The sequence below is a fragment of the Oncorhynchus clarkii genome, chromosome 3, assembly GCF_045791955.1.
Source record: "Oncorhynchus clarkii lewisi isolate Uvic-CL-2024 chromosome 3, UVic_Ocla_1.0, whole genome shotgun sequence".
Taxonomy (NCBI): Eukaryota; Metazoa; Chordata; class Actinopteri; order Salmoniformes; family Salmonidae; genus Oncorhynchus; species Oncorhynchus clarkii.
In genome coordinates, this window is record NC_092149.1 from 59,094,061 (window position 1) to 59,238,239 (window position 144,179).

At 42.9% G+C, this 144,179-nt stretch overlaps 2 protein-coding genes across 2 annotated transcripts; one reads left to right on the plus strand and one right to left on the minus strand.

Moving 5' to 3' along the window:
• The first annotated feature begins 8,589 nt into the window (after window positions 1-8,589).
• LOC139406057 (parathyroid hormone 2 receptor-like) lies at window positions 8,590-115,943 on the plus strand. Its single transcript, XM_071148520.1, has 13 exons — window positions 8,590-8,679; window positions 13,548-13,647; window positions 18,361-18,471; window positions 18,677-18,804; window positions 20,727-20,824; window positions 41,731-41,914; window positions 61,054-61,207; window positions 85,399-85,459; window positions 96,042-96,108; window positions 100,652-100,746; window positions 102,749-102,887; window positions 114,100-114,141; window positions 114,376-115,943. Exons 1-13 carry the CDS (start codon window positions 8,590-8,592, stop codon window positions 114,772-114,774), a joined length of 1,668 nt encoding a protein of 555 aa, XP_071004621.1. The 3' UTR covers window positions 114,775-115,943.
• On the minus strand, window positions 35,999-37,266 carry LOC139405557 (uncharacterized; the record flags this gene model as incomplete). Its single annotated transcript, XM_071147974.1, has 2 exons — window positions 35,999-36,038; window positions 36,650-37,266. Coding segments are annotated over 2 exons (657 nt in total), but the record flags the coding sequence as incomplete, so codon positions are not given.
• Window positions 115,944-144,179: the final 28,236 nt, after the last annotated feature.

Consider the following 144,179-nt stretch of genomic DNA (forward strand, 5'->3'; position numbering starts at 1 on the left):
TGGTACCAACTAAGAAACTATGTGGTAACAATGGATATTTTCCAGTACTTGGTGGTATTTGGTATGTTCAAAAGAAAAGTAAAATTAGCAAGTGTGCATCCTCCTCATCTCGCGCCCGCAGACTGATTTCCAACTGTGACTCCTGGTGCCAAAACTCAAAATTCTTCCTTGTTTGGGAAGAAACAAGCCTGAAAACTTGAACAAAGACTGTTGACATTCTTGGAAGCCATAGGAATTGCAATCTGGGAGCCGGATTTAACATTGTCCCTATACGTTGTAATGTAAGAGCATGGGATCTCAAAAGAAATCTTTGGATTTTCTCTTACTACATCACTTGTTTTATAGTCTCATGCATTATTTTAACATTTCTACAAACTTCAAAGTGTTTTCTACCCAATGCTACCAATTATATGCATATTCTGGCTTCTGGGCCTGAGTAACAGGCCGTTTACTTTGGGCACGTCAGTCAGACAGGAAGTGGAGAAAAATAGACCCTATCCCGAAGAAGATGTTCCGGTGACTCTACTGGGTATTGTGAAGTTATGTACGTAACTCAGCTGATGTGTCTTACACAGTGTACCATGTGGATGTGACAATGCCAGATAATTTTCTTCTAGTAGGAACATTGGACAGGAAAGTTGGACATAATGAAATGCATATACTGTAGCCTTACAGTAACAATCTGGTATTAGAGCTAAAGTATTCAGACCCCTTTCCCTTTTCCACATTTTGTTACATTACAGCCTTATTCTAAAATGGATGCAATTATTTTTTTCTTCATCAATCTACACACAATACCATATAATGACAAAGCGAAAACCGGATTTTTGAAATTTTGGCAGGTTTATTGAAAATAAAAAACAGAAATACCTTATTTACTTAAGTATTCAGACCCTTTGCTATGAAACTTAAAATTGAGCTCAGGTGCATCCTGTTTCCATTTATCCTCCTTGACATTCTACAACTTGATTGGATACCACCTGTGGTAAATTCATTTGATTGGACATGATTTGGAAAGGCACACACCTGCCTGTATAAGGTACCACAGTTAACAGTACATGTCAGAGCAAAAACCAATCCATGAAATCGAAGGAATTGTCTGTGGAGCTCAGAGACAGGATTGTGTCTTTAAGCCATCTCCTCCCCTTCATTTTACAGCCTTATTCTAAAATGGATGAAATTATAATTTCCTATCAATTTCAAATGACAAAGTGAAAACAAATTAAATGTTTTCAAATTACATCCTGTTTCTATTGATCATCCTTCATATTGGAGTCCACCTGTGGTAAATTCAATTGACTGGACATGATTTGGAAAGGCACACCTGTCTATATTAAGTCCCACAGTTGACAATGCAAAAACCAAGCCATGAGGTAGAAGGAATTGTCCGTAGAGCTACGAGACAGGATTGTGTCGAGGCACAGATCTGGGGAAGGGTACCAACAATTTCTGCAGCATTGACGGTCCCCAAGAACACAGTGGCCTCCCTCATTCTTCAATGGAAGAAGTTTGGAACCAACAAGACTCTTCCGAGAGTTGGCTGTCCGGCCAAACAGAGCAATCGTGGGAGAAGGGCCTTGGCCAGGGAGGTGACCAAGAACCCGATGGGCACTCTGACAGAGCTCCAGAGTTCCTCTGTGGAGATAGGGAAACATTCCAGAAGGACAACCATCTCTGCAGCACTCCAGCAATCAGACCTTTATGATAGAGTGGCCAGACGGAAGCCATTCCTCAGTAAAAGGCACATGACAGCCCGCTTGGAGTTTGGCAAAATGCACCTAAAGGACTCTCAGACCATGAGAAACAAGATTCTCTGGTCTGATGAAACCAAGATTGAACTCTTTGGCCTGAATGCCAAGCGTCAAGTCTGGAGGAAACCTTGCACCATCCCTACGGTGAAGCATGGAGGTGGCAGCATCATGCTGTGCGGATGGTTTTCAGCGGCAGGGACTGGGAGACTAGTCAGGGTCAAGGGAGAGATGAACAGAGTAAAGTACAGAGAGATCCTTGATGAAAACATGCTCCAGAGCTCTCAGGACCTCAGACTGGGGCAATGGTTCACCTTTGAATAGGCCAATAACCCTAAGCACACAGCCAAGACAACACAGGAGTGGTTTCGGGACAAGTCTCTGAATGCAGCGACACTCCCCATCCAAACTGACATAGCTTGAGAGGATTTGCAGAGGAGAATGGGAGAAACTCCCAAAATACAGGTGTGCCAAGCTTGTAGCCTCATACCCAAGAAGACTTAAGACTGTTGTCAAAGGTGCTTCAACAAAGTACTGAGTAAAGGGTCTGAATACTTATGTAAATGTGATATTGAAGTTTTTATTTGTAATAAATTAGCAAAAAAATAAAAACTGTTTTTGCTTTGTCATTATGGGGTATTTTGTGTAGATTGACGAAGAAAAAAACGATTTCATCAATTTTAGAACAGGGCTGTAAAAGTAACGAAATGTTGAAAAGTCAATGGGTCTGAATACTTTCCGTATGCACTGTATATAGCAAGCATACTCACAAGGAACACAGGACATAATTATAGTACTGCATATATACTGTGTATCCTACAGTAGTAATCTCTTGTAAGCTTAATTGACCATAGGTGGACAATAAGGCAAACAGTCTCTAAGATACTTTAAGTTTAATTATAGCTGCCTGCCACAACTGTATTGTACAGTGAGCAACAGGAGAAAGGTAGAACACATGGTAGGGTATTAGGGGGTAACTGACCCTCCCCCCTGGAATTCACATTAAAAGACCACAAGATGTCACCAAATTGGAAAATTCCCAACACTTTCCCTGGTTGACACTGCTCTTGCTCAACCAAAAATGTCCTCTGTGTCAATTTTTTTAAATAGTGAAAAAGTTGTAGCTATATTCCAATGAAGTTGTATATATATAAAAATATATATATAGATCTAAGAAGGAGATAAATAAGATAAATAATCCACTTGTTTAGAGAGAAACATTCAGATAATTTTTTTGTAAAGTAGTAATATGTTGGATGAGCATATTGGAGGCAAGTCGCCCCCCCTGCTAGGGGTAACTGACCCCTGGGGGTATGTTACCCCTTTATGGTTATGAATGTATTTCTACCTGTCATTTAGACATTTAGTGTGTGCTAGTTTATGTTAAGCTTCTAGGTAGCATTTACATTATTATTTTACATTTTCTTACATTGAACCTTTATTTAACTAGGCAAGTCAGTTAAGACCAAATTCTTATTTACAATGACAGCCTACCCCAGCCCAACCCAGACTACACGGGGCCAATTGTGCGCCAATCACAGCTGGATGTGATGCAGCCTGGATTTGAACCAGATACTGCAGTGATCCCTCTTGTATTGAGATGCAGTGTCATAGACTACTGCACCACTCAGCAACCACACTAGCAGTAAATGCTAGTTAACATAAGATGCTAGCAGTGCTAGCGAGCAACCTTACTACAAGATCATTTGTGGTAAAATATATTAAAAAAGATAACATACCTTAATTGCAGTTGTAAATGTTTCCACTAGTGACTGATAGCTTTACAGTTAATCTTACTTTATAGCCTTTTAGCTATTTTACACAGCATTTTATGACATATAGTTTTATAGCTAGCTATGTGTTTATTTTAATTGTATTTTTATTATTGTTTTGTTGGTTATTTTCATTTTTTTTTAAATGTACCCCCTTTTTCTCCCCAACTGGTAGTTACAGTCTTGTCCCATCGCTGCAACTCCCGTACAGACTCAGGAGAGGCGAAGGTCAAGAGCCATGCATCCTCCAAAACACGACCCTGACAAGCCGCAATTCTTCTTGACACACTGCTCACTTATCCTGGAAGCCAGCCGCACCAATGTGTCAGAAGAAACACTGTCCATCTTGTGACCATGTCAGCGTGCATGTGCCCGGCCCGCCACAGGAGTTGCTAGAGCGCAATGGGACAAGGGCATGCCAGCCAAACCCTCCCCTAACCAATTGTGCATCACCACATAGGTCTCCCGGTCATGGCCAGCTGCAACACAGCCCGGGATCAAACCCGGATCTGTCTAAGGCATTGCAGTGCCTTTGACAGGCTGCACCACTCGGGAGGACAGCTAGCTACATTTTTAAAAGAGAGCTTTTAAATTGGCACCTTTTCCCCCTGCAGGTTAATAGGGTTAGGGGCCATCTATTAGATTAGCGGTTAGGGTTAGGGAGGGTTTTGGATAAGGGTTAGGGGCCATCTGTTAGATTAGGGGTCAGGGTTTAGGTTAATGGTCAGTTCCTTACAGTTCCTAATATAATTTCATGTTTTTATTTTCAGATGAGAATATACAATAAGAAAACAGACTGTGGAAGCTATGTCTCTGAGATGATACAGCATGCCCTGAAGGCAGTACAAAATGTGCAGAACTTAAAAGGGGCTACCAGGGTGTTCAACATTCCACCAAGAACCCTACGGTCTACAGAGGAAAGGAGGTGAAAACCCCAGGAATCAGCCAAATGCGCAGAGTGCCAGTCTTCTCTTCCATGTAGGAAAGTTACCTTGTCAACCACATTCAACAAATGGAAAGAGCCCTATTTGGTCTAACATCATGGGACATGAGAAGACTCGCCTTCGATCTGGCAGAGAGGATGGGAATCAAGCACAGGTTCAGCAAAGGAAAGGGGTATGCAGGGGTGGATTGGTTCAGTGACTTCATGAAGCTCAACCCTCAACTGTCAGTTCGAGTACTGCAAGCAACCAGTCTTGCGAGGGCCTTGGGCTTTAATTAATAAGCTTAAGGTTGACCAGTTTTTTACGGCCTAAGAGGACATTTTAAACAGGATCAAGGACATCGGGCCAACGAAGATTTGGAACATGGACGAGACAGGAATAGGAAACATCCAGAAACCGTTGCCAGTGGTGGCCACCAAGGGAGCAAAATAGGTTTCACGGATGACTAGCACAGGAGGTGCTTCACAGTCACAGTAATTTGGACTATCAGTGCAGCGGGACAGTACGTCCTGCCCCTCTTCATCTTCCCCCAGAAGACGATGAACGAACACCTGCTGTTTGGAGCACCTCCAGGGTCCATTGGAAGGGTGAGTGACTCAGGCTAGGTGGAAAGTACCATATTTGTCGGCTGGCTCCACCACTTCGCCCACAGTGTTGGTTGTACCTCTGAGGAACCCCACATCCTCATCCTCGATGGGCACCACTCCCATAAGACCCTGGAGGCTGTTCTGACAGCAAGAGGCCATGGAGTGATTCACATCACTCTGCCACTCCACTGCAGCCACAAGCTGCAGCCGTTAGACTGTACCATCTTCAATATATATTTGCATATAGTGATTAGAAGTGTTTATTGTACCAACACTCATGTGTTCTTGTTATTTGTTTGTTTTTGTTTAAACCAACAACCAACAGATGCAGCTGCAGCAGTTCTATTGGAGTTGTCCCCAAGGCCGAGGATCCAGGAGGCGAGACCAAGGAAGAGGAATGCAGAGTCTGCGGCTGTACTGAAAGCCTCACCTTACAAAAGGATGCTGGAGGAAATTGCTAGACAGAAACATCAACAAGAGGAAAAGAGAGAGAGTAAGAAAACGAATCAGGTTCTTCAAAAAAAGGTTGTCTCAAAGAAGGTTGTTGCAACACAATTAATTAAGTAATAATTTATTGTTATTAAAAGTTATTTCTCAATGTTATTAGTTATATTCCATTCCAATATTATATACCAATGCATTTTTATGAATTAAAAACAGCTATTGAAAACCTTTTGCTCTTGAATGTCATTTTAAAGACTGCTGGGATTGTAAAATCTTGCATTATTCCAATAAAATGTAGTGCAATTGTACATAATGGATTGTAAGGAAAAGGAACAACAATGAAATAACAAAGAAGATGAATGTGCAGGTGAGTTAAAAAGAGGGACTTTACATCAAATATATGTTATTAAGGCTGTGTAAGGGAGAAGTCAGGTGCAGGAGAGCAGAGTAGAGCAAAACAGGCACACTTTTATTCCGATCAACAAATAGGCACAAAATGACATCTAAGTGCCCAAATTACACGGAACAATAAACAAAAGTATAGCGTGTGAACATACACCATTAACAATTAAACAATCACACACAAAGACATGGAGGGGAACGGAGGACTAAATACATGTAGTGTGATTATGGAATGAAAACCTAGGTGTGTATGAAACAAGACAAAACAAATGGATATATGAGAAATGGAGCGGCGATGGCTAGAAAGCCAGTGATGTCGATCGCCGAACACCGCCCGAACAAGGAGAGGAGCCGACTTCGGCGGAAGTCGTGACAATCTCCTCATAGTGCAGATATTAATTGTGACATGTCGAACACCATTTTCCCCCATATTTTATTTAAATATTTAAAATAAGACAACTAAACTTAGCTTTTAAGTATTACTTACTAAAGAATTTCTAAATAAAACTGATTAAATGGGGGAATACTTTAACCCTGGTACTTTAAAAAAGCGCCCCTTCTCTAAAACCAACATTTCATGAAATGTAAACTGAAAAATGTAAACAATAACCATTTTTTCCCCTTTAGAGTTTATTTGCCTAAGCATGACCTTCGTCCACATACCAATTGTTTTTCTCCAAACATTGCTTTTTTTGTGTCAGCAATTAAACATTGTCATTAGGGGGGGGCTAGTTGCCCCCTAGTAACCTACAAATGTGTTGAGGTGAGCTTAACTCAATCCAACGGGGGTTTCTGATCCGACAAGCTTCAGAGTGAGCAATTCAATTCAATCGGCCCAGGACAGAAATAATGAAATATTACAATATTGGGAATACAATTGTATTTACGTATATTGTCCAGAATATGACATGAAGTGAGGCACCACTCAAAAGTTATTCCACACTGTAGTTGCATTGGGAGTTAATTGAGTTGAGATGATTGATGATTAGAGCTGTAGGGGAACTGATGCTTTGGGGGAACGGATGTTTGTGGATTCATTCACATGCTAGGCTGATAAACATCTTGGAGACAACATATGTGGAGTTCAGGCCAAGTTTATTCTGTTATTTTACCATCAGATGGCAGGGAACAAAATCAAATAGAACACCCTCTCTCACACACTTTGGTGGAGTCTGAGTTTTATTGTGCAATTATTGATGTTTCACTTTTTTGATCCTGCTTCATACCCAGTTCATAGATAAGTTGCCAACTTCCTGCTCTGTACATTGGCTGTGTCTAAAATGACACATTATTCCCTTTATAGTGCACTTTACCAGGGCCCATAAGGCTCAAAAGTAGTGCACTATATAGGGAATAGGGTTACATTCGGGATGTGACCTGTGTATCTGGAGTAGAGTAGAGAGGTAGAGGGGACGACATCAAGTGTTATATTTTAATTAGCATTGATAATTGGATGCTCGGAAGGCACCATGCCAATACTAGTTGAGCACATGCTGCTTCTATCTTCTATAAGGAAAGGATGGTTTAGTGTGATGCACACACACACACGTGCGTAGCTTCTGATTACAGTCTGCTTGTATTATTTCCAGCGGTTGTACGTGCCTCCATTCGCAGTGGTATGGTGAGTAATATCAATGGAAGCGGTCATGTTACTCCACAGCTTGCAAAGTACAACATGTTTTGGTCACATATGAATGTGATTTCAAATATATTGGCAGAGTAGGCCTATTTAGTGTTTAAATTATTTTGTCCTGGTATGACATCGGACATTTTTTTCTCCACTCGGCTAAAGACAGAGATTATTTCCTCCATTTATAGCGCCCATGCCAACTTTCGGGTCAGTCCTTCGAACGAAGTTTCAGCACCAAGGATAGCTCATCAGCCACTTTAGCACGGCAGAACGAGGACAGCACAGGAAACCTCGCTTCACATCCCAAATTAAGTTCAACGGTCCTTGAATAGAATAGAGTTGCTTCAAAATGTGTTTCTGCTTACGATGCATTGCGCGATCAAACCTGCAATGTGATATATGTATTAGGTGGATATATGTGGATATATGTATTTCGTGTCAGGATATGCAACGCTGTTAATTTACTGTTCAGTCATTTGGATGCTGATAAAACTGCACTGAATGTACAAGGACTCTTTGGAAATGAAAGAAGAGTACGGGTGATTTTGCCGAACCACCAAAAGATCCCTGCGCTTTAGTTTAGCCGTATCAACAGCACGTGCCTTTTCACGTCTTCACTTAGCTTGTTGAGGACGGAAAGAGAATTCGCGCCCTTCTCTCTGAAAAGACAACTGGAATGTACAAACTTGTTCTGAGAAGTCGTGGCAGAATGCATATGCTTTAGCCTACTATATGGAAAAAAATAAATGTGTATTATGGATAAGGAATTATTGTTAAATGTGTTTGCGAGCTCTCTCTGACCTTTTCATATATTTTTTGCGCTTGTTATTGACATTGTATGAACATTTTACCTTATTTTTATTATCGTAAAAACGTGTTTTGAAGATTTTTCAGTCATAATCGAAAAAAAGTCAGACATTTGTCATGTGCCCTATATGGAAAGGTGAACCAGACAACGACTATTGGAGTCGGAATAGCAAATAATTATTATTTGAAATTACGTTTAACCTAACTACATTTAGAGTTTCAAATAGATAGGTGACGCTTTTTCTACAAACAGTTATGACATTTGCCTTGTTTGGAAGTATGGTGAAGTGGATCTTATGGATCTTGGTCTCATTCGCCCTGTGCTGGACATGTGTTAACGCACAGGTAAGAAACAAAACGTAGTCCTAATTGTTCAGCTGTGTTCAGAATAGGACAGGAAATTTCCGATTTTTTAAAATTAGTGCATTATGTTTAGAATAGTATAAATTGTCAAAGTTGAACATTGAGTCGGCAAACAATTTTTATCAACTGTGGAAAATCATATTTATATTTTCACAATGAATCAAATATTTAAGACTCGTTCCCACTGGGCACAGGCGTTAATTCAATGTATATTCCACGTAATTTCATTGAAATTATCGTAGAAACAACGTTGATTCAACCAGTCTGTGCCCAGTGGGTTGTCATTCAGTTGTGAAAATGCACTCCATTTGTCATCTCATTCATACAATGAGAAATCTGAAATTCGTCATCAGCGGGCAGCAGGCTCACTGATCTTGTTCAATTTAGAGACCCCTGTTATAATGTAGGCATTATGGAGACAGTGTTGATATTCCCCACCTCACTGAATGCAGTGTGTGACTCACTATTGTACAGTGCTGTGAAGGATGTTGTTTCCTTGTGTTTTTCTACATGTAATTACAACATTTGTGATGTTTACTCAAATAAAATACAGGATAGATACCCCGTATTTTTGCTTAGAGTGTGTATGATGCATCTAATTAAGGGATTGTGGTGTATATAATTATCTGTGCTCACTGTTAGTCAGTAGTGTGGTTTAGTTGTGCTTCAAACTTATCAGCCATGCACTGTAGAGAATGGAGTACAACTCCTCCTCATGATCTCAAATACGTTTAAGACACATGAGAGATCAACTTTGCAGGCACACATCTGGAAATAGAAAAGATACAAAATAGGCCATAGATGAGTGTAGGATATGTACTCATCTTTGCACATATTAAACCGTAATAATTGTAATGTCTGATCAACCAGTACCACCTCTCACATCTGATCAACCAGTACCACCTCTCCCCCACCTTGGTGACTGCAGAGTCTCTCATTCTGCCTCTATGCATCTCACGTAACAGAATGATAATCATTGTTAACCATCCTCCTACACAATATTTATTACGTATGAACTCCCCTCTGAGTATTCTATAAGAGGTACTGGTGCTGAAGAAGTATATATATTGAAAATTCAAATATTCTAAAATTGATTAAATTGTTATTTTTCTCATCAATCTACAGACAATACCACATTATGACAAAGCAAAAACAGTTTTAGACATTTTTGCAAATACATATGAAAAAAAAAAAACTTAAATATCGCATTTAAAATAACTATTCAGACCCTTTACTCAGTACTTTGTTGAAGCATCTTTGGGGGCGATTATAGCCTCAAATCCTCTTGGATATGACGCTACAAGTTTGGCACACCTGTATTTGGGGTGTTAGTCCCATTCTTCTCTGCAGATCCTCTCAAGCTCCGTCAGGTTGAATAGGGAGCGTTGCTGCACAGCTATTTTCAGGTCTCTCCAGAGATGTTCGATCAGGTTCAAGTCTGGGCTCTGGCTGGGCTACTCAAGGACATTCAGAGACTTGTCCCGAAGCAACTCCTGTGTTGTCTTAGCTGTGTGCTTAGGGTTGTTGTCCTGTTGGAAGGTGAACCTTCGCACCAGTCTGAATTCCTGAGTGCTCTGGAGCAGGTTTTCATCAAGGATCTCTCTGTACATTGCTCTGTTCATCTTTCCCTTTACCCTGACTAGTCTCCAAGTCCCTGCCACTAAAAAACATCCCCACAGCATCATGCTGCCACCACCATGCTTCATCACACCAGAGAATCTTGTTTCACGTGGTCTGAGAGTCCTTTAGGTGCCTTTTGGCAAACTCCAAGCGGGCTGTCGTGACTTTTACTGAGGAGTGGCTTCCATCTGGCCACTCAATCATAAAGGTCTAATTGGTGGAGTGCTGCGGAGATGGTGGTTCTTCTGGAAGGTTCTCCCATCTCCACAGCGGAACTCTGGAACTCTGTCAAAGTGACCATCGGGTTCTTGGGCACCTCCCTGACCAAGGCCGTTCTCACCCGATTGCTCAGTTTGGCCAGACAGCCAGCTCTAGGAAGTGTCTTGGTGGTTCCAAACTTCTTCCATTTAAGAATGATGGAGGCCACTGTGTTCTTGGGGACCTTCAATGTTGCAGAAATGTTTTGGTACCCTTCCCCAGATCTGTGCCTCGACACAATCCTGTCTCGGAGCTCTACTGGCAATTCCTTCGACCTCATGGATTGGTTTTTGCTCTAATATGCACTGACAACTGTGGGACCTTATATAGACAGGTGTGTGCATTTTCAAATATTGTCCAATCAATTGCATTTACCACAGATGGACTCCAATAAAGTTGTAGAAACATGTCAAGGATGATCAATGAAAACAGGATGCACCTGAGCTCAATTTCGAGTCTCATAGCAAGGGCCTGAATACTTGTGTAAATAAAATATTTATGTTTTTAATTTTTAATACATTTGCAAACATTTTTAAAAACCTGTTTTCGCTTTGTCATTATGGGGTATTGTGTATAGATTGATAAGGAAACAAATAATTCAATACATTTTACAAGAAGGCTGTAACATAACAAAATGTGGAAAAATCAAGGGGTCTGAATACTTTCCGAATGCACTGTACCTCTGCTCTCTCCTATCTCTCTCACAGTATAACGGAATCCCACACAGTAGCCTTGGGATCACTGAATGTATGACCTGTTTGGAATGAGCACTCCCTCACCTGCTTGGCTGCTAAAGCGATATCAGTTTGCCCTGGAGAGAAACAACTGTCCACAGGTGTCAGAGAAGGGGACTGTCAGTTATGACATATTAGTAATTTATATCTGCTGCAGAGTACCTTAGTGGAATGGCGAGGGTTCAATGAACCACTCTCGCATGATGAGTGACCTTGGGTCCAGGCTATGATGAGTAACCTTGCCTGAAACCTGAAGACTTGAATTCTCTCCCCAAGTTAATGCTTAAGGCTAAAACAGTAGTGTAGAGTGCAGGAGACTGTAACATCAGCTTGAGAGGGGTGCAGGGGCCAAGTGGCAATTGTGATGGACAGTGGGACATGCCACATATCGTCACAGCCTGTAATTCTAATATCTATCCATTCCATCTGCTCATCAATGAAGGTTTATGGTCCCAATGCTCCCCAGTGCTCCACATGCCCCTTGGGCAAGAGATGTTCATCACAGATAGCACACATTCGCCTTCCTATCATTTCCATTTCCATTAGATGCTCCTAATGTGTCTGTGTCTGTAACTGTTGAAGTTGTTAGCATCTATGAGGTTGACCCCTGGTCAACACCATTCAATCATTTACTGTAGGTGTACATGTAATGCAGACTGCCAGTGAGATGTGAAGGGCCATTCAGCTCCAGGCCTTGATGGACAATGTCAGTTATTTTTCCAGGAATGTACTTGCAATTCAAATCAAATTTGAAGATATGCATGTGGACTGTGTGCCATTGAAAAATGTGTTCTGTATGAGGACATACACCATCTAAATAGTGATTTCCATGGTAATATAAAACACATTCATAATGTTATTTTAAAAGGATATACAACCACAAACAAAAAGGCAAACTCTTTCAACTCCTTCCTTGTCTGTATGTCATGGCAACAACCAAACTTTACTTTCTGAGAAAAATCTATTATCAAAATGAAAATAAATGAATAATTTATCTTGACTCTGGTTCATGCCATTCAATGAGTCATCCACATCCACAAATCGTTTTCTTAACTCAAAAGTGATATGGCATTTGAAGACACCGTACAGTAACTGAACTCAAAAGGGCATAGAGTCATTCAAAGTACTTTAGGCTACTTTGGGCTCCCAGGTGGCGCAGCGGTCTAAGGCACTGCATCTCAGTGCTAGAAGCATCACTGCGGACACCCTGGTTTGAATCCAGGCTGTATCACAACAGGCTGTGATTGGGAGTCCCATAGGGCGGCGCACAATAGGCTCAGCGTCGTCCAGGTATGGCCGGTGTAGGCCGTCATTGTAAATAAGAATTTGTTCTTAACTGACTTGCCTAGTTAAATAAAGGTTAAATTCTAATGAAAAATAATTGAGGAAAGCATACACATACTTAGAATATGTCTGTTATTCCATAAGGCACAAATATAACAACAGAACAAGTTCCAAAACATTTGAAGTAAATATCCTTCACAAGATGGTATTGATTGTGCATCCTGTATTGTTTGAACACGGTTCAATATTTTGTGTGGGATTTGAAAGGGAAGCATTACTTTAATTGTTATTGGGTTCAAATACATGTGTATTTGAGTATCTGGTATTTAAAATACTAGTATTTTCAAAAACACAGCCCAAAACAAGTACTTTTATTTGAGTATTTGACTCGTTATTTGTACAAAAAAATATATAATATATATAGATATATATTATATCTATATATATATATATCTTACAAAATTGTATTGAAGAGTATTTTCAAATGTTTATTTCAAATACTATTTTCAAATACATTAAATGCATGGGAGTGTATTTGAGTCAATGTATGAGTATTTTCAAATACATTAAAATATTCAACCACTTGCCTTTTCAAATAAAATATATCTGAGTACTTACTTTGAATATACATGAAAAAAATTCATGTATTTGAAATTGTATTTAAACCCAGGTCTGGTTGTTATGTGGGTGCATTGTTATAAATGTTTTCTTCATGTTAACCATTTCCGATCTCTTTGCATTTCCAATCTCTTTCATTACTTGTGACCAACCTTTATTTCGCTGTGTGAAATACTGTAAGGCCGTAATCAGAACATAGGTATTTGAGAACATTAGACAACCACTCAGAAGAGGTGTTAACTTAGTATTTTTTTTGTCAGAAACTTGTAACTTGTAAACCTCTATTTATCTCAGAAGAATGTGAGACTGACACTAGCCACTGCTTGTCGTCTGCAGGGTGGATCTGATGAGAGTCTGACAGCAGAGGAGCAGATGTACATTCTGTATGACATTAAACTCCAATGCCACCAGAACCTCTCCACCCGCGACCCTGCAGGTAATAACAACATATACTGTGGACTGTAACCTTAAACCTGCCTTAACTTGACATATCTCTGTGGTGCTGTATTGCTTCTGTGAGTCATAGTTAAGCAGACATACTCTAAGTAAATACGTTTTCCCTGAAACCAACGTGCATGTGGTAAAATAAGACGTCTGCCTCCTGACTGACTTCCAGAATTACAATGCAAGTCAAGGACATAGTAAATCAGTATGCAGTATGGACACTGTCTCGTTGGCCAAACGTTATATCCTAATTTGACTTTGGGGCAGGTCATGTTGTTCTTGACATTACCGTCTCATTACCGTCTCTACACACTATATCAAATCAAATCAAAGATTATTTGTCACATGCACAGGATACAGAAGGTGTAAATGGTAGTGAAATGGATACTTGCATAGTGGAGTCTTTTGTTTAGACATGTAGCTAGCTAGTTAAACAATGAACCATAATCCCAACTCATAAAGTTACTACCCTGCATGAATCTGCAGGTAGCTAACCAACTAGGTTCAACGTTAGCTAGCTAGCTAACATTAGGCTATAACTAGCAATGTCAATGGCTCTGAGATACGAATAATATTACTACACAGATCATTAACGTAACGTTAGCTAGCGAGCCAGCCAGCTAACGTTAGCTAGCTAGCTAACAGTATGCTTTAACTTGCAAAAAAAACAACTTTCTGACTAAATTACAAATGTATAATAACTGAAAATGTACCTAGCTAGACTCTCTTACCTGTATACACGGATGCCATGGTTGCCCTTAGTTTGAAGATGTAATCCGGAGACAAGTGTTTTATACAACAGCGTTCTCTTTTTGACTCTCTCCGCATATTTGCAGTCAAATGCCAGAATTGTCTCCATCTACTAAGCTATCATACTCATGCTTCCTCGGGCATTCCACTGATTTTTTTTCCACTTTTGCAGTTTATCTTGATATCTTTAAATAAAGCTGTGTGAAAAAGGATAACCTACACATACGGTGCAGCTCATGTAATAGACAGAAGTGTGCTACATGGCAGACCAACCCAAACTCATCTCTAGGCATGTCCAGCCCATCCAATATCTCAGCCATTCATGGCTAGCGAGAAGTTTCCTGCCTTTTTCCGTGGCTAAACCAACTAGGCTTGTAATTTAGCAATTGTATTCGTATTTACAGATGGCATACACATTTGTTATTAAGGCACATGAAAGTTCACATGTTCCAGAATGCATTTCTGCCCAAAAAAATTCAAATGTCTCTCTTATGAAGTAATAACGTGCAACATGTACGCCTAGCTCCCAGAAACAAGTCACATTTTGTTGTATTACAGCTTAAATTCAAAATGAGTTAAATATTTTTTTTCTCACCCGTCTACACACAAAATACCCCATAATGTCAAAGTGAAAACGTGTTTTTAGAAATGTTTATGGAAAATTAAATACAACAATACCTAAATTACATACACTACCGTTCAAAAGTTTGGGGTCACTTGTTTTTGAAAGAAACACACATTTTTTGTCCATTAAAATAACATCAAATTGATCAGAAATACAGTGTAGACATTGTTAATGTTGTAAATGACTATTGTAGCTGGAAACGGCAGATTCTTTATGGAATATCTACATAGGTGTACAGAGGCCCATTATCAGCAACCATTACTCCTGTGTTCCAATGGCACGTTGTGTTAGCTAATCCAAGTTTATCATTTTTAAAGGCTAATTGATCATTCGAAAACAATTTTGCAATTATGTTAGCACAGTTGAAAACTGTTAGGCTGATTAAAGAAGCAATAAAACAAGACTTCTTTAGACTAGTTGAGTATCTGGATCATCAGCATTTGTGGGTTCGATTACAGACTCAAAATGGCCAGAAACTACGAACTTTCTTCTGAAACTCGTGTCTATTCTTATTCTGAGAAATGAAGGCTATTCCATGCGAGAAATTGCCAAGAACCTGCAGTTCTCGTACAACACTGTGTACTACTCCCTTCACAGAACAGCGCAAACCGGCTCTAACCAGAATAGAAAGAGTAGTGGGAGGGTCCGGTGCACACCTGAGCAAGAGGACAAGTACATTAGAGTGCCAATGCAACTCCGGAATGCTGGCCTTCTAAGCAGAGTTGCAAAGAAAAAGCCATATCTCAGACTGGTCAATAAAAAGAAAAGATTAAGATGGTGTAAGTGTTCACACCCCTGAGTCAATACTTTGCAGAACCAAAGTAATCAGCTTCGCTGAAGCACAGCGATTACAACTGTGAGTCTTTCTGGGTAAGTCTCTAAAAGCTTTCCACACCTGGATTGTGCAACATTTGCTCATTATTCTTCAAAATTCTTCAAGCTATGTCAAATTGGTCATAATTGGCAACTGTTTTCAGGTCTTGCCATAGGTTTTAAAGTACATTTTAATCAAAACTGTAACTCAGCCACTCATGAACATTCATTGTCTTCTTGGTAAGCAACTCCAGGGTAGATTTGGCTTTGTGTTTTAGTTTATTGTCCTGCTTGCCACATTTCTTGCAAACAGGATACATGTTTAGGAATACTTTTATTCTGAAAAGGCTTCCTTTTTTCACTCTGTCATTTAGGTTGGTATTGTGGAATAACTACAATGTTGTTTATTCATCCTCAGTTTTCTCCAATCACAGCCATTAAACTCTGTAACTGTTCTAAAGTCACCATAGGCCTCATGGTGAAATCCCTGAGCGGTTTCCTTCCTCTCCAGCAACCGAGTTAGGAAGGACGCCTCTATCTTTGTAGTGACTGGGTGAATTCAAACACTATTCAAAGTGTAATTAATAACTTCACATGCTCAAAGGGATATTACATTTTTTAAATCTACCAATAGATCTTCTTTGCGAGGCGTTGGAATACCTCCCTCGTCTTTGTGGTTGAATCTGTGTTTGAAATTCACTACTTGACTGAGGGACCTCACAGATAATTTTATGTGTGGGGTACAGAGATGAGGTATCAAACATCATGTTAAACACTATTTTTGAACACAGAGTGAGTCCATGCCATTTATGTGACTTGTTAAGCACATTTTTACTCCTAAACGTATTTAAGCTTGCCATAACAAAGGGGTTGAATACTTATTGACTCAAGACATTTTTGCTTTTTATTTTGTATTAATTTGTAAAAATGTTAAAAAAAACATAATTCCAATTTGATATTATCTGGTATTGTGTAAAGGCCAGTTACAACAACATTTTATGTTTTTTATATTCAGGCTGTAACACAACAACATTTGAAAAAAGTCAAGGGGTGTGAATACTTTCTGAAGGCACTGTACTGTATATACTGTCTGTAACCAGAGAAGGCCATCGAGATACATGAACAGTCTCGGTAGAAAAAAACCCAAGATGGAGCTCTGGCCTGCAAGATTGGTGGCTCCCAAGTGACACAGCGGTCTAAGGCACTGCATCTCAGTCCTAGAGGCATCACTGCAGACCCTGATTTGATTCCAGGTTGTGTCACAACCAGCCGTGATTGGGAGTCCCATAGGGCGGTGCACAATTGGCCCAGCGTTGTCTAGGTTAGGGTTTGGCTGGGGTAGGCCATCATTGGAAATAACAACTTGTTCAACTTGTTCTGTTTTACAAACTTTTTATAAAAATGACACATCAAAGTAGTAAGTTTAAGGATAAATTCAACCACTATTTATTGCTAAACCTGGCAGGTTTTGTCTGACTAATAGTAATTCATCCATACACCTTTTTAATTTTCATATGTAGGGAAAGGGAAGTACCTAGTCAGTTGTCTAACTGAATGTATTCAACTGAAATGTGTCTTCTGCATTTAACCCAAACCTTCTGAATCAGACAGGTGTGGGGGGCTGTCTTAATCAACATCCACAGTACCCAACAAACAGTGGGTTAACAGCCTTGCTCAGAGGCAGAACAACTGATTTTTATCTTGTCAGCTCAGGGATTTGATGCAGCAACCTTCTGGTTACTGGCACAACACTCTTCCCACTAGGTTACCTGCCTAGTGGTTAGATGCACTTTGATATTCCCACGGTCAATTAATTATACTCCCACGGTCAATGAATTATGCATTCAATTATATATATATTTTAAAGCTGTCATTGTTGCTAGCCATGGTGCCACCAAAAAGAAAACAAAACATCAAATTCAAGCTCGCAGTGATCACATTTGCAGAGCAAAATTTGGGCGAGGCAACAGCCAGACATTTAGGAATTGATCCAAAACGAGTGAGAGATGTAAAAAAGTCAGACTTCAACATTTGTCTGTGGTGGATCAGAAGAAGGCGAGACTGCAAGGTGGGTGCATTAAGGGAATAGACACCTACCTGAAATACAAGCCTGTCTCCAATAAGCGGCAGTTATGTATTTCTATTTATTAAGCATCCACAAGGCGGCAGTTACTCTTCTTGGGGTCCAGCAACATTAAGGCAGTTATATACAATTTTAAATATTACATGACATTAAAACACTTATGTTCAGTGATTGAAGCAAATAAACACCCAGGCTATTAATTTAAGTTTTACAGATAAACAATTTAACCGTTATGATCGAGGCATAAAATCAGCCAAAGTGTGCACTCCTTGTGTTGCATGGGGAAGTGTGCTGATATATCAATACAGTAAAGTATCAGTATTCCGAACAACATCCATTCCCAACGTGTTCATATTTCTGAGGTTGTAAACCGGTCACATACTGTAGTTGAAAAGAGTAAACTCTGAATTTGAAGCATTCAACCTCTCCTCCAGATGACCTTTGCCCCCCTGGTTGGGACGGCCTGGTTTGCTGGCCTCAGGGTTACCCAGGAGCTGTCACCAAGGTCCCCTGCCCCAGCTATGTCTACGACTTCAACCACAAAGGTAACACCCAACTCTACTCTGCATGCATGGAAGAATGGGTTGCACATATAAATAGGATTAGAACCCAATATCTCTTTACCAGTGAATTATTTATAATATTGTACATTTTTTGTGAATTTTAATGCTTGAATTACCATATGTATTATCTCACATGTAACATGTGGAACCAAGTGAAGCGCTACAGTGTGTTGTTGATATGTTCCAGGTCACACCTACAGGAAGTGTGACATCAATGGGTCGTGGGTGTTTGTGGAGAGCCTGAACAGGACGTGGCCTAACTACTCAGAGTGTCTGGGCCCTGGGTTTATGAAGCCAAGCAACGAGAGAGGGAAAGTGGGTACTGTTCTTTAGCTACTGTAGATTAATCTTAAACCCAAACATAAACCCTCCATGTCACCATATACAGTGCCTTGTGAAAGTATTCGGCCCCCTTGAACTTTGCGACCTTTTGCCACATTTCAGGCTTCAAACATAAAGATATAAAACTGTATTTTTTTGTGAAGAATCAACAACAAGTGGGGCACAATCATGAAGTGGAACGACATTTATTGGATATTTCAAACTTTTTTAACAAATCAAAAACTGAAAAATTGGGCGTGCAAAATTATTCAGCCCCTTTACTTTCAGTGCAGCAAACTCTCTCCAGAAGTTCAGTGAGGATCTCTGAATGATCCAATGTTGACCTAAATGACTAATGATGATAAATACAATCCACCTGTGTGTAATCAAGTCTCTGTATAAATGCACCTGCACTGTGATAGTCTCAGAGGTCCGTTAAAAGCGCAGAGAGCATCATGAAGAACAAGGAACACACCAGGCAGGTCCGAGATACTGTTGTGAAGAAGTTTAAAGCCGGATTTGGATACAAAAAGATTCCTAAGCTTTAAACATCCCAAGGAGCACTGTGCAAGCGATAATATTGAAATGGAAGGAGTATCAGACCACTGCAAATCTACCAAGACCTGGCCGTCCCTCTAAACTTTCAGCTCATACAAGGAGAAGACTGATCAGAGATGCAGCCAAGAGGCCCATGATCACTCTGGATAAACTGCAGAGATCTACAGCTGAGGTGGGAGACTCTGTCCATAGGACAACAATCAGTCGTATATTGCACAAATCTGGCCTTTATGGAAGAGTGGCAAGAAGAAAGCCATTTCTTAAAGATATCCATAAAAAGTGTTGTTTAAAGTTTGCCACAAGCCACCTGGGAGACACACCAAACATGTGGAAGAAGGTGCTCTGGTCAGATGAAACCAAAATTGAACTTTTTGGCAACAATGCAAAACGTTATGTTTGGCGTAAAAGCAACACAGCTCATCACCCTGAACACACCATCCCCACTGTCAAACATGGTTGTGGCAGCATCATGGTTTGGGCCTGCTTTTCATCAGCAGGGACAGGGAAGATGGTTAAAATTGATGGGAATATGGATGGAGCCAAATACAGGACCATTCTGGAAGAAAACCTGATGGAGTCTGCAAAAGACCTGAGACTGGGACGGAGATTTGTCTTCCAACAAGACAATGATCCAAAACATAAAGCAAAATCTACAATGGAATGGTTCAAAAATAAACATATCCAGGTGTTAGAATGGCCAAGTCAAAGTCCAGACCTGAATCCAATCGAGAATCTGTGGAAAGAACTGAAAACTGCTGTTCAAATGCTCTCCATCCAACCTCACTGAGCTCGAGCTGTTTTGCAAGGAGGAATGGGAAAAAATGTCAGTCTCTCGATGTGCAAAACTGATAGAGACATACCCCAAGCAACTTACAGCTGTAATCGCAGCAAAAGGTGGCGCTACAAAGTATTAACTTAAGGGGGCTGAATAATTTTGCACGCCCAATTTTTCAGTTTTTGATTTGTTAAAAAAGTTTGAAATATCCAATTAATGTCGTTCCACTTCATGATTGTGTCCCACTTGTTGTTGATTCTTCACAAAAAAAATACAGTTTTATATCTTTATGTTTGAAGCCTGAAATGTGGCAAAAGGTCGCAAAGTTCAAGGGGGCCGAATACTTTCGCAAGGCACTGTATTGCATGTAAAATCATGTGCTTTCATTTAAAGTCACTTATAGTTGACAGTGACACATAGAATATATCAGTATATGTGGCCCATGCAAGGAACAAACCCACAACCCTAGTGTTGCCAGAACCATGCTCAAACCCACTGGAACCACTACATGACAGTTTCAGCTTATCTAGTAACACCTCTGTATGGGCAGTTTTACGGTTATACATCCCTCCCTCTCTTCCAGCAGAACTTCTTTGAGCGGCTGTATGTCATGTACACTGTGGGCTATGCTGTGTCCTTCAGCTCTCTACTAGTGGCTATCTTCATCATTGGATACTTCAGGTGAGTGTGTGTGTGTGTGTGTGTGTGTGTGTGTGTGTGTGTGTGTGTGTGTGTGTGTGTGTGTGTGTGTGTGTGTGTGTGTGTGTGTGTGTGTGTGTGTGTGTGTGTGTGTGTGTGTGTGTGTGTGTGTGTGTGTGTGTGTGTGTGTGTCTTTCTGAAAGAGTGTGAGAGGCTGCCAGTTATAATAATTTGATCAATAAAGACTCAGTTTTGCATACAAACACTGTGCTAAACGAATTTTGGTTTGACTTGTGCAATTGAGCACTATATAGCTGTTCCGTGGCTGTGCACTGCAAGGGTGAAAATATATTTGTCAACATGTAAATGCAGACTGCAGAGTAATCCAAAATGAAAGCCAAATTTTTTGCAAATGTATTAAAAATAAAATAACAGAAATAGCTTATTTCCATAAGTATTTAAACACTTTACCATTCCACTAAGGTACTCTGCAGCAGATATAAATCACTGATATGTCGTAACTGACAGTCCCTTCTCTGACACCTGTGGACAGTTGTTTCTCTCCAGGGCAAACTGATATATATTTACCCTGTAGAAGCCAAGCAGGTGAGGGAGTGCTCATTCCAAACAGGTCATACATCCAGTGATTCTAAGGCTACTGTGTGTGATTCCGTTATACTGTGTGAGAGATAAGAGAGACTGGAGGTACAGTGCAAGAGAGAATACAGTAGACGGCACACGTCAAACGTGTGATTTATGACCCTATGTCATGGGTCACGTGTGTATGCCCATATATGGGAATCCTGTCAGGACATTCTGGTGGTAAGTTATCACGTGCTCTAGGGAGTGCCCATATATGGGGATGCTGTTGTTCCTGTTCTCACGCTTTAGAATGGGTGTTAATTTCTGCATATATTTCATCTGTTCCTTTGAAGCTGTCATGATGATTGATGTGTAGGGACCTCGTTGAACTGGGGGATGTGTTTGAACATTTCAAAGAGTATGGCCCCCACCCTGTTTTAGTGACCTTAGGGCTGTTGTCTATGAAACAGGAATGTCCAGGGATATTGGGGGGGCAGACACATTATAAATAAGCCCCAGAACACCCCAAGCGCCCACGATAAACCACTAAAGAAATTAAACATGGATTTTGTGATCAGTGACACACCCGTGATGACCGTAACAACGGAAGCAGGACCTCGGTTGAAACATAGAGAAAGGTCCGAGTATAAAGCATCAATATACGATGCGGTTTCTAAATATGTATAGAACCCAAATACCGCCCGCAACTGCGCTGAAAGATCAAGTGATGATGCCTAATGGACAGCAATGGGGTTATCTGTTTGATTACCCGGCCTGTAGAGTGAAACTCTATACCGTAGCCGAAGGAGAAGAATATACAGACCAGACTTTGGAAGTAGACTACAGGCTTGAAGACTGGCAGATTTTTCGCAAGGTGGTGTGTCCCGAACTTAGAGTTATCACAAAGGGGTATAGCGTGTTCCCGGGCTACGAGACCCATTGCGAAGGTGCCCCTGACTCCTCAAGAAGAATATGTCAGAGGGTGAAAATACAAAGAAAGAATGGACTTCCATGTGGGTGCGTGGAGTTCTCTATCAGCAATGAGGAAATCTATAACCAAAACATTTGTGATGGTGGCCTGACTGGGGATTTTAGGTTGCGTATGCTTATTCCTTTTAAAAGTTGGGACCTATTGGAATTGAAAATGTTAGAGTTGGTGGATGCTCTTTTTGTACAGAGCCAACAATGGCAGAGCATTGTTCATGTAAGGAAGTGCATAATATATACAAATCCTGAGGATTATGATTCAAAGGAACCTCAAGAAGGGTCATCCTCAGAAGAGTCAGCCCCCTAAGAAAACTAAGTACGCGTCTGCTGCGTTAACCACGCCCCGATACCAAATGACTGGTTCAACAATAAAAGGAGTCCCCATAAAGCCTCCGGTTCTTCATTTCAGCATATACCATGGATATTCATATACCATACCAGGACTCCGATACGTCAAGGGTACCAGACCGTAAGGACTCTATGCCTCACAGCCCTCCATTCTACTCCCCCCAGGCAAGACCCCCGACACTCCCTACATGTACACCGCCTGAGGATGTGTTTGATGGGGTGGTCAATACTATTTTTGTGGACACCATCAAGGCCTCTGTAGCCACACTTTTAGATGCGGTGACTGGAGAGTATATAAGAGAAAAATGCATCGGTTGTGAGATCAATCACCACAGCCAACGACGACATCTGTGTTTATACGACCCCCCACGGTACTACTCTTCAACCATTTTGAGGAGCTGGTGAAAAGACTGTGGTCCAGCCGGTTTATACCTTCGATGGTCAGAGCCCTGGAATCTATGGGTCTTGTGCCGTCTATTCCCAGAGTTTACGGGGTAACCGAGGCTTTCCTACATGAACTGAAGGAGGCGATCTACATCCACGAGAACCTCAAAGGAATCCGGCACACCCTGGTGGACGACAACAAATACAAGGAAGCTTTGGTGGCGGATGTGGTGACTTTCTTGCTCAATAAACCGCAAGAGACCGAGTAACAATGCATATTTTTTATTTAGATGTAAAGCAATGGGTAACTATATGCATACGATGTTAGAGAGAATAAATACAACATTTATTTTGAGAGAACTTACACGTTACGCAGCAAATTATTGAAAATAAAGTGAACAATGTATCGTTCTACACAACCCACAATACCTGGGCTAACGCAGAGCGTGTGCTAAAAATTGATCAAATTTTGAATCATGTACGACATTCGGGCGAGAGTCTACAATGGACACAACTGATGGAAACAACCTTGTCTAAGATTGTACTTTATTTGTTTGAAACACCGTTTAATTGTAACATGTATCATATTTGTTGTTTATATACATATAACAGATGTGGGTTTTTTAAAATTCAGTGACACAAGCATATAACAAATATACAGGGTGTTACATGCATGGATCATTGAGAAAACTGGGACTAATATCCTGCTACGTATCCTGAATTGTCTGTATACGTAATACTTGATGTTTGCAATAATAAAAATTTGAAATGAAAATGAAATGTTCTCGTTATTTGAAAGGGGCTCATTAACGTTATTGCACACCAGAGAGGCAAGAAGGATGGCGGAGCAGGACAGGACACAGGAGTGCATCATGGAACACAACGGCTTCTACCGGACTCTCCCCAGTAATGCATCTGCACATATATGAAAATCCAAAATTCAAATTGTACAACCAATTTTCCAAAGCGTATAGAGTTATCAGAGGCCTGGGAAGTAGGTCTGAGAGATTACATACCCCCATAGTTGGTATAATATCAAGGATAAGGACCGTGATTTTTATTGCAAAAGGATATCTGAACCCCCGAAACTTATCGTCTCAGAGTTGAACAAACTCCTAACCCTGAACAATATACTACTCTTGAACTACAACCCTGTTCATAAACGTGTACAAATCTCAGGGGCTGCTGATGGGGGTATAAAGACCAGCGGTAATTTAGCCTACATGTTGGGGATGAGTTCTAATAAATGGACGTATGTGAGAGATAAATTATTCACATTCCCTGTGGATATACATGCAGGGTTTTACAACATGTTTGTGTATACCGACATCATATCCTATCAAAGGGTAGGAGACAGTTATGTGCCCCTCCTGAGAACAGTTCATATTGAAGGAAAGGATGGTGATGTAGTCAGTGTTAACTATGACAAGCCACACTATGTACCCGTAAGCAAAAATATATTGAAAACATTCTGGTTGAGCTTAAAACGGATCGAAAACGAAAACATTGAATTTACTTATGGTAAAACGATTCTAAAACTCCACTTTAGACCCACCAAAACCTCTCTACATATCTAATATATTTGTTAAGGTTTTCTTCCGTCAAAGGAGAGGAGGACCAAACTGCAGCGTGGTTATGTCAATACATCTTTAATAAAGATAATAACAAACAATACAAAAACAATAAACGTAACGTGAAAAAACAAAACAGCCCTATCTGGTGCAAACAAACACAGAGACAGGAACAATCACCCACGAAACACTCAAAGAATATGGCTGCCTAAATATGGATCCCAATCAGAGACAACGATAATCACCTGACTCTGATTAAGAACCACTCTAGGCAACCATAGACTTACCTAGACAACTCTACTATACCACAATCCCATAACCTACAAAAACCCCAAGACAAAACACACCACATAAATAACCCATGTCACACCCTGGCCTGACCAAACTAATGAAGAAAACACAAAATACTAAGACCAGGGCGTGACAATATTATTAGTATTATATACATATTTTTTTATAAACATAATACAACTAAATTAAAATGGTTATGGAACACAACCAACATCTCGACCCTAACCGCTATGCCTCATATTATGTTGATCAGGTGGGTAATGGATTACCCGGCTATCACGGATCCCCGACCATGTACGGTTCAGGGATAGGACGCATATTTTGTAAACTCTTTAGGATGGTTTTACCGTCTATGAAGAGAGGCCTCAGCATAGCCAAACCACATTTAAAATCAAGCTAAAAATATTGTAAGTGAGGTTGTAGCCAATGATATGACCAGAAAGGCGTCATCAGATGCCGAGCATCAAGAAGGCTCGGGGCTTATGCTGTTGTCTTGAAGACCAAAAAAGAGACCTCCGGGTATAAGGCGCAGGCCAGCCCCTAAAAAGCGGAGGTCAACCGTTAAAAGAAACTCAGTAAGTGAAAGACGTGGTAAAGTGTGGAGATCTGGACCAAAAACAACAAAAAGAATTCTCTGAAGTATTTTCTAACAGAACAAGCAACATGGCTCTTTTACACCACATGTCCTCTGAAGCTATAAAGACAGAGCTCAAACTTTTCACTACCCCCATAACCCAATTTTCAATAGATAGGTCCTGTTATGTGGAGATAGCCCCACTCTCTGCCATTACAGAAACGGTCCTATAGAATTTTTCATACCAGGCCACAGTGACAACTATCTGGACCTCAACAACATCTTATTGCATTTACTGCATTTACATGGTGAAACACATTCTGCACCAAGTAAAGCACGGACAGGTTTTTATGATGAGTATATTGGGTAAAAGCTCGTGCAATTTCAGGATGTTCGCTACCTGCAAATAACATATCGTCCAAAACCAGCAGATTGTTTTTATAAGGAGGTAAAAGTTAATCATCAGACAGGGATGCGGGTATTCCTTCAACAAACTTGATTTTTATTTTCTTCAACAGCTCATCATACAAAGGTTGATAACATGAATAACACCACACAATATTTTCAGGTTTCTGAGATAATACATGTTCAGAATTCTCTAAAATACTTTTTACAAAACAAGTTTTACCGCTATTATATGGGCCTGCGATTAAGGCCAAAAATGGTAGTTGCAAACTGGGGTCAAATCCTTCTACAGCAGCCATTATATCTTAAGCTTTAAGACACATGGGGTTTGTAACATACATCAGTAGCCAAAGGGCAAGGTTGTCTATGACAAGAGATTGTTTTTAGTAAGTGGGGCATTCCTTAGATGGAAGCCCTTTTTATCCGATCTCTAGACTGCTGAATGAGACCAGTTACAACTTACAAAACCTTTAACTTGTTAGGGATAGGGGGCAGTATTCGAAGGTTTGGATGACTGAGGTGCCCAAAGTAAACTGTATTATAACAACAGTTTTTAATGGGGTAATTGTATCAAATATATATCTTTGCATGTTTGAATTAGAGCTCCTTTAAAATGTTTTCATCACTGCCTGGTTCTGGGTATGTCTTGCATGTAACATAATAATAATAATAAAGATTATGATAATAATAATAATGTTATATTATTTATTTATTTATAATAATACGCATCTGTCAATGAAACAAATGTATTTCGTAAAAGTCCTTTTTGCATCTTCAATAGTTACAACCGTTAATGTTAGATGACCCATATCAATTATTCACGGTCTCAGCTGGGTTCCTATAGACGTTTTAAATAATTGAAAGATTAGTGGAATCTGTGTTGGTAGCTGGACAGGTAGTATGACTGACAGTGAAGGTGAACAGGTGACAGAGGAATGGATGAGACTGAGGCAGGAATTCCTTTAACCATAAAGTGGTATATTTACTGAGTAGTCTGTGCTGCATAACACAGGAAACAGAATAACAGGTGTCCAATCAAATTCAAAATTCACACATTAACAGGTTCAATACCTCAAATGAAAGATAAATATCTTGTTCATCTACCCATCATGTCCGATTTTTTAAATGTTTTACAGCGAAAACACAACATATATTTATGTTAGACCACCACCAAATCAAAGGGAAAACGCAGCCATTTTTTCCAGCCAAAGATAGTCGCAAAAGCAGGATTAGAGATAAAATGAATCACTAACCTTTTGAAAATCTTCATCAGATGACACTCATATGACATGTTACACAATACATTTATGTTTTGTTCGATAATATGCATATTTATATCCACAAATCACGGTTTACATTGACGCCATGTTCAGAACTGCCTCCAAAATATCCGGAGGAATTATAGAAAGCTACGCCAGATAACAGAAATACTCTTCATAAACTTTGACTAAAGATACAGTGGGGCAAAAAAGTATTTAGTCAGCCACCAATTGTGCAAGTTCTCCTACTTAAAAAGATGAGATAGGCCTGTAATGCTTATCATAGGTACACTTCAACTATGACAGACAAAATTAGAAAAAAAATCCAGAAAATCACATTGTAGGATTTTTAACTAATTTATTTGCAAATTATGGTGGAAAATAAGTAATGGGTAAAATGGGTAAGTTTAGTGTTTTTCGAGCGACATCCTCTATGCAAAAATGAACCGATAGTAACGGTATTTTAGGGGGCTGTCTAGACCTTTTATATGCAGGGTTGGCTGGATTGTCTTTTGCTTCCTACATCCTCGGGGGATATTACACCTGCTGTTTTTGGTGAAACCCAGTATGCATAATGAACCATTAGTACCTGTGTTGATTAGAAATTATTGTTTTTAAACCTTAGGGGGTGTCTAGACCGATTATATTGTGGCTGTGGGGTTTGACTTTTGAGCCACCACATCCACTGGGGGGAAATACATTTGGATTTGAGAGGCTTATGTGTTAATGACACGAAAGTGCCTACCTGGTTTCAAACACCCCGTGCAGACACACACCCTTGAAAAACGCACTCATTTTTAAACACACACACATACACGCCTGCATGCGCACGCACACACACGCACACACACCTGTCTTTCCTGAAAGCCTTTATTCTGAGACACACAGGGAGAGAGGGAGCGTGATATTCCAGGCGTTAAAGGTGAGATACAATTTTAAAACCCTTTATTTAATTCAACATTTTTAGTACAGACCTTTTAAAACATGCTATAATTAGTACAAACAATTTTACTATTATTTTCTTACAGATGAAGGGGCCAACTATAGGGTTAGCCCTGACATCCATCCGTTTCCAAATCACCATCGTCAAGACAGGCTCTCTTGCTCGCTGGATATCCCGCACATTCCATCTTCCGTAAGTTTTCATTCCATGGATAGATCAAACGTCTTGCATGTAGACCCTGGGTATGTCTTAAGGATAGAAGCGCCCAGCGGCGTAATTGTTCACGATTTTGGAAAAGATTGTCCAGCGTTTTCGTATCTTAAGCCATTCTCTCATACTGAGCAATCGGGGGAGAAGGGCCTTGGTCAGGGAGGTGACCAAGAACCCGATGGTCACTCTGACAGAGCTCTAGTGTTCCTCTGTGTAGATGGGAGAACCTTCCAAAAGGACAACCATCTCTGAAGCTCTGGCCACTCCTCAGTAAAAGGCGCATGACAGCCCGCTTGGAGTTTGCCAAAAGGCACCTAAATAATCTCTGACCATGAGAAACAAGATTCTCTGGACTAATGAAACCAAGACTGAAACCTTTGGCCTGAATGCCAAGCGTCACGTCTGGAGGAAACTTGGCACAATCCCTATGGTGAAGCATGGTGGTGGCAGCATGTTTTTCAGTGGCAGGGACTAGGAGACTAGTCAGGGTCGAGTGAAAGATGAACAGAGCAAAGTACAGAGAGATCCTTGATGAAAACCTGCTCCAGAGCACTCAGGACCTCACCACGGGGCAAAGGTTCACCTTCCAACAGGACAACAACCCTAAGCACACAGCCAAGACAGAGCATGAGTGGCTTCGAGACAAGTCTCTGAATGTCCTTGAATGTCCCAGCCAGAGCTCGGACTTGAAACCAATGTAACATCTCTGGAGAGACCTGAAAATAGCTGTGCAGCAACGCTTTCCATCCACCCTGACAGAATTGGCAGAGAAGAATTGGAGAAACTCCCCAAATACAGGTATTCCATGCTTGCTGCGTCATACCCAAAAAGACGCAACGCTGTAAGCACTGTTTAAGGTGCTTCAACAAAGTACCGAGTAAAGGGTCAGAATACTTATGTAAATGTCATATTTCAGTTTCATTTTTTATAAATTAGCAAACATTTCTAAAAATCTGTTTTTGCTTTGTCATTATGGGGTGTTGTGTGTAGATTTGTGAAGGAAAAAAAAACAATAAGCAATTTTACAGAAAGACTAACTTAACAAAATGTGGAAAAAGTCAAGGGGTCTGAATACTTTCCAAATGCACTGTAAAATAAATTGTACCTCGGTGTAAGCTCTGTCTTTCTGATGTCAACTGTGTAGCCAGTTTAACAAGTTGCCATCTGCATGAAAACCTTGTGTCACGTTGAGCGTAACAAGTTAACTTCTCTAGGGTAGGGGGCATCATTTGGAATTTTGGATGAAAAGCGTGCCCACATTAAACTGCCTGCTTCTCAGGCCCAGAAGATAGGATATGCATATAATTGGTAGATTTGGATAGAAAACAAAAGTTTCCAAAACTGTTAAAATAGTGTCTGTGAGTATAACAGAATTGATTTGGCAGGCGGAAACCTGAGAAAAATCCATCCAGGAAGTAGGATTTGTTATTGTTTTGTAGTATTCTATTCAATGCCATTACAGTAGCCATTGACTTAGGACTCAAATTGCAGTTCATCTGCCTTCCACTAGATGTCAACAGTCTTTAGAAATTGTTTCAGGCTTGTATTCTGAAAAATTAGGGAGTAAGAGCAGTCTAAATGAGTGGACCTTGCAGTGTCACAGAGCTTTTTCATGCGCACGACCGAGAGAGTGCCTTTCTAGTTTACCTTTTATATTGACGACATTATTGTCCGGTTGAAATATTATCCATTATTTAGGTTAAAAATAACCTGAGGATTGAATATAAACATCGTTTGGCATGTTTCTATGAACTTTACGGATACAATTGGGATTTTTTTGTCTGCCTGTTGTGACTGCGTTTGAGCCTGTAGTTTACTGAAGAAAACGCGCAAACAAAATGGAGGTTTTTGGATATAAAGAGACTTTATCGAATAAAACAAACATTTATTGAGTAAATGAATGTCTTCTGAGAGCAATCATATGAAGATCATCAAAGGTAAGTGATTAATTTTTATCTCTATTTCTGACTTGTGTAACTCTTCTACTTGGCTGGTTACTGTTTGTAATTATTTGTTTGTTGGGCGATGTTCTCAAATAATTGTAAGGTATGCTTTCGCTGTAAAGCCTTTTTGAAATCTGACACATGGTTGGATTCACAAGAAGTTCATCTTTAAACCTATGTAAAATACTTCTATGTTTTCTGAATTTTTATAATGAGTATTTCTGTATTTGAATTGGGCGCTCTGCAATTTCACTGTTGGCCAGGTGGGACGCGTCACACATACCCTAGTAAGGTTAACCCAAGAGCAGACTCAGACGAGGAGGCTGGGATGAGGTAACCAAGATATTTAATGAAACACAGCGGGAAGCTCGAGCGGAATACAGGAAGCCAGATGTTGAGGCTGAGGCTGGAGCGAGGGGAGTTTGGACTGGGTAAGCAGGTCCGGAGAGGAATCCAAGGAAGCAGTAGAGTGGGGGGTCCAGGACAGGGTATCGGGACTGATGAGACGTGGGACTAGAGTCAGGGGCCAAAGTCAGAGCGGGCAGAACTGTAGCGGAGAGTAAAACAGTGTAAGGCAAGGGAAAACAGGCATGCCACAAAAACAGGATCTAAGCAGGAACAGAGCACTGGGGGAGTGGCGGCAGTTAAGGGGGACACAGGAGGAGAAGTAGAGGGCGTGGCAGGAGCAGATGTAACAGTACCCCCCCTCTAAGGTGCCACCTGGTGCCTGACCATGCTTATCTGGGTGCGAGGTGTTGAAAGCACGTAAGAGGGAGGCGCTCCGCAGGCCCATATCCCTCCCAGTCCACCAGGTACTACCAGCCGCGGCCCCGACGGCACACGTCCAGAAGCTGCTGATGGTACAGACAGGATGGTCATTGATGAGCCGAGGGGATGTAGGAGCTGTTGCAGGAGTAGACAGGGGACTGGAACTGACAGGGATACATGGAAGGTAGGGTGGATCTTGAGAGAGGCTGGGGGTTTCAGGCGCATAGAAGAGGGATAGGTGGTACTATCCATTTCAAAGGGACCAATGAATCGGGGAAAGTTTCTTAGAAGCCATCTTCAATTGCAGGTCCTTCGATGAGAGCCATACCTTTTGGCCTGAAGTGTAGACTGGGGCTGAGGCACGGCAACTGTTGGCTTTGGACTAGATCCTGGCGGCGGCACGAAGAAGGGCATCCCAGGCCTTCCTCCAGGCGCGATGACAACGGCGCATATTGTCATTGACTGAGGAACCGCCACCTCAAACTCTTGGGCGGGGAATAAGGGGGGGGTTGATAACTCTGAGCACACTCAAAGGGTGTCATACCTGACAAGGTGTTGGTGAGGGTGTTGTGGGCATATTCCACCCAGGGTAGCTGAGCACTCCAGGAGGAAGGGTTATCCCAAGTTGCGCAGTCTCCATCTCCTGGTTGGCCCGTTCGGTCTTGCCATTGGTCTGGGGGTGATACCCAATGCTGAACAGAAGGATCTCCATACCTGGGATGTGAACTGGGGTCCCCTGTCGGAAACAATGTCAGTAGGAATGCCATGCAGACAAAACACATGGGATACCAGCAGGTCCGCAGTCTCCCTGGAGGACGGAATAAAGAGAGCCGCTGTGGAAAATCTGTCAATTATGGTGAGGATGTCTGACTTACCATTGGATGGGGGAAGGCCAGTGACGAAATCCAGAGCTGTGTGTGACCAGGAGTGACTGGGTATGGGAAGAGGGTTCTGGTTCTGCTGAGCCTGGCGAATGCGGGACTCAATCTCGGAACCAGTGTTGTTGGTGTTGAACTGGCGGGAAAGGGCGTCAGGCTTGGTATTCCTTGAACCGGGGCGGTAAGTGAGTATGAAGTTGAATCTCCCGAAGAACAATGCCACTTGGCTTGCCGGGAATTTAGACGCTTGGTGGTCTGGATGTAGGACAGGTTTTTGTGGTCCGTCCACACAATGAAGTGGAGAATAGAACCCTCCAGTGACGCCATTCCTCAAGAGCTAGCTTAACTGCCTGAAGTTCCTGGGTACCGATGTCCAAAATTATCTCGGAAGGTGAGAGATTACGGGAAAACAATGGAGCTTCTGATCAGAGTTGGGACATAACAGCACCTACCCCGTTGACGGAGGCATCCACCTCCACGATGAACTAGAGTTCTGGGTCTGGCTGAGTGACGACTGGAGCGGAAGTGAAGCGGCACTTGAGTTCCAGGAACACTGCCTCTGCTTCAGGGGTCCAGTGGAACGGAGTGGAGGTGGAGGTGAGAGTGGTGAGAAGTGCTGCCAGATGGCTGTAGTTGTGGATTAATCATCTGTAAACATTTGCAAAACCCAGGAAACGTTGTAGTTGCATCAGGTTTAAATGTTTTTTATTGAACCTTTTTTTAACTAGGCAAGACAGTTAAGAACAAATTCTTAACTCGGCGCAGGCAACTGTGACTGCCCTGACCTTGATGGGATCCATGCGTAAATGTCCCTGTGCAATAATGTAACCCAGGAAATACAAAAAGCATATTCTCCAACAGCCGTTGGATAACTTGGCGAACGTGTTGCTGGTGAGCCTCAGAGTCCTTCAAAAAATCTGAATGTCATCCACATGGACAAAAACGAAGCATCCAATCACATCCCTCAGTACATCATTGACTAGGCTCTGAAAAACAGCAGGGGCGTTAGTGAGACCAAAAGACATGACCAAATACTCAAAGTGTCCAAGTGGTGTGTTGAATGTCGTTTTCCACTCGTCCCCCTCTCTGATGCAGACCAGATGATAAGCATTCTGGACGTCGAGTTTGGTGAACACCACAGCACCATTGAGGGGGGCAAAAGCATAACTGATGAGTGGCAAGCGGTACTTGTTCTTTGCAGTGATGTTATTCAGCCCACGGAAGTCTATGCATGGCCTCAGCGACCCATCCTTTTTCTTCACAAAGAAAAAACCAGCACCCACCGAAGAGGAAGAAGGCCTGACATGTCCTGCAGACAGGGAATCCTGGATGTACCCCACCATGGCCTCCTGCTCGGGGCGAGAGAGGTTATACAACCGGCTACAGAGGAAAGGAGCTCCAGGCTGGAGGTCAATGGCACAGTAGTATGGCCGATGAGGCGGCAGCGATGGGGCATGGTGTTTGCTGAACACAGTAGCTAGATCGTGATACTCGAGAGGAACTGATGACAGGTCCGGAGGTTCTGGAATGGACTGGGGCACAGACAAGGCAGGGGCAAGGGCAGAACTTAGACACTTTGAGTGACAGAATGTACTCCAAGTGGTTACCTTTCCAGTGGTCCAGTCGATCTGTGGATTGTGCAGATTTAACCAAGGATGACCCAGGACCAGGGGAGAGCGAAGGCAGTTGATTATGTGGAGACGGATTCTTTCCTGGTGATTCCCAGAGAGATGCAGGATGACAGGGACCGTTCTCTCACAGACACGGGCATGGAGCTGTCCATTGAGAGCGTTGGCATCGAGGGGTGAATCGAGTGGAACAGTTTCCAGGCCCTACTGGATAACGACACCTCAGTCCAGGAAACTCTTGTTGGCGCCCGAGTTGATGAGGGAAGGCAGAGGAAAAGCCTGGCTCTGCCACACAAGGGTGCCGTCTAGCAAGGGTCTGGGGGGAGCTGCCCCACTACTGCCGAGCCACCTCCATTTGCTGGGGAACAAGTGGAGATGATGTGACCAACCTGGCCACAGTATAGGCAGCTCCTAGCGCTGATTTGTTGCTGCCTCTCCTCAGGTGAGAGACAGGCCCGGCTGAGCTGCATGGGTTCAGGTTCTGGAAGAGACTTAGGAAGGGCAGTCGGAGGGTTATGGGTTATGTAGCAGTAGCCAGGGGTACCCTAGGATATGGGGGATCTTGGGAGCAGTGATTCAAAGAAAACTAAGTCTCTGAGTGGTTCATCCCAACCTGCAGTAGAATGGGCTTGGTCTGATATTCCACCTGGCCGATGGGGCGTCCATTGAGGGCTTGAATCTGCAGAGGGATGGGACATTCCACGCAGGGGATTTGTTATTCTCTGGCGAAGTCTTGGTCATTTCTTTTAAAAATATTTTTTATTTCACCTTTATTTAACCAGGTAGGCCAGTTGAGAACAAGTTCTCATTTACAACTGTGCCCGTGCCAAGATAAAACAAAGCAGTGCGACAAAAACAACAACACAGAGTTACACATAAACAAACGTACAGTCAATAACACGCTAGAAAAATCTATGTATGTGCAAATGTAGAAGAGTAGGGAGGGAAGGCAATAAATAGGCCATAGAGGCTGGGATCTTAGGTTTCCGGTGCAGGTTCCCTGGAGGAAATACGGCGACGACTGTAGCACTGGGCGATGAGACTTGGGCATTGGCTCCTCCTGGGTTGGGGTTGGGCCGTGGTTGGAGGGAACCGGTAAGTGCCCGGAGGGTCTCTGATATTTGGGAGAGTTGTTCTTGCTGCCGCCCCAGCAGTGCTCCTTGGTGGGTTATAGCATTCTGGATTTGGTTGATCTCTGCTGGGTCCATGTTGAGGAAGAAGCTTGCTGTGACCTGGTGAGGTTGGACTCAGGTGTAGAGAAGAGACCAGACGAGGAATCAGTGGTTAAGGATAAACATAATACTTTACTTAGAAACAGTAGCGGCAGGATCACAGTACACTTGAAAATGTTTTGGAGGATGCATGACTCGACCTTTGCCTCTCCTAAGCCTGTTGGGGAGTTGCAGCGATGAAACAAGATCGAAATTGGGGAGAGAATGTGGGGAAAAAAAATGGTTAAGTTAATTGTCATATCCAACAGCAGATCTCTTTGTTTCTTGGGACCTAGAACTAGCATCTCTGTTTTGTCTGAGTTTAAAAGTAAAACATTTGCCGCTTTCCACTTCCTTCTATCTGAAACACAGGCTTCCTGGGTAGGCAATTTTGGGGCTTCACCATGTTTCATCAAAATGTACAGCTGTGTGTCGTCGCATAGCAGTGAAAGTTTACATTGCGTTTCCGAATTACATCACCAAGAGGTAGAATAAGGCTGTAACGTAACCATTTTAGAATAAGGCTGAACATAACAACATTTTGAAAAAGTCAAGGGGTCTGAATACTTTCCGAATGCACTTTATATAGTGAAAACAATAGTGATCCTAAAACGAAACCTTGAGTAACACTGAAACATGTAATTGATTGTCAAAGGACAAACCATCCACAGAGACAAATTGATATCTTTCAGAAAGTACTTGTCCGTGTAGAACAATTGTTTACAATCTCTCCAAAAGAATGTGGTGATCGATGGTGTCAAAAGCAGAACTAAGGTCTAGGAGCATGAGGACAGATGCAGAGCCTTGGTCTGACGCCATTAAAATGTAATTTACTACGTTCACAAGTGCAGTCTCAGTGCTATGATGGGGTCTAAAACCAGACTGAAACATTTTTTATACATTGTTTGTCTTCAGGAAGGCAGCTTTTTCTAAAATCTTTAGAGGAATGGGAGATTCAATATAGGCCGATATTTTTTTTCATTTTCCGGGTCAAGGCTGGGTTTTTTCAAGAGAGGCTTTATTACTGCCACTTTTAGTGAGTTTGGTACACATCTGGAGGATAGAGCGCCGTTTATTATGTTCAACATAGGAGGGCCAAGCACAGGAAGCAGCTCTTTCAGTAGTTTAGTTGGAATAGGGTCCAGTATGCAGCTTGAAGGTTTAGAGGCCATGATTATTTTCATCATTGTGTCAAGAGATATAGTACTAAAACACTTGAGTGTCTCTCTTGATCCTAGGTCCTGGCAGAGTTGTGCAGACTCAGGACAACTGAGCTTTGGAGGAATACGCAGATTTAAAGAGGAGTCCGCAATTTGATTTCTGATAATCATGATCTTTTCCTCAAAGAAGTTAATGAATTTATTACTGCTGAAGTGAAAGCCATCCTCACTTGGGGAATGCTGCTTTTTAGTTAGCTTTGCGACAGTATCAAAAATACATTTCGGATTGTTCTTATTTTCTTAAATTAAGTTGGAAAAATAGGATGATCGAAGAACCCTTACCAGCAGTAAGGGCTCTTCAATACTGCACAGTACTGTCTTTCCAAGCTAGTCGGAAGACTTCCAGTTTGGTGTGGCGCCATTTCCGTTCCAATTTTCTGGAAGCTTGCTTCAGAGCTCGGGTATTTTCTGTATACCAGGAAGCTAGTTTCTTATGAGAAATGTTTATTATTTTTAGGAATGCATCTGCATCTAGGGTATTGCGCAAGGTTAAATTGAGTTCCTCAGTTAGGTGGTTAACTGATTTTTGTCCTCTGACGTCCTTGGGTAGGTAGAGGGAGTCTGGAAGGGCATCAAGGAATCTTTGTGTTGTCTGGGAATTTATAGCATGACTTTTGATGCTTCTTGGTTGGGTTCTGAGCAGATTATTTGTTGCAATTGCAAACGTAATAAAATGGTGGTCTGATAGTCCAGGATTATGAGGAAAAACATTAAGATCCACAACATTTATTCCATGGGACAAAGCTAGGTCCAGAGTATGACTGTGACAGTGAGTAGGTCCAGAGACATGTTGGACAAAACTCACTGAGTTGATGATGGCTCCGAAAGCCTTTTGGAGTGGGTCTGTGGACTTTTCCATGTGAATATTAAAGTCACCAAAAATGTGAATATTATCTGCTATGACTACAAGGTCCGATAGGAATTCAGGAAACTCAATGAGGAACGCTGTATATGGCCCAGGAGGCCTGTAAACAGTAGCTATAAACAGAGATTGAATAGGCTGCATAGATTTCATAAATAGAAGCTCAAAAGATGAAAATGCCTTTTTTTTTGTAAATTGAAATTTGCTATTGTAAATGTTAGCAACACCTCCGCCTTTGCGGGATGCACAGGGGATATGGTCACTAGTGTAACCAGGAGGTGAGGCCTCATTTAACACAGGAAATTCATCAGGCTTAAGCCATGTTTCAGTCAGGCCAATCACATCAAGATTATGATCAGTGATTAGTTCATTGACTATAACTGCCTTTGAAGTAAGGGATCTAACATTAAGTCGCCCTATTTTGAGATGTGAGGTATCACGATCTCTTTCAATAATGGCAGGAATGGAGGAGGTCTTTATCCTAGTGAGATTGCTAAGGCGAACACCGCCATGTTTAGTTTTGCCCAACCCAGGTCGAGGAGCAGACACGGTCTCAATGGTGTATATATATATACACTGCTCAAAAAAATAAAGGGAACACTTAAACAACACAATGTAACTCCAAGTCAATCACACTTCTGTGAAATCAAACTGTCCACTTAGGAAGCAACACTGATTGACAATACATTTCACATGCTGTTGTGCAAATGGAATAGACAACAGGTGGAAATTATAGGCAATTAGCAAGACACCCCCAATAAAGGAGTGGTTCTGCAGGTGGTAACCACAGACCACTTCTCAGTTCCTATGCTTCCTGGCTGATGTTTTGGTCACTTTTGAATGCTGGCGGTGCTTTCACTCTAGTGGTAGCATGAGACGGACTCTACAACCCACACAAGTGGCTCAGGTAGTGCAGCTCATCCAGGATGGTACATCAATGCGAGCTGTGGCAAGAAGGTTTGCTGTGTCTGTCAGCGTAGTGTCCAGAGCATGGAGGCGCTACCAGGAGACAGGCCAGTACATCAGGAGACGTGGAGGAGGCCGTAGGAGGGCAACAACCCAGCAGCAGGACCGCTACCTCCGCCTTTGTGCAAGGAGGAGCAAGAGGAGCACTGCCAGAGCCCTGCAAAATGACCTCCAGCAGGCCACAAATGTGCATGTATCTGCTCAAATGGTCAGAAACAGACTCCATGAGGGTGGTATGAGGGCCCGACGTCCACAGGTGGGGGTTGTGCTTACAGCCCAACACCGTGCAGTATGTTTGGCATTTGCCAGAGAACACCAAGATTGGCAAATTCGCCACTGGCGCCCTGTGCTCTTCACAGATTAAAGCAGGTTCACACTGAGCACGTGACAGACGTGACAGAGTCTGGAGACGCAGTAGAGAACGTTCCGCTGCCTGCAACATCCTCCAGCATGACCGGTTTGCCGGTGGGTCAGTCATGGTGTGGGTTGGCATTTCTTTGGGGGGCCGCACAGCACCTCCATGTGCTCGCCAGAGGTAGCCTGACTGCCATTAGGTACCAAGATGAGATCCTCAGACCCCTTGTGAGACCATATGCTGGTGCGGTTGGCCCTGGGTTCCTCCTAATGCCAGACAATGCTAGACCTCATGTGGTTGGAGTGTGTCAGCAGTTCCTGCAAGAGGAAGGCATTGATGCTATGGACTGGCCCGCCCGTTCCCCAGACCTGAATCCAATTGAGCACATCTGGGACATTATGTCTCGCTCCATCCACCACCGCCACGTTGCACCACAGGCTGTCCAGGAGTTGGCGGATGCTTTAGTCCAGGTCTGGGAGGAGATCCCTCAGGAGACGATCCGCCACCTCATCAGGAGCATGCCCAGGCGTTGTAGGGAGGTCATACCGGCACGTGGAGGCCACACACACTACTGAGCCTCATTTTGACTTGTTTTAAGGACATTACATCAAAGTTGGATCAGCCTGTAGTGTGGTTTTCCACTTTAATTTTGAGTGTCACTCCAAATCCAGACCTCCATGGGTTGATAAATTTGATTTCCATTGATAATTTTTGTGTGATTTTGTTGTCAGCACATTCAACTACGTAAAGAAAAAAGTATTTAATAAGAATATTTCATTCATTCAAATCTAGGATGTGTTATTTTAGTGTTCCCTTTATTTTTTGGAGCAGTGCAGCACTACCGTTCGAAAGTTTGGGGTCACTTAGAAATCTCCTTGTTTTTTAAAGAAAATCAAATTTTTTGTCCATTAAAATTATTGAAAATGTATCAGAAATACAGTGTAGACATTGTGAATGTTGTAAATGACTATTATAACTGTAAGTGGCTTATGTTTAATGGAATATCTACATAGGCGTACAGAGGCCCATTAATAATTAACCATCACTCCTGTGTTCCAATGGCACGTTGTGATAACTAATCCAAGTTGATCATTTTGAAAGGCTAATTGATCATTAGAAAAACCCTTTTGCAATTCTGTTAGCACAGCTGAAAACTGTTGTCCTGATTAAAGAAGCAAGTGAACTGTCCTTCTTTAGGCTAGTTGAGTATCTGGAGCATTTTCATTTGTGGGTTCGATTACAGGCTCAAAAGGTCCAAAAACAGCACTTTCTTCTGAAACACATCATTCTACTCTTGTTCTGAGAAGTCAAGGCTATTCCATGCGAGGAAATGCCAAGCAACTGAAGATCTCGTACAACGCTGTGTACTACTCCCTTCACAGAACAGCACAAACTGGCTCTAACCAGAATAGAAAGAGGAGTGGGAGGTCCCGGTGCACAACTGAGCAAGAGGACAAGTACATTAGAGTGTCTAGTTTGAGAAACAGACATCTCGCATGTCCTCAACTTGCAGATTTATTAAATAGTACCAGCAATGTGCATCCCACAGTTGTGTTAAGTTGTCTGGATGTCCCTTGGGTGATGAACCATTATTGATACAGTACACACAGGAAAAGGTTGAGTGTGAAAAATCCAGCAGCCTACCCCGTTCAAAGGCACTTACATTTTTTGGTCTTACCTATTCACCTTCTGAATGGCAAACATACACAATCCATGTGATAGAATCATTTGTATGTTATAAGATAATGGCTAAAGTGTTCCACTCTGAAACTGTATAACTGTGTGAAATGTATTAGAATTATAAGACTATAATCTAATAATGTGTGTGTAAGACAAAAAACATTGTGTTACTATGTAGCAAGGTGAGAAATGTATAGTTGAGACAACAAAGGACAACTGAACTGCAGATGACCTAGTTATAACTCTGAAAACTGACAACAGGAAAGAAAGGCCCCTCTAATCTAGGGAGGAGAGGAATGGCTAGAAACTGCCAGGCCGGTAGAAAAGTGATAAACTAGGAATGTGAACGGTGGGAAAAATACAGCCCACCTAAAAGAAAGGTGGAGTTTCTATTGATAAGAATTCAGTTGTGTGTGTGTGTGTGTGTGTGTGTGTGTGTGTGTGTGTGTGTGTGTGTGTTATAAAAAGACTGGGTTCTAATTTTGAAGTCAGAGTACTCTCTGAGTAAAGGATTGATCTATTGCAGACTGGGGGCTTTGTCTAATTCTTCATTAACCAGGGTCTTTCAAACTTATAAAATAGTTCAGTTAGGACATTGGGATAAAAATTATCGTGGCACCATGTCTCCTGAGTGGGGCAGTGATCTAAGGCTCTGCAGCTCAGTGCTACAGGCATCACTACAACCCCTGGTTCGATTCCAGGCTTTATCACAGCAGGCCGTGATTGGGAGTCCCATAGGGTGGCCCAGCATTGTCCAGGTTAGGGTTCATCTGGGGTAGGCTGTTGATGTAAATAATAATTTGTTCTTAATTGACTTGCCTAGTTAAATAAAGGTTAAAAATATAATGCCTCAATTGTCTCAGCTTAAAAATCATTATTTAACCTGAATCCTCCCATTGATCTACACTAATTGAAGTGGATATAACAAGTGACACAAATAAAGGATCATAGCATTCACCTGGTCAGTCTATGTCATGTAAAGAGGTGTTCTTAATGTTTTGAATGATCAGTGTATAAGACCAGTGCTTATATGGACTATATGGATGTGGGAGACATCTCTTTATTAAGAGTGGTTCTGGATGAAAGAATACTCTTTCTCCAGTTAATGGAGCTTTTGAACAGAGTGAAATAGAGACTGCAGAGAGAACACTCAGGGACTGACTCAACGGTCCCCAGAATCAATGTGAGTGGGTGGCTTGGAAAGTGTATCTTTCCTCTGAGCAAAGAGTAACCGATTTTGTCTATAATCCAGCTAAATTGTGTGGGAGACTATTATGCCTTGTTCAGATTTAATAGCCGAGATGAAATGGCTTTAAGACTTGGCCTTAACCTTTTACTGTGGGCTAAATCAGTCTTAAACAAATCTACTTTGAAACAAAAGTATACACCTCACACACATGGTTATGGTTATTCAATTTTGAGTTTGCATCCAAATTTGACATTATATAATTATATACATCACAGAAGACTGAAATATAACAAAACTGTTTGACATAGAAATAACAGATTTTCATCTGTTTCTTCTAAATAATCTTTATGAATGATTACATTTTGAAAAATATTAACAACATATTAATATTAAATAAAGGCCAAAGAAGGCACTTTTGGTCATTGACTGCAGGAAAGGGCTACAAGACGAGACACACTGTGACGGCAAACAGATAAAACCAGCAGGCCTCTGACAAGAATATTGCTGACATTTTCTGTTAATTTCCAGGCGATTTTATATGTTGGATCATGACCGTTCGTCGACACCCAGCAAGTGATAGCTAACACACCGCAGCTACCCGCTGCTTTTCAACGTTCTTACTTGCATTTTGTCTCAGCTATAAGAGACTTTAAGGACTATTGCTAACTTTTCCTGGGTCTGTGCTCTATTTCAGGCGTCTCCACTGTACCAGGAATTATATCCACATCCACCTGTTTGTCTCCTTCATGCTCCGAGCCATCAGCATCTTCGTCAAGGACCGGGTGGTGTACGCCAGCGCCGGCCTGCAGGAGTTTGATGCGGTGCTCATGGACAACTTCAAGACTGTGGCCATGGCGCCACTGGACAACTCTCAATATGTAAGTAGTGGTGCTGCACCTCCTGCCAGCGCATCCCACTCCTCCTCTCCTCCACTCCTGCCCTCCTCCACTAATTCTCCCTAAAGATCCCAATAAACCCTGCTCTTACAGGACTCATGAAGAAATTAAATAGTGAAATAGAGTAAAATATTTAAATTAAATTGGAATCCTTAACGTTAAGAAAAATACCTAAACAAAACCTACATTTTTGGTTTCCCCCCCCACAAAATTTCATTCATAGTGCAGTTATCACAAAACAGATCATTTTCCGTGTTATAGCCTAACTAGATAATAGGCTAATAGGGAATTTAAATAAAAACAGAGAGGTGCACTATAGGCTATTTTGGTGAATTTGTGAGGCATGCAAGACAAGCGATACAGATTACCAAGATACTGTATATGCACACCACAGTTCTTTCTGCCTGCCCCCTCGTCTCTTTCCTTCGTGCTGGTTAGCCTGCTCTTTCTCTTAGCTAATGAAGCAAGTTTGTGTTCAGTCTTCAGTCTTTTGTGTGTAAAATATCCTAGCCTATTCATTGATGATAGGGCCTGTTTTACTGAAGTTGCGAGACATAGCAAGCCAATAAATTGCGAGATACAGCATTCCATTGAGAAATACAGATTGATTGCCGATACATAGGCCTAGTGCATGATTTTGACTCTGTCTGCCTCGTGGCTGACCTGCCTATAGTGTGCCCTTACCCTCTCTCTCTATCCCTCACTAGCTCGCCATGAAAGATGCGATTGTTTGTGTTCTCGGAAGTATCGCAACTAATCAGTCTCCTCTGTTCCAAAAATATGTTGTATTTTCAGTTTGAAAAATTGCAGAGAAGGCAAGCAACAGCAGCAAAGTCCTGCATGGTAATACTTTGAGAAGTTAAAAGAGAAGGAAATGCAAACTTTGCGAGGTGGAATTGAGGTACAGTAATGGTATTACAGGTGCAATGCTTAACCATCTGAAAGGGACGCACCATGAGACCCAAACCATTGCTGGCAACAGCGCAGGTGTATTGTGAATTCACGTGGAATTATGATGATTTTTTTCAGGTTTTAAGAGAAAACCGGTTAAAAACTGGCAGTTTAAACGAAAATGTGTTTTTGTCACTTCCCTAACCTGGACACACGATTGCTCCAACACATACCATTGACTAGGCTAGTAAATGCAACCCTGTCTGAGGGACCTACTTCATTCCTATATGTTTTTTTCAGTCCACCATGCCTGTGATGTGCGTTTGAATATACAGACTAGTCTTCCATGACTGATGCCCATTCAACCCACTGCACATTTAATGAAGAGCTCGAGCCAGGGGGCTATTTCATTTTTCCTGGTCTTTCCTCAACACCTCAAAATCATGCATGCTGTTGCACTCAAAATGCTAATCAGACTGGCTATGCTCAGTACCCCAAGGCTATAGTCTCCACTTGTCTGTGATTTTAATTGTCCAGCTCTGAAAATGCTCTGTCAGTCTGTCTGTTCCCCTACTGTAGCCTCCTCTGCTCTGTAATTGCTGTATAGACAGGGATAAATACAGCAAACATGTGAGGGAGGATATACCACAGGGAGCACTAGCTTAGCGCTTTAGATTGCTAGCCCGCTGCCATAGGCTTTACAGGTGTTACACAGAAAATGTGTATTTTCTATAAGGGATAGCTGGTTCAAAGAGTTCAAAGCTATAGAGACTGCCATGTTTTACTTTAATCTCTTTCCTTTGTATAGTAGTTCCTCAGGACCATTTAAAATGGTTTGTGCTTCTCACTGTACTGTATTTTGTTTTCTGTTTTGTCTTAAGTCATTAAGCCTTAAGGCTGTCTGTTGCATGTCTAATGAGGGCTGGAACATAACAAGATATACAGTGCCTTGCGAAAGTATTCGGCCCCCTTGAACTTTGCGACCTTTTGCCACATTTCAGGCTTCAAACATAAAGATATAAAACTGTATTTTTTTGTGAAGAATCAACAACAAGTGGGACACAATCATGAAGTGGAACGACATTTATTGGATATTTCAAACTTTTTTAACAAATCAAAAACTGAAAAATTGGGCGTGCAAAATTATTCAGCCCCCTTAAGTTAATACTTTGTAGCGCCACCTTTTGCTGCGATTACAGCTGTAAGTCGCTTGGGGTATGTCTCTATCAGTTTTGCACATCGAGAGACTGAAATTTTTTCCCATTCCTCCTTGCAAAACAGCTCGAGCTCAGTGAGGTTGGATGGAGAGCATTTGTGAACAGCAGTTTTTTCCACAGATTCTCGATTGGATTCCGGTCTGGACTTTGACTTGGCCATTCTAACACCTGGATATGTTTATTTTTGAACCATTCCATTGTAGATTTTGCTTTATGTTTTGGATCATTGTCTTGTTGGAAGACAAATCTCCGTCCCAGTCTCAGGTCTTTTGAAGACTCCATCAGGTTTTCTTCCAGAATGGTCCTGTATTTGGCTCCATCCATCTTCCCATCAATTTTAACCATCTTCCCTGTCCCTGCTGAAGAAAAGCAGGCCCAAACCATGATGCTGCCACCACCATGTTTGACAGTGGGGATGGTGTGTTCAGCTGTGTCGCTTTTACGCCAAACATAACGTTTTGCATTGTTGCCAAAAAGTTCAATTTTGGTTTCATCTGACCAGAGCACCTTCTTCCACATGTTTGGTGTGTCTCCCAGGTGGCTTGTGGCAAACTTTAAACAACACTTTTTATGGATATCTTTAAGAAATGGCTTTCTTCTTGCCACTCTTCCATAAAGGCCAGATTTGTGCAATATATGACTGATTGTTGTCCTATGGACAGAGTCTCCCACCTCAGCTGTAGATCTCTGCAGTTCATCCAGAGTGATCATGGGCCTCTTGGGTGCATCTCTGATCAGTCTTCTCCTTGTATGAGCTGAAAGTTTAGAGGGACGGCCAGGTCTTGGTAGATTTGCAGTGGTCTGATACTCCTTCCATTTCAATATTATCGCTTGCACAGTGCTCCTTGGGATGTTTAAAGCTTGGGAAATATTTTTGTATCCAAATCCGGCTTTAAACTTCTTCACAACAGTATCTCGGACCTGCCTGGTGTGTTCCTTGTTCTTCATGATGCTCTCTGCGCTTTTAACAGACCTCTGAGACTATCACAGTGCAGGTGCATTTATACGGAGACTTGATTACACACAGGTGGATTGTATTTATCATCATTAGTCATTTAGGTCAACATTGGATCATTCAGAGATCCTCACTGAACTTCTGGAGAGAGTTTGCTGCACTGAAAGTAAAGGGGCTGAATAATTTTGCACGCCCAATTTTTCAGTTTTTGATATGTTAAAAAAGTTTGAAATATCCAATAAATGTCGTTCCACTTCATGATTGTGTCCCACTTGTTGTTGATTCTTCACAAAAAAATACAGTTTTATATCTTTATGTTTGAAGCCTGAAATGTGGCAAAAGGTCGCAAAGTTCAAGGGGGCCGAATACTTTCGCAAGGCACTGTATTTACAGAGTCATTTTCCTTTCAAGTGTGAGACACCAGCTGAACTTTTATTAGCACTATGGCACAGCGTAACATGCTCATGTCGCAGTGCTTTTGCTCAGAGCTTGGGCAACAAAGCAGTTTCAATGGTTCTTCCCATGGTATGTGCATCTTGATTAAATACGTGTATGCTTTTTGTTTACCCTGTGATTAAATGTGCATTGCTGCAGCTGTCATGGATTCCCCGGTACTAATGCCTATTCCATGCACCAGTTCCGGAGGTTTACGTCACCGGCATCTAGGCGTCACTGAACTGTCTCATTACGCACACCTGATTCCAATTCCATTGATTAGTAATTGTATATGTGTGCCCTCTGTTCACCATTGTCTTGTCGGTTATTGTTACCATGTCCATTGGTCTTGTGAGTACCTGCGCTTTGTTGTTTCGGCTTTCGTGCTGCGTGTATTTTGTACTCGTTGTTACGGGTCCCGTCCCGTGTATTGTTATTACGGGTCTCGTCCCGTGTATTTAATGTGTTTGGGTTACATCCCTGTGTTTTTGTAAACGTGTTTGTTTTGGGCTTCGTCCCTGTGTCTTTCATGGCATGTTGTGTTTTTGGGTGGAGTATTAAAACCCGGCGCTTGTCTCCAATAATTTATACAACGTGACCGCAGTCTATTGGGAGAAGACAATTGTTTTTAGTTAATTTGTGATGCGATTTGTGAGTAGACTTTTGTTTGAGACTTCAAAGAAGGAAGTTTGTCTGATCTGACTTTGGTGATTAACAGCAGAATCAGCTAAATTTAATCTCCTCCCTCTCTCGCTCTCCCCCCTCCTCCTCCCATTCCTACCCCTCGTTCAGCTCCTTCTATTCCTCCCTCCTCGTCCTCCTCTACCCTGTTTTATACTTAAAGGCTCCTTGCAAGGATGCAGAGTTTTTTCATATCAGATGTCATGTGCCATGACACACTTTTATATCATATCATACCTGCCAGCTTCAAAAAGCTGAGCGTTCACATATCACTAACATGAAACACCCAAGAAGCGAGCCTCAGATGGTGACACCCCATTATTTTGAGGATAACTTCAACTGCCTGGGTCCTCTTCCTCCCTGACAGAGAAACTGACCTAAGTATGTGGAGAAGCAGCTATCAGCCCAGGTTGATCAGAGAGACAGTACTGACCATGCCTCAGAGAGGTGTAACATACTGTATGAGTGACACTTTGATGACTTGTCTACCTCAGATTGGTGAGGAAAAACAGTTACTGAAAGTTGCAAAGATACTGTATGCTATTCTGAATGCTGCAGATCAACTGTCAGAGGCAGCCGTTGGAACATATTATACAGTATATTTATAACAGTGGAACAGAGTAAGTGGGAGGACAGAGAGAGAGATTGAATGTCTTAGTGTGGTGTTTGAAGGCCACTGTATTGAGTAATCCGAGGATACGCTTCAGTCTGATCTTCTGTAGGTGGGGCAAACTCCTCATTCACCTTAGTTTGTTGTGATAATGAAAGAGGTGTCAGAGCTTCAAAACTCAAACTATCTGGGTAATATAAAATGTGAGAAAAAGGTTCAAGGTCTCTAGTAGCACTGTGTCAGCAGAGGCAGAGGGAACAAAGAAATTAAGTGAGATAAAAGGAGAGCGAGAGAGAAAGGGACATAGTGAGAGAGGAAGAGAAATGCAGGGAGAGAGAGGGAGAGAGCTCCATCAACAGTTTGTGGAGAAACAGAGGGAGAGAATATTGCGAACTGAACACATTACAAAGTATAGGCTCCCCTGGGGTCGTTAAGACAACACAGAGGAATGCTTCTACTCTTATTTGTCAGGCAGCAGCTATTTGATATTTCATAAGGAGGCCACAGGCACCAATTCTTACGGGATCATCATCTGACCTCTCCTCAGCAATTATCCTAAAATAAACTTAAAAGCACTGTGGCATAGTTAGATTAGAGACACAAACAGGTTCTAACAAACCTGTTAATGAACTGATCATGTTTTCCTCTGGAAGACTAATTAGTTAGTTTTTTTGGCAATGAATCCCCCATTTTTTCTAATAGCTATTTTTTTTAAATCCTATATTAATTAATACAATATATATTCTCATTGTAAGATGTGTGTCACGTTCTGACCTTAGTTCCTTTGTTTTGTCTTTGTTTTAGTATGGTCAGGGCGTGAGTTGGGGTGGGCAGTCTATGTTCTTTTTTCTTTGATTTGGGATACCTGTGTTTGGCCTGGTATGGTTCTCAATCAGAGGCAGCTGTCAATCGTTGTCCCTGATTGAGAACCATACTTAGGTAGCCTGTTTTCACCCTTGAGTTGTGGGTGATTATTTTCTGTTGAGTGTTTGTATTCTGCACCAGACAGAACTGTTTCGGTTTCGTTCGTTCAGTTTGTTGTTTTGTATTTCAGTGTTCAGTTTGATTAATTAAATATTAACATCATGAACACGTACCACGCTGCGCTTTGGTCCTCACCTTCTTCCACCAACAACGGCCGTTACAATGTGAATGGAATTTCATTTCCTTATCCTTTGGGCTCTTACTGAGAATTCAGGTATTAAGTGAATACCTGAATTCCATGTCCTCACTATTCAAACAGCATGTCGTGGTCTAATTGCACTGACTTGGTAAAATGACACATTTGCTAATGTATACAGCTTGAATAGTTATGTGTGGTTCTATTGTGTGAGTGGAAGTCTCATGACAAAAGAACACAGAGTGTTCTTGTCTGAAAAGAGGAAGACCAATGATGATGTGACGCGGTGCAGGTCCTAATCCAAGTACTTGTCCTCTCCCGTCTGGACTACAGCAACTCAATGTTGGCTGGGCTCCCAGCTTGTGCCATCAAACCCCTGCAACTTATCCAGAATGCTGCAGCCCACCTGGTTTTTAACCAGCCCCCACTCCTCTGCACACTCCACCGGCTTCCAGTCGAAGCGCTAGTCAAATGTAATTTATTACACATTTATTCACAAAATTAATCATATAATTGTTGAATAATCATAATCAATAATAATTATTATGAACACTTTATGTCAAGGTACCTTAATAAATCCTTTATAATGTACTTATAAACCAGTTATAAAGGAGGTATTGTCAACAAATAAGATTATTTACAAGTCATTTGTGAATGTTTGATTAATGGTTTGACTCACCATTTATATGCATATTTATACATCTATTTATATATGTCATGAATTGGATATTTATTGATTGTTAATAAGTGGATTTGTGAGTGTGAGTTCATGCACTTACTAATATCTCAGTTGATGATTAATGTAGACCCTTATAAGCCATTTACTTAATGTAATCTAAAGTGTGCAATATATATTTTATTTGTCTATTTTTTATTTCACCTTCATTTAACCAGGTAGGCCAGTTGAGAACAAGTTCTCATTTACGACTGCAACCTGGCGACAAAAACAAGTTACACATGGGATAAACAAACGTACAGTCAATAACACAATAGAAAAATCTATGTACAGTGTGCGCAAATGTAGTAAGGTTAGGGAGGGAAGGCAATACATAGGCCATAGCGGCAATTTTTAAAATTGTATTTTACCTGGGTTTTGTGGGTTTGGCAACGAATATGTAGCGAGGACCAGCCAACAAGAGCACACAGGTCGCAGTGGCGGGTAGTATATGGGGCTTTGGTGACAAGATGGATGGCACTGTGGTAGACTGCATCCAATTTGCTGAGTAGAGTGTTGGATGCTGTTTTGAAAAATGACATCGCCAAAGTCAAGAGTCGGCAGGATAGTCAATTTTACGAGGGTATGCTTGGCAGCTTGAGTGAAGAAGGCTTTGTTGCGAAATAGGAAGCCAATTCTAGATTTAACTTTGGATTGGAGATGCTTAATAGGAGTCTGGAAGGAGAGTTTACCGTCTAGCCAGACACCTAGGTATTTATAGTTGTCCACATATTCTAAGTCAGAACCATCCAGAGTAGTGACGCTAGTCGAGCGGGCGGGTGCGGGCAGCGATCGGTTGAAGAGCATGCATTTAGTTTTACTAGCATTTAAGAGCAGTTGGCAGCCATGGAAGGAGTGTTGTATGGCATTGAAGCTCATTTGGAGGTTTGTTAACACAGTGTCCAAAGAACGGCCAGATGTATACAGAATGTCTTCTGTGTAGAGGTGGATCAAAGAATCACCCGCAGCAAGAGCGACATCATTGATATATACAGAGAAAAGAGTCAGCCCGAGAATTGAACCCTGTGGCACCCCCATAGAGACTGCCAGAGGTCCGGACAACAGGCCCTCTGATTTGACACACTGATACTCTATCTGAGAAGTAGTAAGTGAACCAGGTGAGGCAGTCATTTGAGAAACCAAGGCTGTTGAGTCTACCGATAAGAATACGGTGATTGATAGAGTCGAAAGCCTTGGCCAGGTCGATGAAGACGGCTGCACAGTACTGTCTTTTATCGATGGTGGTTATGATATCATTTAGGACCTTTAGCGTGGCTGAGGTGCACCCGTGACCTCCTCGGAAAACAGATTGCATAGCGGAGAATATACGGTGGGATTCGAAATGGTCGGTGATCTGTTTGTTCACTTGGCTTTCGAAGACTTTAGAAAGGCAGGGCAGGATGGATATAGGTCTGTAATAGTTTGGGTCAAGAGTGTCTCACCCTTTGAAGAGGGGGATGACCACAGCTGCTTTCCAATATTAAGGAATCTCAAACGATATGAAAAAGAGGTTGAACAGACTAGTAATAGGGGTTGCAACAATGGCGATGGATAATTTTAGGAAGAGAGGGTCCAGATTGTCTAGCCCAGCTGATTTGTAGGGATCCAGATTTTGCAGCTCTTTCAGAAGATCAGCTGTCTGGATTTGGGTGAAGGAGAAGCAGGTGAGGGCTTGGGCCAGTTGCTGCGGGGGGTTCAGAGCAGTTGGCCGGGGTTGCGGTAGCCAGGTGGAAAGCATGGCCAGCCGTAGAGGAATGCTCATTGAAATTCTCGATTATCATGGATTTATCAGTGGTGACAGTGTTTCCTATTCTCAGTGCACTGGGCAGCTAGGAGGAGGTACTCTTATTCTCCATGGACTTTACAGTGTCCCAAAACCTTTTGGAATTAGTGCTGCTGGATGCAAATGTAGTTTTAGTGCTGCTGGATGCAAGGCTAGTTTTAAAAAACTAGCCTTTGCTTTCCTAACTGACTCTGTGTATTGGTTCCTGACTTCCCTGAAAAGTTGCATATCGCGGGGACTATTCGAAGCTAGTGCAGTACGCCACAGGGTGTTTTTGTGTTGGTCAAGGGCAGTCAAGTCTGGAGTGAACCAAGGGCTATTTCTGTTCTTCGTTCTACATTTTTTGAAAGGGACATGCGTATTTAAGATGGTGAGGAAAGCACTTTTAAAGACCTACCAGGCATCCTCTACTGACGTGATGAGGTCAATATCCTTCCAGGATACCCAGGCCAGGTCGATTAGAAAGGCCTGCTCACAGAAGTATTTTAGGGAGCGCTTGACAGTGATGAGGGGTGATCGTTTGACCGCGGACCCATAACTGTCGTAGGCAATGAGGCAGTCATCACTGAGATCCTGGTTGAAAACAGCAGAGGTGTATTTTGAGGGCAAGTTGGTCAGGATGATATCTATGAGGGTGCCCATGTTTATGGATTTGGGGTTGTACCTGGTAGGTTCCTTGATTATTTGTGAGATTGAGGGCATCTATCTTAGATTTTAGGATGTCCGGGGTGTTAAGCATATCCCAATTTAGGTCACCTAGCAGCACAAACTCTGACGATGGATGGGGGGCAGGAGGCTTCTGATGGAGGCTTCTGATGTTAATATGCATGAAACCAAGGCATTTACAGTTGCAGAAGTCAACAAATGAGAGTGCCTGGGGACACACAGGGCCTAGGTTAACCTCTACATCACCAGAGGAACTGAGGAGGAGTAGGATGAGGGTACAGCTAAAGGCTATAAGAACTGGTCGTCTAGTGCTTTGGGAACAGAGAAAAAAAGGAGAAGATTTCTGGGCGTGGTAGAATATATTCAGGGCATAATGTACAGACAATGGTATGGTAGGGTGCGAGTACAGTGGGGGTAAACCTAGGCATTGAGTGATGATGAGAGAGGTTTCATCTCTGGAGGCGCCAGTTAAGCTAGGTACGGTCTCCGCATTTGTGGGGGGTTGGACAATGGGGCTATCTGAGGCATGTTGAGCAGGACTAGGGGCTCCGCAGTATAATAAAACAATGAGAGCTGCCCTAAACAACAGTATACAAGGCATAGTGACGTTAGAAAAAGGCATAAAGCAAACACAGGTGTTGATTGGGAGAGCTAAGACATCAGCGGATGAGACAACAACGGGTAAACAGCTAGGACAACAACAATGGGTAAATGGCGATGAATAGGCAGAGAGGGTCAGTTCGCTACACACAGGGCCTGAGTTTGAGGCTTGGCCGACAGATAAACAAAATTAACCGTGTTAATAAACAGTCCAGCAGGCATCAGCTGTTTAGCGGAGTGATCATTGGGTCCAATGAGCAGCAAAGATGAAACAGGGAGCTGTTCGGTAGTCGATTACTATGCAAGGCGAGCGGGGGACACAGCGTTCAGGAAGCTAGCAGGCCAGGGCTAGCAGATGGATCAACACCAACATCCAGCAGAGGCCCGGTTGAGAGCACCTAGGCCGAATTACGTCAGCAGACCATCAGACCAGTCGTGATGGATCGGTGGGACTCCGTGTCGACAAAGGGTCCAGGCAAATTGGCAAGAGAGGTTTTGTAGTTGGTGTACTTTGTTTGCTAGCAGGAAAGGGCCTAGCTCGAGGCTAACTGGAGGCTAGCTGGTGCATGCTTCTGGACAAGGGCATTAGCCACAATAGCCACGTGGTAGCAACTAGCTAGCTGCGAAGATCCGGCGTAATGGTCCAGAGCTTGTGGCAGGAATCCGGTGATGTTGTGGGAAAAAAGGCAGTCCGATATGCTCAGGGCAGATATCGTGCTGTGCAGACTGGCAGGTATCATCTGGGCTTTCTGGGCTAAAGCGGCTGGAGTCCAAGGTAAAGACTGCTAGCAGTGGCTAACAATGACAAAAAAATAGTAGACTATTAGCTGGCTAGCTTCTGATGGAGGTTCCAGTTAAGAGGTTCAAAAAATAGCAGATCTGTACCACATTGGATGAGGCAGGTTGCAGGAAGGTAAAAAAGAGATTGAAATATAATGAAATGTATACAAAACCCCCAGAAAAAGACAATATTTACATGGGACGAAAACAAACACGTCTTACTGCTTCGCCATCTTGGTAACATCTGAAATAATTACAATTTAGCATTAACACTGGAGTGATAGATGTGCAGATGATGATGTGTAAGTAGAGATACTGGGGTACAAAAGAGCAAAAAAATAAATAACAATATGGGGATGGGATAGTTGGGTGTGCTATTTACAGATGGGCTGTGTACAGCTGCAGCGATCGGTAAGCTGCTCTGACAGCTGATGCTTAAGGTTAGTGAGGGAGTGAGGTCTCCAGCTTCAGAGATTTTTTTCAATTTGTTCCAGTCATTGGCAGCAGAGAACTGGAAGGCATGGCGGCTTAAATAGGTGTTGATTTTGGGGATGACCAGTGAAATATACCTTCTGGATTGCGTGCTATGGGTGGGCGTTGCTATGGTGACCAGTTAGCTGAGATAGGGTGGAGCTTTACCTAGCAAAGACTTACAGATAGATGACCTGGAGCCAGTGGGTTTGGCGACAAATATGTAGCGAGGACCAGCCAACGAGAGCATACAGGTCGCAGTGGTGTTTAGTATATGGGGCTTTGGGGATGGCACTGTGAATGACTACATCCAATTTGCTGAGTAGAGTTTGAGGCTATTTTGTAAATTACATCGCCGAGTCAAGGATCGGTAGGATAGTCAGTTTTACGAGGGTATGTTACAAAAGGCGGCTTTGTTCCAAAATAGGAATACGGATTTAATTTTGGATTGGAGATGCTTAAAGTGAGTCTGGAAGGAGAGTTTACAGTATAACCAGACACCTAGGTATTTGTAGATGTCCACATATTCTAAGTCAGAACCATCCAGAGTAGTGATGCTAGGCGGGCGGGCAGGTGCGGGCAGCAATCGGTTGAAGAGCATGCATTTAGTGACACATATACAGTGTATATTTTATAAATAATTATGTGATTTTTACTCAGCAAAAGTAGTACCTGACGATGCACCAATGGCAAAAAACAACAACATAAACATACAATGGTAAAAGAAGAAGTACACAATACAAGGAAGCATAAGAACATAACACCCCCCCAAAGAAAAAATAGAGCATCTCCAGAATCAGTTTATTTAGTTGACTTGACAAGACGAACTGGCAACAGACAAACAGGGAACACAGGAATAAATACCCATGGACTAATGAGAAAAACAGGTGACACCTGGAGGTGGGTGGAGACAATAACAAAAACAGGTGAAACAGATCAGGGCGTGACAGGACTCTAGAAAGGACTCTAAGGACTCTAGAAATGGGGAAAGGACCAATGAAATGGGGGGAAAGTTTGCGGGATTTCACCCGGAGGGGCACGTCCCGAGTGGAAAACCATACCCGCTGTCCGATACGATAGTGGGAAGCCGGAGTCCGGTGGTGATCAGCTTGTCGACGATACCTGGAGATGGACTTGAGAAGAGCCGACAGCGGCGGATGAACATCTGGGCTGAAGGTATGTTGACCTCAACTTCTTGCTCTGGGAAGAGTGGAGGCTGATACCCCATGGAGCATTCGAAAGGGGAGAGTCCAGTGGCTGAGCAGGGAAGAGTGTTCCTGGCATATTCCACCCAGACCAGTTGCTGATTCCAGGTTACTGGCAACAAGACACCTGAGTGCCATCTCCATGTCTTGAATGACTCGCTCAGACTGGCCATTGGATTGGGGATGAAACCCGGAGGACAGGCTGGCCGACAACCCGATAAGGGTGCAGAACGCCTTCCAGAATCGGGACGGAAACTGAGGACCCCGATCCAAGACAATGTCGACCGTCTCCTTGACTGAAGGTAACTTAGGAAGAGGGATGAAATGGGCGGCCTTTGAGAACCTATCTACCACCGTCAGAATGGTAGTGTTGCCATCTGACAGAGGAAGTCCAGTGACAAAATCCAGGTAAATATGGGACCAGGGGTGATGAGGAACAGGGAGTGGCTGAAGGAGGCCAGACGGAGCTTGCCGCGGAGTCTTGCTTTGAGCACACACCATGCATCCGGTGACAAAGGCCGAGACATCAGGAGCCCATTCCTCTCTCTACTCTACTGAAAATCCCTTTGTTAACATTGAGAGAGAGTCTGGTGACATCAAAAGATGGGAAACAGAACCATATTTTGGTAATCCAACCAGTTGAAAATATGCATTGGGACTTAATGAATATGATGCCAGTTCAGTTGGCGTCTGAGACATGATTACTGATGATAGGACGACATAAACTGTATCTTGGAAAATCTACACATTGAATTGTTGTGCAATTTAAATGTTTAAATATGAAACTATTTGTGAAAAGATTAAATGTAATTTTTAGCTCCTAAATGAGAGAATTGGTTTTCATGAGTGAACTATGCTCAACTCAGTGGCCCTGCCCATGTGAACAGATACTGGTTGTAAACTATGAAACACGGCCCTCTCCCTCAATCCTATATAAGCCCTTGACGAAAATGTAACTTCCTGTTCCAAGGACATGTGGACTTGAGGTCCCCACGTTGAAAGGACAAAGACCACCTACAGAACTAAGCCAACCTCAGCAAGAACCTGACGAAATTAGCACTGAATTTCAATGTGAAGGTGACGACCTACACGCCGGAAGGATGAATTCCGACTATACCAGCCAGAATATAGCATGAGCTTAAAGTATGGCAACTTGGAATGAACTTTGAGCTCTTATTCACTAAAGAAGTGATACCTCCTAGCCATTGCGTTAGCGCAGCAACTGTAAACATGGGCTAGGAAAGGACGGATGAACGTATCCGGTCTAACACACACTACGTTACTACAACTTATCCAGTTTACCACCAGAGACGTTCTTCAGATGACCAGAGATCCATGCTGGACCACCCGGTCTTCCATCTATGAACAATCTACCGAAGCGCAGCTCAGAGTAAATATTTATTGCATTCTCCTTTTTCAAATGGGTGGTAATTTAGAATGCATAAGATACTGTATTTACGATAGCATAGCTTCTCCCTTTGTTACTCAGTCTTCCCGCTCTTTCACTCAAACCCAACCCCCCTCTCTTTGTGTAACCAGGAGTCATAGCTGTTGCATCCGCTAGGGACGTTTTCCTTGATGACATAATTTGTAATCAATGTATTCTGTGTATATGTAATTCTGTGTGATTATTTGGGTATTTAGTAAATAAATAATTTAACCAAATTTTGTATTGCTGATTCAACTTGTTAGCCAGGGTTCGTGAAGATAACCAATAATTTACAACTTTCAGATGAGACTAAATAAGGTGACGATTAAATATTGACTGCCACTGATGTAAAAGATTACTAGGTCTTTAAGTGTTTATTCGGAAGATTACAGCTCTATAAACATTATTGTCCTTCTTTTCCACAAAGAAGAACCTTGTGCCGGCAGGAGAGGCAGAAGGGCGAATGCTCCCAGCCGCCAGAGAGTCCTCAATGTACTCCTCCATGGCCTTGGTCTCAGGGTCAGACAGGGAATATAGCTGACCTCGAGGCGGTGTGGTGCCCGGGAGGAGGTCAATAGCACAATCGTAAGGACGATGTGGAGGAAGGGATTTAGCACAAGCCTTGCTGAAAACCTTCAGCTGGTCATGATACTCTGCTGGAACGGCAGAGAGATCTGAGGCCGTACTTAATCCTGGAGGTAGATGTTCTAGGGAAGGCAGCGCCAGTCTTAGGCAGTGTGAATGGCAGAACGGACTCCAACCCAGGATTGAACCCGTGGTACAGTCAATATTGGGGTTGTGCTTCTGGAGCCAAGAAAATCCCAAAACAACAGGGATGTGAGGGGACACAATGAGGAGAAGCTGTATTGACTCACTGGGATTACCGGATATCTGCAGATTAATGGGAACTGTGCTGTGCATGACTCTACCAATGGAGCGGCCGTCCAATGCTCTGGCATCCATGGGAACAGAGAGGAGTTGAGTGTGAATACCTTGTTCCGATACCAGGGTAGCGTCCATGATTTCTCATCATCCCCAGAGTCAATGAGCACCCGAAGAGACTTTGACTGGTCTCCCCACAGCAGGATAACAACAAAAGGAGTACAGGTAATAGGAATTAGAGGATTCCCAGTCTGGCTCACCAGTGTACTTGTACCTGCTACCTGGGCAGGTAGCTATGAAATGCCCCGCAGCACCATAATACAGACAACTGTTGGAGCTTAGCTTATGTGAACATTCCCTAGGCGATAATCTAGCTCTGCCCAGTTGCATCGGTTCCGTTGTATCTGACTCACCTGCCGCTTATGATTCTCGAGGAAACTCAGGTGGCTTCGGGTCTTCTAGGAAATACAGCCTTCGGGGACTTCCGGATTCCCTTGGAGATGAACGAACAGCAGCGGATGAACGAGTGTGCCTTGACGTAATTCAAATCATTTTCGTGCCGCCTCTCTCCCGGATACCGGAGAATCGAACACCTTCCTCACCTCTGCCATGAAATTCTCCAGATGATGACAAATGGCAGCTTGTTGTTCCCAAACTGCCGTAGCCCAGGGGAGCGCCCCTCCTGACATTAGCGTAATAATATACACTATCTTCGAACGGTCCGAAGGGAATGAAGATAACTGTAGCTCAAAAATAAGGGAGCACAGAGAAAGAAAACCCCGGCAGGTTGGGAGGTCTCAGAGGTGGCGGGCTGTCTATGAGCTAACTCACTGATTTGCTCTATAATAGCCTTGAACCCTTGGTCATGGCGTCCCGTCAGGGAACGAAGCCCTTCCAAAAGGTTCTGCAGTAGCTCCTCCACCATGCTTCCCAATGGTGACTCCCTGCAAGGGAGTTGGTCCAAGTCTGCTGGGTCTGTCATGGCGAGTTCGTACTATAAGGGCACAGGGCGAGACCCAGATGAGGGTAGCTAAACCTGTAACACGACTAGCCATCACATGATAGAGTAGGTTGCTAGCTTGGTGCATGCCAGCTAGTAGTAAAGTTACAACAGGGCAGCTAAGTTACCTTCAACCACAACTATGGATTCTGACAGGAAATTGGTCTTGAGTCATGACCTATCAGAACTGTATATTGTATAAATATACCTTTGCCTATCATAACTATTCCCCCCCCCCCCCCCCCCACCCCCAACCCCCCCTTTATTTGTAGCCATTGGTGGAGCATCAGGTACTGTCTAGTAATGTGGCCAGCTTTTGGGGAGTAACAAGTAATTTACAAACATTTATAATGTATATTTTATAGTGCACACTTTAGATTAGGGACTGAAAATAGTTGATTCATAATTAGTAAATGGTTTAAAAGGATCTACATTAATAATCAACTGAGGTATTATTAGTAAGTGCATGTACTATAAATACACTCATTAACAATGAATAACTATACCATTCATGACATATATGAATATGGCAACAAAACCCATATAAATAATCTGATGAGTTGACAATAACTATTTTATAACTCTTATAAATACATTAGTACTACATTATTAATCATTTATGAATTAGTTATTAATGTTCATATAAATCATTAATTATCATTTAAAATAGTGTTTGTAGATGTATAAAATTATAATTACAAATGTAGGAATAATGATTAATAAATGGTAAGTAAACACTTTACAAACTATTTATAAATGGTTTATACAGGGACCTTAATATAAAGTGTTACCTGCTGTCAAAGGTTAACTAATGCAGGGGTTCCCAAACGTTTTCAATCAGGCCCCAATTCCAGCATTGGGGAACATCCCGCGCCACGTCTATTTCTATGGGCACAGGTCCTGACACAAACTTTTCACATCCCTCTTGTTGGTGAAGATAAAATTCAACACATTTTGTAATGGGGTGCAGAGAAAACTTCACAGTTTTAAAGCTAATTTTAGTGAATCAAACATTACAAGAGAGAAGAGTGGATTAACTTTTTCAATGCAAGTTAGGGATACCATTTCATATTGGATTTATTATCCACAAAAAGGTAAGACGTGTTTTTAATTATGGTGCTGCTCTGCACACACAAGCTGTTAGCTAGCTCTGGTCCAATGTTAACCTCTCTGGGATATTCGGGACGGTAGCGTCCCACCTCAACAACAGCCATTGAAAGTGCAGGGCGACAAATTCAAAACAACAGAAATCCCATAATTAAAATTCCTCAAACATACAAGTATTTCACAGATAAACTTGTTGTAAATCCAGCCACAGTGTCCGGTTTCAAAAAGGCTTTACGACGAAAGCACACCAAACAATTATGTGAAGAGGTATTTATGACTGTCATAAACCAACCCCCCAGGCTAAAGTCATGACATATGTTAGGTCAGTACCTAGTCACAGAAAAACACAGCCATTTTTCCAGCCAAAGAAAGAAGAAAAGCAGAAATAGAGATAAAATGAATCACTAACCTTTGATGATCTTCATCAGATGACACTCATAGGACTTCATGTTACACACTACATGTATGTTTTGTTTGATAAAGTTCATATTTATATCCAAAAATCTCAGTTTACATTGGCGCGTTATGTTCAGTAGTTCCAAAACATCTGGTGATTTTGTAGAGAGCCACATCAATTTACAGAAATACTCATAATAAACCTTGCTAAAAGATACAAGTGTTATGCATGGTATTTTAGATCCACTTCTTCTTAATGCAACTGTGTCAGATTTCAAAAAAGCTTTACCGAAAAAGCACACCATTCAATAATCTGAGTACAGCGCTCAGACAACAAAGCAAGCCATACAGATATCCGCCATGTTGTGGAGTCGACAAAGTCAGAAATAGCACTATAAATATTAACTTACCTTTGATGATCTTCATCAGAATGCACTCCCAGGAATCCTAGTTCCACAATAAATGTTTGATTTGTTCAACAACGTCCATTATTTATGTCCAAATACCTCCTTTTTGTTCGCGCGTTTAGCCCAGTAATCCAAATTCATGAGGCGCGAGCAGACGAAAAGTCAAAAAGTTCCGTTACAGTCCATAGAAACATGTCAATGTATAGAATCAATCTTTAGGATGTTTTTATCATAAATCTTCAATAATGTTCCAACAGGAGAATTCCTTTGTCTTCAGAAATGCAATGGAACGCAAGCAAACTCTCACGTGAACGCGCATGGTCAGCTCATGGCACTCTGGCAGACCTCTGACTCATTCAGCTCCCATTCCCCCCTCCTTCACAGTAGAAGCATCAAACAAGGTTCTAAAGACTGTTAACATCTAGTGGAAGCCTTAGGAAGTGCAATATGACTCCATAGACACTATCTTGGATAGTCAAAGAGTTGAAAAACCTCAGATTTCCCACTTCCTGGTTGGATTTTTCTCAGGTTTTTGCCTGCCATGTGAGTTATGTTATACTCACAGACATCATTCAAACAGTTTTAGAAACTTCCGAGTGTTTTCTATCCAAATCTACTAATTGCATCCATATTCCAGCTTTTAGGACTGAGGAGCAGGCAGTTTACTCTGGGCACATTTTTATCCAAGCAACTGAATACTGCCCCCCTGTCCCAAAGAAGTTAAGCCAACTCTGAAGTTAAAAGACGTTCAAAGTTCCTCCATAGGTATAATTCATCACAAGATGCCCAGCGCTTCAAGCCAAGCCTCCTCCTCCACCCTCACTCAATCTCTCCCCCCTCACTTCCTCTCTCCCCCCTCACTCCCTTTCTCCCCAACCTACACTTGTCTTAAACAACTTGCTGAGACATAGCTTGCCCGCCCCATAGCAAGCTGTTCTGTCCGCATTGCGTGATTGGTGAAGTAATTTACTGTTGCACTAAATGTAAAAACAAACACGATTTCAGAGGTTTAAAAAGAAACAGGAAGGATCAGAATAAACCAGTACTTTTTGGGGGTTTCTAATCGGTTCAGAAATGTATTTTGCTCGTCGAAACAGTGGAATGGAATTTAAAAAATAATCGTTCTGTTCATAAGGAAACAATTTGAAAATAATTTCTGTTCCAACCATCCCCTGACTGTAACGGATGACATTTAGTAAGTCACTTACCCAACCCTGATCAAGTCATCACTGTTAGCAGCCAATGAGCAACAGTAATGTGTCCCTTTCTTTTCAAATGGCTTGGCATTACTGGAACGTGGGCTGGCAGGGAAGCCATTTAGAGAAATGTCACATTGTAATGTTTCCGCTGTCTCCCACTGTGATAGACATGTCTATAGTGTTTCTTGGGCTCTGTTATTTCCATTTAGACTCTAGCTTCCTCTGGCACCTAACAGACCTTTTGCAGACGCTGAAAATGTGAGTGTTGCGTCTCAACATCTGAGACAGTATAGGCCTCCCTGATACAAGGAAATCACAGAACCTGTTCTCTCTACAGAAGAAGGGAACTTTTATAAAGTACCTGCAGTGAGAACAAGTAATTTTGGGGGGGAAGGATGAGTTTCAGACAGTGAAACCTTGGGCAATTCCAAAGCTTTATTGCGTTCCTATATTGTCATTTATTTATTAATCATTCTTCTTTCTCAATTGTTTTGAGTCTCTCTCTCTCCATCTCTTCCCCCTATCTCTCTCACTGTCTCTGTCTCCCTGTCTGTCTCTCTCTCTTTTTACAGATTGGTTGTAAAGTGACAGTGCTGCTGTTCATCTATTTCTTGGCGACTAACTACTACTGGATCCTAGTGGAGGGCCTGTACCTCCATAGTCTCATCTTCATGGCCTTCCTCTCTGACACAAAGTACCTGTGGGGTTTCACCCTCATTGGATGGGGTGAGTGTGTGTCATCATTTTATTTTAATTTACCTATGTCGCTACAGGTTATTCTTATTGAGATTAAAACTATTTTGCAAGAGAGACCTGTGTGTGAGGATATCATTGTAGGACTGCAGCGTTTATGCGATTTGATTGGGTTGGTGTGCATTCTAAAAACAAATGTAGTACCCAAATTGTTGTTTACTTCATTTCATCAAGAGCTTTGGTAATCATGCTGTAATATTTGTTATCTGAATGCCAGTACACATTGATAATGCACTCTGACACCAGAGACCTATACTACGTGCTTGGTTTGAGGAGTTAGCGTGTTAACTTTGATCAACTCTGAGTTCAACTCGGGATAACCAGAAGTGGAAAGAGTACTGAAGTATCCTACTTAAGTAGATGTACTGTTACTATAATAACATTTTACTAAAGTAGAAGGCAAACTAATGGTGTAAAAACTACTTAAGTAAAATGAAATTTGCTAAAAAAAAGTACGCAGAGTAAAAATAATGTAGTTACTTTTGTATAAAATGTTTTACCTTCTCTGTTGTTGTTGTTCCACATGATCTTTTCCATGCAATAAATATAAAAAAGAAGAGAGGAAATACACTGAGTGTACAAAACATTAGGAAAACCTGCTCTTTCCATGACATAGTGTCACGACTTCCGCCGAAGTTGGTTCCTCTCCTTGTTCGGGCGGCTTTCGGTGGTCGGAGTCGCTGGTCTTCTAGCCATCATTGATCCACTTTTAATTTTCCATTTGTTTTGTCTTGTCTTCCCACACACCTGGTTTCAATTCCATCATTACATGTTGTGTATTTAACCCTCTGTTCCCCCCATATCCTTGTCCGGAATTGTTTATTGTAAGTGCTTGTGCACGTTATGTCTGGTGTGCGACAGGTTTTGAACCCATTGTGTTTGATTGTTTTGTTTACGGTGATTTTTATTATTAAACTGCGCCGTTGTAACACAGTTTTTGCTCTCCTGTGCCTGACTTCACTGCCGCCAGTACGCACCCCTTACACATAGACTGACCAGGTGAATCCAGGTGAAAGCTTTGTTCCCTTACATATGTCACCACCTGTTAAATCCACTTTAATCCGTGTAGATAACGAGGAGGAGACGGGTAAAAGAAGGATGTTAGCCTTGAAATTGAGACATGGATGCTGTACTTTATGTGTGCCATTCAGAGGGTGAATGGGAAGGACAAAATATTTAAGTGCCTTTGAATGGGGTATTGTAGTAGTTGCCAGGAGCAACAGTTTGAGTGTGTCAAGAACTGCAATGCTGCTGGGTTTTTCACACTCAACAGTTTTCACGTTCTGACCTTTTATTTCATTTGTTTTGTCTTTATTTAGTATGGTCAGGGCGTGAGTTGGGGTGGGCAGTCTGTTTGTTTTTATATGTTTGGTTTCTGTTTCGGCCTAGGATGGTTCTCAATCAGAGGCAGGTGTCAATAGTTGTCTCTGATTGAGAATCATACTTAGGTAGCCTGGGTTTCACTGTTGGTTTGTGGGTGTTTGTTTCCGTGTCTGTGTTTGTCGCCACACGGTACTTTTTCGGTTTCATTTCTTCAAGTTTATTTTGTTATTTTTGTATTCAGTGTTCAGTGCTTTTTTGATTAAAGTTATGGACACTTACAACGCTGCATTTTGGTCGGATCCTTACTCCTCTTCAGACGAAGAGAAACACCCACCAACCAAGGACCAAGCAGCGTGGTAAAGGACAGCAGCAGCAGCAGCATTAGGGAAATGGACTTGGGAGGAGATTTTGGACAGCAAAGGACCCTGGGAACACCCAGGGGAATATCGCTGCCCCAAAGCAGAGCTGGAGGCAGTGAAAGCAGAGAGACGGCATTATGAGGAAGCCCGAGAGGCAGCCCCAAAAATGTCTTGGGGGAGGGGGGGGGGGGCACACGGGGAGTGTGGTGAAGGCAGGTAGGAGACCTGCGCCAACTTCCCGTGCTTACCGGAGAGCGAGAGGGACCTGGCAGGCATTGTGTTATGCGGTGGAGCGCACGGTGTCCCCGGTGCGTGTGTATAGCCCGGTGCGCGGTACATTCCAGCTCCTCGTATCGGCCGGGCTAGAGTAGGCATCGAGTCAGTTGCCATGAAGCCGGCTCTACGCATCTGGTCTCCAGTGCGTCTCCTCGGGCCGGCGTACATGGCACCAGCCTTACGCATGGTGTCCCCGGTTCACCAGCACAGCCCAGTGCGGGCTATTCCACCTCGCCGCACTGGCATGGCTACCGGGAGCATTCAACCAGGTAAGGTTGGGCAGGCTCGGTGCTCAAGAGCTCCAGTGCGCCTGCACGGTCCGGTCTATCCAGTGCCACCTCCACGCACGCACCTCCGGTGGCAGCCCCCCGCACCAGGCTGTCTCTCCGTCTTCTGGCTACAGGTGTTCCCGCCTGCCCAGCGCCGCCGGAGTCTCCCGTCTGTCCAGCGCCGCCGGAGTCTCCCGTCTGTCCAGCGCCGCCGGAGTCTCCCGTCTGTCCAGCGCCGCCGGAGTCTCCCGTCTGTCCTGAGCCGCCGTAGTCTCCCGTCTGTCCTGAGCCGCCGGAGTCTCCCGTCTGTCCTGAGCCGCCGGAGGCTCCCGTCTGTCCTGAGCCGCCGGAGTCTCCCGTCTGTCCTAAGCTGCCGGAGCCGCCCGTCTGTCCGGAGCCGCCCGTCTGTACTGAGCCGCCGGAGCCGCCCATCTGGCCTGAGCCGCCGGAGCCGCCCGTCTGGCCTGAGCCGACGGAGTCGCCAGCCGCCTGTCCGGCTCCGCCGGAGTCTCCCACCTGTCGGGCGCCGCCGGAGTCTCACGTTCATTCGGGACCCGTGGCGTGGGTCCCCAGTCCAAGTTTTTCTATGTTTGGTTTCTGTTTTGGCCTAGGATGGTTCTCAATCAGAGGCAGGTGTCAATAGTTGTCTCTGATTGAGAATCATACTTAGGTAGCATGGGTTTCACTGTTGGTTTGTGGGTGTTTGTTTCCCGCCACACGGTACTGTTTCGGTTTCGTTTCTTCATGTTTCTTTTGTTATTTTTGTGTTCAGTGTTCAGTGCTTTTTTAAATTAAAGTTATGGACACTTACCACGCTGCATCTTGGTCCGATCCTTACTCCTCTTCAGATGAAGAGGAGATCTGCCGTTACAACAGTTTCCCATGTGTATCAAGAATGGTCCACCACCCATAGGACATCCAGCAAACTTGACACAGATGTGGTAAGCATTGGAATCAACAATCGCCAGCATCCCTGTAGAACGCTTTCGACACCTTGTAGACTCCATGATATTACTGCACTGTTGGAGCTAGAAACATAAGCATTTCACTGCACCTGGGATGACATCTGCAAATATGTGTACGCAACCAACACATTTGATTTGAGTACAATAGCCCAAACACAGACCTTACATACTTATTGTTCTCAGTAACTGAGAATGTAGTGAGTTTGTCAGATGTTCTCAGACCTAAAAAGATGCCTAATGTTGAGATGAATTCATATCTCGCTGTACCTATTATGTAAACTCACACAGTTATATGCAAGATTAATTCATTTAAACCAACCCATCTATTGTTCTCTCTCACTTCACACACACACAGACACACACACAATAACATTTGGATGAGGCGTAGACAAAACGTTACTTGTGTGAAATCAAAGAATAGCCCAATATCACATTCATTACATTCAATCACATAGAATGAATGTTTGCTGGGTAAAACGTTACTTTAACTGAGGCCTGAAGCCTAAACTTTACATAAGTATTCATAACACCTTTATGAAGCCGTTCTTGAAACCTTAATGAGAGTTGAAGTAGGCCTATCATTCATTACATTAACCTTCATGATTGATGTATTCATTCATCATCATCATGTATAATGACCATGATTTCATACATCATGATCTAACCAAATATAATTAGCTAAAAGAAGAATACAATTTGACCCAGATTCTATCGGAAACTTATTGAGACTTACTGAGGCTTTTAAATGAACGTTATCCTTATTTACACAGACAAAGTGCATAGCTAAAAATCCTAGGTCTCTCTAAATACTGTATGTCATGACCAAGCAAGCTAACATTAGCTAGCTAGTTCAATTACTGACGTGCTAGCCACAATAATGGCTATTATCATTGGTTGGTGGTTAGCCATGCAGCTAGTTAGCTAACTTAGCTGCAAGGATAGCTAGCTACTAACTGCTACAGCTTGCATTGCAGCTTGCATTGCATGACTACACACTCACCTCTCCAGTACTTAAAGGAGCCCTGGTCACTGAAATGCCGCCATAGATGCTTCTCTTCGTCTTCTTCAGAAGACGCAGACACTGGATAGCTCTACTCCGTCTCTATGTCTCTCTAACTAGCTAAATTATTTTTGTCTTTTTAAATATCTTCATTATCGTTCAGTTTGTGTGCACAGTTTGATTTGATTGGCCTGTTTTGCACGCCAATTGAGAAAATAAACACACTAATACACCAGAGTACATATCTGTAATATCTGAATAAGTACAAGGTTGTCTCTAGTTGTTACACAGGATTTAACTATTTAAATTGAAGTGTAACTTTATAGTTACCTATGAGCAATTTCTATATATTTACTTATTACTCAGTACCAAGTGAAAATACTTACAAACAATTTTATTGCAATGTAAAATACCTTACAGGATTTGTATTGTTAGATTAATAATTTGATTAATTAGATTAAACAAAGATATTGTCCTACTCAATAACATAAAAATAACTATTCTAGTGTTGACTCAAATCTGTAGCCTATAGTATGGTGAGTAGCTTAGATAGCTAATTTAGAAAAATAGAATTGTATTTTTCTTCTCTTTTTAGCATTACAAGTAACAAGGGAAATTGACAACTCAGTCTCTGACTCTGTCTTCATCTGTTTCTTTTTTGTAAGCATTTTCCCATCCTGGAGTCTAAGAGTTTGTGGTAGAGAAGAACAATGTATGATGGTTTAGTATAGACACTACATTACCCCTAGTTATCATCATCATGATTTCTATAGTTTAGGCATATAGCTAGTTATTGTGTTATCCAGCTGGCAATAATAGTGCTTACTAACAATAAAAAGTTAGCTAGTGTTTAGCTACATTGAAAAGGAACTCATGTTACTCATAATGTGTTGACACAAGTAGGTAGCTAGCTAACATTGTTATGCCGGGTGTGTCTAAAGTAATACCCTGAGAACAAGGTTCAGGGAAGATAAGAACTAGATAGCCTAGTTGGTAGGCCCAATAAAAATGCAAGTGAACGTTTGCTAGCTAACCAACACTAGGCTAGCTAGCAAAGCTTCTTCTTCTTCTTTAAATTTGTATTGGCGGATCGCAACCGAGAGGTGCATACACCACCACCTACTGTACTGCAGTGTGAAGCAGGTCACGGCCTCCCTATTCATCAATTTCTCTTTTCTAGCACTCTGTTTCCGCCTACTGTTCTGGAATGTGAATTCATTACAATTAGTGACACAAAAAGGGAAGGGGAAAAGGATGGAGAAAGGGGAAGAAAAATGCCTTACCAACTAACCCTACTAAGGTCGATAACTAAGGTTGATGTCCTCACTCGCCTCGGAAATCTAATTAGATTAATACAACAATCCCCTTAGAAATCCGTCAGTTTTAGCTAGAGATGTTTTTTTTGCGTTGGATGCGTCTCAATCCACCTCATGCACCTATGTCTCATTTCCATTTCTCCGGTAAAAGTTGACAGAGCTACAGTAGAGAGGTGTTTATCAGACCATGACGCACTAATAGGCCCCATCTGTGGAAACGTGAGACTCTCACCTTCTTTTGCTCTAGGATGTGCACAAGACTCACTAGACTCGTTTGAAGGTCCTCCGGTACCATTTAAAAAAATGTATGGAAGTATATACAGTACAGAGACTGTTTAGTGCCAAATATGAGGGGTTAAATACAAAATAACAAATGTTTCCTGGTCTTTCTTACATCTCTCAGATATAGGACAGACACTTCAGAACAAACTTCCATTAGATTGTTTGGGGGGACTTTCAGGTATGTTATTCCATTTGTATGGGCTAATAGTGGTAAAGCCAAAAATAATTTTAGATTTTGGGGGGGGGATACTTCAAGGGGTCTTAAAATTCAAATTCAAATAGCTAAATGATCCTTGGTATGACTTCTTTAAAAAATCCATATAATTAGTAGACACCCCCCTCCCCCCACTACCACCACTACTCCTCCGGCTTAGGCAGAGTTTATATTCTTATGGGTTAAAACCTCACCACTATTTCACTACTTGGCCCTATCTGATCATACACCAGGCTGGCAGCCTGGGAGGATGGGACACTGTCGTTCAACACACCTTGTAACTCTTCTGCAGTAAAATCTTTTACACCTAAGTACCTCCCTGCAGCTGCCACCACAACATATATTTTCTGTGATTTACGTTCCATTTCATTGGTACAGTTGATAACCATGGTTGTGAATGCTAAGAAACCAACCTTAGTGAAGAATGTTATTCCTATCACTCTCTATTGGCCTCGGCCTACTCATTGGTAGTCTCTTAGGATCCATCGCCCTGGACACATCTTCATCTTTCATCAATTTTTCCGCTTTCTTACAGTTTTCTTCCGAGCTACTGAAATATGGTTTTCAATTTCTGTGCCTGACGCCTATTAACCTCCCATCCTTGTCCTCTATATTTTGACTCCAGCTACCTATGCTAAATCGTCCAGCAGAATTAATGTATACAAGAAAGCAAAATCTGCTTTCTCTCTCCTGTGTTGACGTTTTTGACCTACAACACTGTCTCTTTCAAGGCAATCTTTCATGTCTGGATTTTGCCCACTGACCATCTCGACCCAACCTTCACTGACCTTCTCACCTTTGCATGATCTGTGTCAATACATGGGGGCATGTTCGAGGTCATCGTTATTTTGAGTGTGTTGCGCAGGTCTTGAAATGATGTATATAAACCCTGGATTACTGATGCTATAGATACAGTAAAGAGGACAGTCAAACTCGACCAAAGCAATCGATTTGCAATGGAAATGTGTGGGCCGTTGGGGAAAGATCCCGAATATCCTCATTGCCCCCCAGCAGAATTAGCCTACATTTTGGCTACTATTTCTGTGTATTTCACACTATGTTGAGGTAAAAATCTGAGTATAACGCTTGTATGGATGTTAACCCCAACACATATTCATGTTCATGTCACTTTAAACCTTAAACCTTAAAAAATTACTTTGAAACGACTATGATGACCATCTATTCTAACCAGAATATATGAACGGGAGTAAGCATTTAACAGTCACTTTTTCTAAACCTGAAAAGGGACAACTTCGAAATGTTATGCCGTGAAAACAGCCAAATATATCAAAATTGGACTTGAGTAACCACATTGTGGACCTGTTACAATAGATATCATGACGGATTTGACGAATATCCACTTTGTTAGATTAGACATGTTGAATGTGCATTTCATGTTGAATGTGCGTTCCATTGACCCCTTTACTGCATCTATGTATTGGCCATTGAGGGGCTTTGAAGCCACCGGTCGGCCATATTGGCACTCCCCAGTAGCAGCAGTCCTCCATAGGAATGAATGGAATTCTACAATATTTCAGTTGAATGTTTCAATATTTCAGTTGAATGTTTTTTCTTGTAGTGGGGACAGTAACGTTAGTAATCTTAACAATATATTCTTTAAAGGTGCACTATGAAGAAATTGCTCTGCCATTTCCTAGTTGCTAAAATGTTGACCTTTTACTGCAGTGGGATAGATCAGGTTCACACAGAGTGTTTCTTGTTAGTCTTAAACAAATCTACTTTGAAACAAAATTATACACCTCACACATGGTTATGGGTTTAGAAAAAATAAGACACCTGTTCGGGCGGTGTTTGGCGGTCAGCGTCACCGGTCATCTAGCCATCGTCGATCCAAATGTCATTTTCCATTTGTTTTGTCTTGTTTTCCAACACACCTGGTTTCCATTTCCCTCATTAAGTGTTGTGTATTTAACCCTCTGTTCCCCCCATGCCCTTGTGTGCAATTGTTTGTTTGTAAGTGCTTGTGCACTATGTTACTGGTGCTCGTCGGGTTTTGTACCTATGTAGGTCCTTTTTATTTGCCATTGGTTTTGAAGTTAAACTGCTCCGGCTATTACCTATTTCTGCTCTCCTGCGTCTGACTTCACTGCCACCAGTTCCGCAACCCTACTCATTAAAGGGTTTTCTTTATTTTTACTATTTTCTACATTGTACAGTAATAGTGAAGACATCAAAACTATGAAATAACACATATGGAATCATGTAGTAACCAAAAAAGTGTTAAACAAATCAAAATATATTTTATATTTGAGACTCTTCAAATAGCCACCCTTTGCCTTGATGACAGCTTTGCACACTCTTGGCATTCTCTCAACCATCTTCGTGAGGTAGTCACCTGGACTGCATTTAAGTTAACAGGTGTTACTAGTTAAAAGTTAATTTGTGGAATGTCTTTTCTTCTTAATGCGTTTGAGCCAATCAGTTGTGTTGTGACAAGGTGGTGGGGTATACAGTGAGGGAAAAAGTATTTGATCACCTGCTGATTTTGTACGTTTGCCCACTGACAAAGAAATTATCAGTCTATAATTTTAATGGTAGGTTTATTTGAACAGCGAGAGACAGAATAACAACAAACAAATCCAGAAAAACGCATGTCAAAAATGTTATAAATTGATTTGTATTTTAATGAGGCAAATAAGTATGTGATGTGCCTTTTTTTCTCCACACATAGTGTTGTGTGTTCCTTCCAAACAACACAACTTTAGTTTCATCTGTCCACAGAATATTTTGCCAGTAGCGCTGTGGAACATCCAGGTGCTCTTTTGCAAACTTCAGACATGCAGCAATGTTTTTTTGGACAGCAGTGGCTTCTTCCATGGTGTCCTCCCATGAACATCTTTCTTGTTTAGTGTTTTACGTATTGTAGACTTGTCAACAGAAATGTTAGCATCTTCCAGAGATTTTTGTAGGTCTTTAGCTGACACTCTAGGATTCGTCTTAACTGGCAAGTGTCTTCACTGACATTTTCAACCTCTCCCTGACCGAGTCTGTAATACCAACATGTTTCAAGCAGACCACCATAGTCCCTGTGCCCAAAAACACGAAGGTAACCTGCCTAAATGACTACCAACCCGTAGCACTCACATCTATGAAGTGCTTTGAAAGGCTGGTCATGGCTCACATCACACCATTATCCCATACCGCCCCAACTGATCCACAGATGATGCAATATCTATTGCACTCCGCACTGCCCTTTCCCACCTGGACAAAATTAACACCTGTGTGAGAATGCTATTCATTGACTACAGCTCAGCATTTAACATCATAGCGCCCTCAAAGCTCATCACTAAGCTAAGGCCCCTGGGACTAAACACCTCCATCTGCAACTGGATCCTGGACTTCCTGACAGGCCGCCCCCAGGTGGTAAGGGTAGGAAACAATACATCCGCCACGCTGATCCTCAACACGGGGGCCCCTAAGGGGTACGTGCCCAGTCCCCTACTATACTCCCTGTTCACTCATGACTGCACGTTTTCTGATGACACAACAGTGGTAGGCCTGATCACTGACAACGACGAGACAGCCTATTGTATAGGGAGGAGGTCAGATACCTGACGGTGTGGTGCAAGGTCAACACCCTCTCCCTCCATGTGATCAAGATAAAGAAGATGATTGTGGACTACAGGACGGGGCTGTAGTGGAGCAGGTTGAGAGCTTTACGTTCCTTGGCGTCCCCATAACCAACAAACTTGTAACGGTTTTCTGTATGAGAAGGAGAGTCGGACCAAAATGCGGCGTGTAGATTGCGATCCATGTTTATTGTGACTATAGCAACACGAATCTAAATACAAACAGTGCAAAATAATAAACGTAATGAAAACCGAAACAGCCTAAACTGGTGCAAACTAACACTAAGGACAATCACCCACCAACACACAGTGAAACCCAGGCTACCTAAATATGGTTCCCAATCAGAGACAATGACTAACACCTGCCTCTGATTGAGAACCATATCAGGCCAGACATAGAAATAGACAAACAAGACATCCAACATAGAATGCCCACCCAGTTCACGTCCTGACCAACACTAAAACAAGGAAAACACACATGAACGATGGTCAGAACGTGACAGTACCCCCCCTCCAAGGTGCGGACTCCGGACGCACAACTTAAACCTATGGGGGAGGGTGTGGGTGGGCATCTGTCCGCGGTGGCGGCTCTGGCGCTGGACGTGGACCCCACTCCATAACAGTTTTAGTCCACCTCCTTAGCGTCCCTAGATAGGTTACCCTCCTTAAAGACCGCTCGGGACAGAGGGGCAGCTCGGGACAGAGGTAGCTCGGGACTGATGGGTAGCTCAGCACTGAGAGGAAGCTCAGCACTGAGAGGAAGCTCAGCACTGAGAGGAAGCTCAGGCAGGTGGTTGGATCCGGCAGATCCTGGCTGGCTGGCGGTTCTGGAAGATCCTGGTCGACTGGCGGATCTGGAAGAGTCTGGTCGACTGGCAGATCTGGAAGAGTCTGGTCGACTGGCAGATCTGGAAGAGTCTGGTCGACTGGCAGATCTGGAAGAGTCTGGTCGACTGGCAGATCTGGAAGAGTCTGGTCGACTGGCAGATCTGGAAGATTCTGGTCGACTGGCAGATCTGGAAGAGTCTGGTCGACTGGCAGATCTGGAAGAGTCTGGTCGACTGGCAGATCTGGAAGAGTCTGGTCGACTGGCAGATCTGGAAGAGTCTGGTCGACTGGCAGATCTGGAAGAGTCTGGTCGACTGGCAGATCTGGAAGAGTCTGGTCGACCGGCAGATCTGGAAGAGTCTGGTCGACCGGCAGATCTGGAAGAGTCTGGTCGACTGGCAGATCTGGAAGAGTCTGGTCGACTGGCAGATCTGGAAGAGTCTGGTCGACTGGCTGCTCTGGCTGCTCCATGCTGACTGGCTGCTCCATGATGACTGGCAGCTCTGGCTGCTCCATGCTGACTGGCTGCTCCATGCTGACGGGCAGCTCTGGCTGCTCCATGCTGACTGGCTGCTCTGGCTGCTCCATGCTGACGGGCAGCTCTGGCTGCTCCATGCTGACTGGCTGCTCTGGCTGCTCCATGCTGACTGGCTGCTCCATGCTGACTGGCGGCCCTGGCTGCTCCATGCTGACTGGCGGCCCTGGCTGCTCCATGCTGACTGGCGGCCCTGGCTGCTCCATGCTGACTGGCGGCCCTGGCTGCTCCATGCTGACTGGCGGCCCTGGCTGCTCCATACTGACTGGCGGCCCTGGCTGCTCCATGCTAACTGGCAGCTCTGACGGCTCCTTGCAGACTGGCAGCTCTGGCGGCTCCTTGCAGACTGGCAGCTTTGGCGGCATCCTGCAGAAAGGCAGCTCTGGCGGCTCCTTGCAGACTGGCAGGTCCTTGCAGACTGGCAGCTCTATGCAGACTGGCAGCTCCTTGCAGACTGGCAGCTCCTTGCAGACTGGCAGCTCCTTGCAGACTGGCAGCTCCTTGCAGACTGGCAGCTCCATGCAGACTGGCAGCTCTATGCAGACTGGCAGTTCTGAACAGGCGGGAGACTCCGGCAGCGCTGTAGAGAAGGAAGGCTCTGGCAGCGCTGGACAGGCGAGGCGCACTGTAGGCCTGATGCGTGGTGCTGGCACTGGTGGTACTGGGCCGAGGACACGCACAGGAAGCCTGGTGCGGGGAGCTGCTACCGGAGGGCTGGGGTGTGGAGGTGGTACTGGAAAAACTGGACCGTGCAGGCGCACTGGAGCTCTTGAGCACCGAGCCTGCCCAACCTTACCTGGTTGAATGCTCACGGTCGCCCTGCCAGTGCGGCGAGGTGGAATAGCCCGCACTGGGCTATGCAGGCGAACCGGAGACACCGAGCGCAAGGCTGGTGCCATGTAAGCCGGCCCAAGGAGACGCACTGGGGACCAGCTGCGTAGAGCCGGCTTCATGGCATTAGGCTCGATGCTCAATCTAGCCCGGCCGACACGCGGAGCTGGAATATACCGCACCGGGCCATGCACCCGCACTGGAGACACAGTGCGCACCACTGCATAACACGGTGCCTGTCCGAGGTCTCCTACCTGACGTAGCCATACTCCCTGTTAGCCCCCCCCCAAGAAATTTTTGGGGCTGCCTCTCAGGCCGCTACGTCGTGCTGCCTCCTCATATCTGCGCCTCTCAGCTTTCGCCGCCTCCAGTTCTTCTTTGGGGCGGCGATATTCTCCTGGCTGAGCCCAGGGTCCTCTTCCTTCTAATTCGTCCTCCCATGTCCATACCTCCTCTTTGGGCTGCTCCTGTTGCCTCTTCTCCTGCTGCACCTTTGGGCGGCTACACTCCCCTGGTTTAGCCCAGGGTCCTCTCCCGTCGAGGATTTCCTCCCATGTCCAGAAATCCTTATTGCGCGTCTCCTCGCGCTGCTCCTGCCTGTTGACACGCTGCTTGGTCCTTTTGTGGTGGGTGATTCTGTAACGGTTTTCTTGATGAGAAGGAGAGTCGGACCAAAATGCGGCGTGTAGATTGCGATCCATGTTTATTGTGACTATAGCAACACGAATCTAAATACAAACAGTGCAAAATAATAAACGTAATGAAAACCGAAACAGCCTAAACTGGTGCAAACTAACACTAAGGACAATCACCCACCAACACACAGTGAAACCCAGGCTACCTAAATATGGTTCCCAATCAGAGACAATGACTAACACCTGCCTCTGATTGAGAACCATATCAGGCCAGACATAGAAATAGACAAACAAGACATCCAACATAGAATGCCCACCCAGTTCACGTCCTGACCAACACTAAAACAAGGAAAACACACACGAACGATGGTCAGAACGTGACAAAACTAACATGGTCCAAGCACACCAAGACAGTCCTGAAGAGGGCATGACAAAACCTATTCCCCCTCAGGAGACTGGAAAGATTTGGCATGGGTCCTCAGATGCATCCTGACGGGTTGCATGACTGCCTGGTATGGAAACTGCCTGGCCTCTGACCGCAAGGCACGGCAGAAGGTAGTGCGTACGGCCCAGTACATCACCGGGGCCAAGCTTCCTGCCATCCAGGACTCCTACACCAGGCGGTGTCAGCCCAAAAAATTGTCAAAGACTCCAGCCACCCTAGTCATAGACCGTTCTCTCTGCTACCGCATGGCAAGCGATACCGGAGCACCAAGTCTAGGTCCAAGAGGCTTCTAAACAGCTTCTACCCCCAAGCCAGAAGACTCCTGAACATCTAATCAAATGGCTACCCAGACTTTTTGCAGTGTCCCAATCCCCTCTTCTATGCTGCTGCTACTCTCTGTTATTATCTATGCATAGTCACTTTAATAACTCTACCTACATGTACATATTACCTCAATTACCGACTAACCGGTGCCCCTGCACATTGACTCTGTACCGTACCCCCTGTATATAGCCTCGCTATTGTTATTTTACTGCTGCTCTTTAATTATGTAACTTTTTTTGTTATTTTCTTAACTTAAAACTTAATTGTTGGTTTATGGCTTGTAAGTAAGCATTTCACTGTAATCTGTTGTATTCGGCGCATATGACAATTTCATTTAATTTAATTTGATTTAATTTGATTTGAGTTTGGCATTCGGCTATTCACGTGCAACATGATTGCACAATTCCAAGCCTGATAGAGTTAGCGGAAGACAGACGAGCAGTATCCACCGTCGAGATACGGAGCTGGCTAGCTTTAGAAGACGCTGAGTAGATCTAGCTTGCATCGTAGTATACCCCTCCCAAACGATTTACCAGTGACAGCGTGGTTCAAGCAGAGTTGAATTGAACCACACTCAAGTCCACCATGACAACCCATAAAATAACATGCAATTTTGGATGATGGTTATTTGTCAGCCAAATGACTGCGGTCCCCATAATAACCTTTTTTTTAAATACTGGTAACCAAAGACTTGTTTGCTGCAACACTGTGCTTGTTTCAGCCAAGAGCAACAAAGTTTAGTCAAGTTGTAGAGCCCATGTTACAGCAGAAACAGACTCAACCGCATAAATGCCCGGCAGTCCTGTCTACAGTCAGCTGTTCGTTCCACGCAACAACAAAAAAGGGTCATGACAGTCTTAAGCTGTCGGTTAAATAAAACACTCACTCCCTGCACTTTCCTCACCTAAGGGAATCATCAGGGAATGTTTATTTTTTTTGTGTCAGTGGGAATGACGTCGGGTCCGGGAGCCGCTACAGGTTCTTATGCCTCAGCCAGATCGCCAGGCTCCCCTGCCTCTGCCGGCTCGCCAGGCTCTCATGCCTCAGCCAGATCGCCAGGCTCCCCTGCCTCTGTCAGGTTCCCGCGGCCCAGCCAGCGACAGGCGCATCAGCAGGGGTGACCGTTCCGCTCCTGATCCCTGGGATCGTCATTTTGGTCAGCGTCCTACAACTGGAGCTGCGTGTAGGGCAGGGAGTACTGTCACGTGTGCTCCCTCTCCGGCCTCTAGGTCACCAGGCTGCTCGTTATGGAGCACACCTGTGCACCTGCGCGTCATTAGACTTAAATGGACTCCATCACCTCCCTGATTACCTCCCCTGATTATGTCACTCCCTTTGGTTCCTTCCCCCGGCGTCATTGTTTCTGTTCCAGTGTCATGTCTGTGCGTCATTCGTTTTTCCTTGTTTTGTATTACGTTGTGTTTATTTATTACAGCACTCACTCCCTGAACTTGCTTCCCAACTTTCAGCGCACATTGTAACAATAAACTACATTCATCTGACTGAATAAATGCTATAGGTCAAACGTAAACCAAAACAGACATAACCATTTTGAGAGTTTCGGCATCCCCACTCGGATATTTTAAGTACCTGTATTCTAACATAACTTTATGTGATTTATTAAGAGACTTATCGGGACTTATGAGCTGTTTATAGCGTCCACAGTCCAAGCTTTAATTTATAAAATCTATCTTAGCCAGAGATGTAAAGTTAAAACCTATGCATAATGCTATGTGTATAGTGTAAATCACATTTACCAACAGACCAATGCAATTTTTAACATATAATCAATCAAAGAGTTTACTCTTTAAATGAGGCATGCATTTACTCCAATCAACTAATACGTTGTATTAGTCACAAATGAATTGACACTTCCAGTGTACATGTAGTGGAGCATTCATTATAGTATAAGACAGAGTAAATAACTCTACTAATAAGACGTACGTGGTTCCAAGTTTTTTTTAATAATCTCCAAGTGAAAAAGTTTAATGTGTGTCTGTCTGCACACACATGGAGCTTGCAAACAAGTTCACAATTAGACTTAGACCTTTTATCCATGGAAAAAACAGAAACTCACCCCCAACATAAATTAACATGACTTTGCACATTTCTGGGGGAAGACAAAAGGCAGGACATCACACCCAGATTAAAATCGAATCAACTCAATTCAATTTGAATGTTACGGACAACAGAAATGTGCCTGAAAACCGAAAAACCCAACATACAATTTCAGCCCTGTCTCTCTGAAAATGCATCAACCGGAAAACATACAATGTAATAAGACATGTAAAAATGTACAGCTCTTTATGAACTCTTGAAACAATCCAAACACAACAGTTTCATTCACACAGTAACATTAATTTTGTTGATTCAAGTTTTCATCAGTCTTCACACTTCAGACGGTGGCCGTACTCCCAAGGTCTGTGGGAACGTTCTTCTCTGGAAAATGCCACTGTGGATGTGTGCTTCCCTCCTGTGATAGCAAACATAATATGGCCAGCCATTGGGACAATGCCATAAATTGTGATTGAATCATCACTCTGTGCTCCCACGCCAGCCTGTCGCCAACGCATCTGAATCACAGACTCCAAGGTCATCATCTCTCCCACTATGTGTGTGTTTTCCACCTGCCGATGACAAGTACTCATAACATAGATTCCCACTGAGTCCCCAGTACTATAGGATCAGGTCCTACTAGTTTCTCTATTGGAGTAAAGGTTGGACTCCATTTTAAGGGAAAAAGACATTCTGAGTAGAGTTACTATAACTGAGACAGGATGATTGTGGTTTTAATACTCTCCTCTACCACTCGGTTTCAGGTGTGCTGCTCAGATAGGTGTGTTGTGGCAATTATGGTTATAGTGGTTTTGGTTATTTAGCTTGAGGCAAACTTCTCTTTTCCGCCTGTCTCACGTTGCTGATTGGATATGAGACTATGAAGTTGGTTGGACGTGGTGTAGATCTTAAGAACTAATATTCCTTTCTATTTTTTTCAACATAATATTAAATAATTATCTTCATTTTATCCTTGGAACCACAATACCCACAGAACAAGGGGAGATGTTGAGAACCTTTCCCTGGCCCCTTAGGGCGCCCGGCCACTGAAATTGTGGCCAATATCAAATCCTTACTTTTATGATCCTAGAAACCACGATACTTTATGACCCCAAAGGACCCTCCATAGGACACTTCAATGTTGTTCTTAATCGGTGATCATCACAGAAACTCAAGGCATGCCTCTGTCTCTGCAGGGAGACAACTCTACCAACACATACAGCAAAGCTAGCTGAGCATAAGCAAGTCTACTGGCATGAAGACGCCGGATTCACTCCTAACTTAAACTTATTCCCTACTTTGTAACTGCACTCCTCTATTCACACTGAATATCATTTGTTGGAGCATTTTTCTTCACACTCTTTTTAGTAGGTATTTAATAAAATGCTCAGATAGTGAATCCTGCCCCAGGAAGAATTGATTGTTGATCTCACAACTCTACTATTAGAGTAGTTTCTTCTCACCAATGCTGTGTAAGAAGCACATTCAGAAAACAATCATCAGAAGCAGCATCGATACAAATCCGCTTACAACCTCCTCTGACTGTTGCTCTGTTTGTTTTTAATACATCAGAACGAGGATGAGGCATGAATAAAGCACATCAATCGAGGATGGGGCATGAATAAAGCACAATTTACCATAAGAGGTCTCTTATGGTAAATTGTGCTTTATTCATGCCCATCCTCGTTTGATGTGTTCCTCCTGGTAGGGAGCAGGAGGCATGAAAGACACCTTTGAAATGTAGATGCTGAATAAATACTTTTTTCAGAAGGAAAGGCAGTGCTTGACTTGGGGTGGAGCTGTCAAGAGCCCCTACCAGTGCCTCCCATTTTTTCAGGAAATGCATACCGGCACCTCTGTAAAGCAAAGTAGCCTATCACCAGCCTGTGATCACACACAGATCACACACAATCACACACAGTCAAAAAAAGTTGGTCAAAGCGGAATGAAGGAGGGATCTGCAGTGAATAACAATGGAGTGTAGGCAATCATATCCTGATTCTACTTTGTTTAAGTTTATTTGCACTGGTCTGTGAATCTGGTGTATGCTTGCCAGGAGGCCACTTCACTGTTGACATTGAGACTGGTGTTTTGCGGGTACTATTTAATGAAGCTGCCAGTCAAGGACTTGTGAGGCATCTGTTTCTCAAACTAGACTTGTCCTCTTGCTCAGTTGTGCACCGGGGCCTCCCACTCCGCTTTCTATTCTGGTTAGAGCCAGATTGCGCTGTTCTGTGAAGGGAGTAGTACACAGCGTTGTACGAGATCTTTAGTTTCTTGGCAATTTCTCACATGGAATAGCCTTCATTTCTCAGAACAAGAATAGACTGATGAGTTTCAGAAGAAAGTTATTTGTTTCTGGCCATTTTGAGCCTGTAATCGAACCCACAAATGCCGATGCTCCAGATACTCAACTAGTCTAAAGAAAGTCAGTTTTATTGCTTCTTTCGTCAGAATAACAGTTTTCAGCTGTGCTAACATAATTGCAAAGGGGTTTTCTAATGATCAATTAGCCTTTTAAAATTATAAACTTGGATTAGCTAACACAACGTGTCATTGGAACACAGGAGTGATGTTTGCTGATAATGGGGCTCTGTACGCCTATGTAGATATTCCATAAAACATCAGCCGTTTCCAGCTACAATAGTCATTTACAACATTCACAATGTCTACACTGTATTTCTGATCAAATTTATGTTATTTTAATGGACAACAAAATGTGCTTTTCTCTCAAAAACAAGGACATTTCTAAGTGACCCCAAACTTTTTAAGGTAAAACTTTTTAAGGTATTTAAGGTATTTTAAGGTATTTATAAGGTATACACACATATATATATATATATATAACATAACATTTAGAGAATAAAGCACTTAACCTGTTGTGTTAAATTGTGTTAAGGACAAAGGATTGGTTGATTTCCAGTTTTTAAGTATACGTTTTTTCAAGATGATTGACCAGGAAAGTATCATCCAACTCATCGGGTATCTCACTGCACCCTCATATGCCATGTCTTCAAATATGCAGTCAGATGAATTAAAAGTACATTTACATTGTAATACTTCTGACAGCCAACTTTCTAGCTCCACCCATAACTTGTTGACTTTTCCAAGAAGGCATGGATTATTGAGTCATTGTTAGTTTTACACTTAAAATATTTTAAAATATTTAAAATCGACATTTTGTGATATTGTAATGTTCGTTGTTGAGAGAGAGGAGAACCAAGGTGCAGCGTAGTAAGTATTCATATTCTCTTTTAATGAAAACGAATACTCGAACAAAAACAACAAAACACGAGAACGAAACGAAAACAGTCCTGAACGGTGAAATACAAACACAGAACAGAAAAAAAATCACCCAAGAAACACAATAGAAAACAGGCTCCCTAAATATGGTTCTCAATCAGGGACAACGATTGACAGCTGCCTCTGATTGAGAACCATACCAGGCCAAACACAGAAATAGCAAATCATAGAAAAACTAACATAGACAACACACCCAACTCACGCCCTGACCATACTAAAACAAAGACATAACAAAAGAACTAAGGTCAGAACGTGACAGATATAAAACTTTTAAGTTGCATGTATTTGAAAATAACTGCATTGGTGAATCCAAAATGTATTTTTAATGCTGTCATGGAAATACATGTATTTCCTATGGCCAAGTCATTTATGGTATCAATGACTTTAGTTTTCCAAGTGGACCAATTTATCCATGAATTCTGAAAAGCTATCCAAGGATTGTTCCATGGGGTTTTCTTTTTAGGGAGTGATATTGGTTCTTGTAGAATACGTTTAAATCTCATAAAATGTATTTTTTTAAATTCTCATCAATCTACACACAATGCCCCATAATGATAAAGAAAAAACAGGTTTTAGAAATTTTGGCACATTTATAAAACAAACAACGACTGAAATATCATATTTACGTAAGTAATCAAACCATTTACTCAGTACTTTGTTGAAGCACCTTTGGAAACAATTACAGCCTCGAGTCTTCTTGGGTATGACACTACAAGCTTGGCACATGTATTTGGGGAGTTTCTCCCATTCTTCTCTGCAGATCCTCTCAAACTCTGTCAGGTTGGATGGGGAGCGTCGCTGCACAGCTATTTTCAGGTCTCTCCAGAGATGTTCGATTGGGTTAAAGTCTGGGCTCTGGCTGGCCCTCTCAAGGACATTCAGAGACTTGTCCCGAAGCCACTCCTGCATTGTCTTAATTGTGTGCTTAGGGTCGTTGTCCAGTTGGAAGGTGAACCTTCGCCCAAGTCTGAGGTCCTGAACTCTCTGGAACAGGTTATCATCAAGGATCTCTGTACTTTGCTTCGTTTGTCTTTCCCTCGATGTAAATATTCTTAAAGTGGCATTATCCTGACTGGTCTCCCAGTCCCTGTCGCTGAAAAAAATCCCCACACCATGATGCTGCCACCACCATGCTTCACCGTAGGGATGGTACTAGGCATTCAGGCCAATGAGTTCAATGTTGGTTTCATCAGACCAGAGAATCTTGTTTCTCATGGTTTGAGTGTCTTTAGGTGCCTTTTGGCAAACTCCAAGCAGGCTGTCATGTGCCTTTAATTGAGAAGCGGCTTCAGTCTAGCCACTCTCCCATAAAGGCCTGATTGGTGGAGTGCTGCAGAGATGGTTGTCCTTCTGGAAGGTTCTCCCATCTCCTCAGAGGAACTCTGGAGTGCTGTCAGAGTGACCATCAGGTTCTTGGTCACGTCCCCTACCAAAGCCCTTCTCCCTCGATTGCTCAGTTTGGCCGGAGAGCCAGCTCTAGGTGGTGGTTCCAAACTTCTTCCATTTAAGAATGATGGAGGCCACTGTGTTCTTTGGGACCTTCAATGCTGCAGAAATGTTTTGGTACCCTTCCCCAGATTGATGCCTCGACACAATTCTGTCCCGGAGCTCTACTGACAATTCCTTCGACCTCGTGGCTTGGTTTTTGCTCTGACATGCGCTGTCAACTGTGGGACCTTAAATAGACAGATGTGTGCCTTTCCAAATCATGTCCAATCAATTTAATTTACCACAGGTGGACTCCAGTCAAGTTGTAGAAGCATCTCAAGGATGAACAATCAAAACAGGATGCACCTGAGCTCAATTTCGAGTTTCATAGCAAAGGGTCTGAATAATTATGTAAATAAGGTATTTCTGTTTTTAATTTCTTAGAAATCAGCAAACATTTCTAAAAGCCTGTTTTTGCTTTGTGGGGTATTGTGCGTAGATTGATGAGGGAAAAAAATAGTTTCATACATTTTAGAATAAGGCTGTAACATAACAAAATGTGGAAAAAGTCAAGGGGTCTGAATAACTTTTCGAATGCACCGTACACTAGGTGTACAAAACATTAAGAAAACCTTCCTAATATTGAGTTGCACCCTCTTTTGTCCCCAGAAAAGCTTTAAGCATAAGCTACAAGGTGTCAAAAGCATTCCACAGGGATGCTGGCCCATGTTAACTCCAATGCTTCCCACAGTTGAGCAAGGCAGTTAACCCACTGTTCCCCGGGTGCCGATCACGTGGATGTCAAATAAGGCAGCCCCCCCACCTCTCTGATTTAGAGGGGTTGGGTTAAATGCGGAAGACACATTTCAGCTGAATGCGTTCAGTTGTACAACTGACTAAGTATCCCCTTTTCCCTTTCCCAGTTGTGTCAAGTTGGCTGGATATCCTTTGGGTGGTGGGCCATTCTTGATACACACAAGAAACTGTTGAGCATGAAAAACACAGCAGCGTTGCAGTTCTTGACACACTCAAACTGGTGCGCCAGGCACCTACAACCATACCCCTTTAAAGACGTTTAAATATTTTGTCTTGCCCATTCCCCCTCTGAATAGCACTCATACACAAACCATGTCTCAATTGTATCAAGGCTTAAAATTAACCTGTCTCCTCCCCTTCATCTACACGGATTAAGGTGGATTTAACAGGTGGTGACATCAGTAAGGGATCATAGCTTTCACGTAGATTCACCTGGTCAGTCTATGTCATGGAAAGAGCAGGTCATGTTCCTGTTACGCCCTGAACATAGAGAGCTTTTTATTCTCTATGTTGGTTAGGTCGGGGTGTGACTAGGGTGGGTCATCTAGGTAATTATATTTCTACATTGGCCTGGTATGGTTCCCAATCAGAGGCAGCTGTTGATCGTTGTCTCTGATTGGGGATCATATTTAGGCAGCCAGTTCCCCTTTGTGGGATCTTGACTATGTGAGTACTATACTGTAGCAGCTTCTCGTTTCATTTTGTATTTATTGTTTTCTTTGAATTTCACTTCAAAATAAAGAGGATGGAACCATACCACGCTACATCTTGGTCCACTCATTCAGACGAGCGTGACAGTTCCTAAGGTTTTGTACATTCAGTGTATATTTCAGTCATATTGAAATAAATATAATGTTCAGTCAATTGAGTTCTATTTTTGTATGCTACACTGTCACATTTTTTCCTCTATATTTCATGATGTGTTACAATGTGCACAATTGGAAATGATGCAGACAATTATATTCATGGAAGCCACAATCTATCTGCAATATTAAAGCTGATATAGCCCCTACAAAAAGGTGACATCTCTCTAGGAGCTGAACCATCGCCAGGATTGTGGAATGATTAGAACGTTAAATGAAGATTTGACTGAAGAAAGCTTATCAGAGAGCAGCTCTGCCTTTCTTTCAATCCTATCAGTATCGGTATAGTACATGGTCCAGCGACGCACTTAACGAACGTTCTTTCTGCGTGGTGTTTTGGGAAACACATTTTATTTACATCTTTGTAGTAAAGATGCATCATTAAAACACTCGTAAGCCTAAAAACACCCGTAAGCCTAAATCCCATCGCTAACGAGAAACGTGGCCTATGGGTGTGCTCCGGAGTTTTGTGTATTTTGGAAGGAAATTATTATTTGGGATTTGAAAAAAACTCCAGGCCACTCTTGAATGTCTAAGACGAAAAAAAAATCCAAATAACTTCACAGATCTTCATTGTAAAGGGTTTAAACACTGTTTCCCGTGCTTGTTCAATAAACCACAATTAATGAACATGCACCTGTGGAACGGTCGTTAAGACACTAACAGCTTACAGACAGTAGGCAATTCAGGTCACAGTTAGGAAAACTTAGGACACTAAAGAGACCTTTCTACGGACTCTGAAAAACACCAAAAGAAAGATGCCCAGGGTCCCTGCTGTTTATCGTCGATGGAATGAGCATTACAACGAGGCCTGTACTCTGGAGCGGGATCGATTTGGAGGTGGATGGAGGTGTAACAGTTTAGTTTCCGTCCCTCTCCTCACCCCAACCTGGGCTCGAACCAGGGACCCTCTGCACACATCAACAACTGACACCCACGAAGCATCGTTACCCATCGCGCCACAAAAGCCGCGGCCCTCGCAGAGCAAGGGGAACAACTACTTCAGGTCTCAGAGCGAGTGACGTCACCGACTGAAACACTATTAGAGCGCATCACCGCTAACTAGCTAACCATTTCACATTGGTTAGAGAGGGTCCATCATGGTCTGGTACAGTGTGTCAGAGCATCATAGGACTGAGCTTGTTGTCATTGCAGGCAATCTCAATGCTATGCGTTACAGGGAAGACATCCTCCTCCCTCTTGTGGTACCCTTCCTGCAGGCTCATCCTGACATGACCCTCCAGCATGACAATGCCACCAAGACAGGAATGTCAGTGTTCTGCCATGGCCAGCGAAGAGCCCAGATCTCAATCCCATTGAGCACATCTGGGACTTGTTGGATCGGAGGGTGAGGGTTTGGGCCTTCCTTGGTGGAAGAGTGGGGTAACATTTCACAGCAATAACTGGCAAATCTGGTGCAGTCCATGAGGAAGAGATGCACTGCAGTACTTAATGTAGCTGGTGGCACACCAGATACTGACTGTTACTTTTGATTTTGACCCCCCTTTGTTCAGGGACACATTTTTCCATTTCTGTTAGTCACATGTCTGTGGACTTGATCAGTTTATGTCTCAGTTGTTGAATCTTGTTATGTTCATACAAATATTTCCTGAGTTTAGATATACAGTATGTAGAAGTTATAATGGACCTGTATATATTTGTTCTATTGTTTTTGACAAACATATTGGTCTGAAAAAAATCTGTGGCCCTCGAAAATCCTGTTGTTGACAAACCCAACACGTGCAGATAGCTGGCAAGCAGGCAGGCACAAACACTTACACTGACTTACACACAGACACACACCCAAAAACAAACAAACAAATCACAGTCAATCAGTGTGATTTTGTCTCTTTGGTTAAACCACACAATTGCAATCCATGTCAATCCAGCGAACCATGTAATTACATTTATATGAAGGAAATATGAGGTTATTGGAGTAAAGAAGTTATGATGGAACTGTTATGTTCAGCAGAGCGGCATGTTTTCTTGTTTGAAGTTTTTAAAAATGCAAATGTGATTGCTTATGTAAGATTCCAAGATTAAATTTGTCCCCCGAAAATCTTCTCTCTCTCAATAGTTTTTACACTCGCATTATATATACTTGCTGTTCTAATGCAAAAAATGACTTAGACCTTTATGCTCCAATCGTATAACTATTTAGGCCCAGCATTGTCCTTATTCACACGTTTCAGCTCCAACGGGAAGAGAGACATATTTGTTGAGTCACAACTTCCTGCTTTCTAGCTAGCTGGCTCTAAAATACCTTCACTGGAAGAGAAATCCTACACACTCAATTATCCTGCTTTCAAATATTATGCTCAGAGTGCCATGTATGAGTTGAGTAACTCATTGTTTGTCTAACTAGCCTGTTCCTGAGCTATTAGAGCTGCTATTAGTGAGCTAAGAACAGAATAATGCAACAAGTAATTAAGTAATTGCATTATGTTTAGTAAGTGTTTAGAACATTTGTTGAAAGCTGATGTTCTTTTCCTCATGTACAATTTCAGGTGTTCCAGCTCTGTTCGTGGCAACATGGGCAGTTGTCCGGGCAACACTAGCAGATGGAAGGTGAGTGAGACACTAGTCCAAATTCAGTATTTAGGTAATTCATGTAGATACAGTATCTAATAGCTATCTTCAATGATCTTCTCACCAGATGGAATCCTCCAGCTATGGCCCTTGAAAGCACCTTGGCAGGCTTCCATTATACATACCCTGCTCTTCATATGCACTATATAAATATGAATTTATGTAGAGTGCCCTTACCAGCAGCAAGTGCACCATATCTCCTCCATGGAATTGGGATGCAAAACATCATAATATTCAACATCCCAATAGTGAATACATTTAAATTAACATCACCGTAGTGAATAGATTTACCTCTGTTTCATAGCTTTCTAGATAATTATATTGGTTTGAGCATTTTGTACTTACTTATATAGGCCTTTTTGTTCTTTGCGGAACATAGGCCATCGATGTATCGCCTCCATCCCTTTCATTATTTTGCTCTCCGCTCCAGGTGTTGCCATGTCACACCCTCAGCCTTCATTTGAGCATCTGTACCAGCATGATATGTTGGATGAATCTAGACAAACTATTTTATGCTTTGAGTCATCAAAGGTCAATTAGGGGTGCTTATATTTGTCCTGTTTCACACATGTACAAGTGCATATCCCATTCCCCCTGAGACACCCTCGGAGAGTGAGGTCAGGGCCATGTGCGAGACAACACATGTACGAGACAAATTCTGCTGGCTGGGCAACAGGTTTTATTCAGACCTGGTGCCAGGATAGAGTGACTAAGGGGGCAGTTGAAATCTGCGAGTGGGCACAATATTTTGGGGTTCTTACATTGGAATGATATTTAATTATCAAAACCTGAGGAAAACTAAAATCACACCCAACAGGCCATTCAATGCTGAGCCTGCCCTCTGAAGCCCCGCCTTCCTGGCTATAATTCATTACCTTAATTCTTCGCTCTTCAGCTCGCCTAAAGGAAGAATGTGTCAAGCAATTTAAACACTTTTTAAGTACTCGAAGACTAGATTCAGCTCCGACTTAGGTGTCTGTTAGTGGGGAGAGCGTACTCGTCCCCCTAGATGTTGCGAGTTTGGTCTTGGTATTGTTTTTTGTGTTTGTTAAAAGCTCACTACTTTCTGCTCTGCTTGTGTAGCCAGTGCTTGAGTAAGATGGCCAGTGGTAAGAGTAAGTTCAAAAATATTTCCTGGGATTCTCTTCATTTAGCCATCTGGTGCTACCAGGTTATGGTGAGTTCATGAATGTAGAGGGTATGGAGGAGAAGGGGTTGCAATATTTGAATGAGCCAGTTTCCCCAGCAAGGTTGTTTGGCTCGGCTATGGAGTACTTACTGGCCATTTCGAGGAGAAACATTCCGTGACTTTTCCCATGATAATCCTTTGCGGAGGCATCTCGGCAGTTCCCGAGGCATGAAGGAAAGGGTCCAGGCCAGAAGCGGGTTTCGAGGTCAGTTTATGACCATCTTGGTGCTTCTGGGCAAAGGCAGATGTCTGGGTTGAAGGAGAGCATGGTGAAAGCAGATTCTTCCATGGTGCGGGGAGTGTAGCAGACCTTGCGACCCTAGCTGGAGGCCAGGGGAGGGGGCGTGTTCTCTGGGTCCTCCTGCCCAAGCATTAACTGTGGCAACAGTGCTCACAAGTGGCTCGGTCAATGGGGACAAGTTACTAGTTGCCGAAGTCCCCAAACCCAGTGTGGGCCGGGGATCAGAACGGCAGTACCACGAAAGCAGATTATTCAGGGGTATTGAGAGTGCAGTATCATCTAGGTGTGGGAATAATAAACACAATTCCTTCCCCATGTTCAGACACATGGTTGTCAAGAGTGGTGGATATGAAAACAAGCATGACATAAAAAACACATTTACCAGCTTCCGTAGTGGCGCAGCGGTCTAAGGCACTGCATCGGTGCTATAGGCATCACTACGTACCCGGGTTCAATCCTGGGCTGTATTACAACTGGCCTTAACCGGGAGTCCCATAGGGTGGTGCACAATTGGTCCAGTGTCATCTGGATTAGGGGAGGGTTTGGCTGGAGGGGGAGCTTTACCTGGCTCATTGTGCTCTAGTGACTCCTTGTGGTGGGCTGGGTGCCTGCAGGCTGACTTCGGTTGTCAGTTGGTGTCAGGTGTTTCTGCCAACACATGCAGCTGGCTTCTGGGTTTAGCGGGTGGGTGTTAAGAAGTGCGGTTTGGCTGGTCATGTTTCCAAGGATGCATGACTTTGCCTCCCGAGCCTGTTATGGAGTTGCAGCGATGAGACAATATTGAAATTGGGGAGAAAAAGGGGGTAAAAACCCTTCAAAAGTTTTGGGTTACTAAGAAATGTACTTGTTTTTGAAAGAAAAGCTATTTTTTTTGTCCATTATAATAACATCTGTCACGCCCTGACCTTAGTTATCTATGTTTTATGTATTATTTTGGTCAGGTCGGGGTGTGACGGGGGTGGGCATGTGTGTCTTTGTCCTGTCTAGGGTTTTTGTATATCTATGGGTTTTTGTATATCTATGGGTTTTTTGTATGTCTAGGTAATGTAGGTCTATGGTGGCCTGAATTTGTTCCCAATCAGAGGCAGTTGTTTATCGTTTTGGTTTTGTGGGTTATTGTCTATGTGTAGTTGCCTGTCAGCACTCGGTTTATATAGCTTTACGTTCGTTTTGTTAGTTTGTTTAGTGTTCTTTCTTTATTAAAATAAGTATGTATTCATATCACGCTGCGCCTTGGTCTCATCAATACTACGAACATGACAACATCAAATTGATCAGAAATACAGTGTAGACATTGTTAATGTAGCTTATTTTTTAATGGAATATCTACATTGGTGTACAGAGGCCCATTATCAGCAACCATCACTCCTGTGTTCCAATGGCACATTGTGTTAGCTAATCCAAGTTTATCATTTTAAAAGGATAATTGATCATTAGAAAACCCTTTTGCAATTATGTTAGCACAGCTGAAAACTGTTGTCCTGATTAAAGAAGCAATAAAACTGGCCTTATTTAGACTAGTTGAGTATCTGGAGCATCAGCATTTATGGGTTCGATTGGCCAGAAACAAAGGACTCTTCTGAAACTCATATCATCACGGGTGAGCTCACCATTGCTAAAAATAATAGAGTAAAACACTTTCTAAAAATTTGAAAGTAATCTGACGATAGATAGTGTGTGCTTACCACCATATTTGTTTTTTCATGTCAAACGAAGATAAGAGGAGACAAGATGAGTGGTCTGCAGTATTCATATTGATGGGAGTGTGTCTTCTACCATCTTTAATGTCGACGCAGGGAGTCAGAAAGCAGGTGCCATTGGTGAATGTAATAATAACGAACATAGAACGATACAAAACAAGTCAAAAAGAAAAAAGAAAAAATAACCAATACTACCTGATAACAAAAGAGTGCTATATAAAGGGTAAGTAATCATGGAGTAATGAAGTCCAGGTGTGACTGATGATGAGACGCAGGTGTGCTTATAGATTGGTTGCCAGGACCGGTGGTTAGTAGTCTGGCAACATTGAGCGCCGGAGAGGGGGAGCGGGAGTAGACTTAACAACATCATTCACTTCCCTTCTGGAAGTTTACTTGAAAGATCCCTTCACCTCATTTTGTTTAACATCTTTGTTCTGACAGATGTTTACGTGACACCCAGTGCATCTCTGCTGACGTAGAGCGCCGGAGAGGGGGAGTAGACATGAGTACTACGTCAACCCCCCCCCCCCCCCCCCCCCCCCCCCCCAGCGCGAGGACGACGACGGCCCCAAGGGCGAGGAGCAGGCCGGTTGGGATCTAGAATGTCGTCCATTGGAACTCAGAACGCAGCACCATCTAGGAGTGATCTGACGGCATAGGCGGGGCTCCCCTCAATGTCCAAGGGAGGCGGAGGGGTGTCGGGGGGTGTTGTGAGTAACGGGATCAGCCAGGGGACCAGGAACCACCGGCCTGAGTAGGGAAACATGAAAAGATGGTGAGATCCGGTAGTTAGCGGGGAATGGCCCTACAAACCTGGGACTCAGCTTCTTACAAGGCAGGTGGAGTGGGAGGTTCCTGGTGGAGAGCCCTTTCGCTCGAGTCTCGTGGGCATCGTTCCATACCTCTTCTGTGCACCTGAAGCATTCGTCCACTGCAGGAGCTTCGGTCTAGCTCGGAGTCCACCGAGCCAGGGCCGGCTAATAACCCAGAACACACTGGTAGGGAGTCTGCCTGGTGGAAGTGTGTTGCAATGAATTCAGCCCGGATGTCCACATCTATGTCCAAAAACACGGGACCAACAATACAGGAGGACCGATTGATGGGCTGGCAGACACTCACAGGGCCTCCACTGACGTGGAACCACAGGGTACAGGAAAGCAGATCCTGTAACACCCTGGTCCCCAGGTGGTAATCCACCTCTCTGACAAGGAGATGGTAGGATTATGGAGTAGGAGCCACGGGAGGCCAAGGAAGACACCGTTGAAGTTGGTGCCCCTCCTGGCCGCAATAGGGACAGAGCCCTAACTGTCTCCTGATGGCATCGCTCAGCCGCGGGGAGGCATGTGGCCCCTACCTCCATGGGTTCAGGCTCTGACTCAGAATGGTCAACGAAGGAGGGAGAGAGGTGATGGGGGTGCCGATGCTCCCGAAGAAGGTTATCCAGATGGATGGCCATCGAGGATGAGTGTGTCCAAGGTTAAATTGTCGTCTCGGTACGCTAACTCCATCTGGACCTATTTGCAAATCCTCTTCTGAATAGGGTGCAGAGCTCTGGCTCATACTCTGCTGTGGTCTGGCCATCCTGCCATAGTTGGAGTAGGCGCTCACCCCCATCTCTGCCCTCCGAGGGTGGATGGTCAAAGATCCCCCTGAACCCTTCATAGGAACCCAGCTCCTTCTCTCCCAGAAAGCCATAGCCCACTCCAACGCCTGTCCGGTCAGCAGGGAAATAACCGTGGCAACTTTGGACCTCTCGGTGGTGGGGGCTCCCATCTGATCATAGAAACCGAGGGAGCACTGGAGTAGGAAGCCACAGCATTTGGAGTGAGACCTGTCATATTTGTCCGGGAGGGACAAACAGGCATCGCTGACCTGGGCAAACTGTTGGAAGGGCTGGGGTGCTGGCTCGCTGGGTTGACTTGTGATAGAAAATTCTCTGCTTGTTGGAGGTGACACCCTTGGGGAAGGTTGAAACATTGAAGAATGCAGAGGACCTCATCCATAGCCATCCCCAGTTGTGCCAGCTGGTCGTGGTGTTGGCAAAGTAGGTGTCCCTGTTCGCTGACCATCTGGGAGATGTCCTGATTAACTGCTGCTTCCCTTTGTTGAGGTAGTATTCTGTATCGTTGATGCAGGGTGTCAGGAAACAGGTGCAGTTTGTGAGTTTAGTAATAACTAACATAGAATGATACATAACTAGTGAAACGTCTGACAAGGAAACATAACCAATGCTACCCGATAACTGATAACAAAAGAGTGCTATATAAAGGGTAAGTAATCAGGAAGTAATGAAGTCCAGGTGTGACTGATGATGAGACGCAGATGTGCGTTAAGATGGGTTGCCAGGACCGGTGGTTAGTAGACCGGCAATGTTGAGCTCCGGAGAGGGGGAGCGGGAGTAGACATGACACCATCATTCACTTCCCTTCATGCACTTCCGGATGTTTACTCGAAAGATCCATTCACCTCATTTTGTTATAGCATCTTTGTTCTGACAGACGTTTACGTGACACCACGAATGCATTGCATAATGTTAACAAACATGGCTCCACACATAGCTGGCAAATATCTTAGCATTAGCTCATCATAATCAGTACAACCTTCAAAAAAGTATGTTACACACGTGTCCATTGCAATCTATGCAATAATGCATCATTTGTCACCAGTACTTGAAAACGTGAATAAAACAGTGAATACATTATGCATTATACAGTAGGTATGCTACAGTAGGAACGACAACACGATACACAGAAAATGATTAACTTACTTTGATAGGCATGCATACATGTCCAAAGTTATTATTTGTAAAGAAAACAACAATGAAGGCAATCTGAGCTCCAGCCGGAAAATTTGCTGGTGGGAAAATGTTTTTGCAAGAATGTGCAAATGTCTGCATACTTGATCTGGGGAACCACTGGGGAAGTGCTTGGGCTTTCATGGAAGAGAGAAGTTTTTCTGGCTCAGTAACGCACGCCTCAAACATAAATTGTCTGCAACAGTGAAATGGGCTACTTCAAAGTGAATTAATGAGGAGGCGGAAGACACACATTTAAACTGTTATAAAAAAGAATCATTTGAAATTGACAAGTTTAAACATTAGCAGGCAGTGTGTCTTGGTTTGAGGGCCGTGTGGGTTAACTGTCCTGTTGCGTAACAATCACATTTTAGAACAATGAGTGCATTCCGACATAACATGCATAAAAAACTCCGGCTGGTGCAACCATTAGAGATATTTGGAACTCACGCGTGAAAAGGTTTTAAAGGAGTATCTCCTTTTCAGAGCTCTTTGGTGGACATTTTGATTTTCTTGCAAGAGCTCATTTCCACATTGAAGGGCCTTTCATTTTCCACATTGAAGGTTTATATGGCAGCCATCTCGACATGTCATGTAAGGATTAATGGCTCTACCCCGGGTTCACATCCTCTGGTGCCTATGGAACCGACATGGCTTTGGTTCTGGATGCTCTGTGTAAGCCTCCGTTTGAACCATTGGAGTCTGTAGACCTGAAGATCCTTTCCTACAAGACTGTCCTCCTCATGGCCTTGGCATCGGCCAAGCACGTTGGGGATCTCCACGTGCTATCAGTACACCCTTCCTGTTTGGAGTTTGCGCTTGGCGACTCCAAAGTGATGTTATGTCCTAATGCAGCTCTTTCTTCCAAGGTTACGCCCTGGCTTTCGAGCTGTTCCCTTTCACACCTCCTCCAATTGCTTCTAGTGAACAACAGGGGTTGCGTGACCTGTGTCTGGTGCGCTCTTTACGCCTGTATATTTTACCAAGTCACGATGTTCTGTTCTGACTTGTGATTGTTGTTGTAAACGTAGGGTCTATGGACTTGGGCTGCAGTAGGAGTGTGTCCGTGCGCCAAGTTGCAGAAGGTTATGGTTCCCTATATGGGGCTCTGACAGTTCAGGCCTCATGAGGCTCTGACAGTTCAGGCTGCTCCGGTAAGTATTAGGGAAAAAGGTGGCTTCTGTAACCACTTTTTGGAGCTGGTAGAACCTGTATGTGCTTGTGCTGCCATGGGCCTCCTAGTTTGGTACCCTCTGAGCCAGCTTGGGCCGTGATTATACGTCCCCATAGTATGTTATACTGAGTGACCGACTGAAAGCGAAGGTACAATTATGAATAGAACTCTGAAGGATGGAACGAGGTTTAACATATTTTTGCTCTGCGCCATCAGGGGTTTGGTCTCACTGAAGAGCGGTACTGAATTGAGGAAATTAATGCGAGCTCTGGTATTATCGCCAGGAAGGCGGGGCTTCTGATGTAGTGCTTGGCATCCATTGGCCCGTTGGGCGAGTTTAATTTTCTTCAGGAGAATATGATTGGTCGTAGACATAGAAAGTCCCCTGTCCGCCTCCCCTCTGGACTCTATCACGTCCAATGTCCCTCTCATTGGTTGCTGGTTTAAAACAAGTTACTCAATAATGTCCACAATCGCCGACAAATGCATGCAATTTCTTGCCAGTTGCCCAAACCTTAACAAGTGTCGATACCTCAGTTCCCATAGCACTTTGAACTTGTTTTTCTTTCCATAGTGCAGTGCATTACAAATGCTCCTGGCTTTATGCGTGCCTAGCGAATCCTTTGGTACTATGAATCGCATGCTTCCGGTTAGAATTTCCAGCTTGGGTGAAGGCCTTGTCTGTGTTAGCATTGGACCCAATACAGAACTTTCGACATGGGAAACAAAGTGCTGCATCTGCAAAATGCGAGTATTCCAGCCACTCTCTTCCTATGAATCGGTTGCTAATAAATGTTTTTGGACAGAAAACATGCAGCTAGGGTAGGATGCTCTTCTGTTCCAAGATCGTCAGGAACGGTTGGAGGTGGAGGGGGCTGTGGAGCAATTATCCTGGCAGCGCCAGGATAATGGGGGGTGGTACGCAGAGCTAGCTGGAGCTCAACAGCTTCATCGCTGCTGGGCTTGGCAGAGGCTTTGGTGGTTTGATGCTGCTACTGCTGTTCATTGCTCTCAAATCAAATCAAATCACATTTTATTGGTCACATACACATATTTAGCAGATGTTATTGTGGGTGTAGCGAAGTGCTTGTGTTCCTAGCTCCAACAGTACAGTAGTATCTAACAATTCACAGCAATACACACAAATCTAAAAGTAAAAGAATGGAATTAAGAAATATATAAATATTAAGACGAGCAATGTCGGAGTGGAATGAGTAAAGCAGCATGTAAACATTATTGAAGTAACTAGTGACCAGTGATTTCATGTCTATGTATATAGGGCAGCAGCCTCTAAGGTGCAGGGTTGAGTAACCGGATGGTTGCCGGCTAGTGATGGTTATTTCACAGTCTGATTGAGATAAAAGCTGTTTTTCAGTCTCTCGGTCCCAGCTTTGACCACCTGTACTGACCTTGCCTTCTGGATGGTGAACAGGCCGTGGCTCGGGTGGTTGATGTCGTTGATGATCTTTTTGGGCTTCATGTGACATTGGGTGCTGTAGGTGCTTAGAGCTAATGCTTTTTAAAGCAAGATAATTATATCACATTATTCACATAGCCTACCAGCGTTTTTCTCACTTTTTATGAAAACAAAAAAGGAGTCATACCTCATACTCCACATTCTGTCCATGGTGCTGATACAGTGCAGTGGAGATACAGATTTCACGCCAGGGCGGCAAGTAGCCTAGTGGTTAGAGCATTGGGCCAGTAACTGAAACGTCGCCGGTTTAAATCCCCGAGCCAACAAGGTGTGTGTGCTCTGTCGATGTGCCCTTGAGCAAGGCAGTTAACCCTAATTGATCCTGTAAGTCGCTCTAGATAAGGGCATCTGCTAAATGACATATAGGAACATAAAACTAGTCAAAGTTTCAACTGAGGGGTCTAAGCCCCCTTTTAAGGGTCACACAGTTTACCTGTAGCCAATTAGCTAAACAAAATAGCTGGTTTGTGCCCTACAGTGAGTGTCAAGGCAGTTATCATCACACAAGCTTACATAAATGTCCCAAAAGGAATATGAATCCTATTCTGCTTGTCTATTAGTCATGGAAATTAATTTTTCCCTGCTGTTACTTAGCACCTTCCTTAATTAAGGACCGGAGCGGGGAATTGGCCCCCTGCTGCAAATGTTAGCTGAGGAAATCTGAAAGTGCTTGCTTTATATTTATTTAAACCTAAATGACACCCTGGGCTATATTATTTCTCTCTCTCTCTTTCTCTCTCTCTCTCTCTCTCTCTCTCTCTCTCTCTCTCTCTCTCTCTCTCTCTCTCTCTCTCTCTCTCTCTCTCTCTCTCTCTCTCTCTCTCTCAATGTTTTCATCAATTATTCTCTCAGTAAGCAACCTTAAGAGAGTAAGCATTTGTAGAAAGGGCAATCATTTAGAAAAAGAGCCAGCTTTTGAACAAGGCTGTGTTAATGGATCATATTAATTTCTGTGTTCTTGGTATGTTTATAGATGATGTACTTAATACACAACTTTTTAGATGTATCATCATAGTTAACAATACATTAAAGATAGAATCCTTAATGGTGAAACAGCCACATCTGTTTGCGATATTACAACAACAAAGAAGTTACTGCAAACAACAAGCGCTGTTTTCCCCCTCGAACATAATTGTTTGTGTTGGGGCGGCCAGTGGCGCTGTTTCCCCCTACTACGGATTCCATCTTTAAGGATTTTTCTGTCATGGATTAGTTGCAGCCAGCTTCACTGTCAGTTTTAAATGGGACCGCCTAGTTCTAAATCAAGTGTCAACTCTGTCCATTTGAAACACACTGCTGCTCAGTGCAGAAAAAACACAACTGCAAGGTTGAATACCTCAAATCGCCTACAAATTCCAATTAAGGCTAGCTATCATCCCTAAATGTGGCACATTTTTGGAGTGAAAATAAGACTTTTGCAGACTTTTTCAAACAGCTTCCTATCTAATGTGTGTTCAAAAACCTTCCAAATTATGTTAGCAGAATGCCTACCCAGAATCTCCCTTGGTTCTCAGCATGACTCCACTTTGGATGGGTGTTTTATTTTCAGAGCTTGTCGTTCTGCGATTCATGAAGTAAACACCCCTAACCGGATTAAGTGTGCTCAAATAGCGGGTAAACAAACATTTGACAGAATAAGCTAAACACGTTCTCACATTGAATGGGTAGGCAGGCATAGCCTTTGCCATTGGCCCTGATGGAACTCAATGGAGCTCTCTTTAACTGCCCTGTCTGTCACTGTAATGAATATGGAGGAGTATCTTAATGGAGTTCATTATCCTATCCCAGGAATGTTAAGTGCAGTTCTCCTCTTTCTCCAGCTCACTGCATCTCTCTCTCTCTTCACCTCTTTCACTCTCTCCATCCCTCCACTTCTCTTTCCGTTTCTTTGTTTTGATTCCCCCATATTTATTCCTTCACTCCCTCTAACTTTATCCTCATGGTTTGTCTTTTTTTAACCATCTATTTTACTCTCCTATTTTCTAGGTGCTGGGAGTTAAGTGCTGGGAACATTAAGTGGATATACCAGGTTCCCATTCTGACAGCCATCGGAGTAAGTCAGAGAAATGCTTTGCTTTTTGCCTGCAATCTCAGTCTCAGGGTTGGTGCAGCTTAAGGATGACACGCTTCCTCAGGAAAATAGATCAACTATCCCCCCTAACTTTTCTCTCTGTTTCATAATACACAGCCGAACACCCCTGTGGCAGCGGCACGGACTGATATGAGAGCAGGAAAGGCAAACTCAGTTCACATGATAATTGCTCTTTCTCTCTCGTGCGCGTGTGCAGGTGTGCGTCTGTTTACGTGTGGGTATGTGTGGGCGTACGTTTGTGCATGTATACATGTGTGCATGTGCTTATCTGATGATCCCACCAATTATTCAGCAGATAACACCCACAATGAAGTATAAGAATACATATCCTTTCCCTGACTGTTGGAATAGAATGTCTAATAATATCATTACCAGAAAAATAACAACAACAATGTCACTAATATGCAAATCCATACAAGGAGCTGAGCAGCATCTAATGAATGTCAGACAGGGACAACATGAGCTCAGAAGTCTCTAATGACCTTGGTGACCATGGTGTTACAATTGCGAACACTACAGGACAGAGGCCAGAGAGAGGCAGGAAATGGAGATAAGAGGATAGCGAGAGATCATTCGAATTCCCAGAATATAATGGGACTTTAGGTCTATCGTAGGCATGAGTATATAATATACACATAATGATTATGATGTTTAGTAAGTCTTGTTGTGTAATTTGATTCACTGATTGGTTCAAACCTTTGTTATAGAGTTGTTCTAACTTTATAATTATGACTACAGTGCACACAAATCCTTGGGTGAAAATATAGACAACCAATGAAGTATATACTGTATGTTTACAGCCTCAGTATTTATTTAGTTCAGACGACCTACTTTTTTGTCAGTGTGTGGGTTATTGGGAGCTTTAAAGATTAGACACACAGACCTGCCTGCTGAGAACCATCACCAAGCAAAGTTGTTTCAGAAGCTGAAGAAACAGACACAGTATGACGATGTCTGCTTCTTACACTGTCTATGGGGGTCTCTCGCATGAATGAAGCCAGCTAGTGAAATTTGAGAATCTTTAACTGGAAGAAAATTGCACTCTGGCAAAATATAATCGATTTTGATGGAGTTTAAACATTCAACTCTGCCCCCCATTTCCCCGCCATCTCTGTGTTAACTCTGGGAAATCATATGCAGACTGCGATGTGAGCAATTGTAACTCCTTTGGAGGCACACTTACAGTATCTTATCATAAGAGCCAATTTGCCAGTTGCAGCTTCCACTCCACTGACTGTCTGACTGACTTTGAAGTGTTATCCTTTGCGATGGGAGTTCACAATGCCCGATCGGATCATGTAGGATTAATAACATACTGTACATAATTTAAATCCTTATGTTGTTTCTGTTCACATTTCACTTACTCGATCAGCCAGACTATGTATTCTAAAGCAGGTGCGTTGCTAAATGTTACATTAAAATGTATTTTGCCTCGTGGCTGTCTGTTTTAATCAGTTGTTCTCCCATCCTTCCTGCCGGTAAGCAGCTTTGGTCTCAGTCTCTGTTCCCTTTGGGTCTGAGACTGGAGGGAATGTATACAATTACACTGATTTGAAATGAAGGAGTATGAAGTGATTGGGATCTGAGGAGGGTGATCTGAATCTATAAGTAAGGTGGAATGAATAAGAGATCAAGGTTAAATCCCAAATGGCACCCTGTTCCATTTTTACCTGGTCAAAAGTAGTGCACTATAAAATAAATAGGGTGCCATTTGGGACGTAATAAAATAATCTGTCTGGAAGGAATGAACTGAGGTTGAGATTGGTTGTCTGAAAAGATTATATCTGTTCTGAGAATATACTGGTTCTGGGTCTGAAGGCTTTCCGTCCAGCCCCGCTACTCGTCATTTAATTATGGTCCAGGGAGAATACTTTTTAGTTAAATAGTTAGAGAAGTTGAATATTTGAAGGAAAGTGTGCTAGTTCAGGGCTGGCTAGCTCTCCAGTATGGGATTTGGAAAACATTCTCACTCATATGGTGAGAATGGGCTGTCAAAGGCTGATCATATAGCTTGTCTAGATGTCATTAGTTACATATACACGCTACATGAATGGTAAAACAAATTAAGCCCCAACAGTCTCACCAAGATGGTTGAGATGATCAAATTAAAATTCCATCCATTGCAGTCTGTTCCCACTGCAATGGATGGTACAATAACCAATCACTCTAAAATGAGACTACTGTTGAATGTGTTTTGTATTCATATTGCCATGATTTTTCTCATGCAAAGTGATAGAATGGTGTTTAATGGATGTTAGGTTTCATTAGGAACCCCAATCCAAAAGCCCTCAGAACGAAATGCCTAAATACATAAACGACAATTTGTATTTTTCCAATTATTTAATTCTATTGTGGCAAAGGCATTCAACTGATTGCCACATATGTCCAAAGTAATACTTTTCTTAATGCTATTCTCACCAGTCACTGAGAGGTTTTCCTCAGAGAGAAACGATCATTCATCATAAATGGAACATTGACCTGATTTCGTTTATGAGTCAGGTATATTTCTGAGTTTGGAATCGAATGCTGCCTCAACACTCGGAACATTCCTTGAAGCCCATTACAAAGCCTATAGTCTCCCGTATATTAGATTTGGAGTTCTATAACTCACACTCGTACTTGTGCTGAATTGCTTTATGTAATGATATACAGTGCCTTCGGAAAGTTATTTAGACCCCTTGACTTTTTCCATATTTTGTTACATTTCAGCCTTGTTCTACAATTGATAAAATTACTTTTTTTCATCATCAATCTACACACAATACCCTATAATGACAAAACCAAAAACAGGTTTGTGCATCCTGTTTCCATTGATCATCCTTGAGATGTTCCTACAACTTTATTGGAGTCCACCTGTGGTAAATCCAATTGATTGGACATGATTTGGAAAGGCACACGCCTGTCTATATAAGGTCCCCCGGTTGACAGTGCATGTCAGAGCAAAAACTAAGCCACGAGGTCGAAGGAATTGTCCGTAGAGCTCCGAGACAAGATTGTGTCATGGCACAGATCTGGGGAAGCGTACCAAAAAAAAAGTATTGAAAGTCTAAAAACACAGTGGTATCCATCATTCTTAAATGGAAGAAGTTTGGAACCACCAAGACTTCCTAGACCTGGCAGCCCGGCCAAAATGAGCAATTGGGAGAGAAGGGCCTTGGTCAGGGAGGTGACCAAGAACCCAATGGTCACTCTGACAGAGCTCCAAAGTTCCTATGTGGAGATGGGAGAACCTTCTAGAAGGACAACAATCTCTGCAGCACTCCACCAATCAGGTCTTTATGGTAGAGTGGCGAAACGGAAGCCACTCCTCAGTAAAACAGAAGCCACTCCTCAGTAAAACAGAAGCCCCTCCTCAGTAAAACAGAAGCCACTCCTCAGTAAAACAGAAGCCACTCCTCAGTAAAACAGAAGCCACTCCTCAGTAAAACGCACATGACAGCCCACTTGGAGTTTGCCAAAAGGCACCTAAAGGACTCTGACCATGAGAAACAAGATTATCTGGTCTGATGAAACCAAGATTGAAGTATTTTTGGCCTGAATTCCAAGCGACATGTCTGGAGGAAACCTGGCACCATCCCTACGGTGAAGCATGGTGGTGGCAGCATCATGCTGTGGGGATGTTTTTCAGCGGCAGGGACTGGGACACTAGTCAAGAACGAGGAAATATTAGCGGAGCAAAGTACAGAGAGATCCTTGGTGAAAACCTGCTCCAGAGCGCTCAAGACCTCAGACTGGGGCGAAAGTACACCTTCCAACTTGACAACGACCCTAAGCACACAGCCAAGACAATGCAGGAGTGTCTTCGGTACAAGTTTCTGAATGTCTTTGAGTGGCCCAACCAGAGCCTGGACTTGAACCCGATTGAACATCTCTGGAGAAACTTGAAAATAGCTGTCCAGCGATGCTGAATGGGAGACACTCCCCAAATACAGGTGTGCCAAGCTTGTAGCATCATACCCAAGAAGACTTGATGCTCTGATTGCTTCCAAAGGTGCTTCAACAAAGTACTGAATACAGAGTATTAATACTTAAGTCGATGTGATATTTCCATTTTATTTTATTATTATTTTCATACATTTGCAAACATTTCTAAAAACCTGTTTTTACCTTGTCATTATGGGCTATTGTGTGTGCATTGATGAGGGAAAAAACGAATGATTTAATACATTTTATAATAAGGCTGTGACGTGAAAAAGTCAAGGGGACTGAATACTTTCCGAAGGTACTGCACTGTACATTCACATGGTAGATAGAACCTGTGTTTTCAGTGCATCCACTGTATGGTCTATAATCTATCAACTGCCTCCTGACAGTTAAACCCATTTTCTCTATAATGGGACTATGAAGAGATATTAAGTGCTAAGAAAATAGTATTTTCAGGGAATTGAGACGAGATTAAAGAAGTGAGGCAATTAGTTTCAAGCAGAGGAGTTGTACTCTCTGCAATGAAGTGTCTAGTATCTCTGGCTCGGCTAATTAGAACTTTTTCCAATTGTCCTTTCAGCTCAACTTTATCCTTTTTGTGAACATTGTGCGAGTGCTGGCGACAAAGATCAGGGAGACCAATGCAGGGAGATACGACACAAGAAAACAGTACAGGTGGGTAGATCAATGTCACAGTGACATTGGCACAGATTTATATTTACATTTTAGTCATTTAGCAGACACTCTTATCCAGAGCGATTTACAGTTAGTGCAAATATTTCTGTAAGATGTCTGTAAGGACCTACTAGTTATTTGAATCTCTATGGATTCAAATGTGAAATGGAATTTCACAATGAAAGTCAACTGTAGAGAAGGCATTCTACCTTGAATTATTTCTAAATGCACAATGTGTTTTAGGCTGTAGAGTTGCACATTTGAAATTAAATATGCTATTTACTCTGCTCTGCATTTTGTTTTGTATTTGATTTGACCTTTTGTTCCTCCTTTCATGTTCCCTTTTGAAAATAACTTGATAGGTGTACATTTTGTCTAGGGTGTAAAATGTCTTGCCTCTAGTTTACAATTCAAGTTCTGTCTGAAATCTCCTCTGTGCCTCCTTTAACATGACAAAATAGGATGATACGTCATAAAGCATACAGAAGATCACGCCTCAGGCAAGGTCCATGCCTTCAACTTCTTTATTCTAGGCCTCTGGTACCAGTGTGTATTTGACCAAAACCAATTAAGCTTAATTGAACATTATGCTTTGAGAAAGTCTGCCCCTGGCCCAAAGCCTTATGATTTTATCCATATTTATCCATATAATATTTGGATGTTGAATTCCTATACTTAGTACTAACTATATCCTTACATTTAGAAAATGTACTCATCAGCCTTGTTGTTATTACCCATGATGGTAAAAAACAACATCCACAGTGGATGTTGAAAGCCGCTGTAATGATAGGGCTGTGTGTTGGGGAGGTAATAGTTATTCAGGGGTTCATTCAGAGCGTGCATCTCAAATGACACTCTAGTATTCCCTATATAGTCAACCACTTTTGGCCAAGGGCCCATAAGGCTCTGGTCAAAAGTAGTGAACTATAATGGGAAGAGGATGCCATTTGGGACTGATCCAGAGTGTTTCCACCAGGGTCGCAGTTGGGCCAAACAAACCCCACGTCACTGCTAGACTTAATAATAGTCAGTGATCAATTGGTTCTGCCTCTCCTCCCCTGCTGAGCAGCGTACCACAGTGCAGTGCTGGGCACCAGGTGGCCGGTTAACAGCTGACATGATGCCAGGGATGTCTCATGTTTGCACACACACACACACACACACACACACACACACACACAGGCATTGATGCCGACGTACACACACACAGGAGCGCACAGACACACACACACACACACACACACACACACACACACACACACACACACACACACACACACACACACACACACACACAGGCATTGATGCCGACGTACACACACACACAGGAGCGCACAGGCACACACACGCACATTTACACACATGCACAGGCACAACACACACACGCAGATAACATCACTCTGCTGGAGACTGTCAACCCTGCTGTGGGAGTCAGTCATGTGTTCACTGAACTGTAGCATGACTGATGATGCCTGTTGATACGAGGCACTGAACTAAATGTGCCATTACAACCCATTTACATCATTCTCCGTTCAGAACGTCGGCCTACATGCCATTTAAAAATGCTTTATAATTATAATTATAATTACCGGTAGATTTTGTTGCTTATTGGCATTTTCACTGATGGATCAGGAGATTGGTTGGATAGATAACTAATGCAGAACAGATCTGAGGGGAAGAACCACCAGAGACCCCTCTGGAGAGGAGATCAGAAGGCAGCAAATGTGAAATGACTAATGGCCATCTGTGAAACTTGAAACACTGTTGGTGAGTGTCGATGTCAGGACTGAATCCACTGTGATGTAAAAACTGGTGATGTTCAGCTTTTGTTTTTGTGAGAAAAAGAATTGCATTGAAGTCGGGCTTTACTGATTTCAATTACTGATCACCTTCCATCCCAGATAATGACCTATTATGAGATAAAGATTCAGCAATTCTACATCTCGTCTTGTCTTGCTCAAAGTGATCCCCTCCTATCCTCTGTTTTTGTCTGTATCCACAGGAAGCTAGCTAAGTCCACCCTAGTGCTGGTGCTGGTGTTTGGGGTCCACTACATTGTGTTTGTGGGGATGCCTCACACCTTCCAGGGCCTCAGCTGGGAGGTCAGGATGTACTTCGAGCTCTTCTTCAACTCCTTCCAGGTAACTAACTATCTTTTGAAAATTAGTAATTTGTTACATTTGTTACTTGACATGTATGATGTGAGGTACACATCCCTCAGGTTTATCAAGCTGGCATACTTTCACTTTGTTTTTTGTGTATTACACTTATATTGTTGAAGACATTTTTATCAATTTCAGGGAGACTTCAATAACTTCAGGGAGAACTTTACTTTTCAACACTCCTTGAACTTTATTCTGTAAAAATAATTTCTCACCTGAGGGAAGTGAGGCTGTTTGTGGTCCCACCAACATTCGTCACAAATAATCAGGCAATGAAATTATGATTTAGCTTCTTCAACTCTACTTTTATCTATCACCACAGGTCGATGACACTTAATCGATTCAAAACTCTGCCACAAGCATTGGGAGAGGATCAGTACAACTGATTGCTACTGTACTTTCTATATTATCATCTTTGTCCTTGGCTCTCTCTGGCCCTCACTGTCTAGACCTGTATGAGAAATGATGCAGTACCTGGGGGAAAATGAGGAAAATGTGTTTCTACTAGAGATACTCCTACTGAGGTGATAGTGAAAGATTACTCTTACTCTATTCTAGTCCTGCATTCCTCTCCCTGAAGAAAAGCCAATCTACTAGGACTGATAAAATTGAGTCTGCTTTAGTGTACTCTAATAGCAACACTTACAGTAACCCTGGCCCACAGGTAATGCTAATAATGGGCTCTGAATCATATGATAAGTCCTGTGTGGCTCGGTTGGGTAGAACATGGCGCTTGCAACGCTAGGGTTATGGGTTCTATTCCCACAGGGGAACAATACACAAAAGTATGAACAATTATGCACTCGCTGTTAGTCACTCTGGATGAGAATGGCTAAAATGTGGTGTCAATAACATATGGGTCCCACCCTCTTTTGGCACCTACAATCACATTCTGTACTAAATCATTCCTTTTGAATAGCATCCACTGTGAATGGAAGATGGTGTTTACTGTGTTCTGTAGGCCTAGCTCATAATAGTTACTTTAATTACTAATGTGGCAGAATAAGCCACTATATCCTGAAAGTTGAAGCCAAATCGCTAAATTAAATGAGGGAAAAATATTACACATTTTCTTTGTTTCTTGAAGAACACAGTTTGAATTCTACAATAGAACCGGTCCTCAAGGTTGAATGTACATGTAGCTACGAAAGCTGATACAACAGTATCCAATTAAATAAAGTAGGATCCAATTTTTAAAGAAAGTTTTGAAGTCGTATCCCACGAAAATAAGTTGGAACAGGAGTTTGACCTGAACCAGTGAAAGCTACTTTGCTGTGTAGCATTCGCTACGTATCATTCGCTCTGTTGAGTTCACTCAGACTGGTGCGGTTTGACAGGGTCCTCAGGCAGGTGGGGAGATTCCCTTCCCTCCTGCTACTGCCTGTCTAGCCGAGTCTAGCTGAGGCCAATAAAGACAGGGAAGGTCCTTCTCCGGACCAAGTGCTAGTGACAGATCAGGTTCACTTGGATCAGCTGCACTCTGTCTGTCATATGGCATTTGAATCCTATCAAAACATCTCATGCATTCTTATGGCATTTCAGAAGTCTGTGTTATGTTGAATAGAGAGAGAATAAAGGGGAGAAGGGCACTTTCCCCCCCTGGAATACAGTGACTTTTGAAAGTATTCTCTCCCCATGACTTTTCCACATTTTGTTGTGTTACAAAGTGGGATTAAAATGAATTAAATTGTCATTTTTTGGCAACAATCTACACAAAATACTCTAATGTGAATATCGATTAATGGAACACTAATATAGTTTGATTAGTTAAGTATTCAACCGCCTGAGTTAAAACATGTTCAAATCACCTTTGACAGTGATTACAGCTCTTAATCTTTCTGGGTAAGTCTCTAAGAACTTTGTAAACCTGGATTGTACAATATTTGCCCATTTGTTCTTTTTAAATTCTTAAAGTTCTGTCAAGTTACTTGTTGATCATTGCTAGACAGCCATTTAAGTCAAAACTGTAACTAGGTCACTCAGAACCTTCAATGCCGTCTTGGTAAGTAACTCAAGTGTATATTTGGCCTGGTGGTTAAAGTTGTTGTCCTGCTGAAAGGAGGATTTGTCTCCCAATGTCTGTTGGAAAGCAGACTGAACCAGGTTTTCCTCTAGGACTTTGCCTGTGCTTAGCTCCTTCTCCTTTTATCCTAAAAATCTCTAGTCCCAATGACAAGCATACCCATAACATAATGCAGCCACAACCATGCTTGAAAGTATGAAGAGTGGTACAAAGTTACAGTGCCTTCGGAAAGTATTCAGACCACCTTGACTTTTTCGACGTTTTGTTTCGTTACAGTCATATCGTAAAATGTATTAAATCAGTTTTTCTCAACATCAATCTACACACAATACCACATAATGACAAAGCAATAACAGGTTTTTAGAAATTAAAAACAGAAATATCACATTTACATTAGTATTCAAACCCTTTACTCAGTACTTTGTTGAAGCACCTTTGGCAGCAATCAGAGCATCACGTCTTCTTGGGTATGATGCTATAAGCTTGGCACATCTTTATTTGGGGAGTTTCTCCCATTCTTCTCTGCAGATCCTCTCAAGCTCTGTCAGGTTGGATGGGGAGCATCGCTGCACAGCTATTTTCAAGTCTCTCCAGAGATGTTCGATCGGGTTCAAGTCCAGGCTTTGGCTGGACCACTCAAGGGCATTCAGAGACTTGTTCCGAGGCCACTTCTCTGTTGTCTTGGCTGTGTGCTTAGGGTAATGTCCTGTTGGAAGGTGAACCTTCGTCCCAGTCTGAGGTCCTGAGCACTCTGGAGCAGGTTTTCATCTATGTTCTCTCTCTACTTTGCTCTGTTCATCTTTCCTTCGATCCTGACTAGTCTCAGAGTTCCTGCTGCTGAAAAAGCGGGCCATAAAATCTTGTTTTTCATTGTCAGAGAGTTTTTAGGTGCCTTTTGTCTAACTCCAAGCGGGCTTTCATGTGCCTTTTACTGAGGATTGGCTTCCGCCTGGCCACTCTACCATAAAGCCCTGATTTGTGGAAGGATCGGACCCTTTTTTTCAATTTTGTTCTAAAATGACATACCCAAATCTAACTGCTTGTAGCTCAGGACTCAGGATATGCATATTCTTGATACCATTTGACCATCTGATAAAGGTAATAGAAAGAAAAAACATGCATTTTCATTTTCTATTTTCTATTTCATCTTTGAAATGCAAGGGAAAGGCCATTATATCACTTAGGAGTCTAGAAGCAATTTAGATTGTGGCCACTAGATGGCAGCAGTGTATGTGCAAAGTTCTAGACTGATCCAATGAACCATTGTATTACTGTTCAAAATGTTGTATCAAGTCTGCCCAAATGTGCCCAATTGGTCAATTGATACATTTTCAAGTACATAACTGTGCACTCTCCTCAAACAATAGCATGGTATTTTTTTCACAGTAATAGCTACTGTATATTGGACAGTGCAGTTAGATTAACAATAATTTAAGCTTTTTGCCCATATAAGACATGTCTATGTCCTGGAAAGTTTGCTGTTACTTACAACTGTCATGCTAATCACATTAGTGCATGTTAGCTCAACCATCCCAGGACAGGGACACCCCATCCCGTAGAGGTTAAAATCACCTTTGACAGTGATTACAGCTCGGAATCTTTCTGGGTAAGTCTCTAAGAACTTTATAAACCTGGGTTGTACAATATTTGCCCATTATTCTTGAAAAAATGATTCATGCTCTGTCAAGTTACTTGTTGATCATTGCTAGACAGCCATTTTCAAGTCTTACCATAGATTTAAGCCAATTTAAGTCAAACCTGCAACTAGGCCACTCAGGAACATTCAATGCCTTCTTGGTAAATCCACTCGGATCAGCTTTACTCTGTCAGACCTTCTGTTTTCAGTCAGTTTATCACAGCTGTGCCAGACAGTGTAATAGTGTGTAGGACGCCTTAGTAGTGGCTCACCACCAAGCATTTTCATCTCATTCTACTAATGAAATATTTCAGCTTCAAAACATACTTTTATGCTTTTGAATTGAATGATTTAAGCAGCTCATTATAGAGACACCAAGCTGTTGTTTTAACGAGCAATGCTACATCTGACAGCTTGGTAGCTGCATTATTAGAAATCTCTGGTTAATCCTCATAAGCTGCTCATCGCATCTTAGCCTCCTTGTTATATCTTTAATAGTAGTTCTTCAGGCAAAAGGAAAAACACTTTATTTGACTACAAAGCGTGGCTTTCCTCGCACAATGTAGAACTGTCTTATTTGTCTGGTTGTCTTTCTATGGAATTGCCCAGAGGATAAGAGCTTTCCTCCCATTTGGTTTTGTTTCCACGTTTGTTTGTGATGTGTTTTGTAATATCTTTCCCTTCCCTTGTCTCCAGTTAGCAAAGGGCATTAATATTATTCTGGTTTCTACATACATCATAGCTGCATTACCCTGAGGCATTATTCTTCATACAGCACAATATGAAGTGTGGAAACCTTCGTACATTAAAACATTAGTCGTTTAGCAGACACCCTCATCCAGAGTGATTTACATGAGAAATTAGGGTTACGTGCCTTGCTCAAAGGCACAATGACAGATTTCTGACCTAGTCGGCTCGGGATTTGAATCAGGGACTGGCCCAACACTCTTAACCGCTAAGCTACCTGCCGCCCATTTAATATTGTACGTTTGAGTATGAACCTGTGGTTTATGTAGGTCATGGTAGCGAAGTAATACAATTTAGCAGATTAACACTGGAGGGATAAATAAGCAGATGATGATGTGCAAGTAGAGATACTGGTGTGCAAAAGAGCAGAAAGTAAATAAAAACAGTATGAGGATGAGGTAGGTAGATTGGGTGGGTTATTTGCAGATGGACTATGTACAGCTGCAGCGATCGGTTAGCTGCTCAGATAGCTGACGTTTAAAGTTAGTGAGGGAAATATAAGAACAAGTTCTCATTTGCAACTGCAACCTGCGACCTGGCCAAGATAAAGCAAAGTAGTTTGACACGTACAACAACACAGAGTTACACATGGAAATAACAAACATACAATCAATAATACAGTAGAAAATTATATATACAGCATGTGCAAATGAGATAGGATAAGAGAGGTAAGGCAATAAATAGGCCATGGTGGAGAAGTAATTACAATATAGCAATTAAACACTGGAATGGTAGAATGTGCAGAAGATGTATGTGCAAGTATAGATACTGGGGTGCAAAGGAGCAAGATAAATAAATAAATACAGTATGGGGATGAGGTAGATTGGATGGGCTAATTTACAGGTGAGCTATGTACAGGTGCAGAGATCTGTGAGCTGCTCTGACAGCTGGTGCTTTAAGCTAGTGAGGGAGGTAAGAGTCTCCAGCTTTAGTGATTTTTGCAGTTCGTTCCAGTCATTGGCAGCAGAGAACTAACAGTGTGACAATATTTTAGTTTTACTCATCATTCCGTTTCTCTATTTATCAGCTCAATGTGGTGATGAGATAAAGGAGTGTAAATTACACCATGTGTTCTTTGCAAGTTTAGTGCTCTCTGCTTACTAGGCAAGTCACATGCCTGCCTCAGCTCTGTCTACAGCAAAGCCAACCACTGCAATAGATCTGCAACCTTAACCGAGAGCAAAAGGGTGCTGCTGCTTACACAAAGAAAGCAAGAGTGGAGAAAAGGGCTAGATTTGAAAGAGAGACGGACAGATATAATGGGCTGTGAGATATACCAGAAGGGATGCCGATCAATGCAAGACCTTTTCTTATGATTGATGATTCCTATAAATGATGATTTGAGAAATAAAGGTTGAAATAAACATATGAATCATCAAAACATCTCATGCATTCTTATGGCATTTCAGAAGTCTGTGTTGTGTTGAATAGAGAGAGAATAAAGGGGAGAAGGGCACTTTTCCCCCCTGGAATACAGTGCCTTTCAAAATTATTCTCTCCCCATGACTTTTCCACATTTTGTTGTGTTACAAAGTGGGATTAAAATGGATTAAATTGTCATTTTTTGTCAACAATCTACACAAAATACTCTGTAATTTGAAAATCGATTAATGAAAAATGGAACACTAATATAGTTTGATTAGTTAAGTATTCAACCGCCTGAGTCAATACATGTTCAAATCACCTTTGGCAGTGATTACAGCAATCATTGATTGTACGATAGTTGCCCATTTGTTCTTTTTAAAATTATTCAAGCTCTGTCAAGTTACTTCTTCATCATTGCTAGACAGCCATTTTCAGGTCTTGCCATAGATTTTCAAGAATATTTTAAGTCAAACCTGTGACAAGCATACCCATAACATGATGCAGCCAGCACCATGCTTTAAAGTATGAAGAGTGGTACTCAGTTACAGTGCCTTCGGAAAGTATTCAGACCCCTTGACTTTTTCAACATTTTGTTGCGTTACAGTCATATCGTAAAATGTATTAACTAATTGTTACCCTCAATCTACACACAATACCCCATAATGGCAAAGCAAAAAGGTTTTTAGAAATGTGTGTTAATTTATCAAAAATAAAAACTGAAATGTCAAACCCTTTACTCAGTACTTTGTTGAAGCACCTTTGGCAGCAATCAGAGCATCACGTCTTCTTGGGTATGATGCTACAAGCTTGGCACACCTCTATTTGGGGAGTTTCTCCCATTCTTCTCTGCAGATCCTCTCACTCTGTCAGGTTGGATGGGGAGCATTGCTGCACAGCTATTTTCAAGTCTCTCCAGACATGTTCGATCAGGTTCAAGTCCAGGCTCTGGCTGGACCACTCAAGGACATTCACAGACTTGTCCTGAAGCCTCTCCTGTGTTGTCTTGGCTGTGGTGGATTGTGAACCTTCACCCCAGTCTGAAGTCCTGAGCAGGTTTTCATCTAGGATCTCTCTGTACTTTGCTCCGTTCATCTTTCCCTCGATCCTGACTAGGCTCCCAGTTCCTGCCGCTGAAAAACATCCCTACTGCATGATGCTGCCACCACCATGCTTCACCGTAGGGATAGTGTCAGGTTTCCTACAGACATGACGCTTGGCATTTAGGCCAAAGACGCTTGGCATGACGCTTGGCATTCAGACCAGAAAATCTTGTTTCTCATTGTAGGAGAGCTTTTAGGTGCCTTTTGGCGGGCTGTCAAGTGCCTTTTACTGAGGCGTAGCTTCCGTCTGGCCACTCTCCCATAAAAGCCTGATTGGTGGAGTGCTGCATAGATGGTTGTCCGTCTGGAAGGTTCTCCCATCGCCACAGAGGAACTCTAGAGCTCTGTCAGAGTGACCATTGGGTTCTTGGTCACCTCACTGACCAAGGCCCTTCTCAGTTTGACCGGGTGGCTAACTCTTGGAAAGGTCTTGGTAGTTCCAAACTTCTTCCATTTAAGAATGATGGAGGCCACTGTGTTCTTGGGGACCGTCAATGCTGCAGAAATGTTTTGGTGCCCTTCCCCAGGTCTGTGCCTCAACACAATCCTGTCACAGAACTCTACGGACAATTCCTTCGACCTCAAGGCTTGTTTTTTTTCTCTGATATGAACTGTTAATTTTGAAACCTTGTATAGACCGGTGTGTGCCTTTCCAAATCATGTCCAATCAATTGAATTTACCATTTACCACAGGTGGACTCCAATCAAGTTGTAGAAACATCTCAAGGATGATCAGTGGAAACAGGTTGCACCTGAGCTCAATTTCGAGTCTCATAGCAAACGGTCAGAATAGTTATTTAAATAAGGTATTTCTGTTTTTAGAAATTTGCTAAACTTTCTGAAAAAACGTTTTCGCTTTGTCATTATGGAGTAATGTGTGTAGATTGCTGTAAATGTATTATTTTAAAAATCCATTTTACAATAAGGCTGTAATGTAACAACATTTGGAAAAAGTAAATGGGTCTGAATACTTTCCAAAGGCACTGTATGTGTTGCGTTGGATTTGCCCCACACTTAATGCTTTGTATTCAGGATAAAAAAGTACATGTATTTATTTATTATTTTTGCAATATTACTTTAGTTCCTGCAAACAGGATGCATGTTTTGGAATATTTGTATGTGTCTTTGTAGTGACTGGGTGTATTGATACACCAACCAAAGACTAATTAATATCTTCACCATGCTCAAAGGAATATTCAATGTCTGCTTTTTATATTCTACCAGTAGGTGCCCTTTGCGAGGCATTAGAAAACCTCAAACTTTGTCATTGAATCTGTGCTTGAAAGTCAGTGCTCGACTGAGGGACCTTACAGATAATTGTATGCGTTGGGTAGTCATTAAAAAATCATGTTAAATACCATTATTGCACACTGTCACCTTCTGACCTTAGTTATTTTGTTATGTCTTTGTTTTAGTATGGTCAGGGCGTGAGTTGGGTGGGTTGTCTATGTTCTTTTTCCTATGATTTAGGATTTCTGTGTTTGGCCTGATATGGTTCTCAATTAGAGGCAGCTGTCAATCGTTGTCCCTGATTGAGAACCATACTTAGTTAGCCTGGTTTCACTTTTGAGTTGTGGGTGCTTATTTCCTGTTTAGAGTTTTTGTCTTTCACCTTACAGGACTGTTCATTTGTTATTTATTGTTTTGTTCAGTGTTATAGTACGTCATTAAAAGCTATGAACACATACCACGCTGCGCATTGGTCCTCCTCTCTTTCTCCCAACGACCAACGTTACAGAATCACCCACCACCAAAGGACCAAGCAGCGTGGTAACGGGCAGCAGCAGCGATCTCAGGACTCCTGGACATGGGAGGAGATTCTGGACGGCAAGGGACCATGCGCACAGGCTGGAGAGTATCACCGTCCCAAGGCAGAGCTGGAGGCAGCGAAAGCAGAGAGGCGGTGGTATGAGGAGGTAGCACGGCAGCGCGGTTGGAAGCCTGAGAGGCAGCCCCAAAAATGTCAGGTAGGAGTCAGGTAGGAGACCTGAGCCAACTCCCCATGCTTACCGTGGAGAGAGAGGGCCCGGGCAGGCACCGTGTTATGCCGTGAGGTGCACGGTGTCCCCCGTGCGCAGGCATAGCCCGGTGCGGTACATTGCAGGGCCTCGTATCGGCCGGGCTAGAGCGGGCATCGAGCCAGGTGCCATGAAGCCGGCTCAGCGCATCTGGTCTCCAGTGCATCTCCTCGGGCCGGGGTACATGGCACCAGTCCTATGCATGGTGTCCCCGGTTCGCCAGCACAGCCCAGTGCGGGCTATTCCACCTTGCCGCACTGGCCTGGCTACGGGGATCATTCAGCCAGGTAGGGTTGGGCAGGCTCGGTGCTCGAGACCTCCAGTGCGCCTTCACGGTCCGGTCTATCCAGTGCCACCTCCACGCACCAGCCCTCCGGTGGCAGCCCCCCACACCAGGCTGTCTCTCCGTCTCCTCCCTACAGGTGCTCCCGCCTGTCCAGGGCTGCCAGAGTCTCCCGTCTGTCCTGAGCTGCCAGAGTCTCCCGTCTGTCCTGAGCTGCCAGAGTCTCCCGTCTGTCCTGAGCTGCCAGAGTCTCCCGTCTGTCCTGAGCTGCCAGAGTCTCCCGTCTGTCCTGAGCTGCCAGAGTCGCCCGTCTGTCCTGAGCTGCCAGAGTCGCCCGTCTGTCCTGAGCTGCCAGAGTCGCCCGTCTGTCCTGAGCTGCCAGAGTCGCCCGTCTGTCCTGAGCTGCCAGAGTCGCCCGTCTGTCCTGAGCTGCCAGAGTCGTCCGTTACTCCGGCGCTGCCGGAATCGCCCTTCACTCCGGAGCTGCCGGAGTCTCCCGCCTGTCCGGTGCTGCCGGAATCTCCCGTCCGTCCGGTGCTGCCGGAATCTCCCGTCTATTCGGGACCCGTGGCTAGGGTCCCCAGTCCGAGGTCGGCGGCGAGGGTCGCCGCTCTAAAGAGGCCACGAGGCGGTTAAAGAGGCGGAGAAAGACTATGGTGGAGTGGGATCCACGTCCCACGCCAGAGCCACCACCACGGACAGACACCCACCCAGACCCTCCCCTATAGGTTCAGGTTTTGCAGCAGGAGTCCGCACCTTTGGGGAGGGGGGGGGGGGGGTACTGTCACGTTCTGACCTTAGTTCTTTTGTTATGTCTTTGTTTTAGTATGGTCAGGGCGTGAGTTGGGTGGGTTGTCTGTGTTCTTTATTCTGTGATTTGGGATTTCTGTGTTTGGCCTGGTATGGTTCTCAATTAGAGGCAGCTGTCAATCGTTGTCCCTGATTGAGAACCATACTTAGTTAGCCTGGTTTCACTTTTGAGTTGTGGGTGCTTATTTCCTGTTTAGAGTTTTTGTCTTTCACCTTACGGGACTGTTCATTTGTTATTTATTGTTTTGTTCAGTGTTCTAGTACGTCATTAAAAGCTATGAACACTTACCACGCTGCGCATTGGTCCTCCTCTCTTTCTCCCAACGACGAACGTTACACACACAGAGTTACAGTAGTCCATGCAACTCATTATCTGACTTATTAAGCATTTTTCTACTCCTGGAGTTATTTAGGTTTGTAATAACAAACGGGTTGAGTACTTATTGACTCAAGACATTTTAGCTTTTCATTTTTTATTAATTTGTAAAAATGTCTTATAGCATAATTCCACTTTGACATTATGGGTTATTGTGACAAAATCTACATCTTCCTCTTTCCTGCAGTCGATGACCAAAAGCGCCGTCTTTGGCGTCATGGGTGTAATGTTCTTAATATTTTTCATCATTTCATAATTACTAAAGACATTTTTTAAATCAGACAAACAGTTATATTATATTATATAGTTATAGTTATATTTCAGTCTTCTGTGATGTATATAAAGTGTAATATATTGGGATGCAAACTCAAAATGATATCTTACTTTATATCTTACTTTTTTTATTAAGCCCATAAATACAGTATGTGTGTGAGGTATATACTTTTGTTTCAAAGTAGATTTGTTTAAGACTACCAAGAATCACTCTGTGTGACCCTGATTTAGCCCACTGCAGTAAAACTGTGAATCCATTTAAAATGCAAGCTGTAACACAACAAAATGTAGAAAAAGTCAAGGAGTGTGAATACTTTCTGTACATGTCACCAGATTGACAAAGGCTTTGCGATTTACAGCAGATGCTCTCATCCAAGGCACACCAACAGATTTGTTCACCTATTCTGTTCTTAACTACTAGGTTACCTGCAGCCCCAATGCTACACACTTTCCATTGATTTACAATATGAACATTGAATTGCAAAGCCCCTGCAACCCAGAAATAAACTGATCTTCTTTATGACATTGGTTCTCACCTCACACTCTTCTGTCTCTTCCAGGGGTTCTTTGTATCCATCATCTACTGCTACTGCAATGGAGAGGTGAGTGCGGATGATTTTACACTCTGTATAAGTTGTGTAACTTCAACATAAGACATCTCTAGGTTGAGAACATCCCTAGAGCGGCTCCTTAGATCTCTGTTCTTTCGACATATGAGAAACAAGGGCTAAGATTCCCCCCAACCCTTTTCCTCTCTATTTCTTCCCATCTTCCTCCCCAACCACCCCACCTACACCCTCTTTCTCCCCCTCACCCTCTCCTCATCTCCCCCAAAGGTCCAGGCAGAGATCAAAAAGACGTGGACTCGTTGGAACCTGGCGTTTGACTGGAAAGGTCCGGTGGTGTGTGGCAGGTACCGCTACGGCTCGGTGCTCACAGTGCTCAACAACAGCACCATCAGCCAGTCCCAGCTGGCCGGGATTGGCCCTGCCACCCGATCCACCACCCTCTTCTCCAGCCAGGTCTACCGGAGCAACGGACCCCCTACACTCAGCACCCATGCCACCCTGCCTGGCTACGTCATTAGTAACTCAGACCCAGACAGCCTCCACCCCTCCATCCCTGAGGAACCAGAGGAGGACAGTGCCAAGCAGGTGGATGACATCTCTCTGAAGGAGACGCTGCCTGTACTCAACAGTAGCATGACCGCAGATGATGATGAGGAGACGCTGTAGACAAGGGGAGATACGGGAGGATTTCCTGAATCTTTATAATATATATCTTGGCTGGGAAAAACACCAGGCCTTTGGAACAGGGACCAAAGACTCCTGGCCCTAGACTTGGAACCGCATGTACATTCATAGAGATACAAATGTATTAGTGCTGTGCAGGTTGACTCATAACCCGCAGTCCCCACGGTTATATCCGCAAGGCGGGTGGGTTTAGGGTCCTTAATTATTGTGTGGATGAAGGGTCGGATTGAATGGGTTAGCGTATAACGCGAGCGTCTACATACAGAGTAATATGAAATGCTCTGAGACCAGTTTGTGAGAGAATGCAAATATTCAGTTAGATACCATCTGTAGAGGTGCTAAATTTATCAGCGTCCTAAAAGCTGATAGTATTTTAACCACATAAAAAATGCATCCAAGCCGAACTGAAATCTTATCAGAAACATGTTGGGTCATTTTCATAGCTTTCTATTTCCTTACAACTGGTCAAACTGATGTCATTGGAAAATGTTGCACAGAAATCTTTCCAGCTTTTTTTTGTTTATTGTATTTTCTCCCCGCTCTCTAAATGTCTGCTCTGACGCTGAGAACTTTACCGATGTCAACTAGATTGAAGCATTCATTTTATCGATTTATGACATTATTTTGGTGAGCAAGGGTTTATTTAATATTCAAGGGTAACATATTAATGACGAGAGAAGTTGCATGTATCGAACTATGGACAAGTTGGCTAACAAATAGCCTACCAAAATGTCAGAAAATATAAGCAGAAACATATCTAAATCAGGGGGGAAAAAACCTTAACCCCCTGTCCCCAAAAAATTCTACCATCTCTGACTGTAGCCTACAGCACATTTATATATTAGCAGGTTTGGGTCGGGTGTGGGCCTCAGATTTTCATTTTATCACATATAGTTGAGTGGTTGTGGATGGGTTATTAACAATTGTGTGCCGAACAAACAGCTGACTATCACATACTGTACAGGTATAAAAACATACATTAGGCCTACAGTATATAGATACATACAGTAGACCTATATGGATACATACAGTAGGCCTACAGTATATAGAGACATACAGTAGGACTATATGGATACATACAGTAGGCCTTTATGGATACATACTGTACAGTATACCTATATGGATGCATACAGTAGGCCTTTATGGATATATACAGTAGGCTTATATGGACATATACTGTACAGTAGGCCTATATGGATACATACAGTAGGCCTTTATGGATACATACTGTACAGTAGACCTATATGGATGCATACAGTAGGCCTTTATGGACATAAACAATAGACCTATATGGACACATACTGTACAGTAGGCCTGTATGGATACATACTGTTCAGTAGGCCTATATGGAAACATACAGTAGGCCTATATGGATGCATACAGTAGGCCTTTATGGATACATAAAATAGGCCTATATATATACATACAGTAGGCCTTTATGGATACATACAGTATGCCTATATAGATACATACAATAGGCCTATATAGATACATACAGTAGGCCTATATGGATACATACAGTGCGTCTATATGGATACATACAGTAGGCCTCTATGGATACATACAGTAGGCCTCTATGTATACATACAGTAGGCCTCTATAGATACATACAGTAGGCCTATATGGATAAATACAGTAGGCCTATATGGATACATACAGTATGCCTATATAGATACATATAATTGGCCTATATTGATACATACAGTAGGCCTATATGGATACATACAGTGCGCCTATATAGATACATACAGTAGGCCTCTATAGATACATACAGTAGGCCTATATGGATAAATACAGTAGGCCTCTGTAGATACATACAGTAGGCCTCTATAGATACATACAGTAGGCCTCTATAGATACATACAGTAGGCCTATATGGATACATACAGTAGGCCTTTATGGATACATACAGTGGATCTATATGCAGGCTACAGACTCAAACACACAGAAACAACAAACAAGACAACAAACAAGAAAACACATGTCTCATCTTTGTACAAAATCATGGACTGACTTTTTGTAGCCAATGGTGACATTTTCAAGCAAAAAATACAAATGTTCATTGCTTTATCCATGTGATTTTGGGCCAAGGATCCATGTTTTCTGCCAAACACTCCCCAGTTGTTGACAATCAGACATTCCATCCTTTAGGGGAGGTGAGGGCTAAAGTCAGTACTAAGGGCTAGAGGAACTGACTGCATCATGTGTCTGTTTGTGCAAAGCATGATTTTTTTAAATCCAAAATTACATTTGACTGACTAACAGATGTTTGGATGCCAACAGTATTTTGTTTTCCCCCTTGTCAAGCTGAGTTCTATCCAGTCTAGAAAAATACCTTTAAAAAAAGCAAATTTCTCTCAGAGTCTGGCTTGTTGTTGGCTTACGTGATTACAGTCATGTCTCAGTGATATTTGTTGTTCTCTTCTCTGTTTACTTGTGATAAATGTTATTTCACTGCTCCCTGTTCTCGATTCTTTCTGTCTTTTAAAGTTACTTACATTACTGTCACTCGTACAGAGAGATTGGTAAATTCACTGTGTATTGTAGACAGCTCTTTTTTTCTCCCTCAGGTCTGTATTGTGTATTTACTGTATCGTTCTTTCAGACGAGGGTCTCATCAAATCAAACCTCTATTACTGTGTTTGTACAGACAAGGCTATTCTATTCTATTTCCTGGAAGTCATTTTAGTCGAGCCAAGGTTGATTCCTATATGCATCAAAATAGATATGGTTCTCAATTGTACAGTTCCTAAACAAGCCAAAATGGTTTAATCATGTTAGTAAGTGTATATGTGTATGAGCACGTCCATTCAGGGGTGTCAAACTCATTTTCACACATTCGGTCTCCAACGAGGTCCAGAGTGCTGCACTGATATTTTTTGTATATTTTTATATTTTTAAAGTATTTTGAGTTGTTTTTATTTTTTATATTTTTTTTTAACTCAAACCACCCAAGGGCCAAATTGAACCCCCTGCTTTAAGCAAACCAAAAGCTATTCCTGTAAAAATATGGCCCTCAATTTAACAGGGTGCCAAGAGAAGCCCAATGGATCAATAATGGTAGTTAGTTTATGGGCACTTACAGGTAAAGTCATGTTGAGGCCATATCGCCTGACTGTAAAAAAATTGAAAATAACAGGGACTTAGTAAATGGAAAACAAAAGTGTATTCAACAAGGACAAACTGGAGTAAGCAGATTTCAAGGACGTTTTCACAAAGTGTTTAAGTTCACACTGACGATAGGTATGCCACGTCCACAAAAGCCACATTTTGAACATATGCAGCAAAATATTCCACAAATCCTGAAAAATAGGCTATTAGAGTGGTTCACCATGCGCAATTACAGTGGTTGGCGCCACTGGCCCTCCAACTGTGAGTGTAATTGAACCAGCACCTCTAAAATCATGAGGAGTTGTGGTGAAATGAACAATAGTAATGTCCCAGCCAAAACGGTGTGACTAGAGGAACAATGGATGGAATCAATGTTCTCTATAACAGTAGAAGTTTCGCTTGGAATCGATTGCATGGAATTGATTCAAAGGCTAAGCTAAAAAGCCAAACAGCCTTGGCTTTTGGAAAATTACATCTCTCTATGGTCTAACCAATAGACTACATTCATGTCTAAAAATGGGAACCGTGATGTCGTGTCTTTGGCTATGCTTGATTAAGTGATATGACATGCTATTCTATAAAATAATTTCTCTGTAATTAATATCACCTGATTAAGCTAATCAGGTAAATGTAATTAACTAGAACGTCGGGGCACCACGAAATAATGTTTATAGAGCTGTTATCTTCCGAATAAACTCTTAAAGACCCAGTAATCTTTTACAACAGTAGCAGTCAATATTTAATCCTCACCTTATTCAGTCTCATCTGAAAGTTGTATATTCTTGGTAATATTCACGAACCCTGGCTAACAAGTTGAATCAGCAATACAAAATTTGTTTTAATTTATTTACTAAATACCTAAATAATCACACAGAATTACATCTACACGGAATGGATCATACATTAATTACAAATGATTTAATAAAGGAAAACGTTCCTGGCGGACGGAACAGATATGACGGCTGGTTACACAAAGAAAGGGGTTTGGGATTTGAATGAAAGAGCAGGAAGACTGAGGAACAAAAATATTTTGTGCCGTAGGCAGCTATGCTATCATCAATACAGCATCTAATGCATTCTAAATAACCGCCCATTTGAAAAAGGAAAATGCAATAGTTATTTACTCTGAACTGCGCTTCAGTAGATTGGTTGTAGATAGAAGGCCGGGTTGTCCAGCATGGATCTCTTGTCCTCATCATCTTCACGTTGAAATTCGATGCTAATTTCGTTAGGTTCTTGTCGTTCAACCAGAGCTCACGCTGAGGTTAGCTTAGTTCTGTTGGTGATCTTGTCCTTTTAACGTGGGGACCGCCGTCCTCTCGTACTTGGAACAGAAAGTTGAATTTTTGTCAACCGGTATATATAGTGGTGAAAGAAGGGCGTGTTTCATAGTTTACAAACAATGTCTGTTCACTTAGGCGGGGCCTCTGAGTGAGCAGAGTTTCTCTATGACAAACCGTTCTCTCATTTAAGAAGCTAAAATTACATTTAATATTTTCACAAATAGTTTCATATTTAAACATTTAAACTGCACAACAATTCCATGTGAATCTGATAACTAGAATGTGTCGACTTTCCAAGATACAGTTTATGTCATCCTGTAGTAGTAAGTAGTAATGTCTCAGACAACAACTGATCTGAGATCATATTCATTAAGTACCAATGCATATTTTCAACTGGTTGGATTACCAAAATATGGTTCCGTTTCCCACCTTTTGATGTTACCAGACTCTCTATGTTACAAAGGCTTTACAAGAGTCATCTCTATAAAGTAGAGAGAGAGAAAAGGGGAAAGGTATTTAGGAGGGTCATAAACCTCCCCCAACAGGCCAACGTCATGACATGGAATACCTCTGGTTAGGGGGCACAAGCAGAACCAGGCCTTTTTACCAAAATTCTCTTTTGTTCAAAAAAGTATCTGTTTCTTCAAGCATTATGGCAAAAGCCTTCATCGGTAGGGGCAGAGATAAAAAAGCTAAATATATGTGTAAAAAAAAATGAGAGAAAATATGTTTTCACAACATCAAAGCGAAATGCAAATGCCATCACATTCTGCTTGTCATCATTGGCAAGCAGCACCCGCATCAACACAGCACACATGCAAGGTTCACCTCTCTCGATGTCAAGTCTGTTTTGATGGGTTCTGTGCCAATTGCTCTACCTGGAAAGTGGGGGCTGAGGTACCGACCTCCCATTATTGCATTGATAAGAGATGAAAGAGAGAGAAAGAAAAAGAGGAAGGGATCTACTCTTTGGCAGCAAGGAGCACAGCTCTCTCTTGTGTCAATTAAGAGCTTAATGGTTACCTGTTTGCTCCGGTATACTGCTGTGTATGAAACACTCATGCCACAAAGAAGTCACTTGGAGACAAGTGGAGCGCCCAGGACTAGGACACTGACATTCCTATAATTCCTGTACTCTCTTCACCGCAGTGACCCATTAGTAGGGAAAGTGTATGAGGTCTGAAGCTTGTTATAGCGACTCTATGACAAACAACTTTCAGCAGTCAACAATTATTATGCTCTTTTAAACACCCTCATTAGCACAGGGAAGATAAGAATGATCTCTGGCCCCCTCCCGTGCTCTCGAAGGAGTTTGAAACGTTTCAGCTGTATCGCTGCCCTAAAATGAATACCTCAAGGAACTTTGCAATAACAAGAATGTTTCCTTTTATGACAATTTTAATTTGCTATGGGAACAACCAACGCTTTTTAAAGAGACGCGATTCACCTTAACCGCAGGGATTCCAGGAATATTTCCAGCAACATTGCAAACTGTTTTAGAGACTGATGGTCCGGGTCTGTCAGCGCTCCAGTCCTGCCTATTATAATTAGAAACAGAGGACACGGAAAGCATGTTATGTCCCGTACAAGTGTGGCTAATGTAAGTACCCTCATTTATGTTCTTCTAACTCCCCTGGATACCTCTGCCAATCCGGCAGCTTGTGATTAACCCGGCAGCTAGTGATGAACTCGACAAGTGCTATTAGTTCTATTGTGAATTGAACAAAACGGTGACCCCCTTGGTTTTCAAATCATATCTTGGGCTGAGGGGAGGACGGCTCATAATAATGGCTGGAAAGGAGCGAATGGAATGGCATCAAACATGGAAACCATGTGTTTTATGTATCTGATACCATTCCACCAATTACGCTCCAGACATTACCACAAGCCCGTCCTCCCCAATTAAGGTGCCACCAACCTCCTGTGCTCAAGAGTTGTATCATGGATAAGGACATTGAAATTGCTGATTAAACATCTTCTGGTGCGATAGACTGAAGGGGGAAGGGTGGCTATACAGTATACACTATGTGACCAAATGTATGTGGACACCTGCTTGTCGAACATCTCATTCCAAAATCATGGGGATTAATATGGAGTTGGTCACCCCTATGCTGCTATAACAGCCTCCACACTTCTGGGAAGGCTTTCCACTAGATGTTGGAACATTGCTGCTGGACTTGCTTCCAATCAGCCACAAGAGCATTAGTGAGGTTGGGCACTGATGTTAGGCGATTAGGCCTTGCTGACACTCAGCATTCCAATTCATCGCAAAGGTGTTCGATGGGGTTGAGGTCAGGGCTCTGTGCCTGCCAGTCAAGTTCTTCCACACCGATCTCAACAAACCTTTTCTGTATGGACCTCGCTTTGTGCACAGAGGTCCAATGGCGGTGAGCTTTACGCCACTCCAGCCAACGCTTGGCATTGCACATGGTGATCTTAGGCTTGTGTGTGGCTGCTTGGCCATGCAAAAACATTTCATGAGGCTCTAGACGAACAGTTATTGTGATGACGTTGCTTCAAGAGACAGTTTGGAACTCGGTAGTGAGTGTTGCAACCGAGGACAGACGATTTTTACACACTACGTGCTTCAGCACTCGGCGATCCCATTCTGTGAGCTTGTGTGGTCTAACATCTCGCGGCTGAGCCGTTGTTGCTCCATGCTCAAAAACAGCACTTACAGTTGACCTGGGCAGCTCTAGCATGGCAGAAATTTTATGAAGTGGCTTGTTGGAAAGGTGACATCCTATGACGGTGCCATGTTGAAAGTCACTGAGCTCTTCAGGAAGGACATTCTACTGTCAGTGTTTGTCTATGGAGATTGCATGGCTATGTGCTGGATTTTATACACCTGTCAGCGACGGTTGTGGCTGAAATAACTGAATCCACTAATTTGAAGGGGTGTCCACATACTTTTGTAAATATATTGTACTTTACATGCTGATATTGTCTTTTGTATTAAGGCATGTACCTGATAGGCCTATCTGCCTTATATGGTTATGATGGTAATCACAATACCAGTGTTATCACAAGTTATGTCACCTGTTATGACATATGACATGGTTATGATCGTGTCATAATGTGTTATAATGTTGGACGTCAAGTAAAGTGTTACCATATTTTAGCTACTGTAAGCCTAAGCAGCCTGTAGCTGTGTAGACAACTTAATTCCCCACAGAGGAACATTTTATGAAAGTCAGAGCCAGGGAAAAAAAACAACAACAACAAAACATATGATTAAACTTTAAAAGCTTGGTCATGCTTCCTTTAATAGTAGTTATTATAGTCACAGGAGGAGACTCTGCGTGAAGATTCAACGTGTTGTATTAGAATTTCACCATACAACGGGTAAATTGGTGGCAGCTTTTAAAGGGCTTTTAGCGACGTTTACTGCCTGATATTCTCAGTCACTAAACTATGTCTGTGTCTTAAATAGCACCCTTTTCACTACATAGTGCACTACTTTTGACCAGAGCCTAATGGGTCCTTGTCAAAAGTAGTGCATTATAGAGGGAATAGGGTGCCATTTGGGACGCGCAGCCTCTGCCTCCGTGCCGTTTTGCTTTCACCTCTTTAATGTGCAGAGGGGGGCATGCTGAGTGTCTTGCAGGTGTCCCAGAGTCACAAAGGGTTACATCCACTGACAGGATAGGGGGAACTCAGGGTGTCACCAACACTATCTGGCTTCCAGTCGTTGAAACCTTTTACGTTGCTCACTAGGATTGCATAATCAAGCGGAGCCGAGCACGTTGACTTGACCCGTTAGCTGAGGTTCAACAACCCTGGAGTGAATTTGTATTCCATGTTTCTAAAGGTATCAAAGGTCAATCAGGAGAGATGTGGATTGATATAATTTACCCTTAAATCATATCTAATACCTTTTAAGACTTTTTCTGCTAGATGTTTTCTTAGACCCCTTTTCCGTCTGTTTGACCAGAAACAAAAGCCTGCTTATTCCACATTTTTAGGATGGAAAATGGTTGAAAATGTCTATACTGTATGCCTTCATTTCTCTAGAAAATATAAACTCTTACCTTTCATTTGACAAGAAATCTGATGTGCTCCTATGAACTTCACATGTTAGTGCTCAAGGGTCCTTTTACATGGAAATGCTCCAATACAATTCACAAAAATTGTGATAAATGCATTTAAAATACCACTTTCTGTTCTATGAAACTAGTGTTGTGTAGAAATTCCATACAATTACTATATATTTTTCTCCTTAAACAATGGACATAAGGACAAAATACACTCCCCTGCATATTTATTAGGACAGTTAAGGTAAAACGTTTAATTTGGCTGAATTTGAGATCAAAAGTTTTATATGAGGCGACAGTACAGAATGTCACCTTTTTTGAAGGTATTTTCATATTTTAATGTTTAGAAATGAAAGCACTTCACAAGTATTTAGTTCCCCCATTTGAAAGTATCATAAGTATTTTTTACTCATAGTGTGTTAAATGTTCACTTATAGTGTATTAAATGTAGTCACGTTCACTATTTGGTACTATATTCCAAACACGCAATGGCAACATCAAGTTTGTGACTCTACAAACTTGTTAGATTCATTTGCAGTTTGTTTTGGCTGTGTTTCAGATAATCATTAATGAATCGTGAATGATGATGAGTGAAAAGTCCCTCCCAGTTATTGGTAATGGTGAGAGGTTAGCATGTTTTGTAGGCATTTTTATTTATTTTTATTTTATTTCACCTTTATTTAACCAGGTAGGCTAGTTGAGAACAAGTTCTCATTTACAACTGCGACCTGGCCAAGATAAAGCATAGCAGTGTGAACAGACAACAACACAGAGTTACACATGGAGTAAACAATAAACAAGTCAATAACACAGTAGAAAAAATAAAAAAAGAGTCTATATACATTGTGTGCAAAAGGCATGAGGAGTTAAGGCGAATAATAAAAATTTTGCAGATTAACACCGGAGTGATAAATGATCAGATGGTCATGTGCAGGTAGAGATACTGGTGTGCAAAAGAGCAGAAAAGTAAATAAATAAAAACAGTATGGGGATGAGGTAGGTAAATTGGGTGGGCTATTTACCGATGGACTATGTACAGCAGCAGCGATCGGTTAGCTGCTCAGATAGCAGATGTTTAAAGTTGGTGAGGGAGATAAAGGTCTCAAACTTCAGCTATTTTTGCAATTCGTTCCAGTCACAGGCAGCAGAGAACTGGAAGGAAAGGCGGCCAAATGAGGTGTTGGCTTTAGGGATGATCAGTGAGATACACCTGCTGGAGCGCGTGCTACGGGTGGGTGTTGCCATCGTGACCAGTGAACTGAGATAAGGTGGAGCTTTACCTAGCATGGACTTGTAGATGACCTGGAGCCAGTGGGTCTGGCGACGAATATGTAGCGAGGGCCAGCCGACTAGAGCATACAGGTCGCAGTGGTGGGTGGTATAAGGTGCTTTAGTGACAAAACGGATGGCACTGTGAAAAACTGCATCCAGTTTGCTGAGTAGAGTATTGGAAGCTATTTTGTAGATGACATCGCTGAAGTCGAGGATCGGTAGGATAGTCAGTTTTACTAGGGTAAGTTTGGCGGCGTGAGTGAAGGAGGCTTTGTTGCAGAATAGAAAGCCGACTCTAGATTTGATTTTGGATTGGAGATGTTTGATATGAGTCTGGAAGGAGAGTTTACAGTCTAGCCAGACACCTAGGTACTTATAGATGTCCACATATTCTAGGTCAGAACCATCCAGGGTGGTGATGCTTGTCGGGCGTGCGGGTGCAGGCCGCGAACGGTTGAAAAGCATGCATTTGGTTTTACTAGCGTTTAAGAGCAGTTGGAGGCCACGGAAGGAGTGTTGTATGGCATTGAAGCTCGTTTGGAGGTTAGATAGCACAGTGTCCAAGGAAGGGCCAGAAGTATACAGAATGGTGTCGTCTGCGTAGAGGTGGATCAGGGAATCGCCCGCAGCAAGAGCAACATCATTGATATATACAGAGAAAAGAGTCGTCCCGAGAAATTAACTCTGTGGCACCCCCATAGAGACTGCCAGAGGACCGGACAACATGCCCTCTGATTTGACACACTGAACTCTGTCTGCAAAGTAGTTGGTGAACCAGGCAAGGCAGTAATTAGGAAAACCGAGGCTACTGAGTCTGCCCATAAGAATATGGTGATTGACAGAGTCGAAAGCCTTGGCCAGGTTGATGAAGACGGCTGCACAGTACTGTCTTTTATCGATGGCGGTTATGATATCGTTTAGTACCTTGAGCGTGGCTGAGGTGCACCCGTGACCGGCTCGGAAACCAGATTGCACAGCGGAGAAGTTGACTTGGCTTTCGAAGACCTTAGATAGGCAGGGCAGGATGGATATAGGTCTGTAACAGTTTGGGTCCAGGGTGTCTCCCCCTATGAAGAGGGGGATGACTGCGGCAGCTTTCCAATCCTTGGGGATCTCAGACGATATGAAAGAGAGGTTGAACAGGCTGGTAATAGGGGTTGCAACAATGGCGGCGGATAGTTTCAGAAATAGAGGGTCCAGATTGTCAAGCCCAGCTGATTTGTACGGGTCCAGGTTTGCAGCTCTTTCAGAACATCTGCTATCTGGATTTGGGTAAAGGAGAAGCTGGGGAGGCTTGGGCGAGTAGATGCGGGGGCGGGGGGGAGGCTGTTGGCCGAGGTTGGAGTAGCCAGGAGGAAGGCGTGGCCAGCCGTTGAAAAATGCTTGTTGAAGTTTTCGATTATCATGGATTTATCGGTGGTGACCGTGTTACCTAGGGCAGCTGGGAGGAGGTGCTCTTGTTCTCCATGGACTTCACAGTGTCCCAGAACTTTTTGTAGTTAGAGCTACAGGATGCAAATTTCTGCTTTAAAAAGCTGGCCTTTGCTTTCCTGACTGACTGCGTGTATTGGTTCCTGACTTCCCTGAACAGTTGCATATCGCGGGGACTATTCGATGCTATTGCAGTCCGCCACAGGATGTTTTTGTGCTGGTCGAGGGCAGTCAGGTCTGGAGTGAACCAAGGGCTATATCTGTTCTTAGTTCTGCATTTTTTGAACGGAGCATGCTATTCTAAGATGGTGAGGAAGTTACTTTTAAAGAATGACCAGGCATCCTCAACTGACGGGAGGAGGTCAATATCCTTCCAGGATACCCGGGCCAGGTCAATTAGAAAGGCCTGCACGCAGAAGTGTTTTAGGGAGCGTTTGACAGTGATGAGGGTGGTCGTTTGACTGCGGACCCGTAGCGGATACAGGCAACGAGGCAGTGATCGCTGAGATCCTTTGAGATAGTTTGGTATGGAAATCTCAGAATCTTTGGTGGCCTTCCTAAGCCAGGATTCAGACACGGCAAGCATCATCTTTGTACATCTGTAACTTTCTCATTCATCATTATCCACAATTCATTCAGGATTATCCATAATCATAGTAGCATCCACATGAATGTAGAAGTGATCAAAAACATATTATGTTCTTATTTACAATAAAAATGATTCCAAAATGACACAATTCATTTACATTAATTTCTATTGGGCACAACATAATGCGAAACACAACAAAACAAACTACAAATGCATCCAACAAGTTTGTAGAGTCACAAGCTTGATGTAGTCATTGTGTGCTAGGAATATGGAACCTAATTCTAAACTTTTAACGAAATGTAATAGAATAGTAGTTAATGTGTCCAAATACTTTAGACACATTCAAATGGGGGGAGTAGACACATAGTGTGCATTCATTTCTAAATGGTAAAACAGATATGTATGAAAATACCGTCAAACAAAACATGATGTTCTCTAATGTCGACTCACATACCACATTTAATCTGAAATCCAAATTGGTGGAGTATAGAACTAAATTAATAGTCCAAATAAATATGTAGGGAACTGTATGTGTGTGATTAGAGAAGCACTCTACCACGCTCACAATAGCAATCATAATATCCTCTCACATCACACAATCATTAATCAAGTGTGTTTAGTTTCGCATCCCCATCTAGGCTACTTGTTAACATAGAACATATTACACACATCAAAACCCAATGCCATTCATGCATGTTTTAATCTCAATTAACATGTATTGAAAAAAAATCTATAAAAGCCATGCTAACTCAAATGGACATGCCTGCCATCTAAAAACAGACTATGCCATTAATTAGCTGTTTCTTGGAAACAGAAAAACAACTGTGCTGACGTAAGGTAAGATGATCATGACGATAAATCCATAATGGACATTATCTCCATTTCCCACGCTGACAACAACAGCCACTTATAGAGGTCTCGGAAAGTCATACAGAGCAGGGAGCAAAGAGCAGAAGATATTAAAGTATATCAATTAAGTCTCAGACACACAGAGAGGTAAACAAGGCTGGAGATGGAACAGTGATAGAAAGGCAAAGTGTGGCAGCAGGAGTCAGGAGGAGTTAGAGCAACAAATTAAATGTGTGCGCCCCAAATGGCACCCTATTCCCAGTATAGTTCACTACTTTTGACCAGAGCCCCTATGGTCCCTGGACATAGTGTTACACTATAAAGGGAATAGAATGCCATTTGGGACGTAGACCATTTCGTGATGTCTGTGATAGGATAGTATAGGATGAACTTTAATGTCCCAATGGGGAAATTGTCTTGAACACACAGTACTGCTGTATACAATATAGAAACTGTACATTACACATTCATAATACATGCATTGCATGTTACCCTTATCATCATACCCTTCTCATTTAGCCACATACATAAAACTTTGCATATTCCCTTATTCTGTCAGAGGCGTACTAACACAGCTCAGCTTTACTGATTGCTGTTTAGGTATTTGATGGACATGGGAATGAAGGAGTGCTTATACCTGTTCAACTTACATGTGGGGACTGTCTGAGGGGAGGAGGGACCCTATAGCGTCTGTCTGAGGGGAGGAGGGACCCTATAGCGTCTGTCTGAGGGGAGGAGGGACCCTACAGCGTCTGTCTGAGGGGAGGAAGGACCCTACAGCGTCTGTCTGAGGGGAGGAGGGACCCTATAGCATCTGTCTGAGGGGAGGAGGGACCCTATAGCATCTGCCTGAGGGGTGGAGGGACCCTATAGCATCTGCCTGAGGGGAGGAGGGACCCTATAGCATCTGTCTGAGGGGAGGAGGGACCCTATAGCGTCTGTCTGAGGGGAGGAGGGACCCTATAGCGTCTGTCTGAGGGGAGGAAGGACCCTACAGTGTCTGTCTGAGGGGAGGAAGGACCCTACAGCGTCTGTCTGAGGGGAGGAAGGACCCTACAGTGTCTGTCTGAGGGGAGGAAGGACCCTACAGCGTCTGTCTGAGGGGAAGAGGGACCCTATAGCGTCTGCCTGGGGGGATGTGGGACCCTATAGCGTCAGCCTGAGCTACCTCATCCCCATACTGTATTTATCTGTCTGAGGGGAGGAAGGACCCTATAGCGTCTGTCTGAGGGGAGGAAGGACCCTATAGTGTCTGTCTGAAGGGAGGAAGGACACTATAGCGTCTGTCTGAAGGGAGGAAGGACACTATAGCGTCTGTCTGAGGGGAGGAATGACCCTATAGCGTCTGTCTGAGGGGAGGAAGGACACTATAGCGTCTGTCTGAGGGGAGGAAGGACCCTATAGTGTCTGCCTGAGGGGAGGAAGGGCCCTATAGCATCTGTCTGAGGGAAGGAAGGACCCGATAGCGTCTGTCTAAGGAGAGGAATGACCCTATAGCGTCTGTCTGAGGGGAGGAATGACCCTATAGCCTCTGTCTGAGGGGAGGAATGACCCTATAGCGTCTGTCTGAGGGGAGGAAGGACCCTATAGCGTCTGTCTGAAGGGAAGAGGGACCCTATAGCGTCTGTCTGAAGGGAGGAGGGACCCTATAGCGTCTGTCTGAAGAGAGGAATGACCCTATAGCGTCTGTCTGAAGGGAGGAATGACCATATAGCGTCTGTCTGAAATAATTTTCTGCTTCTGATAACGGTTTGTTCAAAAATAGTCTGCAGGGGGGGATGGTAGGGGACGCCATGTGTGACTGACGTGTTCTCCGTTTGCTCCCGTGGTATTCTTAAAGTTTATGTGAATTCTGCAGCAGAACCGTATTTATTTTCAAATATTAATTTGGTGATCCCTTTCCGTAAAAACCAAGACTACTTTGCTTCCGAATGTCAGCATGTCGACCAAACATAAGGCCAAGAGCATGACTTTGAGAAAACCCGGCCTACAAGACCCGCTCTCATCACCGCCCTCTCCTGAGTCTGAGGGCCCGGGGACGCACACTTTACCCGGGGGCGCGGCTTGGCCTGGCGGCGCTGAAATGAACATTCTCCAAGCCATCAAACTACTACGCTCTGAGATAGTTGAAATGAAAACACAGGTGGTTGCTACGATTGAGGCCAGAATACAGGAGGTTTCTGATACTTTAAAAGCAGATTTAACCATCCTGCGGAACGAGACTGTGCCGGCAATTACATTACTCAAAACAACAACTGCATCACACACTACAACGATTGCAGCACTGGAGGCCTCCGCTACTAATGTCTCCGATTTAACTACATCCCTGGAGACTGAAGTTAAACGCCTAGCTGCGGATTTGAAAAAGGTGAGGGAGAGCTGTGTGAGTTTAGAGGGATTCTTTCGCCGCAATAATCTGAGACTTGTATCAATCCCAGAGTCCGCGGAAATGCATCGCGCCACGGATTTCGTTTCAGGGCTGCTGAAGGATGTTCTTGCCTTAGATGAAAAGCCCCTGATTGATCGAGCCCACCGGTCGCTGCGCACAAAGCCCCGGGATGGGGAGAGGCCCCGTGACATAATTCTTCGAGTGCACTTTTTTCATGAGAAGATGGAGATCCTCCGCCGAACCCGCAATACCACTCTGAGCTTTCACGGACAGAGCTTTTCCATTTACCAGGACTACTCCCCCACTGTTTCCAGGCAGCGCGCAGCTTTCGGACAGGCCAAACGAGTACTTCGGGACCATCCAAGTGTGAAGTATGGACTGCGATTCCCGGCCCGTTTATGGATATCTCATGAGGGTAAAGACCACACATTTGAATCTCCGGATGAGGCTATGGCTCACATTCAACGTCACATCAAGAAGTCTTGAATATGCTCACAGTGTGGATTGTAAGTACCCCACTTGTGGTACAATTATGTTTAGATATAACAGGCTAGTCTTGTATAGTTAGTGAAACTATTCAGGCTTATTTGATGTGATCTAATGTTTTGATTATCTAGTGTGCGTGCCTTATCTCGCTCACCTATTTAGTTTGTTTACACATTGTCTCAGTGACTCAAAATAGTTTTGGATATTAGTTTACTGCATCCGTTTGTATTGACCCAGTAAACAGTAAATGTCTCCCGAGGCTAAACGGTTTCTGGGGCCTCACTTTAATTTTAAAAGTTTTGAGCGTCATTTATGCCCAGCAAACGTTCAACGTTGCGCACACTTCGTTTTTTGGTATTGGTTGTAAACTGTCTCAGCTTCAACTAGACTACTATTATAATTACTATTATTTTTGATTGTCTAACTATGATTTCCTTACTTCAAATTAGATTTTTGGCTGAGAGCCTTTATACATTTTATTTATTTTCTCTCTCAATGCCTGTTATAAGACGGGGAATACAATTATATACATCTACAAGTGGTGCTTTTGTCATTCCGTTTGCACAAGGGATTCGCCTTTTTTTTATTTGAAAAAATACATACAAATCTTTCTTTTTGCTGCTTGATCCACTAACAAAACGCAACTTTAAAGAGCAGGACTGTGGGTTTAGGTTTAAGACCGCACTCTCACAGACATACTGTGCGAAGAGAACATGTTCTATTTAGGCTTGTACCTCGTTTGGGGAGGTATTGTCTGGGATGGGGGGAGGGGGTGGGGGGGCAGGTTGAATTGTTCAGTTCTAATGTTGTCATTCTGTCTTTTTAGTTTTTTTTTCTGTTTTTTTTCTGTACTTTTTCCAAACATTTACCACCGTACATTATTACTCTGAGACAAGTTATTCTGGGGGTTTTGGGCGCTCATTGCTTTTCCATTCTATGCTCTGATGACAGGGTTGAATAACGGGAATGCCCAGAGGGGCCGAAATAATACGATCAAGTACATTTCTTGGAATACCAAAGGGGTTAACAACCCGGTGAAGCGTAAGAGGGTGTTGACACACTTAAAGGGTTTGAATGCAAATATTGCATTTCTACAAGAGACTCACTTGAGGACTGGTGAGCATTTTAGGATGCGTAAGGACTGGGTTGGTCAAGTGTTCCACTCAAACTTTCATAGTAAATCAAGAGGTGCTGCTATTCTGGTTGATAAAGCTACTCCCTTTGTAGCTTCTGAGGTTATTGCTGATCCTAAGGGACGATACGTCATAGTAACTGGTGAACTGTTTTCTACCCCTCTTGTTTTGGCTAGTGTTTATGCTCCCAATTGGGATGACACAAGTTTCATTTCTTCCTTTCTGTCTGCTATTCCCAATTTAGATTCTCATTTGTTGATTTTAGGGGTGGATTTCAACTGTAAAATGTCCCCAGTTCTGGACAAGTCCTCACAAACAAATACAGGCCCATCTAAATGTGCCCTACTTATTCAATCCTTTCTTCAGAAATATGCTATGTTTGAGGCCTGGCGTTTCCTACATCCTACAGATAGACAGTATTCCTTTTATTCTCATGTTCATCAAACATACTCCCGGATTGATTACTTCTTTTTGGACAAAAAACTTCTGCCTAACCTTCGGCAGTGTACTTACGAGAGTATTGTTATCTCTGACCATTCACCATTAGTGCTTGAACTAGAGTTTCCCCAGCGACCTCCTAGGTGTTATCAATGGCGTCTCAACCCCATTTTACTCTCAGATAAGGAGATTGTCAATTTCATTTCTTCTGAAATTACCTTATTCCTAGAAACTAATTCAACACCAGGTATGTCCTGCTCTACCATATGGGAGTCTCTCAAAGCATACCTACGTGGCCAAATTATTTCTTATACAGCCAACCAAAACAGAGTTCGCTCCCAGCAACTTCGGGACCTGAGCGAGTCCATAGCCACATTGGATGAGAAGTATGCTACGGATCCTTCCTCTGATCTGCATAAAGAGCGCCAACTACTCCAATCTGAATTTGATGAGCTTTCTACCAGGCAAGCTGAGCAGTTACTCTTGCGAGCTCGATACAAAGTCTATGAACAAGGCGACAAGGCCAGTAAACTCCTTGCACATCAGATCCGTAAATCTGAGGCCTCACGGCTAATCCCACAAATAAGGACCCCGTCTGGTGCCACCACAGTTATACATAAAGAGATCAATGATCAATTTAAACAATTTTACTCTGCGCTATACACCTCTGAATCCCCTCAAGACCCTTTGCTGATTGACTCCTTCTTTAATGGCTTGAATATGCCTTCAATTGATACAGACTCCCATGACTGTCTAGAAGAAGAATTTACGCTTGAGGAGATTGCAACAGCAGTGTCCGCAATGAAAAGTGGTAAATCACCGGGTCCGGACGGTTTTCCAACCGAATTTTACAGGACGTTTTCTGGTCTGCTTTGCCCATTCTTGTCCCGACTATTTGCAGAGTGCCTCAATACTTCAAAGCTGCCGCCTAGTCTTTATCAGGCTTCAATTTCATTACTACTAAAGAAAAACAAAGACCCCCTGGAATGTGGATCCTATCGCCCAATCTCGCTTTTAAACTGTGATTACAAAATCCTAGCTAAGCTTTTAGCCATCCGTATGGAAGGCTTGCTGCACCAAGTAATACACTCTGACCAGACTGGCTTTGTGAGAAATAGGCATTTATTTTTCAATATTATGAATAATCTGTACTCCCCAGCGTCGGAGGACCCGGAGGTGGACCCGGAGGTGACCCGGAGGTGGTGGTCTCACTTGATGCCGAAAAAGCGTTTGACCGCGTTGAGTGGGACTACCTAACAGCTGCCCTTTATAGATTTGGCTTTGGCCCCAAATTCATTGCGTGGATAAAGATTCTTTATTTTTCCCCCATGGCTTCGGTACAGACTAATAACTTGCCCTCTGACTATTTTCCCTTGCACCGCGGATCCAGACAGGGTTGCCCACTCTCCCCCTTGTTGTTTGCTTTGGCAATCGAGCCTCTTGCCATTGCACTACGCTCTAATGATGCCATTCAAGGCATAATCAGGGCGGGCTGGGAGCAGAAAGTCTCGCTATATGCTGACGACCTCCTTTTGTTTATCTCCAATCCCGATACCTCATTGCCACGTGCCCTATCTGTTCTTAAAAACTTTGGATCAATCTCAGGGTACAAGCTGAATCTAGGCAAGAGTGAGCCTTTTCCTGTAAATAAGGCTGCTTTAAAGTGCTCTTTCACAAGTTCTCAGTTTAGGATTGTCCGGGATCAATTCACTTACTTGGGAGTAAAAGTGACAAGGAAATATTCAAATTTGTTTCAGGAAAACTTTGTTGCTCTAGCAGACAGATTGAAACAATCTTTTACTTTTTGGAATTCGCTACCCCTTTCTCTTATCGGAAGGATTAATGTCATTAAAATGAATGTGTTGCCCAAATTTCTATATTTATTTCAATGTTTACCCATTTTTATTCCAAAATCTTTTTTTTATTTCACTGGATCAAACATTCATGCATTTTATTTGGGATGGCAAGGTACCACGGATTGGTAGAAAACATTTACAGAAGCCTAGGTCATTGGGGGGTTTAGCTCTACCAAATTTTCAGACATACTACTGGGCTGCAAATTTTAGAGCCGTTCTGTACTGGCTGCAGACTGATCCTACTGGCCCTAGACCACTCTGGGTCCAGATGGAGTCTGAATCGTGTAAGCCTGCAGCACTTTCCTCTGTGCTGTGCTCGTCTCCCAGTGTCCCTAGGCAAAAGGTGTGCCAACCCAATTGTAAAGCAGTCTCTTAAAATTTGGAATCTGTTCCGTTTAGCCTTTAACCTCCGAGGCTTTTCTCTATCAGGCCCAATCAATCAGAACATTTTATTTCCTCCATCTTTGAACTATGGGGCTTTTGGCATTTGGCACTCACTAGGCCTTTCCTCGCTAGCCCAATTATTCTTTGATGGTACATTTGCCTCTTTTTCTCAGCTGCAGGAAAAGTTCAATCTCCCCCAATCCCACTTTTTCCGCTATCTCCAGACTAGAAACTTTGTCAGGGCTAACACACTTGGATTTCCCAATAGGCCTGCGAATACAGCTATAGAGAGCATCTTGGAGCTGAACAAGCTTCCTAGGGGTGCAATTTCAGATGTATATGCAATCATTCATGACTTACAGAACCCTTCTTTGGTGCCTTTAAAGACTCGATGGGAAAAGGATTTGGGGGAGGAACTTGGGGAAGACGCCTGGGAATCTGTGCTGCACAGGGTGCACTCGTCCTCTTTTAGCACTAGACACAGCCTCATTCAATTCAAGGTGGTTCACCGTATCCACTGGTCGGGGGCCAAACTTGGAAGAATATTCTCTGATTTTGATCCTACCTGTGTCAGATGTAAGGTGGAACCAGCCACACTGTTGCATGTGTTTTGGGGCTGTCATAAACTGTCAGGTTTCTGGGAATTCATATTTAAATGTTTCTCTGATATATATGACACTGTTGGTGGTCCGCAGATGCCTTGTTCATCTTGCCCAGGCAGAGACTGAAGTGTGAGCTTGTTTTTCCCAGTTGTTTTTACATTTTGTTCACGCCTACATGAATAATTATTTATTTTTTAAATTTATTTTAAAGCATTGTAAACTTTTTTTTTTTGTCCAGTGGATGGTCGGTCTGTGGCCATGACTCTCTGTGAATGGTTGCCTTTCTCCACCCTTATCCCTTGACTGTTTACAGGAACAATGGTGAGATGTTTGCCCTGTCCCTGTACTATAGATTGCCCTTTAACCTCTGTAGCCTTCTGCCCGGTGTGTTTAACTTGTCTAAAGTATGGTATCTTTAAAGCTATTTTTTTTATTTGTATTTCTATTTGTATTTTTTTTTCTAGTTGAGTATATTATTTGTATTGCTTTGTCTTGTCTGTGTGTGTGTATGTTCAAAACTTAATAAACAGAGTTAAAAATAAAAAATAAAAAAATAGTCTGCAGGGATGGATGTTGCCTCACACTCATGACCTTCATGGCAGTTTGTATCAGGTGAGCAATTTGGGATTTCAGTTGGACTGATACGTTGCCAAACCAGACTGTGATGCCGTGTCTCAGGACACTCTCTATGACCACATGGTAGAACAGGAGCATTATTTTCTGGTCAACTACAAAAACCCTGAGTCTCTGTAGGAAATAGAGGCGTTTTGGACTCTGTACTGTTAACTCTAACCTGCTGAGTAGGCTAGTCAGGAACGAGTGGTACCACTTTACGTTATAGGGGTTAACGCCCATCTGCTTTAACTGGCTGAGTAGGACATGTGGCTGTATTGTGCTAAACACGGAACTGAAATCAATATATAACAGTCTAGCACAGGCCTTGTGATTTTCCAATGACAATAAGGTGCAACATTGTAAATAGTGTCATGAGTTCCACGATCATGAGTTCCACGACTTTGCTTATAGCCAAAGACTCTAACACAGGGTTCACATCTGAACGGAGCTCACATACCATGATATTTTCAAAACACTTAATTACGATGAGGGTTTATAGTCATTACTTTATTGTGGACACAGCTTTTTGAAGACTGGAGTGATAATGGCCTTTTTCCACAGAGATGGGACAGTATGGGAGTCAGTTCCACTGCACATGTTTTTAGATGAAAAGCAGAGATACCATCAGGATCTGTTGCCTTATTCATACAGGTGTGCTTGAAGACTCTAGTGACAACTATAGGGTTGATTTCCAACCTATGAACACAACCATCAATAACAATGGAGTCAATCACATTATCACACTTAACAGTGAAGTCATGTACATATAAACATATAATTCATTGTCTTTGGTCAGCTCATCTGGTGTGTGCAAGGATTATTTTTGCAGGGTTCATGCTGGTAATTGTTCTCATCGACTCCCACAGTTCTTTGGAATTCATTGTAAGGAACTATTTTCCCATTGGTTCCTTGTCTTCCTGAGCTTTTGGTTGAGCTCCTTTTCGTCCTTGTTTTTCAATGCTTGCCTGGTGATGTATGGTTTGTTGTTTGGGAATGGCCATTACTGTCTTTTTGGGTATCACAGAGCCAACACAGAAATGTATAAAGACTGTGATAATCTGTGTTGACTTGTACACATCTAACTCATGAAAAATGTCCCATTCTCTAAACAAAAAAAACATTCCTTGATTCTATGCTTTCTTCAGTCCACACATTCCCAGATTTCACAAGAGGTTTACTGCTCGAGAGCTGAATGGTAGGTGGGAATGAGCTGGACAGTGTTGTGATCAGAGTTAGACAGGGATGGTTTGGCTCAAGCTATGTATGCATTTTTAACATTTCCGTAACATTTATCAAGAATTCTGTTATTTCGAGTGTCACATTTAACATATTGTTCATACCCAGGTAGTGACATTTCCAGTTTGCAATTATTGAAGTCCCCCAAAATGAAAATAGAGGCTGCTGTGGTGCGTTGTAGTTGTTGATGGACACAGTCAACCACTTGGGCTGCCGTACACAGAGCAGATAAGAATGTTCCCAAATTCAGATTCTATTTACAATACGCAAGACTCTGGTATTGTATATTGTCTACACCCCTTGTTGTTGATGTACACACAGATACTGTCCCTTCTGCTCTTCCGTGACGCATCACTACTATCCAAGCAGACATGCGTAAACCCCTCTACTTTAATAAGAGAGTCAAATCAAATCAAATCAAATCAAATTTTATTTGTCACATACACATGGTTAGCAGATGTTAATGCGAGTGTAGCGAAATGCTTGTGCTTCTAGTTCCGACAATGCAGTAATAACAAGTAATCTAACTAACAATTCCAAAACTACTGTCTTGTACACAGTGTAAGGGGATAAAGAATATGTACATAAGGATATATGAATGAGTGATGGTACAGAGCAGCATAGGCAAGATACAGTAGATGGTATCGAGTACAGTATGTACAAATGAGATGAGTATGTAAACAAAGTGGCATAGTTTAAAGTGGCTAGTGATACATGTATTACATAAGGATACAGTCGATGATATAGAGTACAGTATATACGTATGCATATGAGATGAATAATGTAGGGTAAGTAACATTATATAAGGTAGCATTGTTTAAAGTGCTAGTGATATATTTACATCATTTCCCATCAATTCCCATTATTAAAGTGGCTGGAGTTGAGTCAGTGTCAGTGTGTTGGCAGCAGCCACTCAGTGTTAGTGGTGGCTGTTTAACAGTCTGATGGCCTTGAGATAGAAGCTGTTTTTCAGTCTCTCGGTCCCAGCTTTGATGCACCTGTACTGACCTCGCCTTCTGGATGATAGCGGGGTGAACAGGCAGTGGCTCGGGTGGTTGATGTCCTTGATGATCTTTATGGCCTTCCTGTGACATCGGGTGGTGTAGGTGTCCTGGAGGGCAGGTAGTTTGCCCCCGGTGATGCGTTGTGCAGACCTCACTACCCTCTGGAGAGCCTTACGGTTGAGGGCGGTGCAGTTGCCATACCAGGCGGTGATACAGCCCGCCAGGATGCTCTCGATTGTGCATCTGTAGAAGTTTGTGAGTGCTTTTGGTGACAAGCCAAATTTCTTCAGCCTCCTGAGGTTGAAGAGGCGCTGCTGCGCCTTCTTCACGATGCTGTCTGTGTGAGTGGACCAATTCAGTTTGTCTGTGATGTGTATGCCGAGGAACTTAAAACTTGCTACCCTCTCCACTACTGTTCCATCGATGTGGATAGGGGGGTGTTCCCTCTGCTGTTTCCTGAAGTCCACAATCATCTCCTTAGTTTTGTTGACGTTGAGTGTGAGGTTATTTTCCTGACACCACACTCCGAGGGCCCTCACCTCCTCCCTGTAGGCCGTCTCGTCGTTGTTGGTAATCAAGCCTACCACTGTTGTGTCGTCCGCAAACTTGATGATTGAGTTGGAGGCGTGCGTGGCCACGCAGTCGTGGGTGAACAGGGAGTACAGGAGAGGGCTCAGAACGCACCCTTGTGGGGCCCCAGTGTTGAGGATCAGCGGGGAGGAGATGTTGTTGCCTACCCTCACCACCTGGGGGCGGCCCGTCAGGAAGTCCAGTACCCAGTTGCACAGGGCGGGGTCGAGACCCAGGGTCTCGAGCTTGATGACGAGCTTGGAGTACTATGGTGTTGAATGCCGAGCTGTAGTCGATGAACAGCATTCTCACATAGGTATTCCTCTTGTCCAGATGGGTTAGGGCAGTGTGCAGTGTGGTTGAGATTGCATCGTCTGTGGACCTATTTGGGCGGTAAGCAAATTGGAGTGGGTCTAGGGTGTCAGGTAGGGTGGAGGTGATATGGTCCTTGACTAGTCTCTCAAAGCACTTCATGATGACGGATGTGTCAGGGATGTCTTGATGTAACCAAGTCTCAAGTAAATGTCATGATGCAGGACTCACTGTACTCAGAGCATGCTCCCTCTGTACTTTGGTCCATTCATCTTTGCCTTGATCCTGACTAGTCTCCCAGTCCCTGCCACTGAAAAACATCCCCAAAGCATGATGCTGCCACCACCATGCTTCACCGTAGGGATGTTGCCGTGTTTACTCCAGATGTGACGCTTGGCATTCAGGCCAAAGAGTTCAATCTTGGTTTCATCAGACCAGAGAATCTAGTTTCTCATGGTCTGAGTCTGTAGTTGCCTTTTGGCAAACTCCAAGCGGGCTGTCATGTGCCTTTTACTGAGGAGTGGCTTCCATCTGGCCCCTCTCCCATAAAGGCCTGATTGGTGGAGTGCTGCAGAGATAGTTGTCCTTCTGGAAGGTTCTCCCAGAGGAACTCTAGAGCGTTGTCAGAGTGACCATTGGGTTCTTGGTCACCTCACTGACCAATGCCCTTCTCCCCCGATTGCTGAGTTTGACCGGGCGGCCAGCTCTAGGAAGAGTCTTGGTAGTTCCAAACTTCTTCCATTTAAGAATTATGTAGGCCACTGTGTTCTTGGGGACCTTCAGTGCTGAAGAAATGTTTTGGTATCCTTCCCCAGATCTGTGCCTCAACACAATCCTGTCTCGGAGCTCTACATACAGTTCCTTCGTGGGATCTTATATGGACAGGTGTGTGCCTTTCCAAATCATGTCCAATCAATTGTATTTACCACAGGTGGACTCCAAGCAAGTTGTAGAAACATCTTAAGGATGATCAATTGAAACAGGATGCAATTGAGGTCAATTTAAAGTATCATAGCAAAGGTGTCTGAATAGTTATGTAAATTAGGTAATTCTGTTTTTTAATTTGAATACATTTGCAAAAATGTATAAAACCTGTTTCGCTTTGTCGTTATGGGGTATTGTGTGTTGATTGCTGAATTATTTTGTTATTTAATATATTTTAGAATATGGCTGTAACCTAACAAAATGTGGGAAAAGTAAAGGTGTCTGAATACTTTCCGGAGCCACTGTATGCATTTAGAAACTAATCCTGAATAACTTCTGTAAACTCATACAGGAACCCAAGCATCCTATCCTCCAGTAAACTTGATACCTGAGGTTCATGGAAATCTGTGGTTCCGGAATACAATCAGAGACCATTTTCTTACAGTTTGGAAAACAATAAGGCTGCGTTGACGAATCACATCAGATCTTTTCACATCAGATCTGTTTTAGAGTTAATCTGATTGTTCAAAAAACAAATTAGGAAGAATAGTATCAGAATTGGGCTGCCAGTGTAAATGCACATACTCAGTCCCTGGGGTGGGCAGCCCGAGTGGAAGAACGTGCCTCTCCTATCTCCTCCTTGAGTGTGGAGATCATGTTGATACCCCCAAGACTCTCCTCTCCATGAACCTAGTGTCTGAGCATGGTTGTCATCATCTCCCCTGCCGAGACTAAATATGTGTATAGAGCTAGACTGGTATGAGGAGATAAAGGAACAGGTGGCACCTACAGGAAACAGTGGAGCGTTAGGCAAGGAGAAATTATAGAGGAGCTGCTTCTGCGTCCTCGATTACCTATCTAGTGTCTGTGATCTATTATTTTCAATGTCAAAACAGACAGCTACTCCTCCTGTTCATTCCCATTTACTGTGATTGAACTGGAGTGGGCTGTAATGAAAAATGAGCTGTCACTCCATGACAGATAAGAGGATGTGCATCACTCTTGTTCTCTCTGTCTCACAGCAAGCTGTTTGTAATGTTCTCCTTCACCCCGAGGTTGATTTAATAATCATGTGTATAGGGGGGCATGCTGAGTGTTTTGCAGACGGCCCAGAGTCACAGGGGGTTACATCCACTGACAGGAAGGGGAGCTCAGGGTGTCACCAGCGCTATGTGGCTTCCGGTCATTGGAAGGGTTTACTTTTACATTGCTTGCTAGGATTGTATAATCAGGCGGAGCCAAGCACATTTGTTGCATTGTTGCCACCCATAGCATTGAATTCAATAGCAAGGGAAGCCAATCACATCACAAAATCAAATCAAATCAACGTTTTTTGGTTGCGTACACAGATTTGCAGATGTTATCGCAGGTGCAGTGCAATACTTGTGTTTCTAGCTCCAACAGTGCAGTAATATCTAGAAATATAATAACAATGCACACATAATCCAAAAGTAATTTTTAAAAATAATTTTTAAAATAAATTAAGAATGAGCAATGTCAGAGACCGGAATATAAATATATATAAATGGTGTGTATAGAAGGTATGGACAGTATATGAATAAAAAAGCAGTATTTACAGTATATAAGATGGGCCTTGACTAGAATACAGTATATACATATAAAGTGGGTAAAACAATATGTAAACATTATTAAAATGACCAGCGTTCAATGACTCTTTGTTAATAGGGCAGCAGTCTCTAAGGTGCAGAGTAGGGTACCGGGTGGTAGCCGGCTAGCGACGGTGTCTTAGGTTCAGGGCAGGGTACTGGGCAGTGATGACTATTTAACAGTCTGATGGCCAGGAGATAGAAGTTGTTTATCAGTCTCTCGGTCCCAGCTTTGCTGTACCAGTACTGTCTCCGCCTTCTAGATGGTAGCGGGGTGAACCGTAGGCCGTAGCTCAGGTGGCTGAGGTCCATGATGATCTTCTTGGCCGATGATGCGTTGGGCTGACCTCACCACCCTCTGGAGAGCCCGGCGGTTGTGTACGGTGCAGTTTCCGTACCAGGTGATGATACAGCCCGACCATAGAGAGTGATAGAGGCCTCTAGTGCCAAAAGGCCATATTGGCATGGGCAGAGCCCAGTAGTCAACTGGGTGGGACTTCCAACTTCTGATCCCTCCTGGTGACCTTGTTAGAGTCATGTCCAACTGGGGTCATGAGGAGGGATCAGCCAATTATGAAGAAAATGGAGATCGTCACAATGGTGTTCCAATGCTTTCATAGACGGTATAATGGCAGAGATACAAAGATGAGTCCTCTATCTATCTCTATGAGTCCGACAGAACGCTCTCGATGATGCATCTGTAGAAGTTTGTGAGGTTTTTAGGGGCCAAGCCACATTTCTTCAGCCTCCTGAGGTTGGAGAGGCACTATTGCCTTTTTCATCATGCTGTCGGTGTGGAGGGACCATTTCAGGTCCTCAGTGATTTGCATGCAGAGGAACTTTTGACCCTCTCCACTGCGGCCCCGTTGATGTGGATGGGAGCTTGCTCTCTCTGCTGTAGTCCACAATCAGCTCTTTTATTTAGATGATGTTAAGGAAGAGATCATTTTCCTGGCACCACTCTGCCAGAGCTCTCACCTACTCCCCGTAGGCTGTCTCATCATTGATGGTAATCAGGCCTACCACTGTTATGTTGTCAGCAAACTTGATGATTCAGCAACAAAAAAAAGTTGTATTGTTGCATCTTGTTCTAACATTATCCTCCGGTGGTTAGTTAGCTAGCTAAACTCGTCCCTTTCTTAAATTAGCCATGGATAAAGAGACTTGTGGTTTTACTTAATTACTCGTACCAGCCAATGATTATAAAAATGATTCTGATCCAACCATAAATTCATACATTTTGCCCCTGGGCTGAGAGCAATGTTCCCTCTAAGATGCACGCAGGCGCGCAGCTCCCCAGGACTGTGCAAAGAAGCATGAGATTGAAATTCACTCAACTTTCTAGTTTTCCCCTTTAGATAACACTATCAACGTTTCCCTCTACTGTGCAAATGATAATCAAATCAACGCAATATGAGACACTTTCAACGCAACACACCAAAACAAAACAAACTATGAAATAGATTTTCTTGTTGGCAGAGCGCATTGGAGTAGGATTCTATTGCATTGACAGGCACGACTCAGGCCCATACTCTACACATACAGTTGGGCCATAACCAATCAGAGCTGGAGTATCCCTTTATGCAAATAGACCATTGCCATATATGGATCTGTGCATTTCACTTTGAATTTGTGTTTACAGCAAGAGCTGCATGTCGCCACGTGTGTACATTTGTTCATATTCTTTGCTAGTAAGTGAGTTATTAGCCCAGTTATAGCTCATTTCTAGTCAGCAATGGGGGAGTGATTGCTTCCTACTTAGCACAAAACGTGTGCATTTTTAGCCATCTTAGAAAAGCAAGTCAGGTCAAGAGCTTTTTTTCTGTCTGAATGGGGCAGTGCTGTATTTTGAGACAGGCTTGAATCAGCTATGTAGCCAATATACCCCTTTCTGTGTTTGCAAACATTGCCACACGTTGGTGGCAGAATACGGGGGAGTTCTTATAGAACGGCAGCAAAAAAATGCATCTATTTACATCTTGCTTACGAGTGCATTTCACACTACTTTTGGATTATAATTGGATTTTAAGGCTCGTATGAATGTTTTGCCTAATATAATGTTTGGGTCAACATCGCAAATCAACTGCATTATACTTAAAAAACACTTCAACTTCAACCAGTAAAATGGCTCTATGGCTAGCTTTTGCTACAGCCTATGTCAATGAGCCTTAGCATTCTAGCTAACAAGTGGTGCATCCAAAATAGTTGTTTAGCGAAAATCACAACCAAATATAATCTCAGCGACTGTTCAAGCAAGAATCAAAACATTGTTTATAAGTAATACAAACGTACATTTTCTTGAATGGGCACAGACGGCAATGGCTTTCTTACGGCAGCCAAAAGTCATGCGCATCTGCACGTGACCTCAGTGTGTCGTGTACTGGAACAGTGTCTATAGGTAGAAGGTAGCATAATTTGTCTGATTCTCTGTATTATGGTATGGGAATAATAATTTATTTTATTTTGTAAAGGGTTTCTTGCATCAAACAACAAAATATTTTCAGTCACCGCCTTGAAGGAAGTACAAGTGAATAAAAAGGTTAATGTTTTTTTCTAAAATCTCATGGAATGTAGGCCTACATTGAACACCACACATTGGCTGCTACTGTGGGCTGAATGATAGAACAGCTATTTCCATGTTAAAATGTTATGATATGTATTTTCTCCATTGTTTTTATGGCAGGCCACTTGAATAGGCGGCAGGGTAGCCTAGTGGTTAGAGCGTTGGACTAGTAACCACAAGGTTGCAAGTTCAGATCCCTCGGTTGACAAGGTGCAAATCTGTCATTCTACCCCTGAACAGGGGTAGAATGCCAATACCCACTGTTCCTAGGCTATCATTGAAAATAAGAGTTTGTTCTTAACTGACTTCCCTAGTTAAATAAAGGTTTAATAGATTTAAAAAAGGCACAGTGTCCTAGTTGGCCACTGTTGTAACTTACTTAAACAGTGCTTGACTTGGGATGAAAGAAGTGCAGGAGCTTTCAACTTGGTCCATTAGGCCAGGTATTCCCAAACTGGGGTATGCCCTCTGGGGTACGCCAAATAAAAATGTGATTCTTCACATTCTCAAACAGTCGGGGCTACGCATTTGGGGGAGGTTTTTTTCTCGCCTAAGTAGCCTCGTTTCACTGCCAAAAATAAAATTAAACCATCTAGTGTTCAGCGAAATAACAGCACAATGTCAAATACAGGTAGCCTAGTCAAATAATTAACATCCAATCACATTAACCGTTACTCTCTCGCGGAAATTCCACTAACG

Bases quoted from the DNA above. Each gene is read 5' to 3' on its own strand.
- LOC139406057 (XM_071148520.1), top strand. From the start codon at position 8,590: ATGACATTTGCCTTGTTTGGAAGTATGGTGAAGTGGATCTTATGGATC. The intron at 96,109-100,651 runs GTAAGTCAGAGA...TTGTCCTTTCAG, and splicing joins CCATTCTGACAGCCATCGGA to CTCAACTTTATCCTTTTTGT. The intron at 102,888-114,099 runs GTAACTAACTAT...TGTCTCTTCCAG, and splicing joins TCTTCTTCAACTCCTTCCAG to GGGTTCTTTGTATCCATCAT.